At 44.4% G+C, this 121896-nt stretch overlaps 2 protein-coding genes, 1 long non-coding RNA gene and 1 other non-coding gene across 14 annotated transcripts in view; 3 read left to right on the top strand and 1 right to left on the bottom strand.

Annotated features, from left to right (window-relative positions):
* Positions 1 to 600: 600 nt before the first annotated feature.
* Positions 601 to 2044, bottom strand: ZNF830 (zinc finger protein 830). The gene has a single exon (XM_081584349.1). It carries the CDS (start codon positions 2003 to 2005, stop codon positions 884 to 886), a length of 1122 nt encoding a protein of 373 aa, XP_081440475.1. The 5' UTR covers positions 2006 to 2044; the 3' UTR covers positions 601 to 883.
* A 3-nt stretch (positions 2045 to 2047) lies between these two features.
* On the top strand, positions 2048 to 38184 carry CCT6B (chaperonin containing TCP1 subunit 6B). Of its 11 annotated transcripts, none has more exons than XM_081584338.1 (14): positions 2048 to 2140; positions 4180 to 4243; positions 4796 to 4930; positions 7778 to 7951; positions 13338 to 13441; positions 17156 to 17266; positions 17427 to 17586; positions 24319 to 24401; positions 24912 to 25008; positions 25510 to 25657; positions 32058 to 32191; positions 35196 to 35298; positions 37413 to 37485; positions 37991 to 38184. In XM_081584338.1, exons 1-14 carry the CDS (start codon positions 2049 to 2051, stop codon positions 38061 to 38063), a joined length of 1551 nt encoding a protein of 516 aa, XP_081440464.1. In that variant the 5' UTR covers position 2048; the 3' UTR covers positions 38064 to 38184. The 11 variants fall into 11 exon arrangements, with proteins under 11 accessions (XP_081440464.1, XP_081440467.1, XP_081440470.1 ...); XM_081584344.1 differs by having other exon boundaries at positions 2090 to 2130; XM_081584337.1 differs by having other exon boundaries at positions 2090 to 2323.
* Positions 38185 to 56797: 18613 nt separating this feature from the next.
* Positions 56798 to 56870, top strand: TRNAG-UCC (transfer RNA glycine (anticodon UCC)). Its single transcript has one exon. It is a non-coding gene; the product is annotated as a tRNA-Gly (tRNA).
* Positions 56871 to 118117: 61247 nt separating this feature from the next.
* LOC145541977 (uncharacterized) overlaps positions 118118 to 121896 on the top strand; it is a 4912-nt gene continuing 1133 nt past the window's right edge. The window contains exons 1-2 of the long non-coding RNA XR_014079483.1: positions 118118 to 120324; positions 121757 to 121896. The exon at positions 121757 to 121896 is cut by the window's right edge and continues 1133 nt beyond it. This is a non-coding gene — a long non-coding RNA (uncharacterized LOC145541977). The remainder of the gene's footprint in view (positions 120325 to 121756) is intronic.

Here is a 121896-nt window from a genome sequence, read left to right as displayed (position 1 = left end):
CTTTTTTTTTGGCCAAGCCTCACAGCTTTCTGGGATCTTAGTTTCCTGACCAGGGTACCAGAGATTGAACCCACGCCTGTTGCAGTGGAAGTGCAGATCCCTGACCACTGGACCATCTGGGAATTCTCACAGAAGAACCCGGGAAGCTTTCAAAACTAACACAGGTGTCTGAGCCCCACTCTAGCTTTACTGAATCTCTTCAGTGGTAGGGGCACATGAATTTTAAAAAAAGCTTCACACATGATTCACGTACACTTCTTAAAAAACTTTGCATGAAATTTTCATGTGCACCTACAACCAAGAATCACTGGTTTAATACAGAAACTCTGCATTAAGGAAGTTGGTCATGCTTGGCATGTATTTTTCACTATGTTCTCCTGGAACATGGTTTAATAAAACAGAGAACTAATTAGCTCTGAATAACTTATATGTTCATGAGCAGTGTTCTTAAAAACAAAAACAAAATAACCTTGAATTTGATGTAGGGAGTTGGAAAAGAACAAGTCATATATACTGCAAATGCCACACTTGGTTTTCATTTAAAAGCTTGTCTGTTAGTCTGACTTATATTAATTTATAAATTTCAAACCAGAATTCTTAAGTAAATATATATTTAATATGTACAACATTTACAGTTTTTACAACCCAAACTTTAGCTACATAAGTGTGTGAAAAAACTGGCATTTAAGTATGTAATACTTCAAAAACACCTCTACCTCAAAAATATTTTACACTAATTTCCCAAAGTGGTCTTTTCGCAGGCTCACTGTATCTCAACAATCCAGTCAGGTTACCAAATCTCTAGGCATGGAGTAAAGAAGGGTACTGTACTGAGAGACAGCACTTTCTACACAACAGTACAAAATCGTGGGTCTCTGAAACCCTATAACAAAGCTCCCTTCACTCTCCAATCCTGAGACAACAAATCCTGTAGTTCCCCCTCGTCATCACTGTCAACATTCTCCTCTTCCTTTTTCTGCAGTTCTTTTATGGTCAGAACCTCTTTAAGCTTATTTTTTATTTCATCCTGGCGATTCCGCAGCTTTTCCACTCGACGGTAACACTCAATCTGCTCATCGATCTCCCCAATCTGCCGGTCCAACCGTCCCTCCTCATCCTCTTCGGCAACTATGGCTTCGGAAATAGTGTTGACCTGTCTCATTGCTTTCTGAAATTCGTCCCATTCTTTGTCCATTTGGTCCTTTGGGGCATCAACCTTTCGTACCCTCGCATCTATCTCAGGGTCGTCAAAAAACCCTTCCGGTAATGCTTCCGCAGTGTTTTCTCTCCTTTCCACTACTTTTTCATGTATTTCTGCTTTCTCAATTGACCCGGAATGAGGGATTAAAGGGGCCTTGGGAGGATTTGTATCCAAGAAATTGCTTGGCAGCCTACTACCAGTTGCCTCCCGCGAGGAGGAAAGTGAGTGTTCCTTGCTCTGTGAATTGGACGGCTGCTTACAGGCATCCCCTTTCTTCCCTCCTCCTCCTCCGCCTCCCTTCTCCTCCTCCTCGTCCTCCTCGTCATCATAATCAGGGAGTAAACCGAGTCCCGAAGCCTTACCGATGGTCGCCCTAGTGGACTCCTTTCCGGCTTTGTCAAAGTTGGTGGGCAAAGCGGACGTGGAGGGCTGTACCTGAGGAACCAGGGAGGCCTTCGGTCTTTTGGCATCTTGGCTCTCAGAGTCCGGCGCCTTCCTCTTGGTGGACTGAGGCACTGCGCTGGCGGACGGGCCCTGGGCTGCTTCCTTCGCGCCTTTCAGCTCGGCCACTTTCTCTCGGTGCTGCTTTCCCAGGACGTGAGTCTGCCACAGGAGCTCGCTCTTAACCGGAGTGTTACACAGGGCACAACTCAGCTGCCCCAAGCGGTTGTACTTCGCGAACGGAGATTCTATGCGTTTCCGGTTGGTGCTCAGACGCTGCTTCTCCTTCATCAACCGCCGCAGTTCGTCCTGATTCACCACTCGCTTCCCCGCAGCAGGCCGAGCTGAGGCGGACGACGCCATTTTTGCGATCCGACCGGAGGCGAGCCTGGCTTCCGTCCCGGCGATGCCTGATGACGTGACTTCCTGTCCGGACGCGGATTGGCTGAGGCTCCGGGACGTGAGCCGTGGCGCCCAGATTTCCTTCAGTAAAGAATCGTAGGCGATTTTTTTCCTCTAGGGTTGCTTCTCCGACGTTCTGTTCATGGCTGCGATAAAGGCCATAAACTCCAAGGCTGAGGTGGCACGGGCCCAGGCGGCCTTGGCCGTCAATATATGCGCCGCCCGAGGGCTGCAGGATGTGTTGCGGACCAACTTGGGTCCCAAGGGCACCATGAAAATGTGAGACGGCCGTTGGAGCGGCGGTTAGGGCGTCGGGGTTTGTTGGGCATCTGGGCGCCCTGTGAGGCAGAGGTTCCACCGAGTTTGGAGCGACGTGGACGCATTTGTGGGCCTGCTTTCCCTCGTTTTCATTCCTGCCCTGAGTTCATCTCCTGCCTGGTCGAGGAGGAGAAATGCTTCCCGAGGACAGGGCTCACGAGTGAAGCGGTGACCACCCCGCTCCCCCCCGCCCCCCACCAACTTCTTGTTTAGGTTCATATGCAATTAAAAGTTCATTAAGTGTCTCGTATGAAACATAAGCTATGTAGCTCTCTTGTCTTCAAAGAGTTTGGGTTTTGTTTGGCAGTGTGCTATAGTGGAGAGGGCTCGGGCTCTGAAGCCTGGCAGGCTTGGGTTCAAATCCAAGTTCTCCTTTAGATTTTAAGTCCTTAGGCAAGTTGAACGCTCTGTGCATACGGTTCATCATATCTATTCATCCTTTAGCATGTATTTATTTAGGACCATTATTTGCTTTAGAAGGGAGTGGGGATGGGAAAGAGACTTCCATGGCTGTCTACTGGTTAAGACTCCCGGCTTCCACTCCAGGGGGAGCGGTTAGATCCCTGGTGGGGGAACTAAAAGATCCCTCATTCCGCGTGTTGTGACCAAGGAAAAAAAAGATTGAGGGAAAGAGACTAGTGAGGGCAATGATGAAGTGTAAGAGGAGAGATACAGTCTCAGAAGAATGAGCAGAGTAGTTAATATTAACAGTAAAAGAGGGCAGTGATTATGTCTAGTTGGGATGCTGGGAATGCAGAGATGACCAAGATACAGTTTCTGTTCTTAAGTAGTTCTGGTAGAGATGAATGTGCTAATGGTTATATATATATATATATATATATATATACACACACATATATATGTATATATAACATATATTGTAGTGAGGAAAGGGATTATAACTGATGACAGAAGGGAGAAAGGAAAGCTTCTCAAATAATAGAATTTTTCCTCAATTTTGAAAGAGGATTCGAGTTCACCAGTTAGAGAAAGGAGTAAAGGCCTTCTAGGTACAATAACTTCAGGACCAAGAAAGCCCAACGGTATAAATCCAACAGAAACGAAACCAAACATGGTTTATTAAGGGAACCACACGATTTTCCCACAAGATCTCACTTGGTAGAAGAAGTAGAAAAGAATAGACATTCCCCAAATTGGGAAAGGTAAACTGTGTCATTGTTAAATAGCTTGGACTTTACCTTGAAGGTGATGGAGAACATGAAAATCATGGAAGGAATTTTTTTAATCAGGGAACTTACTGAATCACATTGTCTTTTAGAAAGATAAATGCAATGTGGAGGGTAGATTCCAATTCAGAAATATCAGGATGCTAAGTAGTCCAGACTAGAGATGATGATGAGAGTGGAAATGACAGGAGAGGGTAGATTCAAGAGACCTTTAGATTGTAGGGTTGACAGAACTTGATCTTATAGACGTGAAAGATGAAGGAAAAAATAGTTCAGTGAAGGAATGTAACATTTCACAAAAATAAGAAACCTGCAGAAAGTTCACAAATATATGGTTTGTAGACTTCCAAGTACTCTTATAAGTACCAAACCACTGTTCATAACTCATCAACTGCTTCTGTCCTTAAACTTGTAAATCCTCCTTTGGAAATGAAATCACCATTGCAGTCCATTTGGGGAGAAGTGATATTGTGGGTTGCAAATGGTGGTAATTACTGTGGTATCCCCCATGATATAATGGAAGTTTTCCACACCCAGTTACTTATATTAAAGATAGTGGAGTGGCAAGTACTGGAAGTGTCTTGTTTGGCTCTTGCCGTATGAGGTTAATAACCACTGTTTTCTGAACAGGCTTGTTTCTGGTGCAGGAGATGTCAAACTCACCAAAGATGGCAGTGTGCTGCTCCATGAGATGGTGAGCTGATGTTGCTGACTTAATAAACCTTAATAAGTCATAACTGAGGACATAGTACAATTTGTATATCTTTAAACCAAGGCCGTCAGCTAAATACTGCTGTCATGAGATATGTTTGTTGGATTAAATCTTAGGGGGAAAAAGTCTATTGACTGTTTTCAAGTCTTACAAATAATAGCTTAGGGATACTTCCAAATTAGTTACATTTTTTAAAGGCACTGCAGTATGTTCTTTGTAATCATGGGGAAAAAATTCCTTGCAATTTTAGTAAATATATTCATCTTCAAGATTGAAGGATTTAATCTTATTTTGGAAATGTCATTGCATTCTGAAGCAGAGATGCTTTTATAAAATGTTCAAACCTCATTAGTTCTCAGTTTTTAACTTTTGGTTTTGACATTTATTATATATGATAATACAGAACTTGTGAACTAATAGAATGAAGCTTATTTAGTTTCTTAATTTTACTTTTGACCCTTAGGTTATCTTGCTTGTGATGGACTCTTTCTTTCTCTCGTTCTCTCTCTTTTGTAATCTGCGTACTTTTTTCAGCAAATTCAACACCCAACAGCTTCCTTGATAGCAAAAGTAGCAACAGCCCAGGATGACATTACAGGAGATGGTACTACTTCAAATGTTCTAATCATTGGAGAGTTACTAAAACAAGCTGATCTTTACATTTCTGAGGTATTAGAATTTCATAGAATGCACATTCATGTGGTATCTTATTTTTGAATAGAAAGTTATTTATTTTTGTTAGTAAAATGGTTTAATTTTAGGCTGCAATAATTAATTTTTATCAAGATATTTTTGGACAGTTATAAATGGAAAAAACAATGAAGTTTTTGGCCAAAATAATGCCCTTTTATTGAAATTATATGCCTAACCTTTACCCTAGAAAATAAAGTATTTGAGATACATAAAAGTTAAAAAATTAGCCATGTAGCCATGACTAATGGCCTAAGAAAGAAAATATCACTGATAAAGCTGAAACCAAATTATGGACCTTTTAAAAAAATAACTAGAGGAAAATTATTGAAGCTTATCCACATTGTGAATTTACCTACCTTTCTAATTTTAGTTCCCTTTGTAAACAGTCTACTGTAGCCAGACTCCTTCATTCACTGGCCTGTGAAATAATTACATACGTTCTACCTCCGTGCCTTTGTTCAATTTGTATTGTTTTCTTTGCATTATTTATCTGTCTTTTCTAATTAAGTAGTTGAATTTCTGCTCTTTTAAGCAAATTTCTGCTCATTTTAGCAAAGTGTAATCTGGTCAAAGTGCTCAAAGGATCACTTTGTGTTTCATTTAGTAGTGGGAATTGTCTATTAATTCAGTGCATGCAACTTATCTTAGGATGCTTTTGGCTGTAAGCAGTAGAAGCTTGACTAAAAGTCACTTAAACAATAAAAAATTTTCTCCCATGGCAAAAAATAGAGCAATAAAGCAGGCTTCTAGGGTTCATTGATTAAAAATTTACCAAGTCATCAATTGCCCAGCTCCTTTCTGTCTCTTAGCTCTTGCACTTATGATTCTGTTTCATCATGGGCTTGTTTCCATCCTGAATGAAAGACTGTCAGAAGAGATCAGGCTCCCTGCTTCCCTTACTAATCCTCAGCAGGAGAGGACAATAATCCTCAGCAGTAGAGGACAAGAGAAAACAATTCAGTCAGTCATGGACTAAAAGTGCTTCCTTTATATGATTGGGCCAACATTGGTCTTATGTCTGTCTTAAACCAATGACAGTTTTGGGGAAATTGACTTAATCTAAAGGTAATCAGGAAGAACTCTCTGCAGGAAATAGGCCTGGGCTGAATCTTTAGGATAAGAAGGAGTGAGCCTGATGAAAGAGTGACAGGTGAGGAGAATGACATTCCAGGCAGAAGGGACAGCATGAGCAGAGGCACAGAAAAGAGAAACAGCTGGTGTGTGTGCACAGCTGCAAGCAGTTTGGCGTTGGTGGAGTTGAAAGTGATGCAGACAGTAGTGAATAGGCACATAATATTAACCAAGAAGAATATTCATATTAACATACTAATGAGTTAATTAATGGTCAGATGGGCATTTCAGATATTTAGGGGACAGTTTAAGAGAGTCAAGACTGATGTTTTTCCTAGTAGTCCAGGTGAGAAGTTGTGAGGTCCTAAGGTGAAGAAATGTTTTGAAGATGGTTAGTAACACAGGCTCTGGCATCAGGTCTTGTGGGTTTAAATACTGACTCTGGCTCTTACTAGGCTGGTAACCTAAGCCTTTAAGCCTAAATTTCCTCATATGTGAAACAGGAATAATATCAGCACCCACTTCATAGTGTTGAGGGGAGTGAAATAATACATGTAAAGTCCTTAGAACAGTGCCTGGTACAAATGCCCAATAAATGTCAACTTTTGAAGTTACTGTAGGACTGATGTAAATGAATGGAGGATGGGAATAAATTAGAACTAGTTCCAGCCTTCAATAAGTTTATGTATTACTTTCCAGAATAAGCAACAGTGTTTTTTCAAAAAAATTTTTGTTATAATGTCAGAGCTCTAGAAAATTTGCAAGAATACTCCAAAGGGTAACATTTCTCTCTTGTTCATAAATATATGTATATGTATATATATATATGTATATGTACCATATATACCATATATTTATATAGTAATATACATATTTTTTCTAATGGTATAAGAATAAGTTCCAGACATGGTGATCTAAATATTTCAGTGTATCTTTCTTAAAACCATGGAATTCTCATATATAACCACAGTATAGTGATCAAAACAGGACATTAATATAAACACACTGATACAGTACTATTATCTGATCTGCAGGTTTTGTTCAAATTTTATCACTTATCCCAATACTGTCCTTTATAGCAGAAGAAAATTTAGGCTCATGCGTCATATTCAGTTGTCATATCCCTTTAGTCTTATTTAAGCTCGAATAGTTCCTAAGCCATCTGTTGTGTTTCATGACATTGCTGACATAGCTACTTTTAGAGTATAGGCTGTTTTTTTTTTTGAAGAAAGTCCCTCAGTTTGGATTTGTCTGTTTCCTCATGATCAGATTCAGGTTATGATCTTTCGGCAGGAATGCCATGGAAGTGCTGTTGAGGTCTTAATGCCATTTATCAGGAGGCACATAGTGTGTGTTTGTTCCATTCTATGATGTTGACTTTGAACATTTCGTGAAGGTGCTGCCTATCTGTCATTTTTCTCCAAACTGTGCTGGTTCTTTTCCTCTGCATTAGAAGGAGTCTTTTGTGCTCATTTGGAAGAGTACTACACAACAATGTGTTATAGTTTTCAGAAATAAGGATAACTTTCGTAGTTTTTTGTACTGTCATAAAATGTAAACAATTTTTCTGTAAGTTTGAGATTGTTTCAAATATGAAGCACTGAAAGAGTACTTTTATAAATTACATACCTACACTTATATTTAGTGGCATTGATGCGGGTAATTACTTTTTTTGGACAATCCCATTAATAGGAAAGGATCGTTACTTTTACATTGTATAACTTACTTTATAGTTTTATGTTGTTGTATTAGGGCCTGCACCCTAGAGTAATAGCTGAAGGCTTTGAAATTGCAAAAATAAAGGCACTTGAAGTTTTGGAACAAGTTAAAATTAAAAAAGAGATGAAAAGAGAAATCCTTTTAGATGTGGCTAGAACATCTCTACAAACTAAGGTTCATCCTCAACTGGCTGATGTGTTAACAGAGGTATGTAGTTAAACTTTTGCAGAATGAGTACAGACTAACACATGGTGACATTTTTCTTTTTCTTATAAGATAATCAACTATTCGTGTGTGCTTGTGTGTGTCTGTGTGTGTGTGTATGTGCATGCGTGTGTGTGCATGCATGTGTGCACGCTCACTTGTGTCCTACTCTTTGCAACACCATGGACTCTTTCCTTCTCTGCCCATGGAGTTTTCCAGGCAAGAATGCTGGAGTGGGTTGCCATTTCCTTCTCCAGGGGATCTTCCAACCCGGGGATGGAACCTGCATCTCTTATGTCTCCTGCATTGGTAGGTAGATTCTTTACCACTGTGCCACCTGGGAAGCCCCCAATCAACTATGACATGTGGTTCTTTTGAACATACAATAAAATATAGAAGACAGACATTTATCTATAGGCTTATTTATAGAATAGATTTGACTGGTCAGAACGGTATGTATAATTTTTCAAAAGTGTCATATTAAACCTTTTGTTAAAAAAGTTGGGAGGGGCTTGGCTGCTTGTGGATCACCCCCTCTGGACACCATTGGAGTTATATACTGGTCTCCTGAAGCTAGAGGTCCATAGTTATTATGTGAGCTTGGGGACATGGTTTTGACAGTGTACCTTGTAATTGAGATTACCACTTTAATGAACGTGATAGAGTTGATAGATAATATTCAAATGTGGGAAATGTATACTTGTTTACTTATAAAGGTATAATATATAATTATAATATCAGGACAAGGTTGGGGATTTTGGGAAGGTTTTTTTTATTAGATACCTATAGTTTGATGATGTCATCATTGTCCCTCCGCTTTACCATTTTTGAAACTTGAGTGTGTTAGTGTATCAGGAATGAAGAGTTCATAAGACATTGACATATAAATCAGAATTGTATCTTACTAATTTACTTTGAGAAATACAAACATCAAATGGACTGAAACACTTGAGTTCTTTCTACTCAGTTCTTCAGATCAGTTCAGTCGCTCAGTTGCGTCCGACTCTTTGCAACCCCATGGACTGCAGCATGATAGCTTCTCTGTCCATCACCAACTCCTGAAGCTTACTCAAAATCATGTCCATCGAGTGAGTGATGCCATCCAACCATCTCATCCTGTCGACCCCTTCTCCTCCCACTTTCAATCTTTCCCAGCCTCAGGGTCTTTTCTGATGAGTCAGTTCTTTGCATCAGGTGGCCAAAGTATTGGAGTTTCAGCTTCAGCATCAGTCCTTCCAATGCATATTCAGGACTGATTTCCTTTAGGATGGACTGGCTGGATCTCTTTGCAGTCCAAGGGACTCTCAAGAGTCTTCTCCAACTCCATAGTTCAAAAACATCAGTTCTTTGGCACTCAGCCTTCCTTTATAGTCCAACTGTCACATCCATACATGACCACTGGAAAAACCATAGCCTTGACTAGACAGACCTTTGTTGGCAAAGTAATGTCTCTGCTTTTTAATATGCTGTCTAGGTTGGTCATAGCTTTTCATCCAAGGAGCAAGCATCTTTTTAACTTCATGGCTGTAGTCACCATCTGAAGTGATTTTGGAGCCCCCAAAAATAAAGTCTCTCACTGTTCCCATTGTTTCCCCATCTATTTGCCATGAAGTAATGGGACCAGATGCTATGATCTTAGTTTTCTGAATGTTGAGTTTTAAGCCAACTTTTTCACTTTCCTATTTCACTTTCATCAAGAGACTTTTTAGTTCTTCACTTTTCTGCCATAAGGATGGTGTCATCTGCATATCTGAGGTTATTGATACTCCTCCCGGCAGTCTTGATTCCAGCTTGTGCTTCATCCAGCCCAGCATTTTGCATGATGTACTCTGCATATAAGTTAAATAAGCAGGATGACAATATACAACCTTGACGTACTCCTTTCCCGATTTGGAATCAGTCTGTTGTTCCATGTCCAGTTCTAACTGTTGCTTCCTGACCTGCATACAGATTTCTCAGGAGGCAGGTCAGTTGGTCTGGTATTCCCATCTCTTGAAGAATCTTCTACAGTTTGTTGTGACCCACACAAAGGCTTTGGCGTAGTCAATAAAGCAGAAGTAGATGTTTTTCTGAAGCTCTCTTGCTTTTTTGATGATCCAGTGGATGTTGGCAATTTGATCTCTGGTTCCTCTGCCTTTTCTAAATCCAGCTTGAACATCTGGAAGTTCATGGTTCACGTACTGTTGAAGCCTGGCTTGGAGAATTTTGAGCATTAATTTGGTAGCGTGTGAGATGAGTGCAACTGTATGGTAGTTTGAACATTCTTTGGCATTGCCTTTCTTTGGGATTGGAGTGAAAACTGCCCTTTTCCAGTCCTGTGGGCACTGTTCAGTTTTCCATATTTGCGGCATATTGAGTGCAGCACTTTCACAGTATCATCTTTTAGGATTTGAAATAACTCAACTGGAATTCCATCACCTTCACTAGCTTTGTTCAAGGGATGCTTCCTAAGGCCTACTTGACTTTGCATTCCAGGATGTCTGGCTCTAGGTGAGTGATCACACCATCATGGTTATCTGGCTCATGAAGATCTTTTTTGTATAGTTCTTCTGTATATTCTTGCCATCTCTTCTTAATATCTTCTGCTTCCATTAGCTCCATACCATTTCTGTCCTTTATTGTGCCCATCTTTGCATGAAATGTCCCCTTGGTATCTCTAATTTTCTTGAAGAGATCTCTAGTATTTCCCTCTCTATTGTTTTCCTCTATTTCTTTGCATTGATCACTGAGGAAGGCTTTCTTATCTCTCCTTGCTATTCCTTGGAACTCTGCATTCAAATAGGTATATCTTTCCTTTTCTCCTTTGCCTTTTGCTTCTCTTCTTTTCTCAGCTATTTGTAAGGCCTCCTCAGACAACCGTTTTGCCTTATTGCATTTGTTTTTCTTGGGGATGGTCTTGATCACTGCCTCCTGTGCAGTGTCATGAACCTCCGTCCATGGTTCTTCAGGCACTCTGTCTATCAGATCTAATCTCTTGAATCTATTTGTCACTTCCACTGTACAATTGTAAGGGATTTGATTTAGGTCATACCTGAATGGTCTAGTGGTTTTCTTTACTTTCTTCAATTTAAGTCTGAATGTGGCAATAAGAAGTTCACCTGAGCCACAGTCAGTTCCCAATCTTATTTTTGCCGATTGTTTAGAGCTTCTCCATCTTTGGCTGCAAAGAATATAATCAATCTGATTTCGGTATTGACCATCTGGTGATGTCCATGTGTAGAGTCTTCTCTTGTGTTGTTGGAGGAGGCTGTTTGCTATGACTAGTGCGTTCTTTTGGCAAAACTCTGTCAGCCTTTGCCCTGCTTCATTTTGTATTCCAAGGGCAAATTTGCCTGTTACTCCAGGTAGCTCTTGACTTCCTACCTTTGCAATCCAGTCCCCTATAATGAAAAGGATATCTTTTTTGGGTGTTCTAGAAGGTCTTGTAGGTCTTCATAGAACCATTCAACTTCAGCTTCTTCAGCATTACTGGTTGGGGCATAGACTTGGATTACTGTGATATTGAATGGTTTGCCTTCGAAATGAACAGAGATCATCCTGTTGTTTTTGAGATTGCATCCAAGTACTGCATTTCGGACTCTTCTGTTGACTATGAGGGCTACTGCATTTCTTATAAGGGATTCTTGCCCACAGTAGTAGTGGTCATCTGAGTTACATTCACCCATTCCAGTCCGTTTTAGGTCACTGATTCCTAAAATGTCGATGTTCCCTCTTGCCATCTCCTGTTTGACCACTTCCAATTTGCCCTGATTCATGGACCTAACTTTCCAGGTTCCTATGTAATATCATTCTTTACAGCATTGGACTTTACTTCCATCACCAGTCACATCCACAACTGGGTATTGTTTTCGCTTTGGCTCTGTCTCTTCATTCTTTCTGGAGTTATTTCTCCACTGATCTCCAGTAGCATATGGGACACCTACCTACCTGGGGAGTTCATCTTTCAGTGTCAAACCTTTTTTCCTTTTCATACTGTTCATGGGGTTCTCAAGACAAGAATACTGAAGTGGTTTGCCGTTCCCTTCTCCAGTGGACCACATTCTGTCAGACCTCTCCATCATGACTCATCCGTCTTGGATGACCCTACACGGCATGGCTTATAGTTTCATTGAGTTAGACAAGGCTGTGGTCCATGTGATAAGTTTGGTTAGTTTTCTGTGATGATGGTTTTCAGTCTGTCTGCCCTCTGATGGAGAAGGATAAGAGGCTTATGGAAGCTTCCTGGTGGGAGAGACCTACTGAGGGAGAAACTGGGACTTGTTCTGATGGGTGGGGCTGTGCTCAGTAAATCTTTAATCCAGTTGTCTTTTGATGGGCAGGGCTGTGTTCCCTCCCTGTTGCTTACCAATAAGAAAACTGCCTGGGGAAATCAAACTAAGAAATGAAGGCATTTTCTTGCTAAGCAGAGTCTATATAAAAACTGCTATATTTTCTGCTGTTAGAGTACATATATCACATGGCCCAGAATCTTCCAGCTATCTAATTAGGGCCCCCATTCTCTTTTGGAGTATAGAAACACTGTATACTCTCACTTTCCAATGGTTTATCAGTATTCCCCTTTTGGCATCAAACCCCAAAATCATATTCCCTCAGTAAACTTTTCCAAGATACAGATGTTTTTTTCCTTTATTTATATTTTAGGATGGTTATACTACAGCACTTAATTTCTGAGGTGTTTTTCATATTACTTTCTGAGTTAAGCTATAGGCTGTGTTGTGTAGTGCTTCTCAAACTACATATCCCTGGGGATATTTGACAGAATAAATGAGACATATCTTTCTGGAGTGTCAATTTTACTTTACAATTTTGAGGAAAAGCATTATTTTCACATTAAAACAAATGTGCAAAACAATGCTGTAAATCAGCTATACTCCAGTAAAAATTAAAAACAAAAAACAAATGTATATATTGTGGCATGACATGGAAAAGTTTCATGGTAAAACAGAAGACTTAAAAATTTCATGTTGTTAGAGCGAGCAAATTTGACCTCTTTCCTTAGATTACATTTCCTTCTTTTCCATTAAAGTGTCCTTTGGTAGAAAAGTCTGAGTAGTGTTGGTATAGTAGGCTTGGCGGTTAAAGACACCTCTGATTTCTAGTCCTGACTCCACTACTACCTGTTAGACTTTGTTTTAAGACCATAATTCTTAAAGTCTTCTCTGTTAAATGAAGGGTTTGGACCTGATAATCTCTGAAGTTCATGTAGGCTCTAAAATATCCACTGGCATTGGTTATCATTAGTGTCCCTGACAAAATGGTATTTTTTTGTCTTGCTCTGTGTTTTGGAGCCTGAAGCACTTTATCTGCTTAGTCTAGTGATCTTTTACTAGGGCCAGTGTTTCTTTCAGTAGACCAAATAGTTTACTGTTCTAATTCATTTCTCTTTCAGGCTGTGGTGGATTCTGTTTTGGCAATTAGGAGACCGAATTATCCTATCGATCTCTTCATGGTAGAAATCATGGAGATGAAGCATAAGTCGGAAACAGATACAAAGTAAGTGACATAAACTTTGACAGTGCATAGAGTCTAGAATACTTGATTATCTGCAGACCTTCTGTCATTAATTTCATTAGTTACTTTTATTCAACATCTTTCTATTTGTTTAGCATATATTAATTGGATACTTACCAGCAACCATTCACTTGTTTTAGGTGCTAGGAATGAAGAGTAAACAAAACAGTTTCTTTAAGAATCTTACATTTCCAATCGAAAGAGATAGTGAGCACATCATGCTAATAAGTGCTATAAAGAGGCTAGAGCAGTTGTGTGTGTGAGCATGTGTGTGATTTTAGGGTAGTCAAGGAAGAACATTGTGATGAGAAAGTAAACTAAATAGCTAAAGTGATCTTTGAAGAAATTAGGGTGATAGCCTTGTGAACATCTGGAAGAAGAGTGCTTTAAGCAGAGGGAATAACAGTGGAAAATGTCCCAAAGTAGGTGTGTTTTGAGGTGTTCTAGCATGCCTGGGTCATAGGAAGAGAAAAAAAGGAGATGAGGTCAGAGAGGTAAGACAGTCAACATTGTCTGAGTATGTATGTAGTATGTACTCAGAGTGAATAGCACCTTGTTGATTTTGGACTTAACTCATTTTAAACATTCTATTATGGAATAGTCTAACACATACAAAAGTAGAGTAGAATAGTGAATGAACTCCCACATATCTGTCACTCATCTTTATCAATTTTCAATATATGGTTTGTCTTATTTTTACCTTATATGCCCCCTTCTCTTTCTTTCTATACTTCTCTTTCCTTTCTTTTGCCCCAAATCCAGATTATTTTGAAGCCAATTCAGATGTTGTATTTTATCTGTAAATACTTTATTTTCAATATATGTGTGGGTGTCTTTACGTATTTATAGAAGTTCTGTTTGGTTTGTCCTTTAATCTGCCTTGTCATTTTGTATGGTTTCCTGTTCCCTGCAGATCTTTTCAGACTTACATTTCATTTCTTTAAACATAGAGTTCACGTTTAATATTACGATATTTAAACTTCTGTCTTTTCTATTTCTGTTGTTTACTGTATTTTGTTGGTCCTCACTCATTGTGCTTTGTTTCCAATGTGTGCCATTGATTGTGTTGAAAAAAGTATTTGTAGAAATAATTTGAGACCTAGGCTGAAGCTGCCTTTGTACAAACAGGATTTGAGTTTGCCGCCGCAAGAAGCCCGGAGACTACTTTAAACTAAAGCCACAGCTAGGTTTTTACTGAATATCCAGTTGTTGAGAATTCTAACTACAAGTCCATATGAAGGCTGCTGGTTTATACCCTGAGTATGTAGCCTTTGAAGTTCACTTAATGTGAAAAGAGTCTTCTGTGATACTCTCTACTTTGGATAAGCCTTGAGCTTTTAATTCTTTCTCCCTCTCATTATAAGATCAAAGTTCAGATATGCTTGAATTGTGAGATGACTTTAGGGTGAGTACCTGCAGTTTTTTAGTTACCCTCTAGAGTTTCTATTTTGTTTTCAGTTTTGAAAAGAAAACTTTTGTGGCTCTGTACTGTTTTGTGGCTCTCCAGTGTTTTTAAGGGTTGTTGTTTTTAATCCAGCATTTTTAGTTGCTTTTGGTAGTAAAATTGGTCCAAATTACCTTACGATTGCTGAGGGCAAGAAGTTCTTGGTTTATATTTCAGAAGAATCTCAGTGGTTGTTCTGTGGCAGGGACACTGTGGAGCAGGGGATGTAGTGCAAAGGCAGAAGCAGGAGATCTGTTAGGAATCTGTTGTAATACAGGTGAGAGCTGAAAAAAGGTTTGGATCAGGGTACACTTAGAAAGAAGGAGCCCTCGGATTTGTTGATGGTTCCACACAGAATGTGACAGAAGCAGAGGAGTCAAGGATGTTTCTTGGGTTTTGAATGAGCAGCTGGAAAAGCAGAGATGCCGTTTCTTGGGAAGGAGCAGGTGTGAGGCAATAAATCAAGAGCTTAGTTTGGGGACTGTTATGTTTTAGGTGCCTATTAGATGTCCATGTGGAGCTGCTGAGTAGGGATTTGGAGGGAGGTGTCAGGAATTCAGGATAGAGGTCTGGACTGGAAATATATATTTGGGAATCATTGGTGTATGGATGACTTAAAGCTCTGAGAGTTAATTAAATCATCTGGAAAGTGATAAAGATAGAGAAAAGAGGAAGTTTAAAGATTGAGCCCTGAAAACTGCAGTGTTTAGAAATTGAGAAGATGAGGAGGACTGAACAAAGGAGACTGAAAAAGGGTGGTCAGTGAGAAAGGAGGAAAGCCAAGGAAGAGCAGTATTCCAGCAGCTAAGAGAATAAAATGTTTCAAGAAGGAGAGAATTACCTGCTGTTGACAGTTTGAGCAAGTTACAAACTAATTGTCCATTAGATTTGGAGAATGTTTAAGGGGTGAGTATGAAAGTCAGAGTGAAGGTGGGCTCAAGAGAGAATGGTTAGGGAAGAAGTGAGGATGTAAATACCGACAACTCAGAGGAGTTAGCTCTAACGGCGAGCAGAGAAGTGGGAGAGTAGCTCAAAAGGAACATGGGAATGGGGTCGAAGGGGGATAATTTTTTGTTTTAAAGATGAGAATTGCTATGGCAAGCGTGTACTCTGATGAGGATCTCCCGGTGGCAGGAACAGTTGATGGGGGCAGGGGAGCCGAGAGGGGAAATGGAATTCAGTCATAGGTTGGGGGTGGGGGTCGACCTTAGAGAAGAGGGAGCATGGGCAGTTCATTTCTGTTCATAGGAGCTTGAGGTTCAAGTCCTGGTAGAGGTTATGATGGGACAGTGTGTTTATTTTCTCAAGCAAAGTCATTTGCTGAGAGTGAGAAGCAGTGGAAGAGTGAAGGAGACTTGAAGAGTGAAGAATATCGAACATGTAGTTTGTTTGTTTCTTCCTGAATAAAATGTCTTCACATTCAGTTAGGAGTTGGAGTAATCCAGTTAGAAGAAAATTTTGTAAACTTCCCTATAATTATGTTCAACTATTTAAAAAATCACTTCTTTACGTTAATGTATAACAAATATTGGTTATAAAAGATTCATAAGTAGAAATGCATTTCCTAGTTGGGTGTAAATGAATTTTTTAAAGTTACAGAAATATTTTCTCTTGAAAGGTCATTTGAAAACACGAAAAAAGCCCCCTGCTCACCCCCCACCAGTTATCTCTGTTCCTACCACCCAAGAATAATCCTACTCTTAGTTTTCTTCTGTTTTTCCTTTTCAATGCCAAGGAGCTTATTAAGAATAGTTATAATCATACTTTATAGGTAATTTGTCCTTCTCTGCTTATAAATATAGCTACCCCTGTAAATATTTTTTCCATGTTATTACATGGTTTTCATGATTAGCCCATAGTCAAGTCATTGTCTGCTGAACAGTGTCCTATTGTTGGACATTTAGGTTAACAATTTTTAGTTGTTCCATATAATTAGTTTGAACAAATGTTCCTTAGAAACTCATTGTGTGTCTCCCTTTCATTACTTGATCAGCTGTGTCACATGTTTGAGCCACATAATTTAAAGAATAATTCTGGATTGACTTTTCATTGTCACTTCACAGTCACACTATGTTAAAATAGGTTCTCTTTTCTAATTTTATTAATTATGTGTTGGGTTTAAAGTTGGTATAAGGCAACAGTGTGTAACAATTGCCCTGGCAGTTCTGTTACCACTTTAAGAGTACAATTTTAATTTTCTACTAAATTTAGAGTGTACATTCAAAATAAGAAACAATGCATATTTTTACTAGGTTGATCAAAGGGTTAGTTCTGGATCATGGTGCCCGTCATCCAGATATGAAGAAACGAGTAGATGATGCATTTATCCTTACTTGTAATGTATCACTAGAGTATGAAAAAACGTAAGTATCCCAGTTACTCTTTGTATCCTTTGAAATTTTTTTTTTCTAAAACTATTTTTTAACCCCTATTTTTACCTCCCAAATGTTTACTATAAACCCTTTCTACCTTCCTGTTTTTCCCTGCCTTACCTTTACTAGCTTGTTTTTATTAATCTTCTAGTGAGGTGAGCTCTGGTTTCTTTTATAAGACTGCAGAAGAGAAAGAGAAATTGGTAAAAGCTGAAAGAAAATTTATTGAAGACAGAGTACAAAAAATAATAGACTTGAAAGACAAAGTCTGTGCTCAGTCCAATAAAGGATTTGTTGTCATTAATCAAAAGGTGAGAAAAAAATTTAGATTTTAAACTGTAGATGTTCGATGTTCTTCAGTGTTTTGCCAAGTGTGGTTTGTGGGCTCCATGTTCGGGCATATCTGTGAGGTCAAAACTATTTTCTTAGTGGTAATAATAATGCCTTTTACATTGTGTTGATGTCTGCAATGATGATGCAAAGCAGTGATAGGTAAAACTGCTGGCACCTTGGAACAAATCATAGCAGTAGCACCAAACTGTACTAGCCATCATATTCTTTATTGCCACATCACCCCACATACAAAAGAGGCAGTTTCATTTAAGAATGTTTTGATGAAATAGGAAAACTTAACAATTTTATCTAATTTTGATCCTTGAAATTGCATCTTTTTATTTTTTAATTGAAGCATAGTTGATTTACAATATTGTATTAATTTCAGGTGTACAGCATAATGGGCTTCCCTGATAGCTCAGATGGTAAAGAACCCACCTGACTTTTGTAGATTATACTCCATTATAGTTGATTATAAGATAATGAGTCTATCCCTGTGCTATATAGTATATCCTTGTTGATATATATAAAAGATGTAAAAGATAAATAGTTATTTTTGGCTGTGCTGGGTCTTCATTGGGCTTTTTTACTAGTTGTGGTGCACAGACTTCTCACTGTGGTGGCTTCTCTTGTTGTAGAGCATGGGCTCTAGAGCACAGGCTCAGTAGTTGTGGCACACAGACTTAGTTGCTCTGTGGCATATGGGAGTTAGCCCGTGGCATATGGGATCTTCCTGGATCAGAGATCGAACGCATGTCTCCTGCATTGGCAGGCAGATTCTTTACTGCTCAACCACTGGGGAAGCCCATATCTATTTTATGTATAGTAGCTTGTATATGTCCATCCCATACCCTAATTTGTTTCTCCCTGCTTTCCCTTTTCCCTTTGGTAACTACAAGTTTGTTTTCTATATCTGTGAATCTGTTTCTGTTTTGTACATACATTCATTGGTATTACTTTTTAGGTTCCACATATAAGTGATATCATACAGTGTTTGTCTTTCTCTAACTTATTTCACTGAATGTAATATTCTTTTGGTCCATCCACGTTGTTGCAGATGGCAGTATTTCATTCTTTTTTATGGCTCAGTAACATTTCATTGCATACATATACCACAATTTTATGCGTTCATCTGTTGATGGGCATTTGGGTTGCTACCATGTCTCAGCTATTGTAAATAGTGCTGCTGTAACATTGGGGTTCATTTATTTTTTTGAATTAGTGTTTTTTTTTTTTCTGAAAATATACCCAGAAGTGGATGTATCTTTTTATAACTCTGTGTCACAAAATGTGAAGGATGGACAAAATACTTCCACTACATATCAAAATAAGGGTCTTGAAGCTCTTGTGTAATTGAGTTGCAAGCTAATGTAGCCACTTTTTTTGTGGAATGCCATTTTTACTTGAAAGAATGACTGACAGGATGGTTATTTAGACATGGGTATTTGGTAGGTTTTTCTCAAAAATGACTGAAACAGTCTTGCCACTTCAAGGAAACAATAGACAATATGTATTGGCAATAATAACATGTCAGCTTTCAAACAAAAGTTATAATTTTGGAAAACTTGTATCTGTTACTTTGAGCTTGACAGCTTTCCAATACTTGAAAGACTTTTCTGATAATATTAGTAATTACATTAGCAAATGTGATATTTTTGATGTTTTATAACCATGAAAATTCTTAGAGAGATGGGAACACCAGACCACCTTACCTGTCTCCTGAGAAACCTGGATGTGACTCAAGAAGCGACAGCTAGAACCTTACATGGAACAACAGACTGGTTCAAATTTGGGAAAGGAGTATGACATGGCTGTCTAATATCACCCTGTTTATTTAACTTATATGCAGAATACATCATGCAAAATGCCAGGCTGGATGAATCACCAGCTGGAATCAAGATTGCCAGGAGAAATATCAACAACCTCAGATATGCAGATGATAGCTCTTTAATGGCAGAAAGTGAAGAGGACCTAAAGAACTCTTGATGAGGGTGAAAGTGGAGAGTGAAAAAGCTGGCTTAAAACTCAACATTCAAAAAACTAAGATCATGACATCCAGTTCCATCACTTAATGGCAATTAGATGGGGAAACAATGGAAGCAGTGACAGATTTTATTTTCCTGGGCTCCAAAATCACTGTGGACGTGACTGCAGCCATGAAATTAAAAGATGCTTGCTCCTTGAAAGGAAATCTCTGACCAACCTAGAAAGCATATTAAAAAGTAGAGACATCACTTTGCTAACAAAGGTTAGCAAAAGTAGTCAAAGCTATGGTTTTTCCAATAGTCATGTATAGATGTGAGAGTTGGACCATGAAGAAAGCTGATCTCTGAAAAATTGATGCCTTTGAACTGTGGTGCTAGAGAAGACTCTTGAAAGGCTTCTAGTGACTGACCTGCACTGAATGATTTTATTTTAAAGGAATTAATAAGTATTGCAAAAATGTCAATTTTAACTTCAGTCAGTTAAGTTCAGTCGCTCAGTTGTGTCTCACTCTTTGTGACCCCATGCACTGTAGCACATTAGGCTTCTCTGTCCATCACCAACTCCTGAAGCTTACTCAAACTCATGTCCATTGAGTGAGTGATGCCATCCAACCATCTCATCCTGTTGTCTCCTTCTCCCACCTTCAGTCTTTCCCAGCATCAGGGTCTTTTCCAATGAGTCAGTTCTTCACATCAGGTGGCCAAAATATTGGAGTTTCGGCTTTAGCATCAGTACTTCTAATGAATATTCAGGACTGATCTCCTTTAGAGTGGACTGGTTGGATCTCCTTGCAGTTCAAGGGACTCTCAAGAGTCTTCTCCAACACCACAGTTCAAAAGCATCAATTCTTCGATGCTCAGGTTTCTTTATAGTCCAACTCTCACATCCATACATGACTACTGGAAAAACCATAGTTTTGACTAGATGGACCTTTGTTGGCAAGGTAATGTCTCTGCTTTTTAATATGCTGTTTAGGTTGGTCATAGCTTTTATTCCAAGGAGCAAGCATCTTTTAATTTCATGTCTGCAGTCACCATCTACAGTGATTTTGGAGCCCCCCAAAATAAAGTCTGTCCCTGTTTCCATTGTTTCCCCATCTATTTGCCATGAAGTGATGCGACTGGATGTGATGATCTTAGATTTCTAAATGTTGAGTTTTAATCCAACTTTTTCACTCTCCTCTTTCACCCTCATCAAGAAGCTCTTTAGTTCTTCACTTTCTGCCATAGGGTGGTGTCACCTGCATATCTGAGGTTGTTGATATTCCTCCTGACAGACTTGATTCCAGCTTGTGCTTCACCCAGCTCGGCATTTCTCATGATGTACTCTGCATATAAGTTAAATAAGCAAGATGACAATATACAGCCTTGACATACTCCTTTCCTGATTTGGAATTAGTCTGTTGTTTCATGTCCAGTTCTAACTGTTGCTTCTTGACCTGCATACAGATTTCTCAGGAGGCAGGTCAGGTGGTCTGGTATTCCCATCTCTTGAAGAACTTTCTACAGTTTGTTGTGATCCACACAAAGGCTTTGGTGTAGTCAATAAAGCAGAAGTAAATGTTTTTCTGGAGCTCTCTTGCTTTTTCAATGATCCAGTGGATGTTGGCAATTTGATCTCTGGTTCCTCTGCCTTTTCTAAATCCAGCTTGAACGTCTGGAAGTTCATGGTTCACGTATTGCTGAAGCCTGACTTGGAGAATTTTGAGCATTACTTTGCTAGCGTGTGAGATGAGTGTAACTGTATGGTAGTTTGAACATTCTTTGGTATTGCCTCTCTTTGGGATTGGAATGAAAACTGACCTTTTCCAGTCCTGAGGCCACTGCTGAGTTTTCCATATTTGCTGGCATATTGAGTGCAGCACTTTCACAGCATCATCTTTTAAGATTTGAAATAGCTCAACTGGAATTCCATCCCCTCCACTAGCTTTGTTCATAGTGATGCTTCCTAAGGCCCACTTGACTTTGCATTCCAGGATGTCTGGCTCTAGGTGAGTGATCACACCATCGTGGTTATCTGGCTCATGAAGATCTTTTTTGTATAGTTCTTCTGTGTATTCTTGGCACCTCTTCTTAGTATCTTCTGCTTCTGTTAGCTCCATACCATTTCTGTCCTTTATTGTGCCCATCTTTGCATGAAATGTCCCCTTGGTATCTCTAATTTTCTTGAAGAGATCTCTAGTCTTTCCCACTCTATTGTTTTCCTCTATTTCTTTGCATTGATCGCTGAGGAAGGCTTTCTTATCTCTCCTTGCTATTCCTTGGAACTCTGCATTCAAATAGGTATATCTTTCCTTTTCTCTTTTGCCTTTAGCTTCTCTTCTTTTCTCAACTATTTGTAAGACCTCCTCAGACAACCATTTTGCCTTTTTACATTTGTTCTTCTTGGGGATGGTCTTGATCACTGCCTCCTGTACAATATCATGAACCTCTGTCCATCGTTCTTCAGGCGCTTTGTCTATCAAATATAATTCCTTGAATCTCTCTGTCACTTCCACTGTATAAATCATAAGGGATTTGATTTAGGCCATACCTGAATGGTCCTACTGGTTTTCTTTACTTTCTTCAATTTAAGTCTGAATTTGTCAATAAGGAGTTCATGATCTGAGCCACAGTCAGCTCCTGGTCTTGTTTCGCTGACTGTATAGAGCTTCTCCATCTTTGGCTGCAAAGAATATCATCAATCTGATTTCGGTATTGACCATCTGGTGATGTCCACGTGTAGAGTCTTCTGTTGTGTTGTTGGAAGAGGGTGTTTGCTATGACCAGTGCGTTCTCTTGGCAAAACCCTGTCAGCCTTTGCCCTGCTTCATTTTGTACTCCAAGGGTAAATTTGCCTGTTACTCCTGGTAGCGCTTGAGTTCCTATTTTTGCATTCCAGTCCCCTATAATGAAAAGGACATCTTTTTGGGGTATTAGTTCTAGAAGGTCTTGTAGGTCTTCATGGAACCATTCAACTTCATATTCTTCAATACTACTGGTCGGGGCATAGACTTGGATTACCGTGATATTGAATGGTTGCTTTGGAAACGAACAGAGATCATCCTGTTGTTTTTGAGGTTGCACCCAAGTACTGCATTTCGGACTCTTCTGTTAACTGTGAGGGCTACTCCATTTCTCCTAAGGGATTCTTGCCCACGGTAGTAGATATCATGGTCATCTAAGTTACATTCACCCATTTCAGTCCATTTTAGTTCATTGATTCCTGAAATGTCGATGTTCCCTCTTGCCATCTCCTGTTTGACTACTTCTAATTTACCTTGATTCACGGACCTAACATTCCAGGTTCCTATGCAATATTGTTCTTTACAGCATCAGACCTTGCTTCCATCACCAGTCACATCCACAGCTAGGTGTTGTTTTTGCTTTGGCTCTGTCTCTTCATTCTTTCTGGAGTTATTTCTCCACTTAGATTTCCAGTAGCATATTGGGCACCTTCCGACCCGGGGAGTTCATCTTTCAGTGTGTTATCTTTTTTGCCTTTTCATACTGTTCATGGGGTTCTCAAGACAAGAATACTGAAGTGGTTTGCCACTCCCTTCTCCAGTGGACCACGTTTTGTCAGAACTCGCCACCATGACCTCTCTGTCTTGGGTGGCTCTACATGGCATGGCTCATAGTTCATTGTGTTAAGACAAGGCTGTGGTCCATGTGACGAGTTTGAGTAGTTTTCTGTGATTGTGGTTTTTATTCTGTTTGCCCTCTGCTGGAGAAGGATGGAAGCTTCCTGATGGGAGAGACTGACTGAAGAGGAAACTGGGTCTTGTTCTAATGGACAAGGCCATGCTCAGTAAATCTTTAACCAAATTTTCTGTTGATGGGTGGGGCTGTGTTCCCTCCCTGTCATTTGACCTGAGGCCAAACTATGGTGGACAAACTATGGTGGAAGTAATAAAGATAATGGTAATGAAGGTAAATCTCCTTCAAAAGATCTGGTGCAGGCTCTGCTGCACTCCACATCGACCCTGCAGTAGACGACCACCGACCCATCCCTCTGCTGGAGACACCTGGACACTCCCGGACAAGTCCGAGTTAGTCTCTTGTGGCGTCCCCGCTCCTTTCTCTTGGGTCCTGGTGCGCACCAGGTTTTGTTTGTGCCCTCCTAGAGTCTGTATCCCCAGTGCTGTGTAAGTTCTGGCGGTTCTACGGTGGGGTTAATGGCCATCTCTTCCCAGAGGGCTTATGCCATGTCCAGGTCTGCTGCACCCAGAGTCTCTGCCACTGCGGCAGGCCACCGCTGACCTGCACCCCCGCAGGAGACACTCAAACACTCAAAGGCAGGGTCAGTCTCTGTGGGGTCTCCTGGTGCACACAGAGGTTTTGTTTGAGCCCTCAGAGCATCTCTGGTGGGTTTGGGGTTTGATTCTACATGCGATTTTGCCCCTACTACCGTCTTTCTGGGGCTTCTCCTTTACCCTTGGATGTGGGGTATCTTCTTTTGGTGGGATCCCACATTCTCCCGTTGATGGTTGTTCAGCAGCGAGTTGTAATTTTGGAGTTCTCGCAGGCGAAGATGAGTGCCCGTCCTTCTACTCTGCCATCTTTTTTTTCCCATATTATAATTTTAACTTGTAATATGATAAATATTATAGATATAGGTTACATAAACGAAAGCTCTTTGGGTTCTTAGTAATTTTTAAGATTGTGAAGCAGTGTTGAGACCAAAAAGTTTGAGAACTATTGGCTTAAAACATGCTTATAACTTTTATGCTAATTTGATTATAGGGAATTGATCCAATTTCCTTAGATGCTCTTGCAAAACATGGCATTTTAGCTCTTCGTAGAGCAAAAAGAAGAAACATGGAAAGGTAAGCTTTCTGATAATTATGTATCTTAAGTTTTTCGATAGATTAAATTAAAGTTATCCTGTGTGTATTCCTTTTAGCTTTTATGTCAATGTTGTTAAACAAAATAGTAGCATTCAGTTCAGTTCAGGTGCTCAGTCGTGTCTGACTCTTTGTGACCCTATGGACTGCAGCACGCCAGGCCTCCCTGTCCATCACCAACTCCTGGAGTTTACCCAGACTCATGTCCATTGAGTCAGTGATGCCATTCAACCTCAAATACTAGCATACACATTTCAAATTTTGTTCATATTTTCAGTAAATAATGGAAGTGTTAAAAATCAAGATTGTTAATACATCTCAACTTTTTCTTATCAGAACCTCAGAAGGTTTTCATCTTCTTAAAACAGATTTGAAAATAATACAATATAATGACAATGCAGTCTTCTGAGTTAGATTATCTTTTTCACCTTTAACAAATTAGTCTGTATATTTTTCATAACCAAAGCTATGGTGTCATATATGTAATTTCAGACTCTCTCTTGCTTGTGGTGGAGTGGCTGTGAATTCTGTTGAAGACCTCAGTGTAGATTGCTTGGGACATGCTGGTCTTGTATATGAGTGCACATTAGTGAGTATTTCTGTGGGCAGTGGTTATAATGTGAACAGCGAACTTTAAAAAAAAACTAAACTTTTAAATTGACATTTTATGTTATCAGAATCCACAGGATAGATTTTACAGTTTATTTTTCTAAATGTTTGTTAATAGTTCAAGTATAACTTAACTGCTTTAACACATATTTGGTTAATGCTGTGTGATGTGCTCAGTTGCTTCAGTTGTGTCCAACTGTGACCCTGTGGACCTCAGCCCGCTAGGCTCCAATGTCCATGGGATTTTCCAGGAATACTGGAGTGGGTTGCCATGCCTTCCTCCAGGGATTGGACCCATGTTTCCTGTGACTCTTGCATTGCAGGCAGATTCTTTACCTGCTGAGCCATCGGGGAAGCCCACATTTAGTTATACTTGATAAGAAAAATTCATATAAAGCTTGGATTCTGATAGTATCAGCTAGGTCTTGATTTCATATTAACTTTATGTATTAAAGTTATATCTCCTTGTATTACCCTTTAGGGTGAGGAAAAGTACACTTTTATTGAGGATTGCATTAACCCTCGCTCTGTCACCTTGTTGGTTAAGGGACCAAATAAGCACACTCTCACACAAATCAAGGATGCTGTAAGGGATGGACTTCGTGCCATCAAAAATGCCATTGAAGATGGTAAGCTCTTTTTTGTGATAGATACGAACCTCACATATTTTTAAAGTAATAAAAATCTATTATGGTATGTATAGTATTTTAAAAGATATGAATGATTACTGTTCTCTTATTTCACTTTGGACTGTTTATAATGAAGTTTTCTCCTTCGGGATAGTCTTTTCTATAGTTTATTTAATTTTTTGAAATTTTTGACTGTGCTGGGTCTTTGTCTAGTTGCAGCGAGCAGGGGCTACTCTTCACTGCTGTGCACGGGGCTTCTCATTGTGTTGGCCTCTTCTGTTGTGGAACACAGGCTGTAGGCGCACTGGTTCAGTAGTTGTGGCACACGGACCCTAGAGCTTGCAGGCTTCAGTAGTTGTGGCTCAGCAGTTGCGGCTTCCAGGCTCTAGAGCAGTAGTGGCATACGGACTTAGTTGCTTCGTAGCATGTGGAATCTTTCCGGACCAGGGTTGGAACCCATGTCCCCTACATTGGCAGGCAGATTCTTATCCACTGGACTACGAGGGATGTACTGAAATATTCTTAATAGTATGCTGCCTTTTTAATTAACTTCTATTTATTAAATGAAAAAACTGATTTAATATTGTAATATCATTTTTTACTTTTAGAAATTTATTTTTAAAACCATGAAAATGCTTTTATAGCTTAGGACCCATTCCATTTCCTCAGTGTAGTATAATTTTAACAAAGATTAGGAAAGAATATTAGCATTTACTATTTATTGATAATTTATTACCAGCCTCCTTCTAAAAGGAGTTAGGGTTAGATAATTCAAAAACACACTGTGTAAGTGAGAATAATAAACACATCATGAAAAAATGCTCAACATCATTATTCATTAGGGAAATGAAAGTCAAAACCACCAAGAGATACTGTTTCACGGTGATTAGGATGGCTGTAATCAAAAACCTGGACAATAATGAACATTGATGAAAATGTGGAGAAATTGGAACCTTCATATGTTGCTGGTGGAAACTGTTGGAAAACAGGCAGTTCCTCAAAAGATCAAATGTAGAGTTACTCTATGACCAGCACATCAGCTCTTAGGTGTGCATACAAGTGAGGTAAAAACATATGTCCACACCAAAAATACACATGAATGTTCATAGTAGCCAGCCAGTGGAAACAATCCAAATATCCATTAGTTGATGAATAGATAAATAAAATGTGGTATGAGTATTATAAAGGAATAAATACTGATATATGCTACAATATGGATGACCTTGAAAACATTCTATAATGTAAAAGAATCTAGGCACAAAAGTCTATGTGTTATGTGATTCCAGAAAAGGCAAAGCCATAAAAAGTAGATTAATAGTTGTGATTGTCAGAGGCTGGGGGAAGGGGAAATAGGGAATAATTGCTAGTGGGTACAGGGTATTTTTAGGAAAATATTTTGGGATTAGAATGGTGATGGTTGCACAGTCATGTGAATATACTGAGAACTACTGGGAAGTACACTTTTTTCTGGCTGCATAGCACGGAATTTGGGATTCCCTAACTAGGGATCGAGCCCACGCCCCCTGTGGTGAAAGTGTGGAGTCTTAACCACTGCACCAGTATAAAAGGCTGAATTTTATGGTGTGTGAATTGTATCTCAAAAAACAGAGTAACTCTATAAACAATACATCAGATTTGTCTGATAAGCAAAAACATAAATGTGAAATAATGGTAAAACAGAAGCTGAGATGGAAAATTAGAGCCTAGGAAAATAGAATATGGATATAGCAAACATAATACTCACTGTAATATTTAATCTGCCAGAACATAAAGAGATACAATCAGCTATATAGGTTTCATTATTGAAAAGGAGAAGTCACAGCAGTTCCTAAATTGAAAAAATATGGGAGTTGGTATGAGAGCCTACTTCTTATAGTCACTTTTGATGAAAGCTAGTAGCATTTTTTAAAGAAGATAAACATATGATTCAGCATGAAGACTTTGGTAGTTCAACCTGGTTCTTAGGATTTAGAATACAAAGAAAAATGGACTATTTTTAAAAATCACTTCAACCTCTTAGTTTTTTAAGAAATAATTTATCTAGGTAATTGACACATTATGAACTACACATGTTTAAAATATACAGCCATGAAACAGTCCCCTCAGTCAAGATAATGAATATATTTATCACCCTGAAAAGTTACCTCATCGCCCCTTGGTAATCCTTCCTTCCTCCTCTCCCTGTGTCACCCTGTCTGCAGGCAACCTCCTGGGTACAATAGGAAGTCAGCTTTCTGTTGCTATAGATTAGTTTGCATTTTTTAGAATCTTGTATGAATGGAATAATACACTATGTATTCTTTTTCTTTTGCTTGGCTTCTTTTACTCAACATAATTATTGTAAATTAATGTTATTATATTGATCAGTAGTTCATTCATTTTATTGCTAGATAGTATTCCATTATATGAATATACTACAGTTTATTTCATCAGATTCACCTATTGATGAACATTTGGTTGTTTACAGTTCTTGGCTATAGCAAATAAAGTTGTAATGAACATTTGTGTACAAGTCTTTGTATGGACGTATGCTTTCATTGGCCTTGGGTAAATTGCTAGGAAAGCAATGCTATGTTTAACTTTTTAGAAATTGCTCAGCTGTTTTGTCATGTACTGTTTTACATTCCTGTTGGTTGTTCTGCATCCTTACCAATAGTACCGGATATGGTCAGTCATGTTAACTTTAGCCATTCTAAAATTTAAAAAACCAAACTGTAATTTGAATTTGCATTTTCTTAATGATCATTGATGTTAAGCATCTTTTCGTGTGCTTACTTGCTCTCTATATCTTTGGTGAAGTATCTGTTCAAATCTTTTGCCCTTTTAAAAATTGGGTTGTTTTTCTTATTGTTGAGCTTGATAGATCTTTGTATATTCTGGATACAAATACCTTTTCACATATATGATCTGTAAATATTTTCTGCTACTCTGTAGTTTGTTCTGTTATTCTCTTAATGGTGTATTTCAAAGAGGAATTCTTAATTTTGATGAAGTATAATTTATCAATTTTTCTTTCATGGATTATGCTTTTGGGTGATATCTAAAAAATCTTTACCTACCCAAGGTTGCAAAATTTTTCTTTTAGAACAACTAGTCTTAGGTTCGTGCAGTCTCTACCACCATCTATCACAGAACATCTTTCATCTTGCAAAACTGAAACTCTATACCCGTGAAGCAATAACTTTCCATTCTCTTCTCCCCCAAGCCCCTGGAGACCACCATTCTACATTCTGTCTTTATGAATCTGACTATTCTATGTACTTCATATGAATGGAATCATACAATATTTGTCCTTTTGTCAATGGCTATTTTGCTGAGTATAATATCTTCAGGATTCATCCATGTTATATTAATAGCATGTTTCAAAATTTCCTTCCTTGTAAGGCTGAATGACCACAGCTTGTGACTTGAGGGATCTTAGTTCCCCAGCAGGAATTGAACCCATGATTAACCACTGGACTGCCAGGGAATTCCCTGTCCCCTCATCTGCATTGGCAGGCAGACTCTTCACCACTGAGCCACCAGGGAAGCCCTGGAGTTCTTTTCACAGGAAGATTTTAATCACAAATTCAATCTCTTTTATAGATATAGGACTATTCAGGTTGTCTGTTTTTCTTGAGTGAGCTTTGGTACTTTGTGTCTTTCAAGAAATTTGTCCTCTTCATCTAAGTTAAGATCATACTCTATGAACTAAATCTGATTGGCTGCCTATTTTTGGTAGATAAAGTTATATTGGAACATAGATGCCCCCATTTGTTTATGTATTGTCTGTGACTTTGTGCTATGCTAGCAGAATTGAATAGTTGCAGAAGAGATGGCATGGCCTAAAAAGTGAAGTCACTCAGTTGTGTCCGACTCTTTGTGACCCGATGGACTGTAGCCCACCAGGCTCCTCTGTCCATGGGATTCTCCAGGCAAGAATACTGGAGTGGGTTGCCATTTCCTTCTCCAGGGGATCTTCACGACCCAGGGATCGAACCCAGGTCTCCCACGTTGCGGGCAGACGCTTTAACCTCTGAGCCATCTACAGAGCCTAACATAATCATTACCTGGCCTTTTGCAGAAAGTTTGCTAACCCCTGATCTTTGTTTTCAAATTTACTGGCATAAAGTTGTTTGTAATATTACCTTATTATCCTTTTAATATCTGTAGAATCTGTAGTGACAGATTTCTACACTGTTGTCATTTCATTTCATGGATCATTTTTATTTCATTGATTTCCACTTTGATCTTTACTATTTTCCTTATTCTGCTTATATTAGTTTTCATTTGTTCTTCATTGGTTTGAGACCTTTGTGCTTTTATTAATATGGATGTTTAGTGATGTAAATTTCTCTTCAGTTACTGCTTTAGTAGCATCCCACACATATTGGTATGTTGTGTTTTTACAGGAGAATGGGATCTGGGACGTTTTCAAAGCTACTGGTAATGTTCTGTTTCTTAAACTGGGTGGTAGGTACATGGGTACATTTATTTGTACATTTATTCTTTATATCTTATACATGTAAATACTCTTTTGTGTTTATTCAGTATTTAATAAGGAGCTTTTAGAAAGTGTGAATGGGAGGTGAGGCTGTAATTACCTTGTGGGTAGGTAATTCTCCTGAGCAGTTATGTTGTACAATGAAGCAGAGAAAGGGGGTTGTAATTAAAGAATGATGTAGGATAAAAGGATAGATTTTTTGTGTGTTCTTTATTTTAAACATGGATGATTCCAAAGCAAGTTTACTGATTCAAAGAAGAGTAAATAAACTTTCTAAAACCTTACCAGCAGGTGTAAGAGTTATATCCTCAAGTGAAAATTGATGTTTAACCAGAGCTTTTGCCTTAGAATAATAACACCTAATTTTTTTCTCAGTTTGGGTCTGCTTATACAAGGAAGCAAATACTTCCTTGAGTTCTGAGAATTTCATACCAAAAACTATGGCCAGCATTGGCCTAGCATTTTTATTCAAATCAGATGCTGTTATTAGTTGTCTGCAACCATAAATTTTGAGTAACTACATTTTAAGTGTAGTCATAAAGGAGAAGGATGAAGGTAGAAGAAATGTCTGCTCTTATAACAATGAAATAAACTGTTTGTAGCCAACTGTTACCTGTTCAGTTCAGTTCAGTTCAGTCACTCAGTCCTGCACAACTCTTTGCGACCCCATAGACTACAGCATGCCAGGCCTCCCTGTCCAACACCAACTCCCAGAGCCCACCCAAACTCATGTCCATTGAGTCGGTGATGCCATCTAACCATCTCATCCTCTGTTGTCCCCTTTTCCTCCTGCCTTCAATCTTTCCCAGCATCAGGGTCTTTTCAAATGAGTCAGTTCTTCACATCAGCTGGCCAAAGTATTGGAATTTCAGCTTCAGCATCAGTCCTTCCAATGAATATTCAGGACTGATTTCCTTTAGGATGGACTGGTTGGATCTCCTTGCAGTCCAAGGGACTCTCAAGAGTCTTCTCCAACACCACAGTTCAAAAGCATCAAATCTTTAGCACTCAGTTTTCTTTATAGTCCAATTCTCACATCCATACTTCACTACTGGAAAAACCATAGCTTTGACTAGACGGATGTTTGTTGGCAAAGTAATGTCTCTGCTTTTTAATATGCTATCTAGGTTGGTCATAACTTTTCTCCCAAGGAGCAAGCGTCTTTTAATTTTGTGGCTGCAGTCACCATCCGCAGTGATTTTGGAGCCCAAAAAAATAAAGTCTCTCACTGTTTCCACTGTTTCCCCATCTATTTCCCATGCAGTGATGGGACCAGATGCCATGATCTTAGTTTTCTGAATGTTGAGCTTTAAGCCAGTTTTTTTACTCTCCTCTTTCACTTTCATCAAGAGGCTCTTTAGTTCTTCTTCACTTTCTGCCATAAGAGTGGTGTCATCTGCATATATGAGATTATTGATATTTCTTCCAGCAATCTTGATTCCAGCTTGTGCTTCCTCCAGCCCAGTGTTTCTCATGATGTACTCTGCATATGTTAAATAAGCAGGGTGACAGTATACAGCCTTGACGTACTCCTTTTCCTATTTGGAACCAGTCTGTTGTTCCATGTCCAGTTCTAACTGTTGCTTCCTGACCAGCATACAGATTTCTCAAGAGGCAGGTCAGGTGGTCTGCTATTCCCATCTCTTTAAGAATTTTCCACAGTTTGTTGTGATCCACACAGTTAAAGGTTTTGGCATAGCACATCTGTACTGTGCTTAATTATTTAATAATGTATAACTTTAGGATGTTTCATAAGATATCTGAGTAATCACTGAGCTATGTGACTTATTTTATTTCTCTCTATATTTAAATACATTTTAGATGCAGGCAAGATAATAGAACATAAATATCTAGTTGCATTTTCCTCTGTTTCTTCTGTGTGGTATGTCTTGCCAATCATTTTTTTGCCCCCAATAGGTTGTGTTGTTCCGGGAGCAGGTGCCGTTGAAGTGGCAATAGCTGAAGCTCTAGTTGCATACAAGCACAGGATACAAGGAAGAGCTCGTCTTGGAGTCCAAGCTTTTGCTGATGCTTTACTCATTATCCCTAAGGTACAACTATCCTAATGGCCAAAGAACAACTGGTTGGACATAAGATGTCTAATTAAATTGCCCATATTAAGTATCACAGTAGAGCAGAAAGACAGATGTTTGCTTGTATTTCCCCACATAGTTTTAGCTGAAGCAGGGAAGTTTTTAGTATAACAGCTCTGAATGGTTGTAGAAGTTTCATGAAATGGCTAAATTACTACTTTGCTTCCATCTCTGAGCTCCAATATTTGAAGTTAACTCCAAAAATTTCTTTCAAAAATACTTCATGATTAATCATAATGAAGAAATTTAGAATGTAAAATTTAATTAGAGTTTGAGTAGATCTTTATTTTGTTGGTGGTATCCAAAGTACAAGCACTTTAAATTATGGGAAGTGAGAACTTGTGGCTGTTTTAGCCCTTCCAAATACAGTACTAGAAAAGGAGAAAAACCAGTTTTTTTCATTTTTCCTGTGTGTCGACAGAAAGACAGAGAGCTACTATTTTTTCCCCCTTTGCCTTAATCTGTTTGTGAACCACTTGGAAACACAGAAAACTATTTCAAATATACTATTACCATGACTTGAAACATTACTAAAATACTAGCAAAATCTCTTTGATAATTGCTTTAAAATTATTCTAATTTGTTGAATTTTTGTGAATTAGATATCCATTATTTGTTTTCTTTCTCTGAAGAGGCAAAGTCAGTAGTAGTTGCTACAAATTGGTAAATTTGAGTATACTTTAAGTGATACCTTTCTACTCACCTGCTGTTGGTTTAGGACCACTTGGAAATGAACTTGGCTTGGAGTGTGGGTATCTCCATCTCTGTTGCTACAAGTCATGACTCCTCATGTGAACAAAGGGCAAATATACGCTACAAATAAGCAGATTTTCTTTAGCAAATGCTCAGGAAAAAACTGAAAACGTGTGGCTTGAGGGACCAAGCAAACAACAATACCTTTCTACTTCCTTCCATTTAAAAAAAAATCTTTTGCAAGAAGTTGTTATGGAGACAGACCCCTTCAAGGGCCCTTCTCTAATACTGGGAAATGAATTGTCCGAGGAGACACATGTACTGACAAAGCAAAAGACTTTATTGGGAAGGATCAACAGAAAGCAGAGTATGGGAACCCAGGAGAACTGCTCTTCCTCTTGACTCAGTCTCTGGTTTCTGGTGCTGGGGTTAGTTTCCAGGTTGTCTGTGGGCAGTCATCTTGCTTGTGCTCCTATTTGGTCCAGCCCAGGGGCCTTTCCTGGTGGGTGTGCACATCTCTCAGTCAAGATTGATTCTAGCCCGAGAGTTTCTGAGAAGTTGTCAGGACATATAATGCGCTGGTGTCTCCTCCCTCTTTTTGGACCCTCCCAGAGTCTTCTGGTTGGTCTTGGAGGTACCTTGTCAGTTCCCTGTTCTCTGTCAGGACCTCGTGTTGTGAGACAGCTTACGCAAGTGGTTATTTTTATGCCTGGCCAGGGTGGGTGGTTTTAGTCCTTAACAGGGAAATTAATTTAGCAGGGTGGGGTTGGGAAAACTCGAATGTCTTCAGAATTTAGTGTGATGTACATAGGGGAAATGTTGAAGTGAATATAATAATTACTAGGTACACAAAATAATTAAATTTAGATTAAGAATGAACCATGAACTTCCAGATGTTCAAGCTGGATTTAGAAAAGGCAGAGGAACCAGAGATCAAATTGCCAACATCCACTGGATCATCGAAAAAATGAGAGAGTTCCAGAAAAACATGTTTCTGCTTAATTGACTATGCCAAAGCCTTTGACTGTGTGGATCACAATAAACTGTGGAAAATTCTGAAAGAGATGAGCATACCAGACCACCTGACCTGCTTCTTGAAAAACCTGTATGCAGGTCAGGAAGCAGCAGTTAGAACTGGACATGGAGCAACAGACTGGTTCCAAATAGGAAAAGGAGTACGTCAAGGCTGTATATTGTCACCATGCTTATTTAACTTATATGCGGAGTTTAACTTTATGAGAAATGCTGGGCTTGTATTTAACTTATATGAGAAACGCTGGGCTGGAGGAAGCACAAGCTGGAATCAAGATTGCTGGGAGAAATACAATAACTTCAGATATGCAGATGACACCACCCTTATGGCAGAAAGTAAAGAGGAACCAAAGAGCCTCCTGATGAAAGTGAAAGAGGAGAGTGAAAAAGTTGGCTTAAAGCTCAACATTCAGAAAACTAAGATCATGGCATCTGGTCCCATCACCTCATGGCAAATAGATGGGGAAACAGTGGAAACAGTGAGAGACTTTATTTTTGGGGGCTCCAAAATCACTGCAGATGGTGATTGCAGCCATGAAATTAAAAGATGCTTACTCCTTGGAAGGAAAGTTATGACCAACCTAGATAGCATATTAAAAAGCAGAGACATTACTTTGTTGACAAAGGTCCGTCTAGTCAAAGCTATGGTTTTTCTAGTGGTCATGTATGGATGTGAGAGTTGGACTATAAAGAAAACTGAGCGCCAAAGATTTGATGCTTTTGAGCTGTGGTGCTGGAGAAGACTCTTGAGAGTCCCTTGCACTGCAAGGAGATCCAACCAGTCCATCCTAAAGGAAATCAGTCCTGAATATTCATTGGAAGGACTGATGCTGAAGCTGAAATTCCAATACTTTGGCCAGCTGATGTGAAGAACTGACTCATTTGAAAAGACCCTGATGCTGGGAAAGATTGAAGGCAGGAGGAAAAGGGGACAACAGAGGATGAGATGGTTAGATGACATCACCGACTCAATGGACATGAGTTTGGGTGGGCTCCGGGAGTTGGTGTTGGACAGGGAGGCCTGGCGTGCTGCAGCTCATGGGGTCGCAAAGAGTCGGACACGACTGAGTGACTTAACTGAACTGAACTAAGAATGAAATTCTTCAAAAGGTGATGATTACTACATTATGGGTGTACTTTCACAAGACTGGGAAGCAGTGCCTTTTTTAAAATCTGATATTCTAATATATATGAAGACATTCTGTACATATATTTATTATTATTTTTATTCATACAGGTTCTTGCTCAGAATTCTGGTTATGACCCACAGGAAACACTAGTAAAAGTTCAGGCTGAGCATTCAGATTCAAAACAACCTGTTGGCATAGATCTGAATACAGGTAAGACAGTGAAGAAAACTTAGCTGCTTAATAAAAAAGAGGTTATACTACAGTGACCCAGAATTTATAGTAAGGGGGGATGTGGAGGTTTGAATGACTTTTATATATTTTTTAAAATTTTATTTATTTATTTATTTTTGGCTGTACTGGATCTTCGTTGCTGTGAGGGCTTTTTTTTTTTTTTTCCTCTCGTTGTGAAGAGCAGGGGCTACTCACTTTTTGTGGTGCTTGGTCTTCTCATTGTAGTGGTTTCTCTTGTTGCAGAGCACAGGCTCTAGGGCTTTCAGTCTTCAGTAGTTGCAACACATGGGCTCAGTAGTTGCGACTTCCAGGCTCAAGACCACAAACTCAATAGTTATGGCTCACAAGCTTAGCTGCTCTGAGGCATGTGGGATCTTCCCGGATCAGGGGTTGAACCTGTGTCTCCTGCATTGGCAGGCAGATTCTTTACCACTGAGCCACCAGGGAAGCCCTGACTTTTATATTTAAAGAATGGGTGCCTTTAGTTTACTTTTGAACTTCTTAAAAGCAGATATTCTTTCATTTAAGCAATAGTTATTGAGTGCTTGTTATTTGACTAGGGATTCACACAGAACAAAAGAGACAAAAGTCCCTGCCCTTGTGAGCTTATGTTGTAGCAGGAAAAGATAGGTAGTAAATGATAACCTTAATAAGTAAGTACCTTTACATTTTTAAAGGCAATAAATTATATGACAAAAATAAAGGAACAGTGTAAGGATGATTGTGAATGCTAGAACAGGAGCATGGGGAGGGTGTTTTAATTTAAAGAGCATGATCAGAGTAGGCCTCAGTGAGAATGCCTATTGAACAAAGTCAAAGAAAATTAGGAAATTAGCTACGTGGGAACTAGGGAAAGAATGTCCTAGGCAGAGGGAACAACTGGTAGGAAAGTCAGTGTCTGGTGTTTTTTGAGGAGGAGACAGGAGATGAGAGATAGAAGATCAGATAGAAGGTGATAGAAAGTCAGATCACAAGAGGCTGTGTGGACCAGTGTGCGGAGTTTGACTTTCTGTGGTGGAACAGGGAGCAATTTTGAGCAGAGGTGTGACATGGTCTGAATGTATTTAAAAGAATCACTCTTGCTCTTCTGTGGTGAGGAGTCAACTGAACAACTGAAAGGAACTGCCATTGCCATTGGCTGCTTTGGAGAAGACTATGTAGAGCAGGTTGTGTCTAGAGGTCAGCATTGAGTTCTGACATGGTTAAGTTTGAAGTATCTGTTGACTTTAAAATAGACAGTTGGGGGACTTCCCTGGTGGTCCAGTGGCTAAGACTCTGAGCTCCCAATGCAGGGAGCTCGGGTTCGATCCCTGGTCAGGGAATTGGATCCCACATGCTGCAACTAAGACAGAAATAAATAAATAAATATTTAAAAAAAATAAAATAAAATAGACAGTTGGATGTACAAGTTTAAAGCTCAGGAAGGTGGCCTAGATTGGAGATGAAAATTTGGGAGTCGTCAGAGTGTGTGTGTGTGTGTGTGTGTGTATTTAACATTAGATCTTTTTTTTAATTTGGCTGTGTTGAGTCTTAGTTGCATCATGTGAGATCTTTCATTGCGGCACTCGGGCTTAGTTGCTCTGTGGCATGTGGGATCTTAGTTCTCCGACCAGGGATCAGATCCCCATCACCTGGAAGGCAGATTCCTAACCACTGGACCACCAGGGAAGTCCAGAGTGTATGTGTTTTAAATCCAGTAGATTGGGTGAGATCACCTAGGGAGTGAGTATAGAGAGAGAAGAAAAGAATCTAGGACTGAGCCTTTGGGTACTCCAACATTAAGAGCTCAGCAGGAAGAGGAAGAACCAGCAAAACAGACAGTAAAGGAGCCACTAGTGCAGAGGAGAAAAACCAGCAAGTGTGGTATCCTGAGAGACAAGTGAAGAAAGAGCGGTGAGGAGGCTGTAGTCAGCTGTGCTAAGTGCTGCTGATAGATGAGGCCTGAGAATCAACCTTTGGATTTGACACCATGGAGGCCATTGGTGACCTTGACAATAGTAGTTTTGGTGGTATAGGAGATATTGTTAGAATATATAGTCAATATTAATAGAATATGTCAAGATTATAGTGTTGAAATTGTTTTTGCTTTGCAGGTGAGCCAATGGTAGCAACAGATGCAGGAGTGTGGGATAATTATTGTGTGAAAAAACAACTTCTTCACTCTTGGTAAGTTTATATTAATAAGACAAAGACTTTTAGGGACATAATTGTTAACATTAAGATTTTTCTATTATTTTTGCCACGCTACAGTGGAAAATGGTGAAGTATATAAAAAGGCATGGTATCCAGTTATTAAAACTAGCTTCTGTCATTTTCCAGTCCCTTTTACATTTTAGTTCTAACTGTGTAAGTTATAGGAAATGTTAGTCTTACTGCTTATTTGAGAGGGAAAGGAAAGAAGTTTACTGAAATAGTACCACATGCATAGTGGGGAAAAAATCAAATGATGTGCTAAAAATGAGCTCAGTTTTGCTAGAATATAAAATTAGGCTTCCACTTTATCAGCAAAGGAGATGGAATTATAATACAAGAGTCTTTATTTATAATGCCTTTGTCTTATCTCACACCAACATCACTGCAGAACAAAGTGCCTTTAGTAGCTGGAGATTTCTGGGGGGAAAGGTAAGAGTGGGTTGGTGAGCTTTACTCACCCTGTCATCTTTTCCCTCAGCACTGTGATTGCCACCAACATTCTCCTGGTTGACGAAATTATGCGAGCTGGTATGTCTTCTCTCAAAGGGTGACTGAGTTCAAAATGAACTCTTCTAGAAGCTGAGACTTAGCACATCTTACATCCAATTCCCATTATGGAGCCTAAGCCATTCTTAATTTTTACACAATAAATGCAGTTTATATTTGTTGGTCTTAGAAGTCTCAAAAGTATTTCATCAAGGTATAAAGAATATAAATATTTTTACAGCAAAGAAATATTGACGAAAATAGATTTCCCTTAGAAGTTCTAACTCCCTTACCCTTTATTGTATGTATGATATTTTGATATAACAAGAAAAACATATTTGGTCTTTATCCCTGGTTCCTGGCACAAGATCTGCTAAAACCTTTGTAATTTCCTGAGTAATGGGGGTAATAGGAACATTTTTTATTATAATATTTAGTCTTGGTCCCTGGTTTCTAAGATCTTCTAACAGCCTTGAAATCTCTGGAATTCATAAGAGTGCTTTTTGTGTGCTAATGAGGTGAGTCTTGGTGGGCCCCTAGATAGCTTCAGGCTGGGGGCTGGTTACCAGAGGAGCCAACCATGTGATCAGAGGGTTAGGACTTGAAGCCTCCCTGCCCTGGGAGGGAAGGGAAAGAGGCTAGAGATTGAGTTACTAATCAATTATACCTACATGATGAAGCTTCTATAGACTAATCCCTAAACTGCGGGGTTTGGAGAGCCTCATAAAGAGCTTTTGGAGAGGTTGGCGAATATATCCATGTGCTAGGAGGGTGGTGCACGCCAACTCCATGAAGACCAAGCTCCTGTACTCAGGATGCTTATGGACCTCGCCATATATTCTGCATCTGGCTGTTTATATTCTTTATAATATCCTTTGTAATAAACTGACAAGTGTAAGTAAGTGTTTCCCCAAGTTTTGTGAGCTGCCATAGCAAATTATCAACCTTGAGATGGAGGGGATTATGGGAACAGAAGTTGGACAGAAGTGTGAGTAATATGTGGACCCACTGCTTGTTGATTGGTGTCTGAGGTAGGGGGTGATATTGTGGAACTGAACCCTTAACCTGTGGAGTCTGTGCCAAGTCTTGGTAGTTAGTGTCAGAATTGAATTGTAGGGCACTCAGTTGTGTCTGGAGAGCTAGAGAATTAGTTGGTGTGGGAAAACCTCCACACATTTGGTTTCAAATGTTGTGAGTAGAGGAAACAATTTTCCTTTAATATGCTATTGCAGTTTCCATAAAATATAATCTATTCTGATTCTTGCACCTTTTGGGCAACTTTTAATGAAGAAAATATGGAGCACAGGTTTTAGAGCACTCAAGTCAATTTCTAATTTGTCAGAGAGTCTCAGAGAAAAATGTTTTGTTCTCTCAAAACTCCTCCAGTAACTTTCTGCTGCCACTCTTTCCTCTAATAAATATGACATCACTTTGTGAGTATAGCTTTGCTTTACTGATTCCCGACAGTTTATTCTAAGTATAGCTTATTAGATTTTACCTTGCTCTTTGGTGTGTATGACCAGCAGCTTACACCACTGTTCTATTAATAGTTCTGGTAGCTCTCTGACTGGATGATTAGATAGATCAAGTCTCATCTGGAAAGGGTGGGATTGTTGACACCAACGCTGGGAAATTTTTTTTTTTTTTTTGGCTTGGAATATAGCTATTCTGTATCAGTATTATTGCAATTCTTTCTTATTCAAAATACTAGAATTAATATATTGTAGTTTTTATTATTTTAGTTAATGTCTATCCATGGATGCAAGTTGATGAGATTAAAATATGGCAGGTGCCTTAATAGAGCGTTGGCCTACTAGTGCATGTAGGGCAAAGTTCATTTAACCATTTGATGCCTTACTTGAAAGCGTGTAGTCTTATAGTCTGTTTTCCTCCCCCACTTAATGTGTTGTCAGTATCTTTCCAAGTTAATAGCAACACTTTTGAAATTTATGCATTCATTCATCCATTCACTGCATTTTAGCTGTTTCTGAGTATTCCAGTGTATGTCTATACTATAATGTATTTCTATATCTATGGACCTTTTGATTATTTCTAATTTTACATCAGGGCTTCCCAGGTGGCTCAATGGTAAAGAATCCTGCCTGCAATGAAAGAGACAAAGGTTCGATCCCTGGGTCCTAAAGATTCCCTGGAGGAGGAAATGGCAACCCCCTCCAGTATTCTTGCCTGGGGAATCCCATGGACTGAGGGGCCTAGTGGTCTAGAGTCCATGGGGTTGCAAAAGAGCTGGACACGACTTAGTGACTAAACAACAGCAGCAATTTTACATCATTTAAACATCATAGCATTGAATTTTTGTGTGCATGTCTCCTTGGACACACATGTGAGAGTGTTTCTAGAGATTATACCTAGAAATGGAGCTGGGGTTTAGAGCTCTCCATCTTTATATTTACTAAGTGATTATACCAGTTTACATTCTCCCCTGTTTAGTTCCATGTCCCTACAACCTTCCCAAGTCTTGGTATTTTTAAACTTCAAATTTTTGCCAATCTGAAGAATATAAAATTATATCCCCTCGTAACAGCAATTGCCTTGATTAATAGTAAAATTGAACTAGTGAAATTTTCATGAATATTTTGACCATTTTCAGTTCTATAACATTATCTATTCATATTGTTGCCCATTTTATTTTTTTGGATTTGTTTTTCTGGTATTAGATTATATATCTATATTTCACAATATTTTCTCCCAGATTGAAACTTTTTCACTTTTGAAAAGTATACAAAAGAATTTGGTACACATACTTTTATATACTGAAATTTATCATTTTTTCTGTTTAGTTTATATTTTTTGTGCTTCTACAAAAAATTCTTTACTGCTTCAATAATGTTTTCTTATATTTCATCAGTTTTAAAAGTTTAATCACATTTAGGCTTTTAATTTATCTGGAATTTAATTTTGTATTCTATTGTATATGTTATGGATCAATTTCTTCCCCCTGCCATATTGTTAACCAAGTGTTCTTAAACCTGCTGATTGGTGAATATATACCAGTGTCCTTTGCATTCCATTTGACTGAATTATCTTTACTTGGGTTTTTGTTTCTCATTTAAATATTTTGTTCCATTGGTCTAGTAATTGTTATTATATCAATACCAAGTTGTTTTAATTCTTAAAACTATAAAAAGTCTTGATGTGTGGTAGGGTGAGTTTACCAATCCCTTCTTTATTTTCTTCAAAATTGTTTTGGCTATTCCTAGATCTGTTTTCCCTCTTTTAGGATCAGCTTGTTATATGTTGTATGTTTTGATTAGAATTTTAGAATTTCAATGACTTTATAGTTTATATCAGGTAGAAATATATGTATTCTTCCCACTCATAAATATTTTGTATCACTTTATATCTTACTAACTGCTTCATTTGTTTTTTTTTTAATTTTGGTAAATGTTTTCAATGAAGCTCTAAGTGTTTCCTATACAAATGCATTACATCTTTGGTTAAATTTATTCCTATGTATTTTTACAAGCTATTATAAATACCATCTTTTATAAAAATTGTATTTTTAATTGTACATTGCTGTACTATGGGCCTTCTGTGGGCTTTAATATATTGGCTTTTGTATTTCATAACCTTGCTGAACTGTCTTATTAGTGCAATAGTTTGTAGTTTATTTTGGATTATCTGGGTTGATCATAACAGGTTAGTTCTTTTTTCTTTTCCACTTCTATTATCTCTAGTATTTTCCTGTTTTATTGAGCTGCCTAAGACCTTTGTATAATATTGAATAGAGGCAATGATGGCAATTATGTTTATCCTGTTCTTGCATTTAAAGGGGATGTTTCTAGCATTTTACTGTTTTTTGTTCATTTTGTTTTTGCTGTGAAATCTTGACAGGTAGTCAGCTGTGTAAAGTTAAGACTATTCCTTTGTATTTCTGTTTTCATAACAGGTTTTTAAAAATGTTGTGATTATTGAGTTTTATCGAATGATTTTCTTCATGGTTTGAGTTGTTTTCTTTCTTTTTTTTTTGATAGATAAATGATTTATTAGAATAGGATATTTGTGAGGCTTACAAGCAGGCAGGTGAGAAATGCCACACCCCGAAACTCACTGGGCTACAGTTTAATAATCAAAGGAAAAGTGGGGAGGGGGAGAAGAACTTCTTTGTCTTTCTTGAGTAGATGACATGCTTCCATCATCAGTTCCTCCTCCAGGTTGAGCAGGGGAGTTTTCTTGTTCCCACATTGTCAAACTAGGTCCACAAATCACTGCTTTTCACGTGAGCAGAGAGTATGTCCTAGGGATCATGAACTTACTGAGCTCACAGGGCAGGATGTGGGTCTCATGCCACCATTGTTTTATTGTTTTGGGGCATGTCCCGTGCTTCTGTTGCATGGTTTTGTTGGTAGGCAAGTTTAATAAGTTTCCTAATGTTAAACTATTCTTGTATTCCTGAGATAAATCCTTTTTGATTGTGATGTTTGATCATGTATGTTGATTCTAAGATGCAGATTTTTTACATTTTAACATTTCTGTAATTAGTATATGTTTTACAGTCAGTGGCATCTTCTAATTACTCTTGCTTGAACTTGGTTACCAGTTCAGTTCAGTTGGTCAGTTGTGTCTGATTCTTCGCGACCCCATGAACTGCAGCACACCAGGCTTCCCTGTCCATCACTAACTCCCGGAGCTTGCTCAAACTCATGTCCATAGAGTGGTGATGCTTTGAGTAGTTTTAGTTAATAACCATTTGAAGAAGAAATAGGAGTCTTTTTTTTTTTTTTTTTGAAATAGGAGTCTTAATTGTTGCCTGAAAACTTTCTGTTGTTAACGTCTGGTAAAGAAAATTTCAGCAGCAAAACTTTCTGAATATGCATCAGGGGCTTGGAAGAAAATGCAGAAACTATTTTATGAAATATTACATACCACCCACTCTTGATGGCAAGAATAAATATGAAAGCCTTTGAGTTGAAAAGTGATTTAGAAGAGTTGGACTCCAATATGAAGATCTTAATATTATTTATTTTGCTTATATTTTCCTCATTATGAATGTATAAGAGTGATAGATAATAAAAGTAAGTGTAAATAAGTCTAAAAAGCTCCTTCAGTGAGTATAAAATAAAATGTGGATGATAAGAAAGCATTATGTTATGGTTGAAGTGACAGGATTTTTCTTTCTTAGTATAAAAGTAATGGTATATCTTACAGTCAGTGACATTTCTGATGTGGTGAAATACAGTATTAACATTTTATATATTGCTGGACTTGGTACTAATATTTATTTAGGTTTTTGTATGTATTCATAAGCAAGATTGGTCTATAATTTTACTTGCTTACTATCCTTGTCCAATTTTGGTATCAGTGACATACTAGCCTCATAAAATGAGATGGAGAATTATTCTTCTTTTTCTTTTCTTTGAAACAGTCTGAGTCAGTAAGATGGAGGGTTATCTCTTTCTTGACACCTTGGTCTTAGCCCAGTAGTTTCTTAAATGGGAGGGATAGATTTTTGACTCCTGATAAAATTTTCTTCATTGCTTTAGGTCTTGAATTTTCTATTTCCTTTTAAGTCTCTTTTTATAATTTATATTTTAAAGGAAATCTTCTATAAAATGATGTTTTTACCCTTTATGTATTACTCTAGAGATGCTGTCTCTTTTTGGTATGGTGGAGCTGGTGGGTTGGGGTTTGAGAGAGGGTAAGATTTTTCTAGTGTCTGTTTACTTTCTTTGTTTTTATTTATTTTTAAAAAATATTAATTGAAGTATAGTTGATTTAAAAAAATGTTTATTTTAATTGAAGTACTTTGTTTTGAGAAGAATATCTATAAAAACAGCCTATAGCTAGATTTTTATTATTTTAATCAGTTCAGTTTGACATTTCTTTTAACTGGCAAGTTTAGTTAATATTTTATGATTACTGACGTACTGAATTTACTTCTACCATACAATTTTAATACTTTCTGTTTGTCCTTTTTAATGCTTTTTCTCCTTTACTGCCTTCTATTGGATTGACCAGATTTTTAAATTTAGTTTATTAATCCTTCTTTTCCCTATGCTAGTTTGGAAATGATATATCTTATTTATTACTTTAAAAATGTTAACTTGTTAACTTAATATAGTTAATAACTCTCTGCTCCCCCCAACAATACAAAATTTTTAAAACGTTTTAAATATAGGCATTCCCTCTTGTTTAACATGTGTTCTTATTCAATATTTTAGTTCCATTTTGTCTTTTAAATCCCCTGAATTAGTCATAATAGTAACTTATTGTTTTATACAACAATAAAACAGTTTCTGTTTATATTTTCTACTTGTTTTCAATTTATTTCTTTGTTTACCATTCTACCCTTCCAGCTGGGTTCACTTTCTTTCTTTCTGATGTATATCCTAGTCCTAGTGCAAATCTGCTAGTAATACTCTCAGTTTTCCTTCAAGGTCTTAATTGCCCTCAGCTATTGAGTAGTAATTTATTTATGTATTTGACTTCGTGGGTCTTAGTTGAGGCATGTAGGGCTTCTCTCTAGTTGTGGTCTGCAGGCTTCTCATTGAGGTGTCTTCTCTTGTTGCAGAGCGCAGGCTCTAGGCTCATCGGCTTCAGTAGTTGTCACTCAAGGGCTTTAGAGCGTGGGCTCAGTAATTGTGGCACACAGGCTTAGTTGCTCCAGGGTATGTGGAATCTCCCCAGACCAGGGATCGAACCTGTGTCCCCTGTATTGGCAGGCGGATTCTTATCCACTGTACCATGAGGGAAGTCCAGCTTCTACCTTTTGATTATTGTGAATAATGCTTCTATAAACACATATATGTAAGTATCTGTCTCCTTATTTTCATTTTTTTTGATGTATACCCAGAAGTGAAAATTTTAGATCATTTGATAATCTGTGTTTAATTTTTTGAGGAACTACCATATATTTTCCTTTTTTTAAAAATTATTAATTGAAGTAGAGTTGATTTTTTTTAAAAACAGTCTACAACAGTTTTAATTTTTCTACATCCTCCCCAGCACTTACCATTGTTTGTTTGATTTTAAAAATAATAACCATCCTAATGAGTATGAAGGCTTCCCAGGTGGCACTAGTGGTAAAGACTCTGCCTGTGAATGCAGGAGGTAAAAGAGATGCGGGTTTGATCCCTGAGTTGAGAAGATCACTTGGAGGAGGAAAATGGCAACCCACTCCAGTATTCTTGCTTGAAAAATTCCATAGGCAAGAGGAGCCTGGTGGGCTGTAGTCCATGGGCTCGCAAGGAGTCGAACACAACCGAGCGACTGAGCACACACAATGAGTATGAAGTGATTTCTCATAATAAGCCGTGTAGCTTTAAATATGCTGCATTTTGTATGGCGTTTTTCTGTGTCTGTGAATTGAGGGTGAGGTGGAGGGTTGTCCACACTTGTTAAATCTGCTTTGTGTTACAACTGCCAGGCCTAGCTATTTTTAATGCATATTGTTTAACTAATTTTCTCTTTTGGAGAGTAGCCAACTTTTGAGTACATAAAAAATTCATGACACTTCCATTAAAAATAAAAAAGACTTTATCCTAAGTTTGTTTCATAAATCTCTGAGTTTCACTTAAAGAATCATGAGCCAAGAACTGTTATCCCCCTGCCTGCCATTCTTCCACTAACAGTGTGTTTCCTACCTATATATTTTTTTACTGTCCTTTCCATGACAATAACTATTTCTTTGAGATCACTTTATTGGTGCCATCACTATTGCTTTATGTTTTGATCCTGTCTGATAGTCATACATTACTGCCCTCCCACAATACCACTGTCATCCCAGGGTTTTGGCTCTTGAACATAATTCAGCTTAATATCACCAAGTATTAAAGCCTTGTAACAATCCATTCACTCTTCCTTTATAGCTGCCCATATAATTGTCAACGAGATCTAGGGGAACAAGGGTATAATCATTAGGGACATCCCCAGTGATTCTGTAAATAGCCCTGCTTTCCTTATCCTATTCTAGATTGAGGTCTTTAAGCTTACCAACCTGGAAACCAAGTGTCTCATGAATTAGATGTAATCTTCAATCATACTTTGCCTGGTCAGATGTTTAGGCCATATAGGAAAGGGACCGAGATGGGGAACTGGAAGATCAGTGTTGTTGTGTTTAAAAAAGCACTGATTTAGTGCTTTAGTGAAAAACAAACACATGCTCCTAGGCTATTTATACAGGTTGCCTTGCAACACGAACTTGATTGTGGATTCTTAACTATGCTGCTCTTTAGTTATTTCATGAATATTAGCCTTTCTTTAAAAAGGAGACTCTGGGACCTGAATTGGAGCCTTTACTGTGGGGCATTGTGTTAGAGGACAGAGAGGGAAGGGAAGTACCAGGGTGCTGGTATTTTCCTAGAGCCCACAGATGGTCAGAATTGTTTTCTCATGACCTGACTTGCCACCTTCTCCATGCTCAGCAGAGTCCTTGACAGCAGAGAACTGAGCTGATGACAAATCACAATGAACAATGACCGCAGTCTCCTTCCTTCTGGGACTTTCTCAACATTTCTCAGTTGCTTAGTCCAAGAGTCAGCTGGCATAGCCCTGTGTCTACTCATTGCCTGGGCCAGGATGGAGCCAAGTGTCTTGTTGGACAAATAGCCTGTGGGCCTGAATCTGGCTCCTCTCCATACCTTGGAGATGAATATTGATGTAAGGTTGGGGAACAGGTTTGGGCCATATGCTTGCCTGGCAGGTGCTTCACAAAAGCTCAGGATGCATAAAGTAAGGCTTTAAAAGCAGTGAGCTTCAGAGGATCTTTCCCATTGCCTCTTCTATCTCCCTGGGACTGCGTACAAGAGCCAGTTTGCTGTGCTGTGTTTGTTAGTGACAGTGCTGTTGATGTCTGGGAGGCACTGTTTATTGTGTTGTTATTCCATCCACTGTGGAATGTTTCACATGCTTGGCACCTGGGCACTAGTGGCTGGTATACCCCCATTCCTTGTGACAGCCAAGAATGCCCCTGCATTTCCAGAGGTCCTCTGGAAGATGGTCCCACCGAAGGAAGCTTGAACTGTCTATGGTCCACCCTCTTGTGTATCGTTGCTGGTATGCTTTAGTGATTCACTAAACTTCAGCCTCAATTAGTGGTCTTTCTACCTCACCCCTAATCCCAGTCAGAGGATGTGACGGGCTATCCTATGGGGAGGACAGTGTTGGAAACCCCCAGGTCATGGTGTTGTCTTTGTGAAGTGGGATTGTGCTGGCAGTTAAGTATGCTGGCTTGGGAGACAGAGTGCATGGGATCTTACTCCATCACTGCCACTTATCCGCTGTGTGACCTGGGGCCAGTTACCTAACCTCAGTTTTTCCATCTTTAAAAGGGGGATAGTATTGTTCCTATCTTACAGGACTGTTGCGGGGATAAGTTTGTGTAAATCGCTTCACAGACTGTTCGAGTCATACTTCGTGCTTAACAACTGCTTAGCCATTATTTTTTTTTATGACCATCAATGATATGCATCAGAGAAGGGTTAGAGGTACAGTTTGTGACACACATAGAGTAAAATCGACTAGTGCAGGGTAATCCTGCAAGCGCCTGGCTGTAGCCAGTAGAACTCAGTAAGTGGTCAGCATCGCTTTGTCTGTAGGACCAGGATGACGCTGTCTGGAGGCGGGTCGGATGCCTGACCATGTGCCAAAGTGGGTGCCAAATGAATGTCTACTCTCCTGTTTCCCCTTGGGCACACCTGAATCTCCACCCCAGACTTTGGCTGATGAAACTTGGGCAGCTCTGGGCAAGGGTATAGGAGACTAATGTTGTTGAAAGACCACAGGCCTGTAAATCCATTTTTCCCTACAGTGCTGGGAAAGTATTTCTCTCCAAGCACTGCACAACATGAACTGAGAGACCTTTTTCTGTCAATCCAGATGGAATGATCTAGAGACACAGGCTTGAACTTTCCACTTTCATGTGGGTAAGCTAAAGGAGTGTGAATTCATGGCACCAAGAACGTTGTGATACTCAACCCTCCTGATCTTCTGTGGCTAAAATTCCAACATTAGTGTTGAATTCTTCTGTATTAAGCATTATCTGCTTTCTGGGTTTTTGCTATAAATACGAATGTGCAGACAAGAGTTAACATGGCAGGCCTGATGCCTGTCCTTTGAAAGGCCTGCTTCCACAGTAGGTCCTTGGTTGGCATCTGGTACCTTGGATTTGAGGAGTATCCCACTGCCCTAACTAATAAGAGAGGCTCACTTGCCTCAGCAAGATGGCTTAACTGAATATTTGCCTACCTCTGGGAATCTGGAGTTTGGGTAGTGTCAGGCACCAGGCGCCCATATGACCAGACTCTAATAAAAACCCTGGATACCAAGTCCCTAATGAGCTTTCCTGGTTGGCAGCATTGCACAGGTGTGGTCACAGTTTCTTGCTGGGAGAACTAAGCGCATCCTGGCTGACTTCACTAAGCGGGTCCTCGAAAACTCGCACTTGGCTTCCTCTGGGCTTAACCCCGTACTCCTTTCCCTTGCTCATGTTGCTTTGTGTCCTGTTCCTGTAATGAATTATAGCTGTGAGTGTGACTGCGCTGTGCCTTTCGAATTTTCCTAGTGAATCATTGAACCTGGGTGAGGGCGGTCTTGGGGATCTCTAACATAGCAATATTCCCGACATCTAAGAAAACTGCAGAAGAATATCTGAGCAAAAGCCCTCAATAAAATATTAACAAGCCAAATCCAACATCACATAACAAAGATTGTACACTGTGACCAAGTGGACTTTATCCCAGGCATGAAAGGTTGTTTTGATATCCCCAAATCAGTGAATATAATACTCCATATTAGTAGGATAAGGACAAAACCCACAGTCACCTTAACATGCACACAAAAAATGATTTACAAAATTCATGATACGATTCAGTAAACTTAGAGTGGAAGGGAAGTTCCTTAACCTGATAAAAGGCACCTGTTTAAAAAAAAACACAGGAAACAACATAGTTAATGGTGAAAGCCTGAATGCTTTCCACCTAAGATCAGGAACAAAGCTAAGCAAGGATGTCCACTCTCACCTCATTGATTCATCATATCACTAAGGTTTAGCTGGTGCATGTAGGCGAGAAAGGGAAATAAAAGGCATCCAGATTGCAAAGGAAGAAGTAGAACTACGTTTATTCACAGACACCATTATCTGGCATCTAGAAAATTCTAGGGAATTAATATACACAAGTTGTAACTTAGAGTAGAGCACATTGTCAAGTCTGCACAAGAATGAGTTTAGGGGACTTTTCCCCAGGAGTCCTGAAAAGGCCTGGCAACTTGGGTCTTGAGGCAGACGAGATGTTACATGGGAGATAAACAATCTGTCTGCTGTCCGGTATAGAGTTATTGATCTACTAGAGTGCGTAAATGGGGAGGAAGACAGTCTGCTCTGATGGGCATCCTAAGACCAGAGCAGGGGATGTAGCAGTTGTTGGCTGTTTAGAACTCTACTGTGGACTTCCTTGGTGGTCCAGCGGTTAAGAATTCACCTGCCAACACAGGTGACATGGGTTTGATCCCTGGTTTGGGAAGATTCCACATGCCGCAGAGCAACTAAGCCTGTGTACCACACCTGTCAAGCCCATGCTCTGCAACAAAAGAAGCCACTGCAATGAGAAGCCCCTGCATCACAACTGGAGAGTAGCCCCAACTCTCCGCAACTAGAGAAAAGCCCGTGTACAGCAAAGGAGAACCAGCACAACCAAATAAACAGTTAAAAAAAAAAAACCCTTTCTACTGTATTGCTTGTGCCTTCTCATGAATTTGAGTGAACAGGCTCAGACCAAAGGGAAAGGAGAATTGTGACTTTTGGAACCATGCAAATTCAAGTTTGAAAGCTGCTTCTTTCCCTTGCTTAGCTGTGGGATTTGGAGCAAACTGCCAGCTTAAGTTTCCAGATGGGATGATGGTAATGACTACTGTATCTGTTAAAACATGAACTTGACTTCCAGCAACTGAACTAAGTACCTTTAGCCATGTAGAAGTTTATATCTTGAAAACAGGGAGCTCAGGGCTTGAGTAGTAGTTCCTTAGTATCCTCTGGGATCCAGGACCCTAATCTTTTTTGCTCCACGATTGTGTACCTGTGATTTACATTTTTAAAGTTGCCTTTATGATCTGTGATGTCTGTCGGGACTTCAACCATCATAACCAGTTTGGGGCAGGAAACAGAAGGAAAAGGAGAAAGGGTGCAAAGAGCCCCCCTCATGAGTCTGTCATTGTTTTGTGGAGCCTTTCCAGAAGTCCCCCTAGTGATTTCCTCTGTATTTTGTTAGCCACAGCTTAGTCTTATGGCTACACCTAGTTGGAATAAAAGTTTGAAATGTCGTGTTTAGTTAGGCACGTGGGAACTCTAGATAAGACCAGGGTTCTCATGATGAGAGGTAGGGAAGCATGAATGACTCTGGGTGGGCAAAGCGGTCCCAGCCACATCTTCCCCTGCTGAGCTGATGTCACCTCTGAAAGTACCAAGAACAGAGGCGAGCTCATGAGTGTTTTTTCCTTCCCTCCCCCTGGCTCTAGAGTGCTTTAGCCAGGAGTAAGATGAATGTCCTTTATTCATAGAGAGGGGCTGAGCATAGAGTGTAGGAGACAGGGTCACTAACTAAGGGATCCTCCCAAAGGCATGGTCTTTCCCACTTCTGAATGCTTGGTCCAGTGCCTACCACTTTATAATGTTGGTAAATGCTTTTTGGATGAATGAAAGAGCGTGTGATTTGGAGTCAGGCAAACTTTGTATTTGAATTTTGGCTTTACCACTTCCTAGTTAAGATTACTTAACCTCTTGAGTCTTAGTGTCCTTATGTATAAATTGGGGAGGATGATAGTACCTACTTCATAGTCATTTTGGATCAAATATGAAAATACTTTGTTAAATTCCCAAGCACTGAAGGGGTAGCCTCACCGTTGAATTTTATGGGGAGAAAATAGTATGAGAGGCAAAATTTGTCCCCTGAGGTTCCCTCCTCCTCGCTCAGCCTGCTTCTCTTCACGCCATCTTTGTTCTGTTTCTGCAGAGCTAATGAGTGTGGACTCTGAAGCCAGCTTGCCTGGGTTGAGTCTCAGCTCTCTCACTCGATAGGTTAACTCTATAAGTGAACTGCTCTGTGCCTCAGTTTCCTCATCTATAAAATGGGAATCATAAAATAGCACCTAATTGGATTGTTTGGAAGGCAAAAAGACTATGAAGTTTTAAGAAGAGTGCCTGGCACATGGTGTTAACTGCTATTATTGTTTGGCATTCTCTTTCTCTCTGCCTACTTTGTCTACATTTTATGTTTTGTGGGGTTTTTTTCCCTTCCCCATTGAAATTCACATCTCCTGCCTCATGAATGATGAAGCACCTCTTCCTCAGTCCTTGCAGCCGTTCAGTCAGTTCTCCCTCACCATTCCGCTTCTCTTTGGTGATGCCCCAGTGGATGACAAATAGTTTGCCACCTCCTTGTCCCCGCAGAATCTTAAACAGCTGCAGAGCATGAGCTTGGGAGTGGGAGGGCATTGCTGTGGCTGGACTGGGAGGAAGACTCCTGCCAAGGAGGGGCTCCTGTATCCCCTGCCCCCACCCACCATCACAGTGACCTCAGAGGCCGTGAATCACACAGCCCCACCCGCCTCTCCTGCTGCCTCTCTCGCCCTCCCCAGCCCCTCCACTTCTTCCCAGCCCCACCAGCCTCCTTCCTGCTCCTCCTGTCAAGATTGTTTCCATCTTGGGGACCTGGCTTTTTCTCAGCCTAGAACACTCCTTCTCCAGACCCTTGCCTGGCTGTTCCCTCACTTAATTTAACTACACTTCCTTTTTTTTTTAATTTATTTTTTTTAATTTTTTAATTTTATTTTTTTTAAATAAATTTATTTTAGTTGGGGGCTAATTACTTTACAATATTGTAGTAGTTTTTGCCATACATTGACATGAATCAGCTATGGGTTTACATGTGTTCCCCTTCCTGGACCCCCCTCCCACCTCCCTCCCCACCCCATCCCTAAGTACCCTGCCTTGGACTTGTCTGGTGGCTCGGTGGTCAAGAATCCGCCTGCCAGTGCAGAAGACACCCTCTTCCCTGGTCTGGGAAGATCCCACATACCGCAGAGCAACTAAGCCCATGCAGCACAGCTGTTGAGCCTGTGCTCTGGAGCCTGGAAGCCGCAACTGCTGAGCCCACCTGCTGCAACTATCAAAGCCTCCATGCCCTAGAGCCTGTGCTCTGAAACAAGAGAAGCCACAGCAATGAGAAGTCCGCACACTGCAACGGAGAGTAGCCCCTGCTTGCTGCAACTAGAGAAAAGCGCGAGCAGCAGCAAAGACCCAGCGCAGCCAAAATAAAACATTTAAAAAAGTTGCTAAAAAAAAGAAGTACCTTGCCTCCTGCCATGCTCTGTATTGTCTCCTTTATTTTACTTCAGACTACTCATCCCCTCCTGAGATTTAAATAAAATGCTGATATGTCCATTGTTCACCTCTCATGCACCAGAATGGAAGGTGCTTTCTGTCCCCAGATGAATCCTCAGTGCTTAGAACGGTCCTTGGCACAGGGTAGGGGCTCCAGCAATCTTTGTTAATCCAGTGATGGCTAGTTAATGCTGACCTAAGCACACTTTATGTGGCTGTTTTCCCATTTGTGGAGCCCAAGAGGCATCTGAAGTGGATTAGGGGGTGGTGAGTTATCGCCTGGTGGGCTTCTGTAGCAAGGCTTGGGGTGCTGTTTTGGGACCCTGTGTTGGCTGATGCCCCTACTTTCTCTGCTTCTGGCCCCAGATCATCTTTTCTCATAATTAAAGATAGTTACAGTCAGTTTGCAAAGCAACTTCATATACCACGTCTCCTTAATTTTCCACAACGATCATACTTAAGGAGGCAGAGTCCACCTTATCGTAAGGTCGACTTTTATATCAGAGTTGACTGCAGGTAAAACTGGCTGCTGTGTGACTCTTGGAGGAAGTGGAGCCTTGGCCTTGGTGACCAGGCCACCTCTTTTTTTTTTTTCAGGCCACCTCTTGGCAGGAGAAATTTGGTAGGTATTCAAGCCCTGGGGGTGGAATAGTTTGGACCTTATGATTCTTTCAAGCCTGTAGGTTTATGATTCTCCAATCCTTATCTCCCTCATGAGAATATTAAGGCTCAGAGACATTAAAAGACTTGCTCAAGATGTAGATCTGGGGAGAAAGGGCGTTCAGATGAGAGTAGCATAAAATACCCTAAAGCAAGGTGTGCAGAGGCCCTTCATGTCCTTCTAGTTTGTACAGAGCTACTTGCCCTTCCATGTGCCTTCCTTTCCTGTGTGCTGGTGTGGGGGCCAGAGAACCCAAGATGCAAGGCTTTCTCATCCCCAGGGCTGGCCCGGTGCTGCATACTGGGCTGCCCGTGGAGAGACAGGACTAAGGGCAGGGCTCCCTTCTCCAACCTGGACAGCACTCCCTGGCTCAGAGTCTGCCCAGGCCAGCTCTGCTCCACCCCTCCCCAGCCTCTACATTTTGCGGCAGGCTATTAAGGGTCCCCATCTGCACATCTCCCATTAATTAAAAATGCTACAAACCATCTGTTGGAGAGGAAGCCTCTGAGAGGGGCTGCCTGCCCGAGGCAGCATTCTCTCACACCTCTCAACTTTAATTGAAAACTTATTTTTAGAGTCAAACCCAGGCCCGTAAACCCTTCTTGCTTCTGGTGGCAGTATGATGGAGGGGGTGGGGCCGTGGAGAGCCCTTAGGTGCCAGAGGCTCTGGAGTCAGGGACTCTGATATCAGGCAAAATTTAGGCCAGTCTTTCAGAGAGGATGAAGACACAGAGGCTGTGGTACACAGAGGGAGAGAGGAGCAAAGCTGAAAGCTAGAGGGACAAAAGCAGAGATGCAGTGGAAGCCCAGTTTAGAGGAATACCTCTTGAGCATGCCAACAGCCTGGAGGCCCAAGTTGTCTCCTAACTACCCCGACTGGGTGTGGGCCAGGTCCACTTCCCTGAGTCAGCCACATCCCCTTACTGGGAGATGGAGTTGGGATGGGTCCTTGATTCCTGCAATGGGGTGGTTTAGAGGTGGGGATACACTGGAGGATCCAGTCCCCCCCACTCGGGACCACCCACAGGGATTGGGGCAGAGCCCCATTCTTCATCCTTTCTCTGACTGCTTGCTTCTATCCTGGGTCCATTTCCCCCTTGTCCCTACCCTGCACGTCTCCCTGGGAATATTTTAAAAACTGTGTGGTCACAGTCACTCATGAGATGGGGACAGGGGTGGTAGAGATTTCAGCCAAGGCCTGGCCCCCTGGGAACTCTGCCCCGTGGCTGGATTTCTTGGAAATGGGCAGGGCCGCTCCCTGGCAACTGAATAATCCTTCTCCCCCATCCCCATACAAAAGGCCCTTGGGTTCACAAGTGGCATTCTTTTCAACTACTCCTTTTGCAAGACAACGGGAATTATCATCATCTGCATTTCCCCCATATCATAGAGAAGAAGACTCTAGAAATAGCAGGTGACTTGTCCAAGGTCATGTAACAGTTACAGCCAGAGCTGGTTTCAGAAACCAGGCCCCTGGCGCCAAGGCCACTTCTCTTTTTGCCCCATCTCACTGCCTCTTCTGGTCCTCTCCCTCCTCTGGGCCTTGGAGCAGAGGGCATGCTGGAGCCGGGGCCAGTGTAGTCTGAACTTGAGGCCAAACTGATCCAATCCATGGTGAGCACAGCTTAGCTTTGGTTTTCCTGAGGGTAACTATGCCAGCCCAAAGCAGCTAACTTCTATCTGTGTCCCGAGTGCCGACTGCAGAGCCTCGTGTGGTTCTAGTCATGTGTACTGAGTGAAGAGGTGAGGTAATGAATGGATGAGGAAAAGAAGGAGGAAAGGAAGTTTGTTCTCTTCGAGAATGAAGCCATTCTGACAGCTTCTGAGACTCAGAAATTGGAGCCGTTCAATCTGGAAGAAACCGTCGGTGAGCCTAGACGAGCTCAACCTGCTCGTTTTAAAGAAGAGGCTAAGATACAAAGTGGCAGGCTCGAGACTACAGGTCCACCGCAGCAGAGCCAGCCCTGGAACTCGGGTCTCCTGATGCCCACTCTTTCCCCTTGCCCTGGGCAGGGATCAAGGACAGGAGGATCTGAGCCTCTTAGAATTGGCTTCATGTCAAGTCACACCAGCCTCTCTCCACCTAATCTCCCCAAATCAATTTGCAAAACTTCCATTAATGCTGTCAGGAAATCTGCAAGCTGTTTCCAGCCAGGGCACTGCCGTAACTGCTGGTGTAACAGCTACCTGGAGGGAGACAGACATTAACGGCATAATTAAAGATTAGCGTGGCCTTGGGCAGTTCAACAAAATTTACCTTTCTCTGCAGCCAGTGGCTAGTGGAACTGACAGTGGAAGAGCCTTGCAGCCACTAAAGGGTTGGGCCAGGTGGCTTTGTATCCCTCCTGTTAACACTGCTTGGCCACAGGAAGTGGGGTCCTCAGGGGAAGGGGACAGTGGAGCAGCAACTTGTTTTGCCAGGTAGAGCGAGGCTGATCCAAAGTTTTCATAATTCTGTAGAGCCAGGCTTCTCTAACTGGGCGGGCAGCTACATCCCCAGGACAGCCTATGAATACAGGGTCTCATTCAGAAAGGCTGGGGTGGAGCCTGAGACACTGAATTTCTAACAAGCTCGCAGACGATGCCCAGGCGGCTAGTTCTTGGAACACACAGTGAGAAGCAGAGCTGTAGAGATAAGTCCAGAGCTGAGGACAGGAGCTGTGACTCAGACACTAAGGAACGTAGGATGAAGAGGCCAGCTACCAGGCTGTTTAATGGTGTTTCCGAGCCAGCCCTGAGACAGGTTTCTTTTCTTACACAGGAACTTGTGGCACAGGGATTAAGACAAATGGCTCTGAAATTTCAACTGCCCCAGTTCAGAATCCGGGCTCCCACATTCTCTGCCCGGAGATGGAGATAATGATAGTACCTACTTTATAGCGCTGTCGTAAGGACTAAATGAGATCATTCATTTAAAGCATTAGCTCTGAGCATGTAGGAAGCACTCTATGTCAGCATGAGATTTCTTTCAATCCTCAAAGACAGTTTGTGTGCACAAAAACAAAAATATCCAGAAGATATTTTGGTGTTTTTTAAATTTATTTTTAATTGGAGGATAATTGCTTTACAGTATTCTGTTGGTTTCTGCTGTACTTTGGGTTTTAAAAGGATTATTTAATTTATTAAAGCTATAAATTTCATAAAAATCTAGTTCTTCCTTAAGTTTTGAGATTTAGCTTATAAATTTTCTTTTTATTTTTCTAAGGGGCTTTAGGATGATGTTTGTTTCATTTACCAATCTAATCAAACACCTTCAAATATGTAAAATGCTATTTGAGAAATTTAAGTAGTATGCTTTATTACCTGACTCATAAACCTTCCCAAGTAATTTTAAGTAATTCTTATAAATCCAAGAGAATATGAAATTATCTTAAATGTTCCAAGACTGTATATGAGTTTGATGATTTGTTTTCAACTTAAAATCACATATCTAACTCAATTATTACAATTTAGATTGGAATCGAAGGCTGACTTGCTACTCAAATAGGCCAAATTCTCTAACATTACAAATACTGAATATGCAGACTCTTCACTTTAACATCTAAAAATATTCATCCTGTGGGGTTGAGTCTTTCAAACTTTTCTGTATTTGAGAATGAAAGATCTTTACACATTAAGGAGATAATTATGCTTTTGCTAGTAGTTTTGGGGATCACCTTCTCAGATGGTTGAGGTTATATAATAGAGTTGTTGGCCACAATGCTGACTGGATTCTTATCAGTGGCATTGATGGACCCTATTAAGATCCAGTCTAAATGTTCTGTCAGGGACTCCATGAATTAAAAAAGAAGGTGGCTGGGACTTCCCTGATAGTCCAGTGGCTAAGACTCCTCACTTCCAATGCAGGGGGCCTGGGTTCGATCCCTGGTCAGGGAACTAGATCCTACATGCCACAACAAAGAATGAAGTTCCTGTGTACCCCAGCTAAGACCCAGCACAGCCAAATGAATAATTAAAAAGAAAAAAAAAGAGAAGGAGGTGGTCATGCACTCCACGCCCCAAGCAGGCTTCAAGTCCCTTCACTATTCAGTTCTTCAGTGCACTGCTGAAATGGTCAACCCCCTCCTGGGCTACCTCCACAAGTAATCAGACTTTGCATCTGTTGGCCTTTGAGATATTGAAATCTCCTCCTATCTCCAGGCTCCAGAAACCCTTGACCTTGAGGAGATTCTGCAATTCTGTTTTTGTGATTTCCATTTCTTAGGGTTGTACTTCCCTTGATGTGTTAAAATGGCATCCCTTGGAGTTCTGATTCTCTCTCGTGGTCTGGTTTAACTTTGTGGTGACAACTGCCAGACTCATGCTCTGATAAATCAGTGTTAGCGCTAAATTATTTTTATTGACACTAATCGTCTTAAAAATGAGGATGAGGGCCTTCTGCAGAGCCCTGGGACATTCAAGAGGAAGCTGCAGAGTGACCCTCAGGCTGCTTGGGTCCTGATGACCTCTGCTTGCTCCTTTTCTGGACATTTATGGTGAAAAAGAATGAATGACTCAGGAGTCAGGTGAGACCTTGGGCAGGTAGCTTCACTTCTCCGGGACTCAGTTTCTTCCTCTACACAGGGGAGGTTGTAGTATTTCCTTTGATGGTGTTGTCAGGGGAGCCAGTGAGATGGACAGATTATCACCCGGTGCATTGTAACTGCTACGGAAAGTCATGTCCTTGTTCCTTGTCCTTCAGTCCATTTTCAAAATAGCAACTGATGCTATGTATATACATACATATATATATATATATATATATATATATATATATATAGAGAGAGAGAGAGAGAGAGAGAGAGAGAGAGCCATAATTACAAGGCAACAGCAAGTCCAAGCCAACAGACAAGACATCTTTCTATAAAACACTAACCGTACCCACTGTCACACTGACTGCCGGGATGAGACTGTCACCCTGGGGGCAGGGGCTCTCTCACCCAGACCTAGTGTGTGTGGATTGGCCTGGGGACATAGCTGACCAGTTTTGGGGAGGCCATGGCTATTTGTCCACATCCCTCCTTAACTCTACCTGGACCCCATTCTATTCTTGCTGCCTCCCTGGCAGTATCCTTCTCTTGGGAAGCAAACTGGCATCACTAGGGTTATAGAAACAGCACTGATCTTAGAGTCATATAAACCTGAGCTGGAATTTCAGTTCTGTTACTGACTGAGTATGGAGACCCAGGCAAGCCATTTCTCTTCTGATTTTTCCTCTCCAGAATGGGTGTGATAGAATAATCCCTGCTTCATAGGAATAGAGTGAGGTTAAATGGATGAGTGCAATAGCACTTTGCTAGCTGTAAAGCCCAGTACATGTTTTACCATTGTAGTATTAGAATGCCATTAAATTAAAAAAATTTTATTTAATATTTTTATTTATTTATCTGCTGCATCATGTCTTAATTGCGAAATCTTATGCGGTGGTGCATGGACTCGAATTGTGGCATGGTGGCTCAGAAGTTGTGGGATCTTAGTTCCTTGACGAGGGATCAAACCTGCATCCTCTGCATTGTCAGGTGGATTCTTAACCACTGGACCATCAGGGAAGTCCTGAGAATGCCATTATTAAAGTGACATTTTCCCTTCTCAGGCCACCTGCCTGGTGAATTTCTAAGAGGCTGCACAAATGCCTCATTCACTGCAAAACCTCACAGAGCGAGTGAAGCCTTCCCATGTCCTTGCTCCCTCAAAGCGTAGAACTTTCCCCTATCAGAGTTCATGGAATTCTGTATTTTATTGGGTTGCCTAATAGATTTGGGTGTTTGGGTGTTTCCATAACATCTTATGGGAAAAGCTCAACAAACTTTTTAGCCAGCCCAGTAGTTGGTGGCTTATAGATCGGTGTCTTCCCTTACATGGTGAATCCTGGACCATGTGTTTCTCTTTCCTGTCTGTCCAACATACACCAGGGCCTGCCTCAGTGGGTCCAGTGGAGTGGAAGAATGATGACTGCAGTAGAGCAAGCTGCATCCTGAACCCCTAAGATTTTCTTTTGAGCCTTTTCCCCCGGTCTGTCTTTCCCTGGACTCTACCTGCCCCTCCCCGCCTTCTCCCTCCCTCCTCATTATGTGCATAGAAGCAGATGTGTAGCTCCTTTTTCCTGCCTGAAGAATTAAATGCAGTGATGAGAAATGTGTTTTCTTATTGTTTTAGGAAGCCAAGCAGGGTGGGGGTGAGGGAGGAAGAAATTGCATCAGAGACAACAATTTATCTTGTGCAGAAGGGACTACAAAGATTCCGGGAAGCCGTGCTCTGATGGTGCACCATCCCTCCTTGCTGACCCCTCCTTTATTGGGAAGGTAATTAGCAGGACAGCTGGTAGCCACGTGTGTGTGTGTGTGTGTGTGTGTGTGTGTTTGTGTGTGTGTGTGTCTGTGTGTGTGTGTGTGTGTGTGTGTGTGTGTGACGGAATGGGGCTCCGTGGCCTCAAATAGAATTCTGGTTCTGCTCAGGAACCTCTTGCCATTTTAGGAGCATGTGGAGGGCTTCATTTCACCCTGCCTGCCAGCACAGCGTTTGCCTGGGCTTCTTCGGCATTGAGGTGCTACGGGGAGATGCAGTAAGAAGGAGCGAGGGTGAGCTGGTTCTGCTGTTGCTCAGTGTGTGCCTTGAGACCATTTCTCTTTCTGAAGATAGAGATGAGGACAGAAATGGGTGTCTCACATAGGCTGGATGGGCCCCATGACCTGGCCCATGCCTCCTAAGCTCCAAACCCATTTTTTTTTTCTCTTGGCCTTGCAGCAAGGCATATAGGATGTTAGCTCCCCAACCAGAGATCAAACTCACACCCCTCCTACAGTGAAAATGTGGAGTCCAACCTCTGGATGACCAAGGAAGTCTGCAAACCCAAATTTTGTTCTTGTGCTCAGAGAGGTCCTGCCTTTGGGGCTGATTCAAGGTGACAGATACATAGAAGAAGCAAACGCACATGAGCCAAGACACTACTCTGTGGTTTAGGCAGAGAAATACAATGGAATGCCTACCTGGGCAAGGCTGGTGCAATAGAGACCCAGGCCCAAATGTGGGCTCTGTCATTTATCCGCTGTGTGAAAATCCCCAAGTGACAGCCTCAGTTTCCTTTTCCATAAAATAGGAAGAGTAAGTAAACCTTACTGAGCACCAAAGAATTGATGATTTTGAACTGTGGTGTTGGAGAAGGTTCTTGAGAGTGCCTTGGACTGCAAGAAGATCCAACCAGTCCATCCTAAAGGAAATCAACTCTGATTTCTTATTGGAAGGACTGATGCTGAAGCTGAAGCTCCAATACTTTGGCACTTGATGGCAAAGAGCTGACTCATTAAAGACCCTGAGGCTGAGAAAGATTGAGGGCAAGTGGAGAAGGGGTGGCAGAGGATGAAATGGTAGGATGACACCACTGACTCAATGGATATGAGTTTGAGCAAACTCTGGGAGATGGTGAAGGACAGGGAAGCCTGGCGTGCTGCAGTCCATGGGGTTGCAAAGAGTCAGACACGATTTAGTGACTGAATAAGAGCAACAATAAACGTACTGGATAGAGTGGTATGAGGAATATTGAACTATTGTATGTTAAGTGCTTAGCTCTGTGTCACACACCGCAAGATGTTAGCTGTTAGGGGGACTTCCCTGGTGGTCCAGTGGCTAAGACTCTGCACTCCTAATACAGGGGACCTGGGTTTGATCCTTGGTCAGGGAAGTAGATCCCACATGCTGCAACTAAAGATCCTGTATGCTGCAATGAAGATCGAGGACCCTGTGTGCTGCAACTAAGGCCTGGTGCACCAAATAAATAAATACATATAAATAAATAAATGTATAAAAAATGTTAGCTGTTACTGTCATTATTAGTTGGCCTCAATTAAGCAGGGCTTTCACCCATCACTGGGGTAGTTCAGTTCAGTTCAGTTCAGTCGCTCAGTCGTGTCCGACTCTTTGCGACCCCATGAATTACAGCACGCCAGGCCTCTCTGTCCATCACCAACTCCCGGAGTCTACCCAAACCCATGTCCATCGAGTCAGTGATGCCATCCAACCATCTCATCCTCTGTTGTCCTCTTCTCCTCCTGCCCCCAATCCTACCCAACATTAGGGACTTTTCCAGTGAGTCACCTCTTCGCATGAGGTGGCCAAAGTACTGGAGTTTCAGCTTCAACATCAGTCCTTCCAATGAACACCCAGGATTGATCTCCTTTAGGATGGATTGATTGGATCTCCTTGCAGTCCAAGGGACTCTCAAGAGTCTTCTCCAACACCACAGTTCAAAAGCATCAATTCTGTGGCACTCAGCTTTCTTCACCGTCCAACTCTCACATCCATACATGACCACTGGAAAAACCATAGCTTTGACTAGATGGACTTTTGTTGGCAAAGTAATATCTCTGCTTTTAAATATGCTATCTAGGTTGGCCATAACCTTCCTTCCAAGGAGTAAGCGTCTTTTAATTTCATGGCTGCAATCACCATCAGCAGTGATTTTGGAGCCCCAAAATATAAAGTCTGACACTGTTTCCACTGTTTCCCCATCTATTTCCCATGAAGTGATGGGACCAGATGCCATGATCTTAGTTTTCTGAACGTTGAGCTTTAAGCCAACTTTTTCACTCTCCTCTTTCACTTTCATCAAGAGGCTCTTTAGTTCTTCTTCACTTGCTGCCATAAGGGTGATGTCAACTGCATATCTGAGGTTATTGATATTTCTCCCGGCAATCTTAATTCCAGCTTGTGTTTCTTCCAGCCCAGCGTTTCTCATGATGTACTCTGCATATAAGTTAAATAAGCAGGGTGACAATATACAGCCTTGACGTACTCCTTTTCCTCTTTGGAACCAGTCTGTTGTTCCATGTCCAGTTCTAACTGTTGCTTCCTCACCTGCATACAGGTTTCTCAAGAGACAGGTCAGATGGTCTGATATTCCCATCTCTTTCAGAATTTTCCACAGTTTATTGTGATCCACACAGTCAAAGGCTTTGGCATAGTCAATAAAGCAGAAATAGATGTTTTTCTGGAACTCTCTTGCTTTTTCGATGATCCAGAGGATATTGACAATTTCATCTCTGGTTCCTCTGCCTTTTCTAAAACCAGCTTCAACATCTGGAAGTTCACGGTTCACATATTGCTGAAGCCTGGTTTGGAGAATTTTGAGCATTACTTTACTAGCATGTGAGATGAGTGCAATTATGTGGTAGTTTGAGCATTCTTTGGCATTGCCTTTCTTTGGGATTGGAACGAAAACTGACCTTTTAGGAATAGTTCAGTTTGCTTAGCCAAAATGCTTTCTCCCAGAATGAGAGCAGGGATGGCAATTGTCAAGATTTGCTTCTGAGAAAGCCATTTTTCCTGTTTATATTGCTGACCAGGCTTCTGTAATTGTTGCTGTTGTTTTAGTCATTAAGTCATGTCCCACTCTTTGCGACCCCGTGGACTGTAGCCCACCAAGCTTCGCTGTCCATGGGATTTCCCAGGCAAGAATACTGGAGTAGGTTGCCATTTCCTTCTCCAGGGGATCTTTCTGACCCAGGGATTGAACCTGCGTCTCCTGCATTGACTGGCAGATTCCTTACCACTGGGCCACCTGGGAAGCTTCTATAATACAAAGAGTGTAACACAAAGACTGAGTTTCTACTTACTCAGCCATAGTTGCAATCTCACTTTGCCTTCCCAAGATTCCTCCTTAAAGGAAGATAATGAGTGATTCTCAATCCCCTCACTCATACCATGAGAGCCAGTCTCTAGGTTGGGTTCCACTAGTAACAACATTAATTATAATAATGATATGAACAGTAATATTTGCTGAGGACTTACTACGCCTGGGCTGACTCTTTGAGGGGCTTTTTGTACATATTTGACAACAATTTCTGAGGCAGTTTCCATGATTATCCCCATTCTACAGATGAGGAAACTGAGTCCCAGAGAAGTTAAGTAATTTTTCCCATGGTCCCACGTTTAGTTAATTATTCCCACTGGTGTGGATTTATTATACAACGATACCCTTGTACGTAAGTCATTCTGTACACATGGAATGAAATCTGTAGGATGAATTTCTAGAAGTGGAGGTGCTGAATCAAATTTTGCCAAATTGTCTTCCATATATGTTGTGTCAGTTCACACCAGCGAAGTGTGAGACTCCCTATTTCTCCAAAAGACTTAACAAGCTTTAAAATGAAAAAATTTTTTTTCTAGCTTTATTGAAGTATAATTGACAGTTTTTAAAAAATGACAGATGAAAAGCCATGGACATCATGCTCCAGGTTTTGTGTATTTCCTTGTTAATGAGGTTGAGGATCTTATCATATGTCTGAGAGCTATTTTTGTCCTTTTCTGTGAATTGTCTTATCATGTTCTTTACCCATTTTTGAAAACTAAGTCTTTGGCATTTTCTCATTCATTTCCTGGAGAAGACAATGGCACCCCACTCCAGCACTCTTGCCTGGAAAATCCCATAGATAGAGGAGCCTGGTAGGCTGCAGTCCATGGGGTCGTGAAGAGTCGGACACGACTGAGCGACTTCACTTTCACTTTTCACTTTCATGCATTGGAGAAGGAAATGGCAACCCACTCCAGTATTCTTGCCTGGAGAATCCCAGGGATGGGGGAGCCTGGTGGGCTGCCATCTATGGGGTCGCACAGAGTCAGAGACGACTGAAGCGACTTAGCAGCAGCAGCAGCAGCATTCATTTCCAGTTCTTTAAGAAATTAGGACTTTTCTCCCACCCAAGTACTAACCAGGCTGGACTCTGCTTAGCTTTCAAGATCAGACAAAATCGGGAGTGTTCAGGGTGGTATGGCCATAGACAGGCCTTTTCTGAAATATGTTGTAAAGTGTATATTTCTTAATCTTATTATTTGTTTTTTAATTTTGTTTATAATTTTTTTCATGTAAAAAGCCATTTTATGTAGTTGAATTCATTCATCTTTTCTTTTTTGGTTTCTGGGTTTTGTGTCCTACTTATAATGGTGTTTTGCCCACTTGAAGATTCTTTGTTTTAGCACATTTATGGTTTCATTGTTTATGTTTAAATCTGAGATCCATCTGGAATTTATTTTGGTGTGTGGAGTGAGGTAAAGATCTAAGTTAAAAAAAATTTCCCAGATGGCTAGTTCCTCAAATACAAAAAAAACAGAAGTCCTTCATATTTGAACTCAAACCCAAATAAATCAGAGGCTGTGATTTGTTTGCACTTGTTTGAGTTGGACCCAAACCAATCCGAGGTTGTGATTTGTTTCGATTCTCACAGATCATGGGATCCACAATAATTCTGGGTCTTTCTTTCTTTTTTTAAAAAAATAATTAACTAGGCTGCATCGGTCTTAGTTGTGGCACGCGGGGTCTTTGTGTTCTGCAGGATCTTTTGTTGTGGTGCTCAAGCCCTCCAGTTGTGGCTCTCAGACTCTGCAGTTGCAGCACATGAGCTTAGTTGCCCCATAGCATGTGGGATCTTAGTTCCCCAACCAGAGATTGAACCCATGTCCCCTGCATTAGAAGGCGGATTTTTGACCACTGAACCACCAGGAAGTCTCAATCCTGGGTCTTCCTGACCATCAAGACGCTGTAGTAATGTAACATGTCCCCCAGGTGATCTCCCGGGACCCAGTGAAGACTCAGGCACTTGCTACAGGAATTGCCCTGGGGGCAGGCAAATGATGACCTGTATAAAACATACCTAGAACCTAACATGGTTAACAGTTACTGAGTGCTGCTGCTGCTGCTGCTAAGTTGCTTCAGTCGTGTCTGACTCTGTGCGACCCCATAGATGGCAGCCCACCAGGCTCCCCTGTCCCTGGGATTCTCCAGGCAAGAACACTGGAGTGGGTTGCCATTTCCTTCTCCAATGCATGAAAGTGAAAAGTGAAAGTGAAGTCGCTCAGTCGTGTCCGACTCTTCACGACCCCATGGACTGCAGCCTACCGGGCTCCTCCATCCATGGGATTTTCCAGGCAAGAGTACTGGAGTGAGTTGCCTGAGTGCTGAGGGTCAGGCAATGTTTTAGGTGTGTTACAGGTATTCATTCATTTAACCCTGGTAACACTGCTAGGAATTAGTATTATTCCCATGTTACAGACTTAAGTTTGAAGAGAAGTGACTTGCCTGGAGTCCCCCTGCTGAGGGGCATCCCTAAGTCTCTGCTGCCTCTCTTCCGGTGTGAGCAATGGTAGCCCCCAAGAGACTGAGCCCAGGGTTTCCCAACCCAGTGTGGTGGGTGAGCCATGGAGACCTTGTTCTCCTGCAGGTGCACATTGGAACCTCCTGGCACCTGGGAAGAGTTAACACATGAAAAAGCAAATTAAGTGTTATGATTTTTGGAAATGAATCTCTTCTTTGGAAAACAGAATTTTGTTTTGGAAAACAAGCAAACCCCCAAACCCTTTATTGTTTTTCATAATACTGATCACAGAAAGGGTATGAGATTTTAATGTTACTTAAACAAGGGCATACATGTTAAAAAGTATTTTAAGAAACACTGGACCAAACTATTTTGCAGAAGAGAAAAATTAAGATTGAAAGAGGCACCCAAGGTCACGGGATGTGGTTGGGAAGAAAGTCAGCTTTGAAGTCAGGGACGTGAGATTTTCAATGGCATATATACAGTGAAATATTATTACTCAGCCATAAAAAGAAATGAAATTGGGTCATTTATAGAGATGTGGATGGACCTAGAAGTCAGAAAGAGAAAAACAAATATATATTAACACATATATGTGGAATCTAGAAAAATGGTATAGATGATCTTATTTGCAAAGCAGAAGTAGAGACACAAATGTAGAGATCAAACATATGGATACCAAACAGAAATGTGGGGTGGGATGAATTAGGAGACTGGGATTAACATGTACACACTATTGTTACTATGTGTAAAATACACAACTAAAGAGAACCTACTGTATAGCACAGGGAACCCTACTCAATGCTCTTTGGTGAGCTAAACGGGAAGGAAATCCGAAAAAGAAGGGAGGTATGTATACATATAGCTGATTCATTTTGCTATACAGTAGAAACTAACAGTATTGTAAAGCAACTATACTCCAATAAAAATTAATTTTAAAATTTCCTACTAACTGCATGGCTTTGGGCCAGTCCCATGGCCCTCTTAGGAGAGCTCTCGCCTGTAAAAGGGGAAGAAAGTTCACTCAACTCTCAGGGTGGAGGGAAGCGAGGAGTAATTGAGATTTTGTAATTCCAGTGGGTGGTCCATCTCTCCATGCATGGTGGGCTCTGTTATGTTGTTACTGTTTATTGGAGGCAGAGCTTTAACAAACAAGCCCATCTCAGGCTCATTGTCGGGTGCTCTGTGTGGCCTTAGCTGAATAGGTGTAGCGGAGTGAACCTTGGGGGATCTGTCCTGTGGTTCTCTCCTTTGCCTTCTGTCCTAGCTCTGACCCTTCCCCTCTGCAGCCCGCTTACCCTTAGAGTGATGATGCAGGGTGACCCCCCCCTGCAGGGATGGAGGGAGAGGGGGCGCTGTGCTTATGAGAAGCTGGTCAGTGGGGGGTGGGGAGCCTGCCTTGGAACTGGCCTGGAGCTGCAGCTGCTGGTTGGAAGTACAGACTGCAGCAAATTTGTCATCTCTGGAGAGACATTGTGTTTGGCAATTTTAATGTTTTTCACGCTTTGATGCTCCCGTCTGTTTAAGGGGAGGGGAGAAGGTGTGGAGAGAATCTAACTGGGCTTTGGTGAGAGGGAGATAGAGGCTGAAAAGTGAGCAGGAGAAACAACCGAGGGGCTGTGGTGACCATGACTTTTTTTTTAATGTTTATTTTTATTTATTTGGCTGTACTGGGTCTTAGTGGCCAGAAGATCTTTGGAAGATCCAGCCCAAATGTGGGATCTTCAGTCTTTAGTTGTGGCATGCGGATTCTTACTTGCAGCACATGGGATCTAGTTCCCTGACCAGGGATCGAACCCAGGCCCCCTGCATTAGGGGCTTGGTGTCTTAGCCACTTGACCACCAGGGAAGTCCCTAGCCATGACGGTTTGAAAAAGGCTCTTTCCTGATCCTGGTGGCAGGGTGGGTGAGTCTGGGCTCTGGGGCTGACGTTTGTTGTGTGGGCCATCCTCAAGTCTGGTCATGGCTGGGGAGTAGCCTGGGCTCACTGCCGCCTGTCACTGTCCCTTGGTGGTTCTTGTCCACAGGTGGGGGCTTGGGCCGATGACATAATGCATCTGGCTGGACAGGCCTTAAGTCCAGTGGTTAACATTCAGTTGGTAGATAAGAACAGTTAACAAGCAAAAAAAAATAGTTAACAAAGTGCTTTGATAATAGCACTTACTCTATACCGGGTCCTACTGTAAGGCCTTAGATCTATTAACTCATTAATTCTCACAGCACCTCTATGTTGTTGCTCCATCACTAAGTTGTGTCCGACTCTGTGACCCATGGGCTGTAGCCTGCCAGGCTTCTCTGTCCATGGGATTTCCCAGGCAAGAATATTGGAGTGGGTTGTCATTTCCTTATCCACAGCAACTCTATAAGGAGGGTACTATTATTTTTTAAAAAAAGTTTTGGCTGTGCTGGGTCTTCATAGCTGTGCCTGTTTTTCTCTAGCTGTGCTGAGCAGCCTCTACTCCCTAGTCGTGGCAGCTTCTCTTGTCGCAGAGCGTGGGCTCTAGGGAGCGTGGGCTTCAGTAGTTGTGGCTCCCAGGCTCCAGAGCACAGGATCCGCAGTTGCAGCGCATGGACTTATTTGCTCCACGGCATGTGGGATCTTTCCAGATCAGGGATTGAACCCGTGTCTCCTGCATTGGCAGGCGGATACTTATCCACTGAGCCACCGGGGAAGTCCCCAAGAAGAGTACTATTATTTCCCTCATTTTATAGATGGGAAACCTGAGACCCAGAAAGGTTAAGTGACTGGCCCAGAGTCATGCAGAAAATTGGTGGCAGGAGCTCATCATGTCTCTTGACTCTTGTCCTGGATTTATTGCCGACTGTTACCTGTGAGGTCACTTGATCCCGGACCCTCCAAGACCAGGTGTGGGGGAAGGTAACCAGAGTGTCCTAAATCAAGAATTGTTGGGGTCCACCTGGTTTACCCTGGAGGTTTCCTGGAGCAGGAGAGATTTCTGGAGCAGTTAGAATGATCTGAGAGGTTTACCCAGGTTGGTGAGGTGGGCACCACTGTGTAGGCAACAACTGGGCAGCTGGAGTGGGATTATTAAGCAAAGGGGACTTGGGTATCTTAGCAATCTGGGAGGTTTGTCTGAGGAAAAAGAGGAAGAGACATTGGTGAGCAGAGCATTAGTGCTTGGGTTCCTTTGTTCGTTCATGCATGCATCCATGAATCCATCCATCTATCCATCCATCCATGCGTGCATCCATCCATTCAATATTTCTGAAGCTTCTGCATAGCAGGCCCTGTGCTGGGGATGTAACAATGAACAAGACCCAGTCCTGGCCTTGGAGTTGATTGTAGTCTTTGTAAGACAAGCTTGTAATAAAGTCAATTATAGTGTTATGTGATAAGGCTGTTGATAGGTAGAGGTATCAGGGGACCTGGGAGCTCAGAGGAGGGGCATCTAGCCCAGGCTAGGGGGTGGAGGGATGGTTAGGAGAATTGACTTCTGAGCTGAGGTCTGATAAAAAGCAGCAGTTCCTCCAGTTGGCACAGTAGAATCCCTAGGCAAGGTTTAAAAAATACTGATGTCCAGGCCCTGCTCAGACCTATGGAGTCAGAATCTCCCTGGTGATTCTAAAGTGAGATCTGTGAATTACAGGAATAAAGGAGGAGCTGATGGGGGAGAGGGTAACAGGGTGAGGTAGGGATGGCATGAAGGTGGGGGGAGGGAGGCGTGTTCAGAGGGCTGCGAAGCAGTGGGCAGAGGCTGGATGCCGGGAGAGTGTGAGGCTGCAGATGCGGAGAGCAGGCGCCCACCCCACCCCCAGGCCCTGGGCAGGGAGCCTCCACGCCGCCAGCCCACCCCATGCCCTGCACCCATCCTGAGGGGGCTAGCTGGGTGGGTGAGGGGCAGACACTCAGCTAATACTTCTGTTTCCATCACCGCCTCTCCATAGAGCCAGCAGCCATCCTGCCTGCCTTGTGCAGAGCCTACCTCTTGGAATGGTGCTGGATCAGTAATAAAGAGCCCCGGCCTCTCAGAGGCAGCTCAGGACTGCCGGGAGGGCATGGAGGTCTCCTGGGGTGGGTGGTTATTGCCTGTTAGAGACCCTGGGACTTTGGGAATCCCTTGGAGGGACCCAGTGATTCACCATGGCGGCCCACAGCCCAGGGCTAGTGGGAAGTGGACACCACCATCCCTGGGGAGGAAAGGAGGGTACTTAGCCCTGAAATTCCAGGACCTTGAGGTCAGACAGATCCGAGTTCCGACACCAGGGCTGCTGTCCATGTGCTCTTTGACCAAGGGGCAAGGGACCTCTCTCCTCGAGACCTCAGCTGCTCTGCTGGTAAAGTGAGGTTCCAAGTCCCAACCTCGAAGGGGTTTGTGGATGGAGACTGTGTTTGTGTGTGTGTGTGTATGAACTGTTTGGCACATAGTATAAGCTCAACAAATTCTTCCTCTTCTTTTCCCTCTTCCACTCTGGCTTTCCCCAAAACACTGATCCCAGACATTAAGTAGCTCTGGATTTTCACAGCTGTACCTTCTGAAGCAAGAGGTCAGGTGGCTCTGGGTTCTCTCCTTGTTCCTTTCTCAGGGTGGGGCTAGAGGCCTTGTCCTGGGCTCTGATCCTGACTATCCCAGGCTGGCGGCCCCTCCCCTCCACGTGGGACACCCAGATAGTCATCCCTTATCCCTAGCCTAGCACCTTGGCCATCAAGGTCCCTTCCTACAGTTCTCTTGGCCCTGGGAGGTGGGCCTGAAGGACAGGGGAGGTGTGGATTTATAGGTGAGGGCAGCTTGTGCCTGGAGGAGAAGGGTGAGGGGAAGTTATGTAGGGCACTGCTGGGCAGAAGACTCTCAGCAATGTAGGAGACATTTTGGAGAGAGGCTTGTTGCTCCGTGACCAGCAGGGGCTGGGGGAGAGGCGAGGAGGACTGCCTCTCCCCTGTCCCTTTGACTGTTCACTTCTGGGTGAATCCCTGTCCCCTCTCAGGTCCTGTCCTCTTCCTGTTCGCCCGCTTCCCTGTCTCTCTCCCTCTAGTGCCATCAAAAGCAGAGGTGTGCAGGGATGGGACCAAGTCCCAGGTTGCTGGCTTGAAGTTTTTCTTTTTTCTCTTTTATGAATATTCGCAGTATGTGTTGTGTGTATATATGTTTGAGTGGGCATGTTTGTGCACATGGGGTGTGTATGCACCTGTGTACGTGTGACAATAAGAAGACAGCTTACAGAGGGGTGGCCGTGGCAACTGCTTCCCCATATTGTATGCTCATCAGGTACCAGGCACTTGCTACATCCTTGTCCCAAACTCCTCTCCGTTATCTCCCAGAATCCTCACAGTCACCCTGGGAAGTAAGCAATTATGTTCTTGTTTAAAGATGAAAAACAGAGGCTCAGAGATCTTGAGGGGGTTTGTCTCAACCAGGAAGTAGAAGAGCTAGGATTTGAACTCAGATCTGCTGTGCACTCTAGCACCAAGTGACATGTGGTAGAGACAGGGCTTCCCAGCTCAGTGAAGCCATTCCTAGCCTCAGGAGAAAGGCAAGTCCTAGGGCAAGGCCCTGGCCCAGGACTCAGTAGGTCTGAGGTCCTCTTCAGGTTTCACTGATGACTCATAATAATCCTAACCTGTAAGTGGTCCTGTTGACTCAATGCCATGGCTCTCTCTTTAGAGGCGGTTGGGTCTCCAGCCATGACCTGACTCCTTTAGGTCTGGGGGCTCAGGAGGATCCTCTTAGCCCAAGGGCAGGCCAGCTCTGGAGGCTTCCCAGGACAGAGCCCCGAACAGAGCTAGACAGAAGCTCACCCCTCCTATCCTCCTGATGGTTCCTGGGCTCAGAGAGATGTAGAGTACAGATGATTTAAGGGTCTCAGGGCTGGAGCTTGGGGTGAGCCCAGCATTGTGTGTGGGGTCCAAGATGTAGCCAGGGAGCTGGCTTGTCCACATGACTCTGGGGGAACCAGCGGTGACCATCACTGGTCCCCAGGCACATCTTCCTTCTGCCCTGATGAGGGCTCAGGGGTTCTGACCCTGGAATCCAGGGCCCTGAAACATGGTGCATGATGTGCTAAGTCATTTCAGTTGTGTCCAACTCTTTGTGACCATAGCCCACCAGTCTTCTCTGTCCATGGGATTCTCTAGGCAGGAATACTGGAGTGGGTTGCCTTGCCCTTCTCCAGGGAATCTTCCTGACCCAGTGATGGAACCCCTGTGTCTCATGTCTCCTGCATTGGCAGGTGGGTTCTTTACCACTAGAGCCACCTAGGTGGTGGATGCGACTATTCAGACGAGGGAAACTTGAAATTGGAGGCGCCATCGGGAAACCCCTCTGCTGGCTTCAGTATGTTGACCGAAAGTGTCAGGGTTCCCTGCTCTGCTGAAAGATAGGTTGATGGCGTCTGGTTACCAATAATCCTGACTCAGCACAGACCTACTGTGTGGCAGGGGCTTTTACATGTGCTGCCTTACTTAAGTGGAATTACAGTCCTGTGGTGGGCATTGTTAACTCCTGCTCTACAGATGAGGATAAGAGGGTAAGTAATTTTCTAAAATATTTATTTATTTGACTGCACCAGGTGTGAATTGTGGCATGCGGGATCTTTAGTTGCAGCATGTGAACTCTTAGTTATGGCATGTGGAATCTATTTCACTGACCCGGGGTTGAATCGTGACGCCCAGCATTGGGAGCTCAGAGTCTTAGCTGCTGGACCACTAGGGAAGTCCTGAGGGTAAGTAATTTCCCCAAGAACACTAAATTAGTTGGCTGAGACGGTTTGGAGTCCAATTGAGCCATCCCTAGAAGACCTTGTTCTTGGATGTGTGTGGGGCACTGAGTGTGTCCCCAGCCTTTGCGTGGATACCTTCCAACATGCTACCGCATTGAAATCCTTTCAAACACCAAATAAGGCAAGAATTATTCCTCCTTCCTAACAGATGAAGAAACTGTGACTCAGAGAAGTGGTAGAGCTGGCGTTGGGACCAGGTCATGCCAGGAAGAAACGGCCACGTCACGGTCCTGTCCTGCCAAGGGGTGGGCTCACTCCAGCTTCTATGAGCTGCTTAGCGGTGGTTCCTGTCCATGTGGGCAAGTGCTCCTCGCCATTTAGGCAAAAGAGCAGTGAGGATAATTTCTTTGTGCAAATAGAGCTTTGAGCCAAAAGCAGCAGAGAGATTCATCTTAAGGAGATGCTCTGCTTTCCGCTTTGCTGCCCTTGGACTGTAGATTTCTCCTGGGGCTCCCCCACCCCACTGGCTCCCTTCCAAAACTTGCTATGCCCCCTTCTCCAGTCCAGGCAGCCCTAGGGGTATGACGCTGTGCCCGTTCACTCATCTCCCCTCCCCTGACCAACTAGGACCAAAGCATTCAGACCCGGGCTTCAGTTACAGCAGGAACGATTCTGAGTAGATCCCAGGAAGCACTTCCAGACAATTAGGGGTGGTGGGATGGTGCCCATAGGATGGGAGCTTTAGGGATAGTGAAAGGGGTGGGGTTAGAGGGTGGCTAGTGACCTCTGACCCTGCACGGGGTTGGGGGGAGTAGGGTTCTGACTCAGGCATTATATGCAGGACTTGGAACCCCTCCACCCACACCCCCCCTCTCTGAATCTGCTCCTAATAGCCTTTAAGCAGATTTCTTCCAGGCTCGGGGTCCCAGGGACAATCCAACAAAGAGATTCTGACAGATCCCCTCCCTATCCCCTTGCTTACAAAGAGATTTCAGGTTTTCAGAGCGAAGCAACCTCCTCCCCCGACTGCCTGTGGGGGGCAGCCTTACCCCACAGACCCTCTGTAGAGCCCTGAGGAGCCTAGCTGCTCTCAGGGTTAGGTGGGGGAGAGAAGGGGCATTCGCGGCTCAGGGCAGCCAGAGTACAGTTGAGTGTGTGGGTGGGGGCACCTGGCGATGCTGAGGGCCAGGCTGGCTCAGGGGGGAGGTCTTCACCGCATTCCAAAGCTGTCCAGTGCCAGGCTGTGGCCATGCCAGGCCCCACTCTGCAGGGCCTTGATGTGTGCCCTGGAGGTGCAGTTTGGATGTAGCCATGGGGAGAGGAGGTAGGAGTCGGGCCAGCTGGCCACGTGGGCAGGGCGAGATGGGAGCCCTGTGGCAGGGCGTGTAAGGCAGGGCATGGTCCGCGTCCAGCCTCTGGTCACCTCACTTCCTGTCCCCCAGGCACCCAGATGTGCAGGGGGTGCAAGGTCTTTGGGCTCAGGAGGACACAGCTGGGATGGGCTGGAAGTAACCGGGAAGGGACATGAGAGGACCCTGTTCAAATCCCTACCAACCAAGAGACCTTGGGTTTTCTTGCCTTCCGTCTCCTGGGTGCTCCCACGAGACTGGGGACACCTGCTTCCACCCCTACCTCCCACTGCCTGGGCTGCTGAATTAAGAGAGAGGTGAGGAAAATGCTTGACACATAGCAGGTGCTCACCCAGGGGCAGCTCCCTCTGGCCATCTTGTCCAGACTGGCTGACTCCCTGACCTCCTTTCTCCCCCTCAGACCTTAGCTCTAGAGAGGCAGGGTGTTCTCATGGTCAGAGCAGAGCCTAGCGCTAGACCGTCCTGCTCCACAAGTGGGCACAGCCGCACACTGCCTAGGATCCTCCGGGAACTCATTTAACCTCCCCAGGTCTCACTTTTCTCATCTGTAAAATGGGATAATTGTTCCCACTTCAGAGGGTTGCTCTGAGGATAGAATAAGTTAATATGCACGAGGCACTGAGAATAGTGCCTGCTCCACGTGAACCCTCTGTGACAATGAACCCATATGTCTGCATGACCCTCAGGATCTTGCAAAATTTTCCCCCAAAGTGCTGCTTGAACTCTGCACAGCAGTGTCGACTGAAAAAAAAAACCAAAAAAAAAGGCACAATGTGAGAGTTGCAAATTAAGTTTTATTTAGGGCAATATGAGAACTGCAGCCTGGGAGACAGCACCTCAGCTAGCTCTGAGAAACTGCTCTGAGGACAGTATATATGTGATTTTGGTAAAGGTGAAATACATGCAGTTAAGCATGTATTTTTTTCACCAAACTTATTTATTTTTAAAAAAATTATTTATTTTTAGTTGAAGGATAATTGCTTTACAGTATTGTGTTGGTTTCTGCCAAATATCAACATGAATCAGCCATAGGTATACATAAATCCAGGGCTTCCCTGGTAGCTCAGCTGGTAAAGAATCTGCCTGCAAGGGGGCTTGGGAAGATCCCTGGGTCAGGAAGATCCTCTGGAGGAGGGTATGGCAACACATTCCAGTATTCTTGCCTGGAGAATGCCCATGGACAGAGGAGCCTGGCGGGCTATAGACCACGGGGTCGCAAAGAGTCGGACATGACTGCGTGACTAAGCACAGCACACATATGTCCCCTCCCTCTTTACCCTCCCTCCAACCTCCCTCCCCATCCCACCCCTCTAGGTTGATACAGAGCCCTGGTTTGAGTTCCCTGAGTCATACAGCAAATTTTCACTGGTTATGTATTTTACACATGGTAGTGTATGTGCTTCTATGTTACTCTCTCTGTTCATCCCACCCTCTCCTTCCTCCCCTCTGCCTGTGTCCATAAGTCCATTCTATATGTCTGTGTTTCCATAGTTGCCTTGTAAATAGGTTCATCAGTACCATCTTTCTAGATTTCATATATATGCATTAATATATGATATTTGTTTTTCTCTTTCTGACTTACTTCACTGTGTATAATAGGCTCTAGGTTCATCCACCTCATTAGAACTGACTCAAATGCATCCCTTTTTATGGCTGAGTAACATTGAATTGTATATAGGTACCAGAGTTTCTTTATCCTTTCATCTGATGACGGACATCTAGGTTGCTTCCATGTTCCAATAGGACATGGAAGCAACCTATTTAGCCATTATAAATAGAAACATGTATTTTTTTCAGAAAGTTTCAGCTGGTCTCATGAATCTTCTGCTAGTCACAAGAAACAATCGTCACCATGAAGGATTTTAGTGCTTTTCTGCTGCTAAGTCGCTTCAGTTGTGTCCGACTCTGTGCGACCCCATAGACGGCAGCCCACCAGGCTCCCCCGTCCCTGGGATTCTCCAGGCAAGAACACTGGAGTGGGTTGCCATTTCCTTCTCCAAAGTATGAAAGTGAAAAGTGAAAGTGAAGCTGCTCAGTCGTGTCCGACTCTTGGCGACCCCATGGACTGCAGCCTACCAGGCTCTTCCGTCCATGGGATTTTCCAGGCAAGCGTACTGGAGTGGGTTGCCATTGCCTTCTCCGAGTGCTTTTCTACATGAGGAAATATAAGAATTGGGCTCATAAAATCAGCTCCTGAGAATAACTATCTGAGGACCTGCCCTGCCAGTTTTCCCAGAGAACAGAGCACCTCATTCCTGCTCTCCACCTTGAACTCCTTCAAGAGGTGTTGAAAATCAGCAGCTGCAACAGCACATGATTTAATCCTTGTAGAGGTAGATGGCAAGCACTCATGGCAAGTGTCAACCTGTGGTTAACAGGGCTCCCTCATGGTTATAAATTTGACAGCAGCATCTGAGACAGGTCTGCCAGGAGTCCCACCCATTTTACAGGTGAGCACACGGAAGCTCAGAAGATGAAGTGATTTTCTTGTAATCACACTTTTTTTAAAATTTATTTTTTATCTTTTGGCGGCACCACACAGCATGTGGGATCTTAGTCCCCCAGCCAGCAATTGAACACATATCCCCTGCATTGGAAACTCAGAGTCTTAACCACTGTACTGCCCAAGGAAGTCCCACCATCCCCTTCTTTTAAAAGTGACTCAAGTTCTTTTAAGTGTTGTGGCCCTGAGCCCCCACCAATTCACCTCCAGCCTGTAACTTCCCCCACTGGCCATGCAAGCCTTGAGTCTTAGGGCTGGTGAGGATGACTCCTCTTCCTCTGGGTTGTCCTGGGGTGGGATCATCAGGGCCTGAGGATTTGGTGCAACAAGGCAGGCAGGTTCAGGAAGAAAACTGAGGCCTGGGTGGGTGGAGCCGAGGGAAGGCAGGGCGAGATGCGCCTATGGGGCCCAGTCAGAAGTTTCAGCTGCCTCTGAGGCCTGGGTTTCCCTGTAATTACCATTTGCAGGTGGTTGGGTGCTGGGGGTAAGGCTTTCATCTGACAGGTGAGGCTTATCTCCTGGAGCTGGAGAATTGACTCTGTAATTGACCAGGGTGTTTTACCTTTGATGGGGTCCCCTGGCAGTCTGAGTCCTGGCTCATGGGGCATGGGTGGCGCTGTCGGTCTCAGCCGAGCCTCTGGTCCTTTTAGTCATGGACTCACACGGACCTCAGACCCAAACCGCAAGAGGAGCACTGTGCAGTGGAGGTGGGTGTGAATGCCCAGGGCGGGTGGGCGACTTCAAGGGCAAACCTGATTTAAGTACCGGCTCCACCACTGAGCAGCTGTCTCACCTTGGTCAGCTTAATTAACCTCTCTGATCTTCCATTTCCCCATCTGAAAATAGGCGTTATGGTATCCATGTGACTTAGTTATTGTGACAAGTAAATAGGATAATGGGTGTAAAGTGCTTAGTGAAGCACCCAGCACCCTTGTAAGTACCCAATTAAATGCTGTCCTTACTCATTGTCTATGAATGTGGTGCTGAGTGCCCATGCAGTGCCTGGCTCTAGGTGGAGTCTGCCCTTGTCCCCGTTACAGTGCTAGATCTAAAAGGCTTGAGGACCATCCTTCCTGAGGGCTCCCACCCCAGGGAAAGGGAGAACTGACCTGAGTGCCTACTGTGTGCTGGCCCCGTGTGTGCCAGTAAGACCCTGCACTGCTGTCAAGGAGCTCAGGCTCCTGATGGGGATGGTAAAAGGAGGTGCATTGTAGAGGGCACTGAAGTGGGTTAAAATGAACCTCGGGTGATTGCGGGTAGCTTCACAAATGGATGAAAGTGAAAAATGAAAGTGTTAGCCACTCAGTCATGTCCAACTCTTTGAGGCCCCAAGGACTATAGCCCACCAGGCTCCTCTGTCCATGGGATTCTCCAGGCAAGAATACTGTAGTGGGTTGCCATTTCCTCCTCCACCAGATCTTCCTGACCCAGGGATCAAACAAGGCTCTCCTGCATTGCAGGTGGATTCTTTACTGCCTGAGCCACCAGGGAAGCCCACAAATGGATGAAACCATGTACATTTTTATTGTACAATTTTTTTTTGTTTTTGGCTGCACAGCATAGCATGTGGAGTCTTAGCTCCCTGACCAGTGACTGAACATGCACCCTCTGCAGTGTAAGTGCAGAGTCTTAACCACTGGACTGCCAGGGCAGTCCTGTAGTGCGGACTGAAGCACAAGAAAGAATCGGGGGCAGGGAGGGTGGAGTGGGTCCCTTGAAAACAAGTCCTAGAGGTAGAGAGTTTAGGCAGCCGCTCCACTCTTCCAAGAGCCTCAGAAAGGCTCCAGCTCCAGCAGAGGGACACATCCCAGATGGCAGATGTGGAGCTGGGCAAGCTGTTCAGGAAAGGCTCCTTCTCTTGCAAGGGGCAGTGGGAGGCCAGGTTTGACAGACTGGCTACAGGATCAGGGAGCTCGGGAGGTGGCCCTTCTGCCTGGCCTAAGGAGGCTTATTTATTTTTTTAAAATTTATTTATTTACTTTGGACTGTGCTGGGTTTTCGCTGCTGCAGGCAGGTCTTCTCTAGTTTTGGTGGGGGGGGGCTACTTTTTTGCGGCGTGTTTCTCACTGCAGTGGTTTCTGTTGTTGCAGAGCACAGGCTCTAGGGCTCGCGGGCTTCAGTAGTTGCAGCATGTGGGCTCAGTAGTTGTGGCCATAGGCTGAGTTGCTGCTCAGTGTAGGCAGGCAGATTCTTCATCACTCGATCACCAGGGAGGCCCCACAAGGAGGCTAACTTATACAAAACAGAAATAGAAGGGTGAGGGTGGGCGTGGGAAGAAGGACCAGTCTGTGCTCTCACTCTCCTGTGCTGGGTCACAGGGCAAGGGTTTGAGGGTGTACCCAGCCTCCCACTTCCGTTGGGGTCCCGGGATGAGGGTGCAAGATGCTGAGGAGACTCACTCATCCAGGTGGCAGAGAGGCACCTGCCAACCTGAGCCCAGGAGCCTGGCATTGAGGGCATAAAGGGCCGGCTCATCAAGCTTGAAGGGCTTCTTGATTAGTCTTACGAGAGGCCTCCATCTCCACGTGTCTCTCCTCACCAAGATTCCCTGGGGAAAGAAGGGAAGAGGGGTGCAGCTGTCCAGAGACTCTTCCCAAGTCTTCGTGCCTGCAGCGTTTGCCTGGGCCCTGCTTGCCTCTTGTCTCACCTGGAAGAGAGACCCCAGGACCAGAGCTGTGGAGGGAGGAAAGACAGTGGTGGGGTGCCTGCCTACCAACTGCAGACACTGGATGCCCGTGTAGTAGGGACGCTGGGTCAGAAAAAGCCTGAGGACAGGCTGCCATATACTTCCTAGCTTTGCAGCATACCAGCTGGGTGGTAAGCATGTCCTGTAAGCCTCCGAGCCTCAGTGCTGGTGTCTACAAAGTGAGGCAGTACTGCTCACCATCCATAGTCCTTCTGAGGATGGAATAAAATCCAGAGGAGGGATCTAGCACAGGCCAACCAGATCCAGTCTTCAGCTTTGACACACACTGGCCTAGATGACATTTAGGAGAAGTGTCAGGTGAGGGGTTGGCCTTGGTGAGGTCTGTGAGCAGGCGGGTGGGTTATTAACTGAGGCCATCCATCAGCCTTTGGAGTCCATGCCTCTACTTATAAATCCATAAGATGGAGTTAATAATAGTACTTACAAAGTTGTGTGAAAACTAAATGAATTATAAGTCACAGTGTTTGGCTCTGTTAATAAATATTAGTCATTATTTCAGATTTTGTTATTGCTATTAGTTAGCTTCCCTGTGGCTCAGCTGGTAAAGAATCCATCTGGAATGTGGGAGACCTGTGTTTGATCCTTGGGTTTGGAAGATCCCCTGGAAGAAGGGAAAGGCTTAAGTACTCCAGTATTCTGGCCTGGAGAATTTCATGAACTGTATAGTCCATAGGGTTGCAAAGAGTCGGACATGACTGAGTGACTTTCACCATTCACTTTCATTAGTTAGCTATTGAGGCAAGCTCTCAAGCTCAAGGATTTGGTTGCAGATATCAGATCAGGGGCCAAGAATGGGACTTGGCCTCAAGAAGGAGACAGAAGACCATAGAAGTCAGGGTGCCAGTGAAGGCTGGGACCTCCAGGTCATGCCCAGGCCTGGATGTGTTGTCAGATCTGGGGTGTATGTGTGTACGGGGCTGCCCTGTGGCTCACTGTCACCACCCCCATCTTCAGAAGTCTATGTTTCCTGCTCTCCTTGGGTGCCAGCCAGAAGGGCCAGATTAAGGTCCCCATGCCGGGACACCTGCTTCCCAGGAAGCTCTCCACTGGACTCCCACATGGCCATGCTCAGCAAGGAGCAGGCCCAGCTTTGTGGACAGAGGTGATGTCCAAGAAGGGGAACTTTCATCCTCCTAAGAGCTTCCCACTAGAGAATGCTCCTTTCCTCACAGGAGGGGCTGTGTCAGGAGAGGCCGTGGGGGCTGCCAGCCAGGACTGGGGAGTGAGCCAGTAGCCTCCAAAATGGCCTAGGCTCTGATCTAGCTGGCATGTGTGATAATGACCCTTCTTACCCCAAGCATCTGTTTGTATCCACGGATTTATGGAAGAGTAAGATTTAGTTAGGGTTGGGGTGGGGACCCAAACCTTTAACTGTTCACAACTGAGGTTATATATTCAGAGTTGTGTCTGTTGGATCAATGGAAGGGGCAGTGGAAGCCAGGATGCTGGGGGACAGAGTGGTCCCTGAGAGAGAATTCATCACAAGGGGCTGAAGAGTTCTGGTGTTGGGGGCTGGCAGCTATAGCATGCCTGAGGGCTGGAGGGGCAGTGGTTCTGGGCACAGGTGTGCGGCTGGTCATCAACCCCTAGAACCCAATGACATTGGGAGCCCAAGTGTCCCCAGAGGGAAAAAACTGTGTGTGTTGACTGAAAGAATCATTTCATTTAATCGCTAACCCTTTGCAAATCAAGCAACACTGAGCTGGGACTCCCTGCTTGTGTGCATGCACGCATTGCTCAGTCACTTCAGTCATGTCCGATTCTTTGCAACCCTGTGGACTGTAGCCCACCAGGCTCCTCTGTCCGTGGGGTTCTCCAGGCAGGAATGCTGGAGTGGGTTGCCATGCCCTCCTCCAGGGGATCTTCCCAACCTAGGGATCAAACCTGCGTCTCTTATGTCTCCTGCATTGGCAGGCAGGAAGTTCCTGGGAACACTGGGAAGGTCCCTCCTTCCTGAATCTGAACATAATGCCAATCAAAGGTAAGTTCTTCCCACCCTGCAGGAGAATGCTGAGTACTTAGCATAGTACTAGCTTCAAAGTAGGTGCTCTAGGGACTTCCGTGGTGGTTCAGTGGTTAAGAGTTTGCCTTTCAGTACAGGGGATGTGAGTTCGATCGCTGGTTGGGGAACTAAGATCCCACATGCTGCAGGGCAACTAAGCCTGAGCCCCACAACTAGGGAGCCTGTGGGCTGCAACGAAGACCCAAAGCGGCCAAAAAAAAAAAAAAGTAGGTTCTCCCCAATACTTGGTTAAAGTAATAACAAGATACTGCGCCCCCCCCACCTCTTTTATTGGAGGGTTTTGTCATATCAAAGTTGGAAAGCAATCAACGGAATGAAAACACAGACCTACTCATGGGTGAGCTACCCCCCGGGGCTCCCAGGTGCAGGGAGGGGGTTTGCAAAGGATTGAATTCCTGTTGGCAGACAGGTTCTTGGAACTAGCAATATTTGGGTGTTGTTAGTGCCATTCACACCCACAGACTGGTGTAGAAAGGGCTCTCTCAGTGTTTTCTGATGAAGAAAGAGTGGTGTGCCAACTGGTGAGATGAGATCCAAATGGCAGCAATGGAAATCGTTTGTCCACGCTGCTAAATCATCACATGTTCGCAGCTCAAGGGCTCTTCACGTTTCTGTTCTCTTTCCTGCCAGGCTTCCTGATGCACTGGGCCAAACGTATTCATGTGGCTCCTGATGTCCGGGCCAGGGTCCCCTAGTGAGGAAGGATCGGCGAGCCTGCCAACATCCGGACTCTGGGGATTGTCTCTGAGGAGACTTGACAGTCTAGATGTGTCACAAGGGGTTAAGTAATTGGCTCTCCTCTTTTCCCATCTTCTGGTTCCTAGTCCCCTCGTGGTCTGCCCCCTCTCCTCCTCAGCAGTGTAAGATCAAAGACTGTCAATTATTCATTCACAGTTGACTGGAGCACATTTCAAAGTCAGGGCTGCTGGGCATCTCAGTCTCAGAGTTGCCAAGGGTGAAGACCCACATTTTTGGGTCCAGCAGCTCTGTCCAGTCCCAGCCCTGAGATCTGGAGCCAGCCCTGCCTGATCCCTGGCCTTCCCACCTCTCTGATTTCCTCCCTGACTTTGCCTTGTCTGGATTTTCCTGCCCCCGAGGAAGCACATTTGTTGTTGTTTAGTCACTAAGTCGTGTCCAACTGTTTTGTGACCCCATGTATTGTAGCCTTCCAGACTCCTCTGTCCATGGGATTTCCCAGGCAAGAATACTAAAGTGGGTTGAGATTTCCTTCTCTAGGGGATGTTCCTGACCCAGGGATCCAACTTGTGTCTCCTGCATTAGCAGATGGATTCTTTACCACTGAGCCATCTGGGAAGCCCAGTACCAGTGTTACCACCTCCTAGCGAGGTAGGCATGGCTGCGGGCTGCAGGGACTCCCAGGCTATCCCTTTGGGTGGGAGCGGGGAGCCTGTGTGTTTAGAGGAGTGCCTAAGATGTGCCAAGCACTGGACCAGTGGTCCTGCTAACAATCACTACAGCAAATATTTGTTGGATGTGCCCCACGTGTCAGACATTCCTTTTAGCATTTTGTATGTAACATCCCTATTGTGTCCTAAGCTTCCCTGATGGCTCAGACAGTAAAGAGTGCCTGCAATGTGGGAGACCCAAGTTTGATCCCTGGGTCGAGAAGATCCCCTGGAGAAGGCAATGGCAACCCACTCCAGTATTCTTGCCTGGAAAATCCCATGGACGGAGGAGCCTGGTAGGCTACAGTCCATGGGGTCACAAAGAGTCGGACAGGACTGAGTGACTTTGCTTTCACTTTCCTGTTGTGCCCACAGCAACCCTGGGGAAGAGATACTGCTTCTACTCTGATTTTACAGATGAGGAGACTGAAGCACACAGAGGTCAAATGACTCACCCAAGGCCATACAACCTGCAAGTAGCCAAGCTGAGATTTGAATCCAAGGATCTGAAACCAGGGTTTGTACAATGTGCCATTCTGTTAAAGCGTTTTTTGTTTGTTTGTTTGTTTCAACCGTGTGGGCTCTTCATTGCAGTGCTTGGGCTCTAGAGCACAGGCTCAGTAGATGTGGCACATAAGCTTGATTTCCCACTGGCATATGGGATCTTAGTTCCCCAACCAGGGACTGAACCTGAGTGCCCTGCATTGGAAAGTAGATTCTTAACCACTGGACCACCAGGGAAGTCCCCATTTATCCTTACATTGACCTCGTGTACAGATAGGGAAACTAAGGTCTTGAGAAGATAAGTGACTCATTCTAGGCCATGTAGCTAGTGAATGGCTGAATCAAGGTTTGAATCCGAGATATTCTAATTCAGAATCTACGTCCTCTGTACCACCCTCCCTGAGACTGACGGGTGAGCTGACATTCTCGACACCCTGATGAAGGGAGGGATGGAAGAGATGCACTTACAGACCCAAGGAGACTCAATCTGGGTTCTGGATGGGGGCGGGGCAGCAGGGAGCTCTGGCTGAAGGACCCAGGGTCTGGAATTTCCTGAGTGTGACTTAGCACACACGCCTGTGATACGGATTCTGTGTAATGCCACCCTCGTTCAGAGATTCAGAAGAACAGACAAAGGAGAAAAACATAAGCGCTTCCTCTCTGAGCTGTTGCTTACCAATGAGATTCTCTCTCCAAATAGCAGAATTATCATAACACACAGCACCCACATGTGGCTGATTAACTTTGTTGTAAGTTTCATTTGATTACACCAGGAAGGTCTGTCCCTGACTCTGCTTGCTGCTGTATGGCTGCTTGCTTATAACCGAAAAATAGAAGTAGAGGGACCAGTAGGGTCTGGGAACATCAGATAATGGGGTTGGTGTTTTAAGAGCACCTTCATCAGCAAAGCCATTTGTGCGGCCCCATCCAGCGCGCAGAGCTACTGTGTACATCATCTTAATGGATCATCACAGCAACCTGGCGCTTTCTTCCCATGGAGCAGTGGTCAGTAGTTTCTGGCTATTCACAGAGGGTGGGGAGGAAAGGGAAGTGGATGGAGACAGTGTTTGGTTTACATGAAAACCGTGAATGTGTGGATTGGAGGGTGTGTGTTTCATTTTTAAGACAAATTAAAAAACCCAATCTTGTCTTGTGCCTGAACCTGAATAGTACTAATCTTATTTATGGCTTTTTTTTTTTTTTTTTGAATGCTTGCTATGTGCCATGTATTTACTCTACAGAGCAACCTTATCAAGTAGGGAAAAACGTTAACCTCATTGTACAGGTGAGGAAAGTGAGGCTGGGACAGGTGAAGGGAGCTGCCCTACTGGTACAGCTAGTGAGGGAAGGAGCTAGGATGTGAAGTCAGGCAGTCTGGTTCTGGAGCCTCCCCCTTTCTTGCTGGGCTGTTCTGCAGGGACCCTGATTTCCCCTCAGAGTCTGGTGGGCAGTGGGAATGAAGGGTCCTCTGGAAGGAGGGTCCTCTGACCCTCTAACCTGCTCTTTCCTCTTCTCTAAAATAGCATTTCCTGGGACTCCCCTGGTGGTACGTGGTTAAGAATCCATCTTCCAATATCGGAGACACGGATTCGATCCCTGGGAACAAATATCCTACGTGCTGAGGAGCAACTAGAGAGCCCGCGGCTGCAGCTAAGACCCAACCCAGCCAAATAAATAAGTACATAAAGTAAAATAAAATAGGCTGATTGGGGGGGGGTAACTCCTTGCTAGCCGGGAAGCACTGTTACCTGTTTGTGGGTGGGAGGTCGTGGTGAGCCAGGCAGAGGGAAATCCTTCCAAGAAGAGACAAGGCTGGACAAGAGGGTGCAGGTGGCCTGAGACCTGCGGCCCCAGTGTTCGGCCTTGGCATATGCTGTTCCCTCGGCCGGGAATGCTCCCCTCCCCCCTCTTCTCATGACTGGATCTTTTGAAGCTTTCAGCTGTCAGCTTAAGTGTCACCTTCTCAGAGAGACGTTCTCCCTTCCCACTTGTGCTAGACTGGCCTGAGCTCCTACTTTGGCCAGCCCTGGGGGCTTTCCCTGGCTCCTCCACTTCATCCCAAACCTCCCTACAAGATCCAGCCCTACCCGTGTATGAATTATTCAGGTAGAGGCTGAAGGCTCATTGTGGGGACAAACATTCCAGCAAAAGTCATCTGGCTGGAGCAGAGAGAGTAAGATGGCATTTATTGTCAGGAACCGATTTCCCAAAGTAATTAAATGCTCACACTGTGTGTACGTGTGTGTTGGGGAAATGTATTTTATCCCTGTGCCCCCTCCAGGGTCCTAAATCTAGCGTGTGTCACATCTTGGTCTAAATAGCACCACCCTTCCCCTGACTTGGGGGAGGAGGGGTGGTGTCGATTCATGTTTTTGATTAAAAAAGAGAAGAATCAGAGTCTCAGCTAGGTTTCCTGAGAAATGGCGGGAGCAGCAGGGTCGAGGAGAGCTGATTATGTAGATATGTTTAAGCTCTCAGCTGGGGATGGATGGCTTCCATAAACCCACCGGGGGGACTCAGAGCCCTGCTGTGTCTGCTGACTCCGATGCAGCTGGAGCCATTTCTCAAGTTCATGGAGCAAGGGGATGAGCAGGTGCACAGGAGGAGGGGCTACCTGTCAGGTGGGGGGCCCTGTGGGGTGGGGAAGAGTTGTGAGAAGGGCCCTTTCTCTTCTGGAACACATATTCAGCCTCCATGCCCATAGGTGTCTGCCTCTGGGCGACACTTTGGTGAACAAATTCTAACCTGGCCTCTGCTATAGACATGCTCCGTAGCCCTAAGCTGGTCCTCTTGTCCTTCTGCATTTGGGTTTTCAGTCTGCAAAGCCAGGTGAAGCTTTGGAGGTAGGTAGTGGTGACGGTTGTACAACAGTGTGGGTGTACTTAATACCACTGAACTGTACACTTAAAAATGGTTGAAGTGGAAAATTTTATTATGTATATTTTAACACAAAAATTCTAAAAGAAAAATCAGGGGAATCTGTAGTTTTCTTCTGGCCTTAGTGTTTATTTGATTGATAATCTTGGATTCCAAGAAATGCCAGGGGACTTATCATTATTCCAAGAACAGGCTGTGTGACCTCTGCTAAGTCCATTTCCCTCTCTGATTCCACCTCCTTTGGTGGTAGCAAAACGGCTTTTCCAGACCTGGCCAGTGGCTCTCCCTCACTCTTTTCTGCAAGTTTCTTGCCACATCCCTGATGTTTGTCCCCTCTCCAGAACCTGCACACCCCCCTAACTTTTTGGTTCCCCCACCATCGCTTATCTGAGCCTCTAGTGGCTTCTCCTAGAAGCTGAGGGGGACCTCTGCTTGGCTGTTAGCTGAGTCATTGAAAATTTCATGGATAATTCAGGAACACAAATCAAACAGGAGGCTGGAAGCTGGATTTATGAAGAAAAATGAGTCAAACTTGACGATTTATGAGCAACTCAGAATAGCAGCATGGTGGGAGGAGGGGAAGGCTGGAGAACTGGCCTGAAGGGTTAGGGGCACAGTTGTGGAAGGCAGAGGGGCCAGTGGGGCTGGAGAGAGCACAGGGAGCCTGAACCTTAGCACCCAGAGTGCTAGTTTTGTGGGAAGTTGTCTGTGCCCTGGACAAATGGGGCAAGTGGTGTTCAGTGAGGGGGCAGGACTGACCAGGCATCGGAGGGAAGGCCCAGCCCACAAATCCTAACCAGGTCTCCCTGTGGCCTGGCTTTGTCTGGGTACCCCAGAGAAGGGAGATGAAGGCAAAAGGGGGCACATTCTCCAGCCTTGGGAGGGGTGCACTAGACCAGAATTGAGAGGCTTATCTGGTCTTCCAAGGGGACAGAGAGAGACAGAGATGCCTCCTCTTGTCCCAGAGGCTTCATTCTGAGGCTTTTCTAGCCTCCCAGGTGGGACCTCAGGTGAAGGTGGGGAGATACTACATATAAATCCAATCCCAGCATCCCAGAGAGACATCCCAAATGCCACCCCAAGGTCAAAGCCCCAGAAATTTTATGGGTCCCAGTAGAGGTGGGGTGCATGAGAATCTGACTTTGATCCCACGGCTGACCAATAGTGACTTGTCCCTGCCAACTCCCCAGCTTGGCTCCAGCTTCTGTCCAGTTTCCTCCACTTAGGATGGACTCCAAGGATTGAATTCAGAGGTACATGATCTAATAAAAATGGCTTTGTCTGAGGATCAGGGATGGAAAGAGTAGGGATGTGCCCCAAGTAGACATTACTTGTCTGGGCATCATGGAAAAATTTCACATCACCCCTTATGGCTCAGTTTCTTCATCGGAAAAGTGGGAATGACATTCCTTTCCAACAGCTCCTCTTATATACTTACTCATACAACTCCTAAGCTTAAATAAAATTATGGATGAATATGTGCTGTAATCCTCTAAGATATTATGTCAAGGTGGTAGATTCTTTTATTAATTTTCTATGGATATCAACCTCAATCACCTGTCCTTCCTGGGCTTTAGATTCCTCAAGTCTGTGAAGAGATTAGACTGAGTCAACTCTCAGGCCCATCCAATATGAACAACATCTAATCCTATGGATATCTTGGTATCTCAGTTCCTCATCAACACATTCCTCACTGAGGGTAGGGATTTTAGGGCCTGGATCTTGGAGGAGGCAAGACTTTGTTCTAAAAAACAACTTAATTAAATGACTTAGGTAGGGGGCCTTGTGGCTTTCTCTTAATCTCTTCCAGGGCCCTATTGAAGATATAACTAGATATGTGCATTCTTGTGACATAGATGGGTGGGCTGTCCCTTAGAATGTATCAGAAAGGTCTCCCCAGAACTCAGGTTGTACAGTTCAGAACATTCCCATTTGAAGAACCGAAGAGATAGAATGTGAAGGGGCTTAAAGACTGCTAAGTTAAGGGTGAAGATGCACCGTTGACTTGGGAGTCATTATTTAGAGCCAACAAATAGTTACTGAGCCATACTATGTACAACATGCTGTTCTAGGCACCTTCGTTTTCTTTTCTTTTTTTTTTATTTGGTTTCACAGTAATCATGGGAGGAAAGCAATGCTATTGTCTTTTGGTAGATGAGGAAACGGAAGCTCAGAGAAGTATAGGAACACAGGAGCTGTCCAAGCTCACATGGCTGGGAGTGATGGAGCTGGGGCGCAAGCCCAGGTCTATCTGACCACAGAGTCTGAGTTTCCCCTGAAAAGTGACTTCTTATTCCAAGCTCACTTTAAAGAAATTATTTATTTATTCATATACTTTTGGTTGTGTTGGGTCTTAGTTGCAGCATGCAGGCTCTCCATTGTGGCGTGGAGGCTCAGGAGATGTGGCTGGAGGGCTTAGTTGCCCTGTGGCATGTGGGATCTTAGTTCCCCTACCAGGGATTAAACCCATATCCCCTGCATTGGAAGGCAGACTCTTAACCACTGGACTACCAGGGAAGTCCTCTTTGTTTTACCAGTGCTTTTCGGTGGTTTTAAAATATCTTATCCAGAGTTAATAGTTGTTATGTGTGGGAGGGTAGGTCAGAAAGGAGCCACCTGACCATCATTGGAAGTATTGTTCTATTTTTGAGCACATGGTTCCTCTAATAGCTGTTACTAGACAGGGTATGTTCTTAAAGCTACACCAGGCCTGGCAGTCTGGGAATCTAGTATCTAACTTATACTAGTAGGTATTTACACTAAGACAAGAATGTACTGTCACTGGTTTTTGGAAATGTGCAACTGCGTTCATGACAAGCTTCCAGGTGGCTTTGCCTCATGTGCTTGCTTCCCTCAGCACCACCTTTCTTGGCAAGGATCACTTCCAGACTGCAAAGGGCATCTGACCTCAGGCCTCCCCTCCAGGTGCCCTCATGTGGGGAGGTGGGGGGCCAGGCTCTGTCCTTCTCAAAAGCACATTCTTGGCAAAGTCTCCATTAGAAGGAGAGGAGGGGTCAGGAGGGAGAAGGAGCCAGATTCTTCTACTCACCAATGCCATCCGAGTCTATATGTCTTTAAACTCTGCCATAGGGAGTTTGTCAGACGGCCACTACCTGTCCAGGTTCCTCCAGACACTTTTTGGGGCTGCAGGTGTGTGCCAAGGGCTGGAGAAAATTGGCTCTTCCCCTAGTTCCTTTTCTCTTTTGTTGGTGGTATCAGAAAGGCCAGAGCCTGATGGCAAAATCCATGTGTTTATAGAAATGTTGCTTCTTTGTAGAGGGGTTGTTTTTCTCTCCCTTTTCTTCTTAAAAAAAAACAACTAAAAAACCTTGTGTGTTTAGACATGAAGCCAAAAAGAGAAATGTCCCTTTGATGGCTGGGAATTATTGTTTTAAAGGCTTTATTTAAGCCGCTCTTAACAAAACTCAAACATCTGGCTTGTGGTGCCTGTGTGCCAACTTTCAGCTTGCACGGAATGCAGGAAGACGGCAGGCACCCAGGCTGGAGGGAAAGAAGGCGAAGCCGCTGTGGTCTGCTTGGCTGTCATGCTGGTTGTGGCTGCTGTGGCCACTGTCTGTACTGTGCCTCCTCTGTGGGCCAGGGGCAGGGGAAGGAAACCACCTTCTTGAGTGTGTCTTTATGCTTGAATGATTTAGCTAAAGGAGATGTATCTATGCCCAGCTTTCAGGGTTTAAAATCTAAGAATCAGGACCAGCCTAAGAGAAGCAGGGCTGGCAGGAAAGGGAAGGAGGGTTGTATCTATCTATGACATATTCTGTGCCAAGTATTTCATATTCATTATCAGGTTCAGTTCTTGTAACAACTCCATGAGGTAGGTGTTGATGTCCTTTCATTCTGGATGTGAAAACTGAAGTTATAACTCGTTGAAGTTGACTCCATTGGCAAGTGTCAGAGTCCAGAGTTGATCTCAAGGCTGGCGCCTCTAGAGTCTAGGTTTCTGCCATTGTCTCTGGCTGCTTCTTGCATGAGCCCTGAAGCCTGGCTTCTCAGAGCAACATGCTATCTTCCTCTTCTAACAAGGATGGGGATGTTCTCTGACTGTCAGGGGAGGATAGGGAGGGGCCTCTCACTGTAAATGACTTCTCTGATGGTGCAAAAGCAACATGCTCTTTTCCAGGTGGGAATTCTGGCTTTGCCCACCAAGAGTGGTGTGAATATGAGTAAGTTACCAAACTTCTCTGAGCCTTAGATGTCTCAGATGGAGATGACTACACATTGGAAGGATCCCAACTAGAAGTGCATGTAAAAGCCCATGGCTCTCTGCCTGGTGCAGATGAAGTGCTTAGCAGGTGCTGGTCTCGCTTCTCCTTCTCTCCAGCTATGAGAGGTCCTGAGCCCAAGCCCCAGAGCCAGAGATGCAGAGAGTCCTAGGAAAGCAAGAGAGGTTAGGATGGGAGGCACCGGAGGGACTCCGGCTTTGTGCATAGCTTGGTCAGAGGGGGGCCAGCGTCCAGTTCAGTCAGGGGGCTGGTAAAAGGGTGAGAGGCTCCATGGGAGGCCGCCCACGTGGGCCTCTTACCTGGTGGGCCCTAGAGCCTGGAGGTCCTCCTGCTGGAAAGGTCCCTCCATAACCTCATCAGGTTCCAGCTTTCACACTTTACAGGCAGGGATACTGAGGCCAGAGAAGAAAGGGCCTTGGCCAAGGCTCCTCAGCGGAGAGGAGGCAGGGCTGGCACTTGGCCTCAGCTCTTCAGCTGTGGAGCCAGAGCTGGGTTGAAGAGGATAAGTGGAGAACAGTGCGGCCTGAGGGCACCAGGGCTGTCGCCCCTCAGGAGCTGGATGGCTCCTGGGACCCTGTGGCCCTTACCTGAGGCCAGTAGGGGTGGAAGGATAAAGAATGCCAGAGTGCCTCCTGCTGACACACCGCTGAGCTGTCTGTGAGCATCTGTTTGCCAGCTCTCTGATCACTGCGTGGGCGGAAACTGCCCATTCATATCTCACACCCAGGGTCTTGGCACAGCCAGGCAATTAGGATGCCCACAATCAGAATCTCCTGCAGCTGCCTCTAAGTATACTTGGGAAAGCGTTCTCTTTTCTTGAGCCTCAGTGCTTCCAGCTGTAAGATGGAGGCAAAGGACTTGCCCTGGAGGATAGGAGCAATGGAGGAATTCCTAAATGATGCTTCAGAGGCCCTGGTAGTTAAATCAGATAAATATAGGGCAACCCTGTCATGAGCTGCGCATTTGATCTTCTCCTCACTTTCCGAGCCCTTCCCTTCCCCTTTTTCTTCCTTCCTTTTTCCTCTCATGACATTTGAGCATCTGAGAAGCCTGGGATAGTGGCAGAAGCCCAAACTGGGAGGTGGGACTGGGCAATGGAATTATGTAAGAAAGGGGGAGTTTGGAGAATTTCTTGGCACTCCCAGGAACTGGGGGAGGCATAAGAAAGAATAAAAATAAACTACAGTAAAGATAAAGGTGGCCATCAGATCAGAGCCAAGCCCCAGGAGAGCTGGAGGAGGGGAGTTTAAGGGGATGTTGGGTTTTCATGTATCGAGAGCCAGGCTGAGTCTGAAGAGACCCCAGTCAGGAACAGGGAATTCTGTGTCCTTTTCCATCGAAACCCCACCTTGGAGTCCTTTCATCCAGGATTACCTCCAAGGAACCCAGGGAACCAGACAGGGGCTGCTCTAGATCCTGCTGGCCAGGATCTACTCTGGAAGCTGTAGGGTCTGTGTCCCGAGTCCGGGAGGGGACCTGTTCTGTTGACACTTGGCAGGTGGTATTTGTGTGTGATTTGTGTTTAGTGCTTGGTTGCTCGGTCATGTCTGACTCTTTGTGACCCCATGGACTGTAGCCCCCCAGGCTCCTCTGTCCATAGGGATTTTCTAGGCAAGAATACTGGAATGGGTTGCCATGACCTTCTTCAGGGGATTTTTGTGGTCTAAATCTGCAAAAAGAACCCAAATTTTTTGGCACCAGAGACCAATTTTGTGGAATACGATTTTTCCATGGACCAGGGTCAGGAGGATGGTTTCAGGATGATTCAAGCGAATTACATTTACTGTGCACTTTATTTCTATGGTTACTACATCAGCTCCACCTCAGATCATTAGGCATTAGATCCCAGAAGTTGGGGACCCCTGGTCTAGATCCCAAGGCAGCATGTCCTAGTGTGACTGCCCATGAGATCCTCTGGCACTTCATCCACTCTGTTCATGGCACCTGTTCCCCCAGTGAATTGATTGGGGGAACACTTTCTCCCTGGGAACTGCAGTGTCTCAAAGACAAGGACTCTGTCACGTTCACTGGGGTATCCCCAAGCCCCTAACCTACCTGTGGCTGATCAAAATCAAGGCTGAGGCAGCATGGAAAAGCCAAGAAAATAAAGATGTCCAAATCGGTCAAGTCTGAGTTCAAATTCAAGTTCTGGCGCCTTTGAGCTGCATGACCATCAAAGGTCAGATTCCCCTAGTAGCGTGTTCTGTGACCTAAGTCTGTGTGGGAGGTTTCTAGGGGTGTGTTCACAGGGAGAATACTATAAGGGAGTGAGAGCAGCAGACTGGGGCAGAGGGGGAAACTGAATCATGGTGCCATTGTAACAGAGGCCTCAGCTGTTGCTGTGGGAAGTCCTGGGGCTGGAGTGGCCCCTGAGTGTGCTCCCAGATTGAGAGAGAGGAGCCAGACCTCTGTACCCTCACTGTCCAGTCATTGGATGTGGGCTCCCAGGGAAGGGGTTGGAGGCTCTGACAAGGCAGCTTTAGGCTGAGGGCAATGCCTGGAACAGGACCAACTGTGAACCTCAACTGTTACCAGTGTTGGCCTCTGAGGGAGTAAGCACCTCAGTCCTGGAGGGACAGCATTGATCACAGTGACCTTGAGTAAGCTGCTTAGCCTAACTGAGCCTCAGTTTCCACAATCGTGAAACGGAGGCCATGGATTTATCTGTCCAGCATCTCTTTCTGGTGCTGGGAAACATGGCAGCAAACAAGACAAACATAAACTCAGGAGCTTACGTTCTAGCTGCAAAGAGAGAGGGCTAGAGTCAGAGGGGGCTAAGTTGTGTGGACTCCTTAAAGTTTCATGAAGGAAACCTAAGACAGAAAGGAGATAGACTGCTGAGTTGAGGAGTTCTCTACTTTATACATGGAAGGCAGAGCAGAAACCTGGAGGAATGGAGGCTGCCATGACACCATCTAGGTCAAGTTTTCTCAACCTTGACACTACTGACATTTCAGATGGGATAATTCTTTTTTTAAAAAAAAATTTTTATATTAAAAATTTATTTATTTTTGGCTGCCTTGGGTCTTTGTTTTGGTGAGAGGGGGCTGCTCTTCATTGTGGTGTGCAGGCATCTCATTCTCTTGTTGCAGAGCATGGGCTCTAGAGGGTAGACTCGAAGTTGTGGCAAATAGGCTTTGTTGCCCCTAGGCAAGTAGGATCTTCCTGGACCAGGGATCAAACCTGTGTCCCCGGCATTGGCAGGAGGGTTCTTAACCACTGGACCACCAGGGAAGTTCTTGGATGGAATAACCCTTTGTTGTGGGGGACTGTCCTGTGCATCGCTGGATGTTTAGCAGCATCTGTGTCCTCTACCCACTAGATGCCAGTAACATCTTCTCTCCAGTTGTAACAGCTGAAAATGTCTCCAGATAGTATCTGTTGAGAAGTCCCCTGCTTGAGGACTGCTGGTCTAGAAGAAGAGATTTCTAGGCATGGGGGATGACAAGTGCAAAGGCCCAGAGGTGAGAACGAGCTTGGTACGTCCACGAAACAGTGAGGAGACCAGTGTGGCTGGAGTGGAGTGGGCTGGAGGGAGAGAAGGGGCAGAGGGATGAGAGATAGCAGCTCATGCAGGACCTTGTAGGTCAATGTCAGGATCTGAGCTTTGACTCTAAGTGAGAAGGAAGTGCTTGGAGGGTTTTGCACAGAGAAATGATATAATCTGGCTTATAATTAAAGTGAATTCCTCTGACTGCTCCTTCACAATGGTGATGGAAAATTAAAGATGAGGTTTCTGACATGCAACAGGGGCTCAATACATGGGCCTGTCATCCTCAGAAACAGGTGAGGTGCACCCTTGGTTTGCATTTGATGTCATTGTGCAACGTGGCTATCATCTCATCCCAACTATATATTGAATAGTTACGCTTTTGTGACTCGGGCCTAGATGAGGACCCAAGAATGTTAAGAGCTAGAAGGGACTTTCAGGTGAGCAGAATCTAAACCAGTGATTTGAGAGAAAAGTACTGAGCCTCGGAAGGTGATGTGACCTGGACACAGTCACCCCCTGCGGCAGTGGCAGTGCTGGGGTTAACATCTGTAGAGCGGCTCTTTGGGAAGGGAAGTCTTTGATGGTGACCTAGTTTGTGCTGCCTTGTGTGAGTGTTTTTTTTTTTTTTTTTTAATTAAAAAGAGAGATAAAATTCAAAGACAAGAAGAAAAGTGCTCAAGGCTGGATGGGCTTTTCCACAAATAAAGGATTTGACTGGAAAATTAGTTGTAAAATAATAATAATCAAAAAATGGAAGCCAGATCACCAAACCAGCATCACAGTAGATCTTTTCTGAAGCTATGGAGCTGCCATGTTGCTTCTGCAAAAGGAGTAGAAGGAATGGTTGCTGTGAGACCAACTTACAGCCGACTTTGTGTTCTGGGGCTTGAGTGATATTTTTCTGATGGATGAGTCCCATTCTTAGATGGGAAACAAAGGCAGAGGCAACCTTGAATTTGACCCCATTGGACTAATGATGTTCACTGTGGTGTAGACAGAGCCTGGACACTAGGGCCCAGGGATTTGGGCTCTATTTAGATCACCACTGTCTGGTTTTGTCACCTTGGTCAAGTTATGAAATATTCTGATGCTTCCATTTCTTCATCTCTTAACCAGGGTCAGTAGTTCCTCCATTTCCCCAGGGTGATCTAAAGAGAAAAACACTTCACCTTCCAGTTTCTTAGCCCAGTGAAGAAATGAAGTCTTTGCGACCCCGTGGACTGTAGCTTACCACGCTCCTCTGTCCATGGGATTTTCCAGGCAAGAGTACTGGAGTGGGTTGCCATTTCCTTCTCTAGAGTATCTTCTCGACCCAGGGATCGAACCCAGGTCTCCTGCATTGTAGGCAGACACTTTACCGTCTGAGCCATCAGGGAAGTGCTTTGCCTTAAATGGGTGCCTGATACACATGTGTTGAAGGAATGAATATTTATAGGGAAAAATGAGTTGATGCATGGGAAACATTAAATTGGAGCATAAAGGATTTTTTAAGACTCTCTTAATATTGCTGGGAGAACTCCTGGTCTCTGATGGGTTGATCGGTTGATTGAGAGGTTCCCTTTGTCCATCCACCTGCCACAGGCCACACTGTATGGAAATTTTCCAAGTGGGAGAGTTTCTCTTCTGTGCCCTGTGGGACTTGCCGAGAGGTGGTTCAGGTGTCCGCATGTGGGGCAGGGTAGCATATTTCATTGCCAGGGCTTGATACTGGGGCCATTTCTGACTCCTGTGGGCAGCGGTAGGAGTAAGCATCCTCCTGGGGCTTGGAGACCTGCGCCAGTTCTGGCAGAACCACAGGAGACACAGCCCCTGCTCACAATGACTTCCTCAGGCCTTCAAAGGAAGTTTTGGAGCCTGTAGACATGGGATAGAATCTTGGCTCCATTTGGGGGCAAGTTGCTAAACACCTACCTCGTTGTTTTTTTTTTTAATATGTAAAGTGGGATTATTATAAGCAATGAAATAAAAAGTAGACAAATTAGACTTCATAAAAATTAAAAACGTTTGTAGATACTATCAAGAAAGTGAAAAGACAGCCTACAGAATGGGAGAAAGTATTTTCAAATCATATATCTGATAAAGAACTTGTATTTAGAATATATAAGTAACTCTTGCTGCTGCTGCTTGGTCGCTTCAGTCATGTCCGACTCTGTGTGACTCTATGGACTATAGCCTGCTGGGCTCCTCTGTCTATGGGATTCTCCAGGCAAGAATACTGGAGTGGGTTGCCATGCCCTCCTCCAGGGGATCTTCCCAACCCAGGGAATGAACCCAGGTCTCCTGCATTGCAGGCAGATTCTTTACCGCTGAGCCACCAGGGAAGCCCAAAGAACTTGTACAACTCAAAAATAAAAAAAGGCAAATAACCCGGTTAAAATGGGCAAAGGATCTGAATAGACATTTTTCCAAAGAAGATGTGCAAGTGGCCCACAAGCACATGAGAAGATGCTCAACATCATGAACCATTAGGGAAATGCCAATCAAAACCACAATGATAAACCACTTTATAATAGTAGGATGACCATAATTGTAAAAGACAGATAGTAACAAGTGTTAGTGAGGATGTGGAGGAATCGGAATCCTCATACACTGATGGTGAGAATGTAAAGTGGTACAGCCACGTTGGAAAAACAGTTTTGGAGTTCCTTAAAAAGTTGAACATGAGTTACCATATGATTCTGCAATTTCACTCTTATGTATACACGAGAAATGAAAATGTGTCCACACAAAAATTTATACATAGATTTTCATAGCAGCATTATTCTTTTTTAAGAAAACTTTTTATTTTATATTGGCATATAGCTGATTAACAATGTTGTGAGAGTTTCAGGTGGACAGTGAAGGGACTCAGCCATATATATACATGTATTCACGTTCCCCCAAACTCCCCTCCCATACAGGCTGCCATATAACATTGAGCAGAGATAGCAGCATTATTCCTAATGGCTACAAGGTGGAAACAAACTGAACGGTTGTCAGCTGATGACTGGATAAACAAAATGTGGTGTGCTCATGTAATGAAATATTATTCAGCAATAAAAAGGAATGAAGTGCTGATACATGCTACAGCACGTTGCACACATTGTGCTAGGTTAAAGAAGATAGTCACAAAGGATCACATATTATAACTGTCTATTTATATCAAATATCCAGAGTAGGAAAATGTATAGAGATAGGAGGGCTTCCCAGGTGGCGCTAGTGGTTAAGAACCCGCCTGCCAATGCAGGAGACATTGGAGATGTGGGTTTGATCCCTGGGCCAGGGAAAATCACCTGGAGGAGGGTGAGGCAACCCACTCCAGTATTCTTGCCTGGAGAATCCCATGGACAAGGAGCCTGGCCGACTCGACTGAAGCGACTTAGCATGCTGTCATGCATAGAGATAGGAAGTAGACCAGTGGTTATCTCTAGGGGGATGGAAGGGTGGGTGGGCGTGACAATTAAAAGGGTGTCGGTTTTGGGGGAGAGATAATGAAAACATTCTACGGTTGATAGTGGTGACAGTTGCACAACTCTGAGAAGATACTAAAAACCATTCAATTATGGACTTCAATGGGTCAGTTGTAAAATAAGTGAATTATACCTCAACAAAAGTGTTAACCAAAGGAAAATGGGGTTATGAATAGGTCTGCCTCTCAGTTTTGTTATGAAGATCAGTAAGATAATGCAGAGAAGGTAGTATGGAATAAGCTCCCAGAATATGCTACTTATTTTATTATTAACATTGTATAGGAGGGACTTACCTGGTGGTCCAGTGGTTAGGACTCAGCGCTTCTACTCTGGGGAGCACAGGTTCCATCCCTGGTTGGGGAACTAAGATCCTGCAAGCCGCACAGTGCGGCCAAGAAAAAAACAAAACAAAACCTTATATAGGAGCTAAGGGACTGAGCAGCTAGCACCGTTCCTGACCCAGAGCTGGAGGCCGCCATGTTCGTGCCTGTCCCATTCTTTGTACAGAAAACCTGAGAGGTACAGAGAGGCTCACACTGAATCCAGGTCTCTGGTCAGCTCACGCCTCTGGATCGTCACTGCTCCAGTTGGGAGACCTCCCCTGGCAAGCAGCCAGGGGAAAGATTGGTTCAGGGCCCATTGCTGTTGTTTAGTTGCTCATTTGTGTCCGGCTGTTTGTGACCCCATGGGCTGTAGCCCACCAGGCTCCTCTGTGCATGGGATTCCCCAGACCCCATTAAGTGTTAATAAAACCACAGGCCTTCATGTTTCTCTGGAGAAACTCAAAGGAACATCTGTGGGCTAGAGCCTGGTCTGTCAACTTGTCCTCGTTTCACATCCCCTGTCCCCATTCCTCACTCAGGTGGAGACTCAGCAATTTTTGTTTTTCTGGGATTACCCAGTAAGGAGCTGAATTATTGTTTTTTATTAATGGGGCCCCCTGAGCATTTTCAATTTGAATCTTTCCCTGTAGCCTGAATCTCCCCACCCCAATTTTCTCTTTGTAGTGCAGATTAGCGACTTGGAAGGATATTTTACATTATTTTGCTCCCAGGAGGGATGGGGAAGACAGGGCTGAGCTGGGGGGTGTGGTGGCAGGCTTTGATACTGAAGTGCTAGTTTTAGTGGTTTTAATTCTACTCCCCACCTCTGGTCTAGGACAGAATTGTCATTCGTCCTCCTTCTCCTCCAGCTTCTCCCTGCTCTGTCCCATCCTTCGGTTCCAAATGGTGGGTGTGGGTGTAGTGAGAGGGAGTTATGGGGCCGAGGGGGAGATGCACTGTGTGGATTCCTTCATTTCCCCAGTGTGAGGTCTAGTACAGACGGGGAGCTTCAGGGTCCTGCTTTCACCCGGGACACGTGTGCATGAGAGAGAGAGAGACAATGTGTCTAGCGGATGCTGGTTGTTCTCTGGGGTAACTTCAGCCACAAAAGAGCTGCCTCACCTGAGGTCTCACCTCTTCCCGGGGTGGTCTGCCTTCAACAACTGCTCACCGTTGGGAGGGCGGTACAAGGGCTCAGCTCCTTCCTCAGGCAGGGTCAACTCTGAAGGGGCTGTCTCAGCCCCATAACTCGCTGTGGGGTCTGCGGAGCCTTTGCTGTGACTGTATCACAGTTCAGACCCTCCCTCCACCCAGTCCTGCTTCCCTCACTCCTGAGAGGGACACAAGCAGCCTCTCACATGCAGGAGCTGGCCCTGCTTACACCCAGGCCCGCTAGACATAAACCTTCTCACAGAACTCTGGGCGAGACCACTCATGACCATAACCACAGGAGGCACAAAACAAGACCACTCTGTAATCTCATCTGAGCAGAACATGCCCACTGTCCAAACTACAAACATACCGAACATCCTCCTATACTGACTAATGTGAATGATGCTGCTTCTTTATCAACTACGGCTGTAGCCTCACTTTGGTCTCCCTCTTTCTAGATTAGATTTATTAAGACATTTGATCACAGAACATAATCATAGATGCATATGAAGCATTGAAGGACCCTTGCTTCCTAATAGCCAATTCAGAGCAAAATTGAACCGTCCCCTAAATCATCAAACATGCACCCAATACCGGTAAGTTCTTTTTAGCATCCTTACTGAGATGCCTTGGGGCTTCCCAGGTGGCGCTAGTGGTAAAGAATCGGCCTGCCAAAAATGCAGGAGACATAAGCGAGGCGGGTTCGATCCCTGGGTCTGGAAGATCCCCTGGAAGAGGGCATGGCAACCCACTCCAGTATCCTTGCTTGGAGAATCCCGTGGACAGAGGAGCCTGGTGGGTTACAGTCCATAGGGTCGCAAAGAGTCGGATATGACTGAAGCGACTGAGCACACACACACGCCACCCTGAGTAGACTTCATTCAACAACTGACGATGGGGTGGGGAGGATAAGACTCCTGCCCCCTCTCCTCAAAGTGGGGTGACTGGAGGACCCTCCCAGCTCCAGAGCTGTCCTTAGAAATCAAGAGGAGCCTCTGGAGCAAGTGCACAGCAATCGCCTCCTCATCGGCCCATTTCTGCTTCCTTCACCCTCTCCTCAGGGTTGGTCCTGGGGGCACTCCCATATATTTCCTGTGTGTAAATTTCTGTTTCATTTTCCCAGAGAACCCAGTCTTAGACAAGAAAGAGAATGAGAAGAAAGAAGATGTGAAAAGCAGGAGTAGTGGAGGAAAGGGGAGGGACCTTCTGAAGACAGGGGTCCCTCTCTGGAACTCCAGTGAAGGCCAGATGTTTCAGCCCTCATTTCAGTGCAGAAGGCTCTGCAGAGGGGGAGAATGACCTGCTAAGTGACATAAAAGGACAGCTGTCCTGTAACGACTAAAAGTGGAGCAGAGCTGTGGAATAAGAACAATGGGAAAACAAGACAGAGCAGTTGGAAATGAAAAATATTACTGTTGAGATAAAATTCAATACAAGAATTGAAAGGTAAAGTTGAAAAAAGTAAAAAAGGAAAGGAAAATGAGAGAAAAAAGAAGAGATCAAGAGGAGCAATTCAGATCTAACATCTGAGTGATAGTGCTCCACACAGAGGGGTGAATATTATCAAGAAATAATGCAAGATAATTTCCTAAAGCTAGAAGACTTGAATCTACATATTGAAAGAACCTATGACTACTAGACCAGTTGGATAGCCATGCAAAAAAAAATGAACCTTAAGCCTGATCATATACCATATACAAAAATTAATTCAGGATAAATTGTAGACCTAAATGTTAAAGGTAAAATGCTATAGTTCCTAGAAAAAAAAACCCTCAGAAGAATAGCTTCATGTCTTTGGGATGGGCAAAGATTTCTCGGATAGAACACAAAACCCACTAACTATAAAAGAAAAATCACAAAAGGTCTATTGCCATTTCTATAAATTGTGGTATGTGGACAATGGAATATTATGCATCAGTGAAAAAGAATCAATAAACTCTACATGGAACAACATGGATGAATGTCAGAGACATATTGTTAAGCAAAATAAGCCAGGCATAGAAGGATGCATACTGTAAAAGTTTATTCATATGAAACTGACAAAACTAGTTTGGCAATAGGAGGAGAGAATAGGGGCTACTTTTGGAAACCTATCAAACAGGAGAAGGCATGAATGAACTCCTTAGGTACTGGAAATGTTTGTGTTTTGATATATATTTTTGTAGCTTGCAATATGTAAGTTACAAAACTACATGTAAATTCCAACTTAAACAAAATAAAAAGCGATCCACTGAGTCCTCAACACACACACACAAAAAAGTCCACGCCAGTTTTGCAAATCATTGTGAGTCAGAAGAACAAGAGGAGAAAGAAATATTCTAGAGATTGCCAAGAGGGAAATCAGGTCCCTTACAAAGCAACGAGCATCAGGGTAGCATCAAATTCTCATCAGCAATACCGGATACCTTTAAAATTCTGGGAAAAAAAAAAGATTTTCAATCTAGAATTTCTGTATCCAGCCAACACAATTGTGCAAGTTGTAAGGACTCATTCAATTTGTCTCCTGTGAATCCTTTTTAAGGAAGCAACTTGAGGATGCATTACAATAAATGAAGGAGTAATCTGGGAGAAGGGGAAGACTGGGAAGGCAAGAAGCCGTAGATAGAATTCAGAAGAGCAAGGATAAGTTCCAGGGTAAGAGCTATGCACAGGCCTGGAGAGCAGCCAGTCCAGACTGAAGCAAGATGACCAAGAGTCCCAGCAAGTTAGGGTGGTGGTGGTCTCCGATGACAAGGGGCACTAGATAGTACACGCATTATTTAGACTTCTAAAAGAACTGGGAATGTAATAAAGACAAGTGGGACAAAAGAATAAAGAAAGGCAACTTGAAACTCAAAATATACACACAGACACACATGCAGAGTTGTACCTGAAAGAGAACTGTAATTATATATAGTACACTACTTAGCTCTGCAGTGAATAGTCTTTACCTAGGCATAATAATGTGCCTAGTGATTTTCAATTCTTTTTTTAAAAAGTATTTATTTATTTACTTGGCTGTTCCAAGTGTTAGTTGTGGCACATGGTATCTTTGTAGTGGCATGAGAGGTTTTTAGTTGTGGCGTGAGAACTCTCAGTTGTGGCATGTGGGATCTAGTTCCCTGACTAGGGATTGAACCCAGGCCCCTTGCATTGAGAGTGCAGAGTTTTATCTGCTTGACCACCAGGGAAGTCCCTCCGTTCTTAGAATTAATCCAAAAGGCTTAATCCGGTTATGTGCTTAGTTGCTCAGTCGTGTCCAACTCTTTGCGACCCCTTGAACTGTAGCCCGCCAGGCTCCTCTGTCCATGGGATTTCTCAAGCACGAATACTGGAGTGGGTTGCTATTTCTTCCTTCAAGGGATCTGACCCAGGGGTTGAAGCTGCGTCTTCTGTGTCTCCTGCATTGCAGGCAGATTCTTTACCTGCTGAGCCATCAGAGAAGCTCCAATCCGGTTATAGAATAAGTGTAAATATAATCAACTTTACCAACATAAAAGTAAAAGTATGGATGACAGAAGTTAGGAGGTATAAGTGGGAGAAGTGAGGTGAAGGGAAGGATAGGAGTATTGTTATCCTATTTTTACAAAGTGCAGATTCTCTTTTGCAAAGTGCAACTCTAGAGGGTAGAAGATCACAGAGGTAGCCAATGGAAGAACTAAAAATAGAGACATGGCAGGAGGGGGTGGAGGCGGTGCAAGACAGATAAATTCTCGTCTGTTACAGAGGTAAGTCAATAGATTGTGTCTAAAATTGATGCATCTAGAAATATCAGCAGAAGCATATTATTTAGAAAAATGAAGATAAGTATAAGAAGAGACATTTAAAAAAGTTAGACATGGCTGCCTTAGGGGAACGGATTTGGAAGTAGGAAGCAGGTTAGCAGGATGCTGTATTTAACCTTGTGCATATAGTATTTGGAATAAAACAGTTTTGGGAGGTATTTTTTGTTTTGTGTTGAGGAAGATAGACACAGGTCAGATGAAGGAGGAGATTATAAAAGCTTTTCCCCTTTTCTAAGGATCATCAAGGTATCAAGGGATCTTGTGACAGCCCCCACCTGGAAAAGGACTTGAAGTTATGCTTTGACATCTGGGGACTGAACACATTCAATTTTTATAGGAGTAGGGATTTGGGGACTTTGAAATGTCACTAATTTTCTTGCCAAGGCTTCTCTGTGATAAACTTCATCCCCCCCTTCTTCCCCCTCAAAAATACAATTTTCAATAAATAGCAAGCTCATAAATAACATGGGGCACCGCGACTCCTAATGAAACAGTGACAAATGTGATATCTTCATGGGATCAGGAGAAATAACAAAGGGGAGCATGGGGAGGGGACAGGAGCCCCTAGAGCTTGTGAGATTTTATTAAAAATGCTTTAAGTTTCACGCAACCTATTAAAGAAAGTCTCCTGCAAAATAATTAAACATCATTCAGAGACGTCGATGCCTTATTAGGACGCTGATCCTCAGCTTCTGCAGGTAAAGGGTAGACTTTGAGCCTGCCCAAGAAAGGTGGAGAACAGGCTGGCCTGGATCCTCATCTTGGCTCGCCTGCTAGATAACTGTATGTCCTGGCCGGGGGGGTGGGGGGGTGGGGGTCCCTACTATCACCTGGAGATCCCTGCTATCACCTGAGCCCCAATCTCTATCTGTAAAAATGGGAAAGTTGGACAGGATCTGTGCTCCTAATCTGTTTGGGATGGTAGACAGATTGTTTTCCCTGTACAAAATCTGTGGCCACACGGATTGTATATAAATTGTATATTTGGTAAATAATTTCAGAGGGCTCATGGCTCCCTGTTGCCCATCTGTGATCCTCTGAAGTCACTTCAGCTCGGATACTCCGGAATTCTATTCTTTTCCTTTTCTATGGCTTACAGCCTATAGCAACTGGCTGCAGTTTTTGTAGACAGTTGTTCTAACAGCATGAAGCAGAGCTCTTCAAGGAAGTCCTTGCTCTCCACGGGTATCGCCTTTCACTCAGCACTGGCTGGTGGTATGTGCAAGCTCCCCTAACTTGCAGACATCTGACTTGGGGATGTCCTGTATGATCAGCCAGCTGGCCAGTGCTGGACTCAGCGTTGGTTCCCTTCAGATCTTCTTAGAGGAAACCAGCTCCTTGGGCCTCCAAATCCCTGAGCTTCCAGGCTGCCTCCTGAAGCTGTGATGTGAACTGGAGCTCTGTGTGACTCACTCTCAAGATTCCTAGTCCAACATCTGCAGGTACTGCAGTTATTCTATGCCCCGGACCCTCCCTGTTACACTGCTGCTGGAATCCATTTAAGTAAATGATTTCCTCTACTTCATTAACAAATCTTCCCTCCCCTGCCCAGATTGGGAGAGCCCATGTACCTTGTCCACTGTCTCTGCCCCGTGTCCGGGTCTACTTATTTCCCTGGGTGTACCTGGCTGCTCATCAGCCTGACTTGCCTCTCCTGGCCCCCCAGTCTATTGCTAGCACCTAGAAGAGTTAATAACCACCATTTCTTGAGCACCTTCTATATGCTTGATGCTGATTGTAGCACCCTCATCCTTAAGGTTATAGAGGAGGAAACTGACATTCAAGAGAGGTTAAGAAATGTGGCCGAGGATACACGACTGGCAATAGCTATGGTAGGTAGACTTATAAGACGTGTCTTCAGTGATCTTTACTTCCTGGTATTCACACCCTTGTGTAGTTCTCTCCCCTTTAGAGTGGGTTGGACCAAGTGACTTGATTCTAATAAAGAGAACATGGCAAGGGCTTCCCTGGTGGTCCAGTGGTTGGGAGTCCGCCTGCCAATACAGGGGACGTGGGTCTGATCCCTGGTCCAGGGGGATTCCACAGGCCACAGAGCAACTGAGCCTGTGCCCCACAGCTACTGAAGCCCACACACCCAGAGCCCCTGCGCCACAATAAGAGAAGCCACTGCAATGAGAAACCCGTGCACTGCAACGGAGAGTAGCCCCCACTCGCCTCAACTCGAGAAAGCCTGCATGCAGCAATGAAGACTCAGTGCAGTCAAAGGAGACAGAGAAAGAGAGAGAGAGAATATATGACAAAGGTAATAGGATGTCACTTTTATGACTTGCTTACCAAAGTTTGTGACTTCCTTCTTGCTCATTGTTGTTATTTAGTCACTAAGTCGTGTCCAAATCTTTGAGACCTCATGGACTGTAGCCCAACTGGCTCCTCTGTCCATGGGATTTCCCGGCCAAGAATACTGGAGTGGGTCACCATTTCCTTCGCCAGGGGATCTTCCCAACCCAGGGGTCAAACCTGCATTTGATCTCTTGCATTGTCAGGTGGGTTCTTTATGCCGAGCCACCAGGGAAGTTGCTCTTTCTTGCTAGCAGACTCTATTTATTGTCCTTTGGCTTGTACACGCTAATGAAGCAAGATGCCAGGTGAGGCCCATGAAGCAAGGAACTGAGGCCCTCAATGCAACAGCCTGCAAGAAACTCAGTCCCGCCAGCAGCCACACGAGGAGCTTGAAAGTGAATTCTTCCCCAGTTCAAATCATCGGATGAGACTGTAGGCTCTGGTGGTGGTTTAGTCGTTATGTCGTGTCTGACTTTTGCGAACCCACAGACCATAGCCTACGAGGCTCCTTTGTCCATGGGATTCTCCAGGCAAGAATACTGGAGTGGGTTGCCATTTTCTTCTCCAGGGGATCTTCCCGACCCAGGTATTGAAACCGAGTCTCCTGCATTGCAGGCAGACTCTTTACCGACTGAGCTATGAGGGAAGCCCTGGACTGACACCTTAATTGGAGCCTGTGGGAAACCATGGCTTGCAGAGGATCCAGATAATCTGGACCCAGACTCCTGACTTGCACAAAATGTGAGACAATGAATATGTCTGTTTCAAGCTCTTAAGTTTTGGAGTATTTATTGCACAGCACAATAGATAACTAACATAATGGCCAGGCTAGGATGTGAAGCCAGGTCTGTTTGGTACTAACATTCTGCATCAATGCTGCTATGCCAGGCTGCCATTCTCAACTTCTGCTCTTAAGCTGTGGTGTGGAGGGCTATTGGTGATTGGCAGACCCTGTACCCCCTCAGCTTCCAGCTCCAGGGCTCACATAGGCGGTGGGGAATCCAAGGGACAGCTACATAGCTCAGCCTGGAGGCTGCAGCTATGGTGAGTGAGAGAAACCTAGATCAGGAACCAGGAGAACTACTTCTCATCCTGGCTTTATTCGAATGAGGCTGATGACTCTTCAGGCCTCCATTTCCCTGTGTGTCAGTGGGTTTTTGGATGAGAACATCATTCATTCCTACTGGTTCTTCTGAGTTCAAGTCGGATCCCGTGGCTGTAGGAGGCCCTTCCTCGCAGCCCGCACCCCGGGGTGGGTGTGACCTCACCTGAGAGACTTGACGTTTGGACAGAGATTGTGGCAAGCTGCCCTGCCTGCTTTGGGGGAGGGGCGGTTGTGACTGGGGGCTTCCCTGCTGGCCCAGTGGTAAAGAACACGCTTGCCAATGCAGGAGATGCAGGTTTGATCCTTGGGTCTGGAAGATTCCCTGGAGAAGGAAATGGCAACCCACTCCAGTATTCTTGACTGGGAAATGGACAGAGGAGCCTGGCGGGCTACAGTCCATGGGAGCATGAAAGAGTCGGACATGACTTAGCGACTCAACAATAACAAGTTGTGACTGGAGCCCCTGGTGGGATCCTGCCTCGACCCCTGAAATTCCTATCTAACCACCATTTCCTGGGGGTCTTTCAGTGACCTTTGGATGGGGGGACGCCCACTGGAGTGAAGACATTGTTCCCAGGGCAAAGGGCAGTGGCAGTGGGACTGTAAGTGTGTGTGGAGAAGGGTGTTAACTCACTGGGCTTCAATAGGGAGCATTTATTACAGGCAGGGGGCTGTGATGAAATGGGGTCCCACCCTCCCTCTGTCTTATTCCATTTCCCTGGCCCCAGCAAGATTTATGCAGCTGCACTTATGGTCCTGCAAGGCTGAAACAGAAAAGTTATTCAACTTCTTTCTTCCTCTTCTTCCCTTGCCCTTTTCCATTTCTAGACAAGAGCAGGGGTGAGAGGAGGTTTTTACCACCTCCTGTAAATAATAACTATGGATACTCACACAGCCTTCTCTACTGTCTTTGAACTGCATATAGTCCCTAGGGTTCAGAGAGATCTCCTTTAATGCTCTGAGGAGACAGAAAAGCAGAGGGCTGATGAGGACCCTTACGAGGCTCGGAGGCAGGCCATTCTGCTGGAAACTGGGCTCCACCACTTACTAGCTGTGTGACCTCAGGCAAATTTCTTAACCTCTCTGACCTCAGTCCTGTAAAATGTGAGACTATAGTACCTTTTCTCACAGAGCTGTTGTCAGTACCGAACGTGACAGAGTACACAAAGGGCTCAGCCTGGTGCTGGCACACAGTAGGCAGGCAATAAATGCTAGTGATGATGACTATTCACAGCCCTGAGAGGTGACCGGCCTGAAGTCTGCTGGCCCCTCACTCTGCTTCTTCCCGGAGCTGTGTTATCAGCTGCCTCTCTGTCAAGTTCTGCTGCTCTTCTGAAGGTGGCACTTTGGTCTAACTCAATCTTGTTTTCCTGTCGCTGCTTGAATGCGTCCTTTGGTCTTTCCTTGGAGGCAGCAGAGGTGGGAGGGTAAGGATGAAGCAGGGAGAGAAGAGACTACGATGCTGGAACCCAGAGGCACGAGGTCTGGCTTCTGAAGCCCATCTTTGCAAATCTCTTTATAATTTACCAATAGTTTTCACTTTAATCACATCCTTTCCCCCCTCATTTATAGAATGGGAGTTATCAGCAGGGTCAAGTTTTTTTATTTTTAAAAGTGTGTATATACACACGTATATACATACGTGACTGTGCCAGGTCTTAGGTGTGGTATGAACGTTCTTTAGTTGTGGCATGTGAACTCTTAATTGTGGGGTCTAGTTCCCTGACCAGGGATTGATTGAACCCGGGCACTCTGCAATGGGAACACGGAGTCATAGCCTTTCCACATAGCCCAACATGTGTAAAGTTTTATTCTTACTTGACAGAAGGGAAAACCCAAGACTCAGAGAGGTAAAGCTGGTTGCCCAGGATGACACAGCTAGAAAGAAGTAGAGCTGAATTTGAATCCTGATGTGTGGACCCCTATCTCAGCCCTTTACCATTTCCCCAGGGCTTCAGGTGACTCTAGGTGAATGCCCCCTCTGTTCTAGACCATCCCTGACACCCCTTCCAGCCTGGGCTTCATGTCCCCAGGTAGAGTCTAGGTCTGTCTGGTCCTCAGATAGGAGGAGCAAACTTCTCAAACTCTCTGGCTCAGTTGCTGATGGAAAACTTCTGCCTCAGCTTCGCTGTGCCTTTGGAGTTTTGGGCACTGGAAGCTGAGTGTCATACTTAATTATTCAGAAACCTATATATCCTCTGTAAGCAAGAAATCTACTTTGACAGGCAAGAAATGCCACAAATTGTTTACTGCTCTTTGCTGCAAATTTAGAGTGGGAAGCAGGTGTTGGGAGGAGTCTCTGGCTGCTGGAGGCAAGTTTCTGTTCACTTACCTCATTTGGGTATAAACGCTCTTATCTTATCCAGCTGTGTTAGGGGCAGGGTGGCCCATGGGTTGGGTCAGGGGAGGCGGTCCCATTGAAACAATACAACTCAGATTGGGACTTGAATTCTTTCAATTGCAATCACATACCTGGTCTCAGGACTTAAGCTCTGGTTCTCAATGTCTCATCATAGAAAGAATTGTGCCCCTGTAAGAGGAGGGAAGAGGGTAGGGTGCAACTTCTGAAAGAAGAACAAAGTCCAAGGGAAAGATTGGTGGCAGGAGGAGAAGGGGACGGCAGAGGATGAGATGGTTGGATGGCATCACTGACTCGATGGACATGAGTTTGAGCAAGCTCTGGGTGTTGGTGAAGGACAGGGAAGCCTGGCATGTTGCAGTCCATGGGGTCGCAAAGAGTCAGACATGATTCAGTGACTGAACTGAACTGAAGGACATGGCATAAACTGATTAGAGCCAAATAGGTCCAAGATGGTGGGCAAGTCGACTTCCACTAGACCTTGAACCTCAGTATACACTCATTGTAACACATCAGCAAGCTAAATGTCACACCCACAGGTGCCATGACAGTTCCAAGGCTAACTATCAAAGACCAAAAAGTGGGTTGTGGCCCAATTTCTGGAAATCCCCACCCCTCCCCCAAATAGTTGGAATAATCCTCCCACTCACTCGCCTGTGAAATTACCCAGATCATAAAAGCTAACCACACCACATCTCGAGACCACACTCTGTAGAGTGTGTTTCTCTCTAAATAAATCCACTTCTTTACCTATCACTTTGTCTCTCACTGAATTATTTCTACAGTGAGACATCAAAACCCTGAGCTTTGTTAGGTCCTGAAACCAGGTGTGTGATCTCAGTTGGAAAACCATGGGTTTTGTCTGGGTTCAAGTCCTGGCACAAGGGTTCAAGTCCTAATCTGAGGTGGACGGTTTTACCCCCTTCCCTTCTGTTTCACCAAGACCCAGGTCTCCACTCTCCCCATATATCTACTGAGGAGCTTTTGGAAATCTGTCATCTCCTTGGAACTTCAGCTTTCTCATCGAAAAATAGGTTCACGTACACTCTGCCCTATAAGGACAGTGAGGTTGTGAAGATCACCCAGGACCTGAGGGAATTCATGAATTTGTGGAGTTTAAGAATATTGGTGATAGGATTCATCTGGTCCCTCTTCTGACCTGAGGCTGGGCAGGGTGTGAAGGGTAGAAAGCTGCAGGAGAATGGACAGAGGTGCTCATTTCAGAAGTTTTTTGAGAGTCAGGATGCTCAGGCACCCCTTCTATGAGTCCCAAGATTTCTTCTTGCATGGGCTCTTGGGGAGATTCCACACCATCTTTGAATGGGGTCTTGGTGTCAAGTTGCTTTTGACTCTCCAGGCCAGGTGGACAGTGAGGAGAAAAACAGGTGCTTGCTAGGGGCTGGTCACTGGGCTGAGGATTTTGCCTGAGTTAGCTATTCTCTTTCAGCCACTTTGTGCAGCATAAATGATTTCATACATTTTACAGATTAAAAAAACAGAGGCTTAGCAAAATTATCACTTGCGCTGCTTTACATAGTGGCGCAAGGATGTGATCTGAGAGACATGTGTCCCCTAGTAACCTTTCCTATCAGATCGTGGAACTTTGTTAGGAAAGTCAGCTTTCCAGGTGGAAAATAACTTGAATGGTATCCCAGAGCCCTGGCTCTCTGCACTGATGCAGTGCAGTCAGAGCCAACTGTTGTTTCCCAGCCAGTCATTCTTTCAGTTCCTTGTCTCCACGCTTGGACACCCAGCCAGTCATTGGTCTTAGAGTCAGAACTCTAAGAGGAGGAAAGAGCGCCCCTAGTGGTCATGGTGTGTGGGCATCTCACAGCCTCTCACCATCATGGATACCTCTACGGTCCCTCCTTGTCCTTGCACCAGACCAGCAGCCACATGCTGCCCTGGTCCAAAGAATTTCCCAAACTGGGATCATGGCACCACTCTGAATGGGTTCAGTAACTTAGTCACTTAGACATGCATTTTGACCTACATGTAGTAAGCTTGATTGAGTCAGGCTCTAGGCTCAGCTCTGAGCAGTGTGTGTGTGTGTGCATGTGTGTGTGTTACACACATACACTAAGACATGACTAAGACTCAGTCTCCCAAAGAGGCAGTCATGCACTGGAGGCTGGGGTAGTAGCCCTAACTGGACAGAGCAAAGGGGAGTGATCAGTTCTTCAGTAGGAGTGGTGCAGAGGGGCTACGAGAGAAGCTAGCTCCCCTCACTGTAAAGTATGCCTGGGAAGATTTACTTAAAATGCAGCAAAGTACACTGAGAAACCTGTCTGTGGGTCAAGAAGCAACAGTTAGAACTGGACGTGAAACAACTGACTGGTTCAAAATTGGGAAAGGAGTATGACAAGGCTATATATTGTCAGCCTGCTTATTTAACTTATATGCAGAGTACATCATGCAAAATACCAGCTTGGATGAATCACAAGCTGGAATCAAGATTGCTAGGAGAAATATCAACAACCTCAGATATGCAGCTGATACTACTCTAATGGCAGAAAGTAAAGGGGAACTAAAGAGCCTCCTGATGAGGTTGAAAAAGGAGAGTGAAAAAGTTGGCTTGAAACTCAATATGAAAAAAAATTAAGATCATGGCATCCAGTCCCATCACTTCTGGCAAATAGAAGGGGAAAATGTTGAAGCAGTGATAAGATTTTATTTGGGCTCCAAAATCAATAAGGATGGTGAAATTAAGCTTCCTCCTTGGAAGAAAAGCTATGACAAACTTAGCATATTAAAAAGCAGAGACATCACTTTGCTGACCAAGATCCATATAGTCAAAGCTATGGTTTATCCAGTAGTCATGTATGGATGTGAGAGTTGAACCATATAGAAAGCTGAGCGTTGAAGAATTGATGCTTTCAAATTGTGGTACTGAAGAAGACCCTTGAGAGTCCCTTGGACTGCAAAGAAATGAAACCAGTCAATCCTAAAGGAATCAGTCCTGAATATTCAGTGGAAGGACTGATACTAAAGCTCCAATACTTTGGCCACCTGACATGAAGAGCCAACTCATTGGAAAAGACCCTGATGCTGGGAAAGATTGAGGGCAGGAGAAGAAGGAGCCGGCAGAGGATGAGATGGTTAGATAGCATCATTGACTCAATGGACATGAATTTCAGCAAATGCCAGGAGATAGTTGAGGACAGAGGAGCCTGTCATGCTGCCATTCATGGGATCGCAAAGAGCCAGATACAACTTAGTAACTGAACAACAACAAAATTCACCGAGTGCCTTCTGGGTACCACATCCTGCCTTAGGCACTGAGTGAGGATTCAAAGATAATTCAGACCCTGTCACTGCCTTTGTGTGGTCAAGGACCATTGCCCCCCCACCTTCCCTCTCTCCCCCTACCTCCCGGACTGTCCAACCAACTCTTTGCTATGTGGACTAAGGTGGAATGTGCTTATTGTCTGGGGCTGGGGCATATGTCAGGTGGGGTAAGACCAAGCCAGGGAGAACAGTTAGGTGACTCCTGTGCTTGTCCAGGCAAACAGGGACAGCAGTCCAGGTTAGGGTCTGAGCAGAGAGGTGCTGCTGCTGGTACTCTGCCCATGGCCGCTTGCACCCACTATTTTCATGCACGGGGACCCAGTGGTGGCCAACTGCCAGCTTGCAACCTGGGACTCTGCCCCAGGGCTTTCTCTGGCTGCTGGAACCTGGTTAGCCATCTCAGCAGGGGCAGTGAACACATTTCTCTAATTACACAGAGAAGTCTGGTAGATACAAACAGCTTCTAGCTCACGGGGTGGGGTTATCCTGAGGTGGGCTCTACCTTGTTCCCAGAGCCCCCCAGTCATCTTCTGTGCTAACCTGCTCATAGCACATTCTGTATTGGCTCCTTTTCTCAGCTCCATCTGCCTGCTGGTACTTCCTGGGCTGGCCTCCTGCATAAATGTCTTGTCCTCAGATCCTTATCCTAGGATCTGCTTCAGGGGAGCCTGACCTAAGACCTGTGGCCATGGAGTCAGTGGGACTTGTAGTCAGACAGGTCACAGCATGACCTTGGGCAAGACACTCAGCCCTCTGAGCATCAGCTCCCTCCCCTGAGAGCTGGGGGTGGTGATAGTGCCATGAGGAGTTTTGAGAATTAAATGAGCCAGTGCTCTTGACCCATGGAAGGTGCAGAATAAATGGCAGCTAGTATGATTACTATTTAATTGTGAGAAATTGGAAAACAACCTAGATGTCCAGTTATAAGCATAGTGGCAGTGAGATGGAAAAGGGGAAGGGGAAGGGGAGGGAGATGAGAAACTCTTGAGACAGGTCAGAACCAGATGTGAGAGTGGAGGAGGAGGGCTGCTGCTTGGGCTGTTGGTTTCAGGCTTCCACGGCCTCTGGGGGGAGTTTGGCTCCAGGAGGGAGGTGCTTGATTTCCCAGCAATGGTGATGAGGCTGGTAGGGGCCCTGTGGTGCCTCACTGGCTGATAATCCCTAAGGAATTTCCTGGTTCCAGGGTTCTGGTCCTCTGGGTCCCCCTGCCATGGATTGGAACCCCAAAGCCCAGTCATGGAGCCTCATCTAAGGTCTTTCACCCCACCCCCTTTTGTGCCCAAGCTTCACTGGGAAGTATTTATTACACGTCAGTGTGATAAATGAAAAGTCATATTTTACTGTGAATTATCCCCAGCCCATTCGAAGCACAGATCTATAGCCTGGAGAGTTATTAAGTGCTTACCACGGAATGCTATAAAATCCTCATCATTTTCCCAATGGCTTCTCCCACCAGGGAACAAGGAGGGGAGGGGACTGGGGAGAGAAGGGGCAGCTGCCTCAGTGGTGGAAGGGGGTCAAGGAAGGATGGCCGGGGCCCATTGGATTGCTCTGCTCAGGGAAGGCACCCTGGGCTGGGATCCTGAGGTTCCTGGCTTCCTGTGTTTGGCTGTGACCTTGGGTAAGATTCTGAGAGACCTCAGTTTCCCGGTCTGTAGACAGTAGCAGTGAGCAGCAGTGGTTTTGGAAGTTGTAAACCACAAACTGGGCTTCCCAGATGGTGCTAGTGGTAAAGAACCCGCCTGCCAACGCAGGAGACGTTCGAGATGTGGGTTCAATCCGTTGGTAGGGAAGATCCCCTGGAGGAGGGCATGGCAATCCACTCCAGTAGTCTTGCCTGGAGAATCCCATGGACAGAGGAGCCTAGCGGGCTACTAGTCCATAGGGTCGAAAAGAGTTGGAAGCAACTGAAGCGACTTAGCACGCACACACACAAGCCACAAGTTACATTTGATAATGGCTGATAACATGAAGTTTAGTGCTATAATGAAATAAGGCCTATGACAAAGTGAATCTGCCTCACATTTCATGGTACTGCTGAATTAATTGTATGCGGCAGAGGCCATATAGTTTAGTTTTGCTCTCTGATGGGGAGCCCCCACGTATCAACCAGGATCGTAGCAGGAAACAGATGGCATACTCACATTAGGATAATGTTTTAATAAAGGAAGGTTTTAATAAAGGTGCAATTTACAAAGGTCGGGCAGAGTGTAGGGAAGCCACAGGGGCTGTGCAGCCCCTCAGGGCTGTCTATGCCCCTCCTTGGGCTGCAACACGGGGAGAAGGGAGTGCAAACCGGAAGCTAGAGGCAGCCTGTGTGTGGTGCAGATTGCTCCACTGGGGGGCTGTGACCTTCTGTCTCAAGGTCCCGAGGCCCAAGGTGGCCCTGCAGTGAGGGCGTGTGGGAAACAAGGACCTCTCCCCTCTCCTATGTCCTGCCATGCATGGCTCCCACTGGCCAGACTGAATGAGCCGGATGAATTGACTATGTCCATGCTAGAAGAGGATCAGCTGCTTGAGATAGCAAATGACGGTGGCCTTCAAAGTATGTTTGAGACAACTTCAGTTCTCCATACATTCTGGATGAAAGGCAGAATATCCTGAGATCGCCACAAAAGCACTGAAAAGATTCCTTCCATTTCCAACGTCCTATCTTTGTAAAGAAGGATATCCTGCAACAAAAACGAGATGACCGAGAAGACTGGACATAAGCGACACACTTCGGTTTCACTGTCTCCCATCACCCCCAGGTAGGACCACCCAGTTGTGGGAAAACGGGCTCAGGGCTCCCACTGATTCTGCACTGTGGTGAGTGGTATACTTATTTCATTATAAAACACTATGTAATAGCAACAGAAGTGTGCAAGAAATGTAATGCCCTCGAATCCTCCAGAAACCAGGCAGAAGGAGTCAGGCTGGGATGGAGTCCATGCTGGGCTGAGGGCAGGGTGAGGACTAGAGGGGATCCGAGGGGTGAGCGGAAAAGACCCAGCCGGCCCCACATCGCAGACAGCCTCTGCTCGAGTATTTCAGGGCAGGGGCCTCCCGGGCTTCCTGAGCAACAGGCCCCTCTCCTGGGCCACCCTAATTAACTGGGGGGTTCTTCCTTCCAGCAAACTCAAGTCAGCCTCTCTATCAATTCTCCCCATCTAACAACCAATGCAGTAGTTATTCTATTTGGCTGCGTGTGAGTGGTAAACAGGGTGACTACATTAGTATCCATTCACTTTGCATGACCTACCACGTGTTCATAGCTTTTTCGCTTTGCCGATTCTTCTGTATCCACAACCAATAATGGTGCTGAGATTTCCTCTAATTCCACAAAACACTAAAGGCTCTCGGGGGTCTGTGCTTTCACCTCAGTGCACTCGCTGAAAGACTAATGTTAGATTGAGGCTGATATTTCAATTTGCAAAGTTCCCTGTGACCTTGTGAACTCCCCTTCCCTTCACACTGGGCAGGTTTTCTTTCCTCCTGGCCCTGAACTTGAAGAGCACATGCACAAGGCAGACCAGATAACCGCTTTGACTAAAGCAGAGGAGGGGAGCCAGCGTGCAGTCTGTCCCTCAGACCCTGCGTGGTCCTTGAGACCTTTGAGGATGGGGCTGGGCAGGGTGTGTGTCCTCACGGTTTCTTTCTCCTGGCACCGTCTTTCTCGCCACTGCTGCCTGAAACCCCGTTTTCACTGACTCAGACGATCTCGGAAATGAGAGGCACCGCAGAGGTCTGACTGTCTTTCTGATGCATAACTCTTGAGAGCAGGCCAGGATGGTGGCCTGATTTCTCTTTGAATACTTCCAGGGATGGGAAGCTCACTACCTTTAAAGATAGCCTATGGGTGTTTTAGAAGTTCTGCTTATTCAGTCCAGGGGAGTCCTGGATGTTCTTAGGGTTTTACTGCCAGGTTGCACTAGTGGTAAAGAATCCACCTGCCAATGCAAGAGTCATAAGCGATGCAGGTTTGATCCCTGGGTCGGGAAGATTCCCTGGAGGAGGAAATGGCAACCCACTCCAGTATTCTTGCCTGGAGAATCCCATGGACAGAGGAGCCTGGAGGACTACAGTCCATGGGGTTGCACAGAGTCAGACATGACTGAAAGGACTTAGCATGCAAACACACTAATATCAGGGGAAACAGAAGGGGGTGAAGAGAGTAATAAACACGTGATGCAGGCTGTCACTTCCATGGCTTCTGCTCAGTCTTTCCTATCTTGCTCTCAGAGAAGAACTGAGAAGGCTCACCCTGCATTCCCTCCCCAGCCTGGAGTGCTTCACAGGGCTTCCCTCCCTGGCGAGTTCTGCCCTTGGTGGTCACCTGAATTAACCTTCCAGGCTGTCTCTCCCATCACCCTGGGCCCCTGTTCCATGCCAGGTGCCCTTCTGTCTCTGAGGCTCGTCTTTCTCTCAAAAATAGCTTTGTTGTTGTTCAGTTGCTCAGTTGTGTCCGACTCTTTGCGACCCCATGGACTGCAGAATGCCAGGCTCCCCTGTCCTTTGCCATCTCCCAGACCTTGCTCAAACTCATGTCCATTGAGTCGGTGATGCCATCCAAACATCTCATCCTCTGTTGTCCCCTTCTCCTCCAAAAGGCTAAACTAGCTTAGCCTTCCAAATTTGCATCTCTCCTGGGACCCCCAGCTGACCCACCCCCTCCACTCTGTCCTCTATCAGAAGGCTGTGGGTTTACAGACTGGACTCTTCACTTCCAGAGGCTGGGAAGACCTCTGGGCTCTGAGAAGACTGGGACACAGAAGGTGGAGGAGGCTGGGCCCCACAAGCTAGTCTTCTTAATAAGACCTTTGAGGACTTCCCTGGTAATCCAGTGGTTAAGACTTTGCACTTCTACTGCAGGGGGCACAGATTTGATCCTTGGTCAGGGAACTAAGATCCTGCATGCCACATGGCGTAGCCAAAAATTTAAAACAAACAAACAAAAAGCTAAAAAGAAAAGTCCCTTGTCCTGTCAAGGAAACATGGTCTTCCTCCCTACCCGACCCTACCCCATCCCCACCTCATCCCCATCCTGGTGGAGCCCTGCCAACCTCCATCCTCTCCCACTTCTGCACCTAGGTGGCTGGCCCATCTCTTCTCCTGCCCACATCACCCTGCCAAAACCCTCAATGTGTTTACTGTGTTAAAAAAAAAACTTAAAAAATTACACTGATAATGCGTGCTATTGTAGAAGAATTAGAAAATATAGGTACGTGTAAAGAAGATACAAGTCATCCACAATCTACTGCCCAGAGATAACCACTGTTGAAGTTTTGGGTGTATATCCTTCCAGACTTATATAAAGATATTTTTCTTCCTGCAAGAACGGCATCGTACCATACATATTATTTTGCAACCTGCCTTTTCACTTGAAATATACGTGAACATTCTTCCCACGTCAATAAATATCCTCCCCAGCACTGTGGTTTATGTCTGCACAGTGTTCCGAGTGTGCACGGGTCACCACTGGGGTTTTAATTCTTGGAGTGCTGGGGAGACGGCCTTCCCCTCCCCCATGCGTGCCACGTGCCCTCCTCCCTGATCTGCGGGCAACTGCCCCGCTGCCCTCTGGCTTTCCCTTTGCCCCGTTCCCAGGAGCTCAGCCAAGACTTGGTTTGGGAAGCCTTCTTCTTCTTCCTGCCTGCTCCCTCCCACGCGGCCCCTCATCCTTCTTGCCTCCTCTATCAGCGCTGCTGGTCAGGAGGCTGGCCTGGGTTCTGCCGCTCTCCTGGGGCTGTGCTTGGTGGTTCTGGCAGAGACTAGGGGCCAAGTGCTATTGGAACGTCCAGTTAATGGAATTTCTTTCTTTTTTTTTTAATTTTAAATTTATTTATTTTTTTATTGAAGGATAATTGCTTTACAGTATTATGTTGGTTTCTGCCAAACACCAACAACAATCAGTCATAGGGACACATATGTCCCCTCCTTCTTGACCCTCCCTGCTACCTCCTTCCCATCCCACCCCTCTAGGTTGTCACAGAGCTCCGGTTTGAATTCCCTGAGTAATACAGCAAATTCCCATTGGCTATCCAGTCAACAGAATTTCTTATTTCCCCTTCCATAAGTATTTGCATGTTCAAATTGCCCCTGTCTTTCAAAGGCTCAGGTCAGAAGCCAGCTCCTTCAGGAAGCCTCTCACCTGATACCCACAATATTTTGTCTTTGCTCTTATCCAGGCTCTGCTACTTACTAGCTGTGTGACCTTGGGAAATTTGCTGAACCTCTCTGAGTCTCAGTTTCTTCATCTGTAAAATGGGAATAATACTAGCATCTCTGTCATAGGGTTTGCCTGGTAGACAGTAGGTGCTCCATCACTATTATCTGTTCAGTTCAGTTCAGTCGCTCAGTCGTGTCCGACTCTTTGCGACCCCATGAATCGCAGCACACCAGGCCTCCCTGTCCATCACCAACTCCTGGAGTTTACCCAAACTCATGCCCATCGAGTCGGTGATGCCATTCAGCCATCTCATCCTCTGTTGTCCCCTTCTCCTCCTGCCCCGAATCCTTCCCAGCATCAGGGTCTTTTCCAATGAGTCAACTCTTGTTATGAGGTGGCCAAAGTATTGGAGTTTCAGCTTCAACATCAGTCCTTCCAATGAACACCCAGGACTGATCTCCTTTAGGATGGACTGGTTGGATCTCCTTGCAGTCCAAGGGACTCTCAAGAGTCTTCTCCAACACCACAGTTCAAAAGCATCAATTCTTCAGTGCTCAGCTTTCTTTATGGTCCAATTCTCACATCCATACATGACTACTGGAAAAATCCTTATTTTCCTCCCATATCCTGTTCACATTTTGGTACTTCCCTTCCTTCTCAACAGAGTGAAAGCCCTTGGGGCCCAAAGGAAATCACAACTGCCAGGTTTTTAGGATGCTCTCTACGCCTTGCCCAGTAAGGTTTCACCAGTCACAACTCACCCCTGAGGCACACTAGCATCAACCCCCTTTCAAGGCAACTAGAGTTCAACCCTCTTTGTTCCTACCCTCTGTCTGCACTTCCGCCAGGGGCCAAGCTGCTGTCTTCTTGTTCATTCTCCCAGGAAATGAAAGGTTCCTTCCTAAGGCAAATGCCCACTTTGGGGAGAGTGCTGGCTGGTATCCTGGGGCTTTGGGAAGACTAGACTGATATCCCTAGGAGGTGGAAAAAAGGCTCTGAGATGAGTGCTCCTAGTCCAGCCCTCTCTGTGGTATACACTCCTAACCAAGACACACTGAAGTGGTCAGCACGCCGGTGGCTGAGCCGCCCCTGCCCCCTTGCTGTATGGACGAAGAGAGTGGGGGCCGGAGAGTGTAGTGGCTTGCCCAGGGTTGAATAGCGCAGCGGTGGCTAAACTGTGGCCTGGAACTAGTTTTCCCGACTCCCAATCTGGAGCCCCTGCTGCTTCTTCACCCAGCATCTTCTGTGAGTCTCCTGTTGGTCTCCCAGCCCTGGGAAGATTGGGAAGTGGGGGTCTCAGGCTTGACCTTGACCCCTGGCTTTGGGAGATTTGACTTCCAGGGCTGTGTGCAAGGTGTGATTGGTGGGGCTGGGCACTGAAGTGGATTTGATGTGTATGAAGCCACCAGACTCAAGGCTGATGGCTTTTCAAGGGTGGAGGGGGATTTTTTTAAGAGTTCTCAAATCCTCCATTTACTGGAGCCTGTCAGGGCCTTTCCTAGGTTCCGAGAGCTGGAGGCAGGATGAGGGGCGGGTGTTTGGGGAGGAGCATGCTCGGTGGTTCCCAAGCCAAGCAGAGCCCGGCTGACATTCGAGTCTCATCCTCGGTGTCTCGTTCCGGCTCAGAACACATAAGAACGGCCCCACCTTCTCTGCCCCTATCCTGGCTGGGGAAGCAGTGGTTCCCAGGGGAGACACTTAGCCTGGTTCCCCACCTGCCTCTCTGCATCAGGGGTTGGGAGGGGCGTGTTCTATTTCTCCACGTCCATCCTGGCAGCCACCGGCATTAACCTTTCCTGTGTAGCAGGCCGGGTATGGGGTCACCCTGTAAGGAGACTTAGCATGCTCTAAGGGCATTAGCAAAAAATAAAGTTTAGCTCTGATGAACTTGTGGATCACGGAAGCTTTGTGTTTCAGAGTTCAGTGCTGTTTTGATTTGGAAGCACATGTGGCAGATGAGAATAGGGCACCGGGCTCACCATCCATTCAGGGCTTGGCGCTTCCAGAGGTCTCACTCTGCCTCTGAAGAGATCCATCTGAGGATCACGTGACAGAGATGGATCCTCTTTCCAGAAAAGTGCAAGTATGTCCAGAGATTTGGTAAGTGCTTTCATACTTCACCATGTCCCCTTGTTAGAACCCTTGAGTTAGAAGGTGCAGTCACGTTGTTCCCCCTGAGTTCTAAAGCAGGGTGATCGACCTGCCAAAGGGTTAGGGTTGGGGAGGCAAGCTTTCCGTCCTGAGGAGGGCCTGGACAGATGAGGGAGACAAGCCCTGTCCTGGGGGAGCTCCTGGTCTGGTGGGGGAGGCAATGAGCACTCTCTGTGAGTTCCTGGGCCATTTATGGAAAGAAGAGAGTAAACAATTACAGAATGACCTAAACACATTGGGGAGCTGAGAAAGGGCCCAAGTTAAAAGGCTGGGCAATAGATGAGCATAATCTTTTTTTTTTTTAATATGTATTTATTTGGCTGCTTTGGGTCTTAGTTGCAGCACGTAGGGTCTTTGTGGCAGTGTGAAGGCTCCCTAGTTGTGACATGTGGGCTTAGTTGCCCTGTAAACCCGTGGGGTCTTAGTTCCTGGACTAGGGAGCAAACCTGTGTCCCCTGCATTGGAAGGTGAATTCTTAACCACTAGACCACCAGGGAAATCCTGATGAGCATAATCTGGGAAGACTTCCTCGGGAAGGGGTTGAGGCTGATTCAAAGCCAGATAAGAGGTAGGAAAGTCAAACGGAGGTGGCGGGGTGGGTGTGTGGGTGTGCACAGCCAGGAGCGGGTGCAAAACCAAACCCAGCCAAGTTGCCAAAGAGGACGAGATGCACCCACACATCTGCCCTGATTTACAGGGTTCACCTTTAGGAACATCTGGTTGTTTTCTCCCCTGACAAAGGAAAACAGTTTCAAACATAAATCCCGGAATGGCTTGGATGGGTTTTTTTCCAGCCCCACTTCTCCCTGATTGCAGGGCCTGAGGGGGTAGGAAACGTGTTGTCTTGTGTTTATCACAGCCAAGCAGAGCTCAGGGTGGCAGGCCTGACAGCTTGGTCATGTGGAGGTGATATACGGAGGTTTGGGAGAGGGCCCTGGAGAGGAAACTTGGCATTCGTCCTTCAAACACAAAGTCACACTATTTATTTATTTATTTGCTGCACAAGGAAAGCTTGCTCACCGCTCACTGCACTGTCTGGGCATGAAGCTTGAGCACAGGGAAGCGGCAGGCTAGGGGCTGGCTTGCCTCTCACCTGGGCATCTCCAATAAGAAGAAGAAGAAGAAGAAGAAGAAGAAGTAGCCAATGGCCCCTCTGTGGGTTAGGCTTGGGGCTGAGCAGGCTGCTGACCCTGCTTTTTTGCTGTCCTGTGTTTTTTTTTTTTTTTTCTTTCTCCCCAGGACTCTTCTGTTGCTTTAAGATTCTTCTGACTGTGGAATTCTGTGCTGCTGTAGGCTCATGATTGATGCTAGGGTCTTTGATTTAGGATTGGGGCAATCCAGAATGATTTCCTAACTCAAGACCTTTGAGTTTTTTTGTTTTGTTTTTAAATGAAGCACAAGTTCTGTAGGACTCCTTCACCCTGTAGAGGTGAGAAACGAGCTATTTCTTTCCCACATCCTGGAGTCCCCTCCAGGAGAAGGCGAAGGGAAGGAAACCTCTGGGGAAAGATTTGTGGCTGAGAAGGGGGAAAACCCAACTGGACTTCATTCTTCTTCACTGTCCTTCTTGAGAGAGTAAAACTCGTACCCAAACACTTTCTTTCCAGTTTTGAAATTCAAATTCATTGCATGAGTCTTCCATCACTGGACCCATTTTTTTCCCCTTTGTAACTCACCAAGTGAAAATTGAAAATGTCTGATCTCTCATTCTCTACTCTGGTTCCCATGGTTGGGACTACTTATAGATTTCTGGTACACTAAAGTTGTTTTTAAGTTCCTGACTCGAAAGGTTATGGGGAGCCTGGTGAGGGGGCCTTGAGAGGATCACTCATCTTGTTGCTGCTACTGCTGCTAAGTTGCTTCAGTCGTGTCTGACTCTGTACAACCCCATAGACGGCAGCCCACCAGGCTCTGCCATCCCTGGGATTCTCCAGGCAAGAACACTGGAGCGGGTTGCCATTTCCTTCTCCAATGCATGAAAGTGAAAAGTGAAAGTGAAGTCGCTTAGTCATGCCCAACTCTTGGCGACCCCATGGACTGCGCCTACAAGGCTCCTCCGTCCATGGGATTTTCCAGGCAAGAGTACTGGAGTGGGGTGCCACTGCCTTCTCCATCTTGTTGTTGAGCCAGCCTTATTGTGAGAAAGTCCACTCCCTCTTGCTATTGTTGTTCTTGTTTAGTCACTCAGTCGTGTCTGACTCTTTTGAGACTCCATGAACTTTTGCCTGCCAGGCTCCTCTGTCCATGAGATTTCCCAGGCAAGAATACTGGAGCGAGTTGCCATTTCCTCCTCCAGGGGATCTTGCTATACATAATACACCTCTTTTTCTATGAGTACTGTGAATCAGTTACTTCCTAAATCCTTTATTAAAAAGCCCATCATTTGAATACTTTTGGGAAAACAACTGTATGATGTGAGAGGCCAGGTTAAGTTATAGTAACAATAGCCTGTAAATCTTTAAAAATTTTTTTATTTCTTTATTTTTGGCTGTGCTGGGTTACTGTGAGAGGCTTCCTATTGCTATGGCTTCTCTTGTTGCAGAGCATCCGCGATAGGGCATGGGGCTCAGTAGTTGTGGCACACGGGCTTAGTTGCCCTGCAGCATGTGGAATTGTCCTGGACCAGGAATTGAACTCGTGTCCCTGGTGGCTCAGACAGTAAAGCGTCTGCCTACAATGCAGGAGACCCAGGTTCAATCCCTGGGTTGGGAAGATCCCCTGGAGAAGGAAATGGCAACCCACTCCAGTACTCTAGCCTGGAAAATCCCGTGGATGCAGGATCCTGGTAGGCTACAGTCCATGGGGTCGCAAAGAGTCAGACACAACCGAGTGACTTCACTTTCTTTCCCTTGCATTGGCAGGTGGATTATTAACCACTGGACCATCGAGGAAGTCCCACCTGCAAATCTTTAACGCCGTAACACAGTTAAGGTTTACTTCTTACCTCTGCTGCAAAGTCCATTGGCTGTCTCCTCCAAGGGGCAACTTGGCAATCTGTGCT

The sequence above is a fragment of the Giraffa tippelskirchi genome, chromosome 3 (assembly GCF_054371585.1).
Source record: "Giraffa tippelskirchi isolate mGirTip1 chromosome 3, T2T-mGirTip1v1.2.pri, whole genome shotgun sequence".
NCBI classification, from domain to species: domain Eukaryota; kingdom Metazoa; phylum Chordata; class Mammalia; order Artiodactyla; family Giraffidae; genus Giraffa; species Giraffa tippelskirchi.
Note: the sequence above shows the minus strand (reverse complement) of the source record. Positions and strands in the feature narration are given on the sequence as shown.

Coding starts and splice junctions, on each gene's coding strand:
- ZNF830 (XM_081584349.1), bottom strand. CDS start 2,005: ATGGCGTCGTCCGCCTCAGCTCGGCCTGCTGCGGGGAAGCGAGTGGTG.
- CCT6B (XM_081584337.1), top strand. CDS start 2,187: ATGGCTGCGATAAAGGCCATAAACTCCAAGGCTGAGGTGGCACGGGCC. Junction 4,931..7,777: donor CTGATCTTTACATTTCTGAG/GTATTAGAATTT, acceptor TTGTTGTATTAG/GGCCTGCACCCTAGAGTAAT. Junction 24,402..24,911: donor AAAAGAAGAAACATGGAAAG/GTAAGCTTTCTG, acceptor ATGTAATTTCAG/ACTCTCTCTTGCTTGTGGTG.